The sequence below is a fragment of the Aquarana catesbeiana genome, unplaced genomic scaffold, assembly GCF_042186555.1.
Source record: "Aquarana catesbeiana isolate 2022-GZ unplaced genomic scaffold, ASM4218655v1 unanchor229, whole genome shotgun sequence".
NCBI lineage: Eukaryota > Metazoa > Chordata > Amphibia > Anura > Ranidae > Aquarana > Aquarana catesbeiana.
In genome coordinates this window covers 2306200-2450378 of record NW_027362656.1, presented here as the reverse complement: position 1 = coordinate 2450378, position 144179 = coordinate 2306200, and the positions used below count along the sequence as shown (strand labels likewise).

At 45.1% G+C, this 144179-nt stretch overlaps 3 protein-coding genes across 7 annotated transcripts; 1 reads left to right on the top strand and 2 right to left on the bottom strand.

Moving 5' to 3' along the window:
- Positions 1-4853: 4853 nt before the first annotated feature.
- LOC141121749 (uncharacterized) lies at positions 4854-33533 on the bottom strand. Its single transcript, XM_073611459.1, has 7 exons — positions 33350-33533; positions 31433-31561; positions 30944-31078; positions 30654-30857; positions 9654-9845; positions 9444-9567; positions 4854-8566 (listed from the first exon to the last, which is right to left on the bottom strand). Exons 2-7 carry the CDS (start codon positions 31526-31528, stop codon positions 7218-7220), a joined length of 2100 nt encoding a protein of 699 aa, XP_073467560.1. The 5' UTR covers positions 31529-31561; positions 33350-33533; the 3' UTR covers positions 4854-7217.
- Positions 33534-45404: 11871 nt separating this feature from the next.
- Positions 45405-72918, top strand: LOC141121756 (uncharacterized). Of its 2 annotated transcripts, none has more exons than XM_073611476.1 (9): positions 45405-45495; positions 47090-47204; positions 47770-47904; positions 47991-48114; positions 48231-48325; positions 48415-48642; positions 48722-48928; positions 49050-49191; positions 66762-72916. In XM_073611476.1, the coding sequence occupies exons 2-9, from the start codon at positions 47121-47123 to the stop codon at positions 67502-67504; spliced, it is 1758 nt and encodes a 585-aa protein (XP_073467577.1). In that variant the 5' UTR covers positions 45405-45495; positions 47090-47120; the 3' UTR covers positions 67505-72916. The 2 variants fall into 2 exon arrangements, with proteins under 2 accessions (XP_073467577.1, XP_073467578.1); XM_073611477.1 differs by having other exon boundaries at positions 45422-45495; positions 47105-47204; positions 66762-72918.
- Positions 72919-78714: 5796 nt separating this feature from the next.
- On the bottom strand, positions 78715-141643 carry LOC141121751 (uncharacterized). 4 transcript variants are annotated; one of them, XM_073611467.1, is made up of 8 exons: positions 141515-141643; positions 141258-141392; positions 141048-141171; positions 88501-88598; positions 88184-88411; positions 87898-88104; positions 87641-87785; positions 78715-79925 (listed from the first exon to the last, which is right to left on the bottom strand). In XM_073611467.1, the coding sequence occupies exons 1-8, from the start codon at positions 141608-141610 to the stop codon at positions 79018-79020; spliced, it is 1941 nt and encodes a 646-aa protein (XP_073467568.1). In that variant the 5' UTR covers positions 141611-141643; the 3' UTR covers positions 78715-79017. The 4 variants fall into 4 exon arrangements, with proteins under 4 accessions (XP_073467568.1, XP_073467567.1, XP_073467570.1 ...); XM_073611466.1 differs by having other exon boundaries at positions 78715-79928; positions 141515-141636; XM_073611469.1 differs by lacking the exons at positions 141048-141171; positions 141258-141392; positions 141515-141643 and adding exons at positions 88715-88838; positions 88925-89052; positions 89783-89888 and having other exon boundaries at positions 78715-79928.
- Positions 141644-144179: the final 2536 nt, after the last annotated feature.

The window sequence follows — 144179 nt, the reverse complement described above, 5'->3', positions numbered from 1 at the left end:
TGGGGGACATATCATATCATATGTGTATGCGATGCTAACCATTTTATGTTTTTTTGCCTTTGTAATATTAAACAGATGATAATTCTCACTTGTCAAACCTTGACGAAGGACTTTCCGAAACGCGTCGGTTTAGTGAGACTCACCTCACCTCATGCTTTTTGTCTGTCTTTTGTGACATTCTTTGTCCCCTATATGCTTTTCTCGATGCAATTGTTCTTATGTATTTTTCATGTTTGATTCGAATATGTCATTTGGTGTATCTCTGTATCATGTTTTTGTATTTTGTAATAAAATTTCTTTTTTATCAATTATGAACCTCTTTTGGTAATGCCTTTAAAATCCCACCCCAGGGGAACCAATTGTTCATTTTTCTATATCATGGGATGTGGCATACCTTTTCTGCTTCGCTACTTCGGGTCAGAGTCTTTTTTGGAGCATCCCAATAAGTACGCTCCATTGAGTGACATTGGTGAAACCAGTCAGGGACCAGCATTGCTGGAGATGAGGGACTCTCCTAGCTGCCAGGGGAAGAACTCCTCCAGTGAGAGTGGGGGGGCAGCAAAGGGAAAGGAAAGACAGGTTCTGGTGGTAGGGGACTCAATTCTTAGAAGGACAGAGAGGGCAATCTGTAACCAAGACCTGAAGCGCCGAACAGTATGTTGTCTACCGGGCGCTCGGGTTCGGCACATCACGGATCTTGTGGACAGATTACTGGGAGGGGCTGGGGAAGACCCGGCTGTCATGGTGCACGTTGGCACCAATGACAAAGTCAGAGGCAGATGGAGTGTCCTAAAGAACGATTTTAGGGATTTAGGTGCTAAATTGAGGAAAAGGACCTCCAAGGTAGTGTTCTCAGGAATACTACCGGTACATCGAGCCACACCAGAAAGGCAGAGGGAGATTAGGGAAGTAAACAAGTGGCTGAAGAGCTGGTGTAGTAAGGAGGGGTTTGGGTTCCTGGAGGACTGGGCCTACTTCTCAGTCGGTAACCGGTACTATAGAAGGGACGGACTGCACCTAAATGAGGAGGGTGCAGATCTGCTGGGAATGAAGATGGCCAAAAAGTTAGAGGGGTTTTTAAACTAGGCGATGGGGGGGGAGGGTCCAGAGACAGTGATAGCCAGCGCGGAAGATATTCCAGAGGGTAGTATTGGGGGCATTAGTGGTAGGTTAATCAAAGCACAAAAACACAAGGTGAGTATAGTAGCAAGTCCTAGTTGCAATCTTGAAACACCCAATACGAGGACAATATGCGACCGGTCTAAACTATGTGGCATGTTCACCAATGCCAGGAGCATGGCGGACAAGATGGGTGAACTAGAGATACTGTTGTACAAGGAGGATTTGGATTTTGTGGGAATTTCAGAGACCTGGTTCAACAGCTCTCATGATTGGCTGGCAAACATTCAAGGGTATACCCTATACCGCAAGGATAGAGAGGGTAAAAAAGGGGGAGGGGTATGCCTATATATCAAGAATAATGTACAAGTGAATGTGAGAGATGACATCACTGAGGGAGCTAGGGAGGAGGTGGAATCTTTATGGGTAGAGCTCCAAAGGGATGAAGCTAAGGGGAAAATAATACTGGGAGTATGCTATAGGCCCCCTAACCTGAGGGAGGAAGTGGAGACGGATGTCCTATCACAAATTGGATTAGCAGCAAGGATGGGAAGTGTTATCATAATGGGGGATTTTAATTATCCAGACATAGACTGGGCGGAGGGAACTGCGCATTCATTTAAGGCTCGCCAGTTCCTTAATGTCTTGCAGGACAATTTTATGGGTCAGATGGTAGACGCACCAACTAGAAATAAAACATTACTGGATCTACTGATTACCAACAATACAGACCTGATCACAGATGTGGAAATACGGGGCAATTTAGGTAACAGCGATCACAGGTCAATTAGTTTCAGTATAAATCACACAAATAGGAAACATGAAGGGAACACAAAGACACTGAATTTCAAAAGAGCCAACTTCCCTAAACTACAAACCTTGCTAAAAGGCATAAATTGGGATAAAATATTAGGAACAAAGAATACGGAGGAGAGATGGGTTTGCTTTAAGAGCATATTAAATAAGGGCATTAGCCAATGTATCCCAAATTTAAAAGAGCGAACAAAAATCCTGGATGGCTTAACTCCAATGTAAAAATGCATATAAAAGCAAAGGAGAAGGCCTTCAAAAAATACAAGGTTGAGGGATCATCCTCAGCATTCAGACTTTATAAAGAATGCATTAAGAAATGTAAGGGTGCAATTAGGACGGCTAAGATAGAACATGAAAGACACATAGCGGAGGAGAGCAAAAAAAATCCCAAGAAATTCTTTAAGTATGTAAACAGTAAAAAAGGGAGGACAGACCATATTGGCCCCATAAAGAATGAGGAAGGACATCTGGTTACAAAGGATGGGGAGATGGCAAAGGTATTGAATTTATTCTTCTCCTCAGTCTTCACGAGTGAATCGGGGGGCTTCAGTAACCAAAACTGCAGTGTTTATCCTCATGACACAACACAGGAAGCACCTACATGGTTAACAGAGGACGGAATTAAAATTAGACTTGAGAAACTTAACATTAATAAATCACCGGGACCAGATGGCTTGCATCCGAGGGTACTTAGGGAACTCAGTCAGGTGATTGCCAGACCGTTGTTCCTAATTTTTACAGACAGTCTATTGACTGGAATGGTACCAGCTGATTGGAGAAAAGCCAATGTAGCACCAATATTTAAAAAGGGCCCAAAAAACATCCCTGGGAATTACAGACCAGTTAGCCTAACATCAATATTATGTAAACTCTTGGAGGGGATGATAAGGGACTATATACAAGATTTTAGTAATAAGAATGATGTCATTAGCAGTAATCAGCATGGATTCATGAAGAATCGTTCTTGCCAAACCAATCTATTAACCTTCTATGAGGAGGTGAGTTGCCATCTAGATAAAGGAAGGCCCGTAGACGTGGTGTATCTGGATTTTGCAAAAGCATTTGACACAGTTCCCCATAAACGTTTACTGTACAAAATAAGGTGCGTTGGCATGGACCATAGGGTGAGTACATGGATTGAAAACTGGCTACAAGGGCGAGTTCAGAGGGTGGTGGTAAATGGGGAGTACTCAGAATGGTCAGGGGTGGGTAGTGGGGTTCCCCAGGGTTCTGTGCTGGGACCAATCCTATTTAATTTGTTTATAAACGACCTGGAGGATGGGATAAACAGTTCAATCTCTGTATTTGCAGACGATACTAAGCTAAGCAGGGCAACAACTTCTCCGCAGGATGTGGAAATCTTGCAAAAAGACCTGAACAAATTAATGGGGTGGGCGACTACATGGCAAATGAGGTTCAATGTAGAAAAATGTAAAATAATGCATTTGGATGGCAAAAATATGAATGCAATCTATACACTGGGGGGAGAACCTCTGGGGGAATCTAGGATGGAAAAGGACCTGGGGGTCCTAGTAGATGATAGGCTCGGCAATGGCATGCAATGCCAAGCTGCTGCTAATAAAGCAAACAGAATATTGGCATGCATTAAAAGGGGGATCAACTCCAGAGATAAAACGATAATTCTCCCGCTCTACAAGACTCTGGTCCGGCCGCACCTGGAGTATGCTGTCCAGTTCTGGGCACCAGTCCTCAGGAGGGATGTACTGGAAATGGAGCGAGTACAAAGAAGGGCAACAAAGCTAATAAAGGGTCTGGAGGATCTTAGTTATGAGGAAAGGTTGCAAGCACTGAACTTATTCTCTCTGGAGAAGAGACGCTTGAGAGGGGATATGATTTCAATTTACAAATACTGTACTGGTGACCTCACAATAGGGATAAAACTTTTTCGCAGAAGAGAGTTTAATAAGACTCGTGGCCACTCATTACAATTAGAAGAAAAGAGGTTTAACCTTAAACTACGTAGAGGGTTCTTTACTGTAAGAGCGGCAAGGATGTGGAATTCCCTTCCAATGGCGGTGGTCTCAGCGGGGAGCATTGATAGCTTCAAGAAACTATTAGATAATCACCTGAATGACCGCAACATACAGGGATATGTAATGTAATACTGACACATAATCACACACATAGGTTGGACTTGATGGACTTGTGTCTTTTTTCAACCTCACCTACTATGTAACTATGTAACATATAGGATATACAATAATTAAATATGAAATCATAGTATATAATACATATACATAAATAACATAAGATAGAATAACAAAATGAAAAATAAATATATGAAAGAAGAAAACCATACTGGGGAATCAAATGGATTAGTCTCAGGCTGTTATGGGTCTCAAAGAGGGGAATAGGTGTACCAGTAACAGAAAACTCACCTATCATATATGTGACAATTAATTATATTGAACTCCTGTTGTTCAGATAAAAGGAGCAGGTGAGGGAGCATCTAAGTCCAGCCATGGGAATTGCAGGGTGAGCACAAGAAAAATAGTTTCAAGAGGATTCCTACAAAATATATATGTGTATAATGAATACAGTCATAGGAAATATTCCTCCTGTATCATTGCAGAAAATATTCAAATTAAGAAATAACAACCAATGCCAAGAGAAAAAGGGAAAGGGTGGGTTGGGGAAAGGGGAGGAAGGGGGAAAAGGAAAGTGGGAAGGGGACAGGGAGAAAGGGAGGGGAAGGGGAAAGGGAGGGTGGGTGAAAAAAAAATTTAAAAAAAGGAGAAAGAAAGAGGAAGGGTAGGGGGAAAAGGGTTAGTGTAACAGAATCGCTTCCCACTCCGCTTGACTGCTTCCATCATATACCGCTTCCTCCAGTCTGAAGATAAATAGATATCAGATATTATAGCCACATATTACAACCAAAAATTAGGCAGGACTCGTTTGGCTGCAAAGCTGGAACACATTTATTTGAACAAACTAACGCAGAATATATACACCATTGGAGGATATCCCCCAGCTGGTCATATTACCCTAATGATACAAACTGCACACAGAAATATAATTAGAACAACAGACATATACTATAAACATTATGTTAATTAGCCACCTGGATGAGTGAGAGGTTTCATTCCAGGTCAGATTTGCCGACTTCTACAATACTGAATACAGTGTACTGGACAATACACATGATTACAAGTATAAACATAACCCACAATGGTTTGCTTAGCAGACAGACAAAAGGTGAGTTAATTAGCACAAATAACAATGGGTGAAAGACCCTAGGAGGTACACTAGAGCTACTTGCAAAAAACACATTATAGCAGGCAACCCCAGACAGGTGGCTTGCTGATGACATCAACATCTGCTATGACTCCCATAGTGTGGAACAGTCCTTGCTGGAAATGTTTTCATCTAGGCCCTTAACATGGACACCGGGCTTAGAGTCCCAGAGTCTGTGTGTCTTGGGAAGACATGAACTTGAATCCAAAGTAACAAGACCACTCCACGTATACCCCATACACTTTCCAAAAAGTAGTGTTCCCTTAAATGCCAGGGCCCATAGTCAGTGGGTAAGAGGCTTGCTCCCATACCTCTCCAAAAGCCCCTGTCCCGGCTAAGTCTGTCACAGTTAGTATTTTGAATTTTACACGGTGGGGTAGGGGAAGCCAGTGAAGCGATTGGCAGAGAGGAGCAGCAGTCACAGATCGGTTAGTAAGGTGTATTAGTCTACCAGCAGCATTCATAACAGACTGAAGGGGGGATAGCCTGTGTGAGGGTCGGCCAGTGAGGAGGGAGTTGCAGTAGTCGAGGCGGAAAATAACCAAGGAGTGAATAATTTGTTTTGTGGTGTCGTTAGTCAGGAACTGGCAAATTCTGGAAATTTTGCAGAGGTTATTGGATGTGGGGGCTAAAGGAGAGGTCAGAGTCTAGGATTACACCATCACCCTGGTGTGTGTGGAGTGACCAATGGTTGTATCGTTGATCCTAATGATAAAGTCATGGGGAGGAGGAAATATTACAAGCTCAGTTTTAGAAAGATTAAGTTTGAGAAAATGGTGTAGCATCCATACTGTTATGTCACTCAGTAAGTTTGTGATATGTGAGGAGATTGAGGGGGTAAGAATGGAGCATGATCTGCTCTCCATTATCTTCAGTGGAGGGCAGGAGAGACATGAGGGGTCTGATAGGTTCTCTTTCATGAGACATCAGTAGTCTATCACAACAAAATGCTATCATATTGGGGTTTATCGGTCCCTTAAGTGATAGTAATAAAGTTATGTGAGAAAATGAAAGTTACACCCAAGCACTTAAAACCCCACCCCAAAACTTGGAGTTCCTTCTTACAAACATAAGCAACATTTTGCTGGTGCATATATAAGAAAAAAGTTTGATTGCACTACATACAGGTATATTACATAACGCCATGCATGCCGGAGTGAGAGCAATCATTCTACATCCATTATTCTGTGTTACCTCTACACAGAGGACCTGGAAAGACTTTTAAAGCGTCACCTATGGGCAAATATTGAGTACCAAAGTTTGTCATTATTTCATCAGCACACACAATTTTAAAGCTGGACATGCTGGGTATCTATTTACTTGGCACAACCTCATCTTTTATATTTTATCAAAAAACTGCAATTGTCCTCTAAAATTACACTTAATGTATTTCTTACAGAAATTTACACTTGAGAAATCACTGAGCTAAGATCATGCGACATTAAAAATTTGAACTACCACCCTTTTATTCTCCAGAGACTCTGTTTTTAGAAAATATATGTTTAGGGGTTCTAGCTAATCTTCATGACAAAAATGTACATTTTAACATGTGTGCACAAAAAAAAATACAAAAAACAGCTCTGGCAGTAAAAGGGTTAATGTGAGCTAGATGGGATCACTAGATGGAGCCAATGATCACATGAAAAAAATATGACCAAAACTTATCACATTCGTTCAACAATTTTTAAAAAAAAATAGACCTCTAAGTGTTTGTGAGAGCTCACACCACAAAATGTACTCAGCCAATGAAAGGTAATGACTCCATTTTTATTTTTCCCCTGCCATCAGTGGCTAACACGGTACAACACTTCATCCATGTCTTTGGTGATCTCCGATCTCTTTATGAACTGTTTCTTACATGATGAAGATTAGCCATGGAGTATATCTGAGGTGTATATCAGGGTGTGCTTCCTCCCCACATGAGAGCTGTGATGTCCAGCAACATTCATATAGAAGACATTTCCCACACTCAAGGCACTAATACACCTCGAGGGTTGTGTGGGATCCCTGATGTACAGGAAGACAGGACTTCAGTGAGGAACAATTCCCTCACTCAGGACAGGAAAGTGGCTTCTCCCCGTGTGAGATCTCTGATGTTTGGAAAAACTGGACTTCGTTGAAAAACATTTCTGACACTCAGGGCAGGAATACGGCTTCTTCTCTGTGTGAGATCTCTGATGTGTGTAAAGATTGGACTTCTGCGAAAAACATTTCCTGCACTCAGGACAGGAATAAGGTTTCTCCCCTGTGTGAGACCTCTGATGTGTGTAAAGACTGTACTTCTGTGTAAAACATTTCCCGCACTCAGGGCAGGAATATGGCTTCTCCCCTGTGTGAGATCTCTGATGTCTGGAAAGATTGGGCTTCATTGAAAAACATTTCCTGCAAACAGGACATGAATATGGCTTCTCACCTGTGTGAGACCTCTGATGTCTGTAAAGATTGGTCTGCACTGAAAAACATTTCCCACACTCAGGACAGGAATACGGCTTCTCCCCTGTGTGAGATCTCTGATGCATGGAAAGAGCAGACTTCATTGAAAAACATTTCCCACAACCAGCACAGGAATATGGCTTCTCTCCTGTGTGATATCTCTGATGTTTGTAGAAATTGAACTTCTGTGAAAAACATTTCCCACACTCAGAGCAGGAATATGGCTTCTCCCCAGTGTGCAACATCTTATGTTTTTCAAGATTGGATTGAACTGAAAAACATTTATCGCACTCAGAACAGGAATACGGCTTCTCCCCAGTGTGAGATCTCTGATGTTCGTATAGATTAGAGGTCCGTGAAAAACATTTCCCACACTCAGAACAGGAATACGGCTTCTCCCCCGTGTGAGACCTCTGATGCTTGAAAAGTTGTGATTTTTGTACAAAACATTTCCCGCACTCAGAACAGGAATACGGCTTCTCCCCCGTGTGCAATTTTTGATGTGTGTAAAGATGTGAGCTCCGTGAAAAAGATTTTCCACACTCAGAACAGGAATACGGTTTTTCTCCCGTATGAGATATCTTATGCTCATTAAGTTTTGATTTAACAGGAAAACACTTCCCACACTCAGGACAGGGATATGGCTTCTCCCCCGTGTGAGATCTTTTATGCACTTTAAGTTGGGATTTAAAATGGTAACCCTTCCCGCACTCAGTACAGGAAAACCTCTTCTCTGTTGGAAAGACGGTACTGTCCCTCACAGTCTGAGGTTCCTCAGGATAAGAGGAATACGATGGTCCATCTACACTGTGTGGTGCCAGATGGACATTTGCGGTAGCCGGGTTTTCTCCTGGACTATACTGTGTGATGTCCTCATCTTCTACTTTACAGTCTGGAGACAAAGTGAGACTATCCTCTGAGGTTTTCCTCATCTCCCGTCCATCTACTAAAATAGAAATAAAAAGATTTTTACTAGACATGAGCAGATTGGTTCCCCTAAACCAGGACTCGGCCCACATAAGACAGCTTTGTCTTACAATTCCACCCTCAAGGTAACTAGTAAATGGGTCCTCTGATCTCCTACCAGTTAATTTCTTTATTCATGGACCTTAGTCAGAGAGTGAGGAAACAACGAGAACTGTCTTTTTTTGGAGTGACAGTGAGGAGGTATTATAGGACGAGTGTCCCCACCCCCTCTATCACTCATTGCCATCTTCCCAACACAAGAAATACTGCACTTTCTTATTTAGTCATTTATAACAGTGGGGCTGAGACCCACCAGAGGTCAGAGAGTGAGGATGGGGGGAGAACAATCAAGATGAAGACTGGACTGATCCTTAAGACCACCATCATTGGGTTATTGACTCCTCCCTTATTTTAACTTTCTGTTTAAGGTTCCAAAGTTTGAGGATGTTATCACATTATTATCAACATGTAAAAGTCTGTGCTCCGATCAGATCATCAGATATAAAATGTCCAGCTGGTAGAAAATGGGTGTAACAAAAGAGAATACATATTATGTTTATATATAGCAGTGGGGAGAGAGCAGAAGTATATTGTATAAGATACAGCAGATAGGACTATATAGTATCAGAATGATGTAATGTACAACATAGAGTATATAGTGTAATGGTCAGGACCCATAATATTGGTATTCAGTAATCAGTGGAAGCTTAAATGTTCAGACAAGTTGCAGAGGTCCAACACTGCTGCCTCCCATCTCCTGAGACTGAATACATTGTTTCTGTGTGTTTATCAGATGATGGGGGATCTAAGTGGACCCTCCATACTGCTCTCTCCTTTACAATAAAGTCTCCTCTTACCCGGTGATGTGAGGGGTGGCTGATTGTCCATCATGACGTCCTTGTAGAGATCCTTGTGTCCTTCTAAATACTCCCACTCCTCCATGGAGAAATAGACAGTGACATCCTGACATCTTATAGGAACCTGACACACACAATGATACAGTCACCATCCAGACACATCCCTTGTCTGTTACTGGATAATGTCCCAGAATTCCCAGCACCGCTCACCTCTCCTGTCAGCAGCTCCATCATCTTCTTGGTGACTTCTAGAATCTTCTGTGTGTTGTGTCTTGTAGGGATCAGGGATGGGGGTGGGGGGATAGTGATGGGATTCTGGATTCTCAAGGATCTTGTGGACATATAATGAGATCTCCTTCTTTTGTCATTGTCAGTAGATTTCTTCATTATTACTGTACAGTTCTGTGTTATACAAAGATAAATATCACTCTCCCATAATACCCAATGCCGCCATCTTGTGCTATAACCAAATATCATAGAGTACATACACTTTATGTATTCATAGTACTTGTGTGCAGAGCCGCTGATAAGGGGGTACCACTGGCCCTGCTGTACGTAGCCCTGGCCCTGTGTGTTCCAGAGGGGGCCCAGAAAGCTAACATGTCCATCTGCAGCCGCTAAGCTACATTCTGTTTGCTTGCTGTCATTTTATCACAGAGCGGCTCAATGCTCTGCATGTAAGCTGCATTCCCACTCTGCTCTCAGTGTGACTCGTTCATCTTTCCTTCTGATTATAACTTTGTGTCTCTTCACTTCCTCCCTCCAGATTCTTGCCATACTTACTCTGCTTCTCAGATATGCCCCCCACCCCCTTCCCTGCAATCAAGCTCCAATCCTTCTCCCTGATATCTCCGATTGTGTGTTGGTGTCTCCCTGCAGTCCTTCACTCCTGTACTCCTTCTTCTGTCCCATCTACCCTGTCACTTGTCTGTCCAGCCTATATACCTTCCCTGTTGTCTCCTTATCGCTCTCCCAGCCAGCTGTATTCTGTTCTGCCTTTTTCTTCTCCCAGCACAGCTTAGTGTACTAAATGTAGCTGGGCTTCCCACTCCTCTCCCACTATATATAGCTGGGCTTCCCACTATATGTAGCTGGGCTTCCCACTCCTCTCCCTCTATATGTAGCTGGCCTTCCCACTCCTCTCCCTCTATATGTAGCTGGTCTTCCCACTCCTCTCCCACTATGTGTAGCTGGCCTTCCCACTCCTGTCCCACTATACGTAGCTGGGCTTCCCACTATATGTAGCTGGGCTGCTCAATTCTCTCCCACTATATGTAGCTGGGCTTCCCACTCCTCTCCCACTAAATATAACTGGGCTTCCCACTCCTCTCCCACTAAATGTAGCTGGTCTTCCCAATCCTGTCCCACTATATGTAGCTGGGCTTTCCACTATATGTAGCTGGGCTTCCCAATCCTCTCCCACTATATGTAGCTGGTCCTCCCACTCCTCTCCCACTATATGTAGCTGGTCTTCCCACTCCTCTCCCACTATATGTAGCTGGTCCTCCCACTCCTCTCCCACTATATGTAGCTGGTCTTCCCAATCCTGTCCCACTATATGTAGCTGGGCTTTCCACTATATGTAGCTGGGCTTCCCACTCTTCTCCCACTATATGTAGCTGGGCTTCCTACTATATGTAGCTGGGCTGCTCAATTCTCTCCCACTATATGTAGCTGGGCTTCCCACTCCTCTCCCACTAAATGTAACTGGGCTTCCCACTCCTCTCCCACTAAATGTAGCTGGGCTGCTCACTTCTCTCCCACTATATGTAGCTGGTCTTCCCACTCTCCCCTACCTCTATTCTATACAACTCTTCTCTCCCCTCCCTACACTGTATTCACCAAATCTATATGTCACTGATCAACTATTTCTATTTAACGGATTACTGAATGATCTATTTCTTTTTTTTTTTTTTTTTTTGGCCACTTCAGTTACCTTGATTCAGAGACATCTTTCAGATTGATGGTCATATTTGTCTCTTGTCGAGTGACATCATTGTGGCCATTCAGTCTTTTCTCTTAATTTATATTTTCAGTGTGTAAAATTTACAATTGTACAAAAATATGTCATAGTGAAAACGGGAAGACTTCTTCCCTAGGCCTTTTCCAAATTACCCAAACTAGTGAACCCCCCCCCGCCCCCCATCCCCCCATCCCCCCATTGACCTACGCTCATTGTTCCGATGCACACCTTGTGTCTAGCTATTATTCCTTCTCCCCTTTCTCCCTCAGCTTCGGGTCTCTGGCTATGGTGCACCATCTCTACCCCAGTAAGAGGGTGATTGCCCTCAGTACTAAGGTAGCACTGGAAAGGAGGATGGCATTGCTTGGATCCATGGGTTCCATAGTTTCGTGAACGTTTTGTAACTGCCTAGCCTTATGTAAAATGTCCTTTCACTCCGTATTATGGAGTTAACCGTCCCGGCCCAGGCTTCCGGGTTTGGAGGTGTGCTTGATTGCCATGCTTGTGCAATTAATTTTCTAGCTTGAAACAAGCATCTTACTATCGCTATGGCTGTATTTCTATCCCTCAGAGCACTACTGGCATACCCCAGCACACAGATTTTGGGGTCGAGCACTAAGTTCACCCTAAACGTAGCGTTTATTTTCTTTATAATCTCAGTCCAGTACCTTGCTAGTTTTGGGCACCTCCAAACCATATGAATTAGGTCACCTGTTCCTCTGCATCTAGGGCACTCTTCGTTAGTTCTACGGCCAAACATAAACAGCCTTTTTGGTGTATAGTAAGATCTGTGTAGCAGCATCAAGTGGGAGACTTTTGGTGAAGGAGAGACCGATACCTCTGGTCCAAACTCGAGAATCCTCTCCCATTGCTCGTCCGTTATCTCCCCCACGTCGGCTGCCCATTTACCCCTTCCTCCTAATAGGCCTGCCTTCGTGTTTCCTCTCTTTATTAGTTGGGAGTATATCTCTGAGATTAAGCCTTTAGTAGTCTCTGATTTAATTATTGTTTGTAGGAGTGGGGTCCTACACCATACTGGGGGTTGCCTACTGAATTGTTTGCTAAGAGCGTGCCTGATCTGCAGGTAACTATAGAATGCCTGGTTTGGCATCCCATACTCGCGTCTTAGGTCCTCAAAGGATTTCAAAGTATCCCCTTTGTATAATTGTATCAACCGGTTTATCCCACAACTTTCCCACGATCTATTCCTATCTACAGTTGATAATTCATGCAAACACTTATTATTCCATAGTGGCGCATGTTCTGTTATTCCTTTATACCCCATTGTTTTCTTAGCTGCCTGCCAGACCCTGGTGATCATTTTAAATGTCGGAATTTCTCCTTGTAGCGAGTCTGCCTCCAGTGCTCCCACTAGTGAACTGTGTGGATTCCCCTGTAGAATGATTTTAACATTATTATTTCCCCCTCTCTCAGTGGCACAACCTCCCAGTTGTTGTAGCTGGGCTGCCAGATAGTACATAAATGGCTGTGGGACCCCCAGTCCCCCCTCCGTGTCGGGTCGCTGCAGTTTTTGTAGGCCGATCCTGGCCTGCCCTTTTTTCCATATTAATTCCCTAAAAAGGGACTGGATCTTTTTGGAACCACTTCCCACTAATCCAAACTGGGGAATTATGTAGTAGGTATAACAGTTGCGGCATCCAGACCATTTTTATCAGATTGGCTCGGCCCGCCACAGACAAAGGGAGTCTGCTCCAAATGTCACGTTTCCTCTTAAATTTTAATAAGAGGGGGATCAAGTTGTCCTTGATAAACGTACCGGGGTCCTTAGACAGCACCACGCCAAGGTATTTCATTTTCTCTGTAATCTTCAAGTGAGGCAGGCACGTTGGGGTAGTAATAGCCACTGAATCTACCGGTAGAAGCGACGACTTCTCCCAGTTGATAACTAATCCCGAAAACTTTCCAAAGTCCTCTACTAAATGCATCACTTTCTCCAACGAGGAAGTCGTGTCCCCCAGGAAAAATATGACATCATCTGCAAAAAGTGCTATTCTCTCTTCTCTCCCTTTTCTTTGGAATCCCTGTATTTCCGTGGATGATCTCACTGCTCCTGCTAATGGTTCCATAGCCAGCACAAACAACAAAGGAGATAAGGGACATCCCTGTCTTGTCCCTCTTTCGAGGGGGAAGCTTTCCGAGTATTCACCGTTTATCTTGAGCCTTGCCCTTGGCTGATTGTACAGAATTTTTAGCCAGCTGATAAATGTAGGACCAAATCCAAACCTCTCTAGCACCCTCCATAGGTATTCCCACTCTAGGCTATCGAAAGCCTTGGCAGCATCCAGAGACAATATGGCTCTGGATCCCACATTCTCTGTTGGTACCTGTAGGTTCAGGTAAGCTCTTCTGATGTTTGTACTGGTGGACCGGCCGGGGATAAATCCCGATTGGTCTGAGTGCACCAGTTTGTCTATACATTTATTTAGCCTGGATACCAGCACTCTTGCGATGATCTTAACATCTGTGCACAGCAGTGATATCGGTCTGTATGATGAAACTTCCGATTGATCTTTCCCCTCCTTTGGGATCACTACTATATCAGCCTCTGACATTGATAAGGGCAACCTACCATCCCTGGTCGTCTGCTCTAGCACTTTTAGGAGCTCCGGGAGCAAGATCTCCCCATACTTCCTATAAATCTCCAGTGGTAGGCCATCCGGGCCCGGAGATTTCTGGCCTGACAGTTCTGCGACTGCCTTTTGTAGCTCCTCCAGAATCAGAGGGGAATCCATCTCGCTTCTATCCCTTTCCGAGAGCATGGGCAGATCTACTCCCTCCAGAAACCTATCCATCTCGTGCTGGTTCGAGCCCTGACGGGACCTATACAGGTCTCTATAAAATATGGAAAAAATTTCCAATACCTCAACTGGGTCTGATGTGATACTTCCAGCTGGTGTTTTAATTGAGGAGACGGTTGGTGAGAGTAAATTGGTCCTAGTTAAAAGGGCAAGCGTCCGACCTACCTTCTCTCCTTCCCCAAAATAATTTTGTCTCTGGAAGAGTCTCTTGTTCTCTATTCTTCTGTTGATTACCTCTTTATACTCTTGTTGTTTGTTAAGCCAAATCTCCTGTTTTTCTGGGGTTGGGTCTGATACGAATTGTGCTTCTGCTTCCATAGCTTCCCTACTGGCCCTCACCTCCCAGTCCCTTGATGTTTTTTTTGCCATTACGACCTGCTGGTGTAGTAGTCCTCTAAGATATGCTTTTAGGGTGTCCCACACCACTCCTACTGGTGCTGTACCTGAGTTAAATGTTACAAACTCTTTTAGCTTGGGGAGTATTTCTGTTGGATTACTGATCAGGTCCAGCCATAGTGGATTTATTGTCCACCTCTTCTGACTGGTTCCGGTATTTAATTTTAGAGTCAGAGTCAGAGGTGAATGATCCGATATTCCCCTCGGTCTATATTCTATATTTCCTATTAATCGCAGGGCTTCGTTGTTACCTACTGCCATGTCTATGCGCGAGAGGGTGGAGTGTGACCCTGAGTGGCAGGAGTACTGCCGGATGTTTGGATTATAAGATCTCCACAGATCGTGCCATCCGATTTCTGCGAGCAATTGGGCTAGTCGCCCCTCTGAAACTCTTTCCGTGCGGGACACAGGGGGTAATCGATCCATACTGCTATCTAAAACTGCGTTAAAATCACCCACCGCTATTATAGGGATACCCTCCATGCCGTCCACAAACTCCAGCAGATCCAGCATGATCTCTGTTTTAAACGGAGGAGGAATATAAACATTTGCTATTACCAGAGGTCTATTTTCCACAACACAGCTCAGAAAAACATACCTTCCCAACATGTCTAGCCTAGCTTCCCTGCAGGAAAATGAAATACCTCTCCTCACCAAGTTACTCACCCCTCTTGAATAAGAGGTGTGAACCGAGTGGTACTGTTCTTGGAATTTATTATTCCGAACGTACTGTTTAGTCTCATTAGTGAGGTGAGTTTCCTGCAGGCAAACCAGTCCGACATCATAATTTTCCATCACCAAAAATACAGCTGCCCTCTTAGCCGGGTCGCTCATACCCCTAATATTCCACGAACCTATTTTCAAGGTTTTAAATGACATTTACAAAAACAAAAGAAAAAATAGAAAAAAAAAAAAAAAAAGAAAACAAGAAATAAACTAACCCTTCAAAAAGGTAAGAGCAGTTCATTTGTGCAGTTGTGTCTACTAGACTTGCCATAGTCTCTATGGTTAAATTAAAAATAAAGAAAAAGAAAAATAGGGTGAGGGGGCGAGGGTCCCCGCGTCCAGGCACCACTCCGCCCCCTCCTCCAGTGCTGTTTAATTGTAAATGTGTACAACATGTGCAGGTGTGCTTTATTTTTGTAGACCTTCTCCCCCTAGATACGTGTGCCTTTCGTTCCCCAAAATATCTAACCCCATGATTTATTATGGGCCCCCCTCCCCTCCCTCTACTTAGCCTACCCCCCTCCCCCCCCCCCAACTTCAACCTGACCCATTCCCCCTTTCCCCACCCCCCTTCGTGCCCCCCCCTCCTGCCTAGCTAGGCCAGCCCTTAGGGTCGTGCATGTGACCTTTTTGCTCCCTTCCAACCATTCAAAAGAAGAAAAAAAAAACTCCTCACTCATGTACTGACCAAGTGCATCGTGACACACTTCCAAACTCCTCCCCCCCTCCCCCCCTCCCCCAACCAAATTCCAAAACATCAAATCGATACTTATAGTGAATAAACCTAGAAAAACCACATCCTTCATCCGTGCTTCCATCCATCACGCCCCCCCCTGCCCCCCCCCCCCGTGCCATCCGCTATATAATAATAAAAAAAAAAAAAAAAAAAAGAAAAAGGAAAAAACAAAGCAAAACATGGTAGCCCAGCCGGCCCCACAGAACCCCTAACTCTATAAAGTCGTTTTGTTATCTTCGAGCCATTTTATTGCCCCTGTCGTGTCAAAGAAATGGGTAGCCCCTAGGGCAGTGATGCGCAGGCGTGCCGGGTACAATAGGGCATATTCTACTTTGTAGTCCCGCAGTCTGCGCTTAATGTCCCTGAATTCAGCCCTTCGTTTCTGCAGGTCTGGGGAGTAGTCGGGGAAGAAAAAAATTTTTGCCCCGTTGTGTAAAACATCCCCTTTCTCTCTAGCCCTGCGCATCAGTGTAACCTTATCCCTATAGTTAAGGAATTTCATAATTATTGGTCTGGGGTATCCTCCTGGTGGCGGGGGCCTGGTTGGCACTCTGTGGGCTCTTTCGATGGAAAAAAGGTGCGAGAAGGTTTCTGTTCCGAATGTTCCCTTAAGCCACTTCTCCATAAACTCTTTGGGGTAGGGACCCTCACACCGCTCTGGTAAACCGACCACCCGTACATTGTTCCTGCGGGACCTGTTTTCCATTTCCTCCATCTTAACCCTATGCAGGTCAACCTGCGTTTTCATTGCTTTGAGCTCCTGCTTCAGTGGAGCCAGATCATCCTCAACCTGGCTCATCCTCCCCTCCAGTATAGTTGTTCTAGCAACTGTCCTTTGTAATTCCTGGCTTACTGTAATTAACTCTTCCTTTAACCCCTTCAGCTGGTCGCACAATTCGCTTAGGGAGGCTTTACAGGAATTAACAGCACATAGGACATCTTTCAATGTTGGCTCCTCCACTACAGATATATTTTGCTCGGCGGCAATACTAGTTGCCGTGCCTGAAGGTTCGCCCGGGGAGCCTTTATTGCTCGCAGTTCTTGTTGCGTGTGTTACCGTTGGCCCTTTTCCTAAGCTCTTCCTGTCCCCAGAGCCCCCCACATGAGATTTCTCCTGCTGGTGGGAGGTATTTTTAGATGGTGATAGGGTCGAGGGGTGCGCAAATTTTTCCAACTTGGCCGCTGCTGCTGCTGCTGCCTGGCTCCCCTTTTCTTTTGATGTGCGAGTGGTTTGAGAACTGACGTTCTCATGCTGCTGCGGCTCTTCACCTTTTTTTCTAGTCATGGTTTGTTATATGGCCTGAAGGAGAGCGATTGTGGGGTTTTAACGGCTCTTCAAGTTAGCCTTTCCCTTCCCCCTTTCTCTTTCTCTTTCCCTTTTTTCCCCCTCCTTTCTTCCTCCCAGGTCAGAATAATAGCACAGTCACAGTTATATTTTCCTAGTGTTTGGTTACATGCAGGACTAGTACCCAGCCTGGTATAATGGGCAATTCTGTTTTATCAGTCTGTGGTTTTCTTCAATTGTGTGTATCAGTTTTGGCCAGCAGGGTGCTCCTCTCCCCCACGAGGACAAGCCGCTCTTTGATTGCAAGGTGAGTTGCTGAGCCTCAGCCCACAGCTTCAGGCAGCAATCCAGCCCCCAATAAGAAAGAGAGAGGAGAAACAGAGACAGCCTCCTATACTATATTCGGTACCTCGATACTGCCAAGCTACCTGGGCAGTGCAGGGACGCTCTGCACTGGTCGCCTGTTCCCCTGTCAATGGACACCGCCGGAGCCGCTAGCGTTGAAGCCGTCGCCCTGGCAACCCTCCCAGACACGGCCGGCGTCTCGCGCTCTCCTCGCCGCTCCAAGGTGGGGGTCGTTGGTGCCGCTATCCAGGTAGTGGCGGTGACGCTCCAGCGGCCCCTACGGGCACGAGATGGTTTGAGGGGAGCCAGGCAGCCAGGCAGCCAAGCGAGCTCCAAGCCCTGCAGAGAGAAGGAGGAGCGCTTCCGGCTGGGCTTAATCCGTCAAGCTGGTGCGGATGAACACGGAGGCATCAGGCCAGAGGGAGACCGCTGACACCGCCTCTCACTCTGGCATCCGGTCCCAACGAATGATCTATTTCAATTTCACTTAAAAAAGGGAAGTTCCGCTTTAAGTCCTCCCCTCCTCCTCTGCCACATTTGGCATGTCCTTTTGTTATAGGGGCAGCGTGGCTTGCACATGCACAGTGGGCAGGCAGCTGTGAAGCAGAAAGCAGCAGAGCCAGCTGTAGGGATGGGCCGAACACTCCCTAGGTTGGGTTCACACCAGAACATTTTGAACAGGCAAAAAGTTCTAGCGAACATGCAAACTCTATTAAAAAGTCTATGGGACACGAACATGAAAAATCAAAAGTCCTCATTTTAAAGGCTATATGCAAGTTTTTTTTCATAAAAAGTGCACGGGGACCTGGATACTGCCCGGGGGGGATGTATCAATGCAAAAAACTTTTTTAAAACAATCATTTTTAAAGGAGCAGCGACTTTAATGATGCTTAAAGTGAAACAATAAAAATGAAATATTCCTTTAAATATAGTGCCTGGGGGGGTCTACTTAGTCTGCCTGTAAAATGGAGCATCTGTGTGATGTCTAGAACATGCTGCAGCAGTAATGACGTTTCTAAAAGGAAAAAATTTCATTTAAACTCGCTCACGACTGTAATTGCTCCTGGCAATACAGATTTAAAAAAAAAAAAAAAAATGGCGTGGGGTTCCCCCCCAAAAATCCATACCAGACCCTTATGCAAGCATGTAGCCTGGCAGGTCAGGATGAGAGAGGGGGATGAGCGAGCGAGCGCCCCCCCCTGAACCATACCAGGCCACATGCCCTCAACATGGAGGGGTGAGTGGTTTGGAGCAGGAGGGGGCTCTGCGCCCCCCACCCCAAAGCACCTTGTCCCCATGCTGATGAGGACAAGAGCCTCTTTCAGATAACACTGGGCTGTGGTTGTTGGGGTCTCTGGGCGGGGGGCTTGCTTATCAGAATCTGGATGCTTGGATAAGGGTCTGAAATGGATTTTGGGGGGGACCCCACACCATTTTTTTTCTTTTTTTTTTTTAAGCAGCTGGGTAACAGCAATTGTAACCGCGAGTCATTTTAAATGGGATTTTTTTCTTTAGAAATGTCAGTTTTGCTGTAGCATGTTCTGTATATGTTACAAATGCGCCACTTTACAGGCAGACTAAGGGGGCCCCCAGGCACAGTATTTAAAGGAATAATTCATTTTCATTGTTGCACTTTAAGCATCATAAAAAAAATCACTGCTCCTGAAAAACGATCAATTTATTTATTTACTTTTTTTATTGATACATGTCCCCCAGGTCAATACCCAGATCCCTATATCCCTTTTAAGGCCAATCACTTGCATATAATGCCATTTTTTTCTTTTATTTTTACAGGCACTTTTTTTTTTATTCAGCTGTCAGCGGGGAAACCCATTGACAGCTGATGACTCATCGGTTGTTAAGGATGAGGCGGCTGGCTTCCCGCCTCTGTTCCTTAACAACCAGCTTACACTGCGCCCTAATTGGGCAAACCTTTGCACAATCAGGAAACAGACTGCGCAGCATGGTTTTCATCAGGGTGAAATGTTCGGCCCAAACTCATGCTCGGACTGAACCGCTCACCCATCCCTAGCCAGCTGTCCACAGTTAAGATGCCGACACCGGGAACCTGGAGACTAAAGAAGACCTAGCCCTGGTGAGGACAGTGCTGGATCCCTGGACAGGTAAGTAGTGTCCTTTTTTATCAAAAGTCAACAGCTACAGGATATGTTGCTGCTGAATTTTAATTGTTTTTTTTTTTTTCTAGAGAGATTCCTAGTTGAATTTCACTGCTAGTCCAATTGCATTTACTATTCCAGGTCTGTCTCCTTCCCCTACCTAAAACTGCCTTTAGGGCTTGTTCACACCACTTGTGGTGCAGGAATGCATGCAAGAACGGTCATTTTCCTGTACCGCAAGGAAACGCACTTCCCTTTGCACGTGTGTGCAGTTGCCACAGTACCATGTAGTTTGGTCAAATGCACTTTTAAAAAAAATGATGCATTTCCACGTGTTAGGCAGCCCATTTAAATGAATGGGCTATGCAAAAAAAATTCAAAAATACCAAATTCTGACCCTCAAAGCAATTTAGCTAATTTTGATATTTTCTTGGGGGGGCCCTGTCAGGTAGGCTGTACAGGGCCCCGTAATACCTAACAACGGCCCTACTTGTGTGAATGTCATTATTGATTAGAACAGTGTTTCTCAACCAGGGGTTCTGCTGCAATTCACCATTGTGGTGGATGTATATCTGTCCAATTTAAAAAGATATATATCAGTGATTACCTCCCTATTGTGCCACATCCCTAAATGCAGGCCTTTGTAAATTCCCCTTGGGTTTGCACTTTAAAGGCACTAAATGCGTGACACATAAAGTAGAAAAACAATATACATTTTTATCAAATAGACATGAATAAAAGCATTAGCATAGAATGTACATGGCCTATTAGCTAAAATTACACCAACAAAAGGAGCGAGGATGAGTTGTGACAATACTCCATGCAACGCGTTTCATAGTATAAACATCTATTTCCTCAGGGGTATAGGAATTTGATCATTTATCTATAATATAAATACAAAAATCTATGTTAAAAAAACAACAATACAGTATATATATATATATATATGTGTAAGTTTGGGAACCATTACTGGTTCATCATTGTTAGTTTTTTGGTATTGATTTTTGTATGTATATTAGGGTTGCACCGATACCACTTTTCTAAGGCCGAGCACAAGTACCAATACTTTTTTTAAAAATGTCATGTGACAGTGGCACTAATATGAAGCACTGATGGGCACTGACAGGTGGCACTGATGACAGCGTGTCAGTAATTTTTTTATTTATAAATTTTTACAATTTTATTTTTGAATTTTTTTTCTTTATTATTTTTTACAATTTATATATATATATATATATATATATTTATATATATATATATATATATATATATATATATATATATATATATATATATTTTTTTTTACAATGCTTACTTTTATTGGGGGGGAGGGGTGAGTGGACAGTGTCAGTTTTTTTTTTTATTATTATTTTTACTTTTAAATATTTATTACGTTTCCTTTTTTTATCAACCCTGTTGGAGGGGCATTGGTGAGATATCAGGGGTCTAAACAGACTGAGGACACAGACTCCCCAATCCCTTTTTCTGCAGCCTCAGCTGCACTGAATATGAATGGAGAGGAGACAGAGGCTCCTCTCCATTCATAAACTGAAGCAGAGTAACACAGCTTACGATGCTCAGTTATGATTGGACAGTCAGTGATCACTGACTCATGCATTCAGAAAAGAAAGGAGCCTGTAAATGACATATATACTGGCTCCTTCCTCTGCTCTCCATCCTGACAGATCTGGGGCAGGGGAGTGCAGGAGGAGGACAGAGGGGGACCGGAGGAGGACACAGGGGGGTATCGGAGGAGCACACGGAGAAGGACACGGGGGAATCAGAGGAGCACACAGGTGGAACTGGAGGAGCACACGGAGGATGACACGGGGAATCGGAGGAGCACACGGAGGAGGACACGGGGAAACTGGAGGAGCACACGGAAGAGGACTCGGGGGACCGGATGAGGATACAGGGGACAGTCAGGGACGATTGGTGCGGCGGTGGGGGGAGCTACAATCACTAATCTCCATGTGTGGCTTTCAATAAAGCAGCTGAAAGCCGCGAGGGAGGGAGAGAAGGAGGAGAAGAGGCTGTCAGATGCTTTATTGGAAGCTATACAGGGAGATCGGTGATTGCAACACCCCCCACCACTGCACCAAAGGTCCCTGACTGTCCAGGTATTGGGTCAACCATCGGAGTATTTGCATGAGTAAAAGTACTCATGCAAATGCTCAGTATCGGCACCGATACTAGTATCGGTGCAACCCCAATTTATATTATATAATTATGATCAATCTCCTATACCCCTGAGGAAAGAGATGTTTATATTCTGAAACACGTCGGATGGAGTATTGTCACAAATCATCATCGCTCCTTTTGTTGGTGTAATTTTAGCTAACAGGCCATGTACATTCTATGCTGCTTTTATTCACGTCTATTTCATAAAAATGTACAGTATATTGTTTTTCTACTTTTAGTGTTACGTATTTAGTGCCTTTATCCACTTCAATACCAGGCACTTACGCCCCTTCCTGCCCAGGACAATTTTCAGCTTTCAGCACTGTCACACTTTGAATGACAATTGCGCGGTCATGCAACACTGTACTCAAACTAAATTTTTATCATTTTCTTACCACACATAGAGTTTTCTTTTGGTGGTATTTGATCACCTCTGCAGTTTTTATTTTTTGCTAAACAAACTAAAAAAGAACAAAATTTGGGGAAAAAAATGATTTTTTTTAGTTTCTGTCATAAAATTTTGTTTTCCCCTTCACCGACAGGCACTGATGAGGTGGCACTGATGGGCACTGATGAGGCGGCACTGATGAGGCGGCACTGATGAAGCACTGATATGTAGAATTGATGGGCACTGACATGCAGCACTGATGGGCTCCAATAGGTGGCACTAATATGCAGCACTGATGGGCACTGACAGGCGGCACTGATGGGCACTGACAGGCGGCTGTGATGGGCACTGACAGGTAGCACTGATGGGCAGCACTGATGATGAGGTACTAAGTACTGACAGGTGTTACTGCTGGGCAGTGATTGGCACGGTGGTGGGTACTGGCAGAATTTATTGTTTTTACATTGCTGGGCACTGTTTGGCACGTGATTTGTACATCTGATGGGGCTGTGCTAATAATTAATGTGCTGATTATCATCACAGACCCCCCTCTGACAGGGAGAGACACCGATCGTCTCTCCCTGTCAGCGCGAACCGAGGAATGCTGTTTACCGGCACTTCCTGGTTCACGAGATGATCAGCTGTGATTGGTCACAGCTGACCATGTGGTAAGAAGCCTCTGACAGAGGCTTATCACGTTTGGAGATGCGGGGTGTCAGACTGGCACGCCGCACTTGCGATCGCTGTGCTGCGCACCCCCAAGGACGCATGCTGGCATGTTATCCTGCTGAACGTCATATGACGCCCAGTCAGGATAAAAGAACCACTTCCCGACCGTCATTCTGCATACGGAAGAAGTGGTTAAAGTCCAAACCCAAGGGGAATTTACAAAGGTCTAGATCTGTCCAATGGACACTGACAGTGAGCACTGACAAGGGGCATTGATACCCGATGCCTCCCCTGTAGTTCCAGGTACTGTGACATCACTGCAGAGGGCGGAGCAGGACTAGAGGAGGGCGTGCAGTGTGTGAGGAGAAGCATCTTAGCTCACGCTCTCATCAGTGGCTATGGATTCCAGCAGATGTGGAATGTTGTAATGAGGTGAGCACAATAGATGACATGTGTACAACATACCTGTACTCCCACTAATCCTAACTGTACTCCACTAATCCCACCCCCCCCGCTTCTGTCCATCCCAGGTACTTGTGTGTGACATCACCTGGGATGGATGAAAGAAAAGAGCTGGCTGGGATCAGCACACCATAAAAGACATGTGCCAGCAGCTTCCCTGTGTAGTGCTGCATGAGGAAGAAAATAAACAGTACTACAGAACCCCTGTGCCCTGACCCGGTGATACCTTTGTCCCCTGACCTTGTGACCCCCCATGTTCCCTGACCTGATAACTCCTGTGTGCCCTGCCCTGTTGACACCCCTGTGCTCCCCACCACATGATGCTGCCGCCACCATGTTTCACAGTGGTATTAATGTGTTCAGAGTGCTGTGCAGTGTTAGTTTTCCGCCACACATAGCATTTTTGTTTTAGGCCAAAAAGTTGAATTTTGGTCTCATCTGACCAGAGCACCTTCTTCCACATGTTTGCTGTGTTCCCCACATGGCTTCTCACAAACTGCAAACGGGACTTCTTATGGCTTTCTTTCACCAATGTCTTTCTTCTTGTCACTCTTCCATAAAGGGCAGATTTGTGGAGAACATGACTAATAGTTGTCCTGTGGACAGATTCTCCCACCTGAGCTGTGGATCTCTGCAGCTCCTCCAGAGTTACCAGGGACCTCTTGGCTGCTTCTCTGATGAATGCTCTCCTTGCCCGGCCAGTCAGTTTAGGTGGACGGCCATGTCTTGGTAGGTTTGCAGTTGTGCCATACTCTTTCCATTTTCTGATGATGGATTGAACAGTGCTCCGTGAGATGTTCAAAGCTTAGGATATTTTTTTTAAACCTAACCCTGCTTTATACGTCTCCACAACTTTATCCCTGACCTGTCTGGTGTGTTCCTTGGCCTTCATGATACTGTTTGTTCACTAAAGTTCTCTAACAAACCTCTGAAGGCTTCACGGAACAGCTGTATTTATACTGAGATTAAATGACACACAGATGAACTCTATTTACTAATTAGGTGAATTCTGAAGGCAATCGGTTCCACTAGATTTTAGTTAGGGGTATCAGAGTAAAGGGGGCTGAATACAAATGCCCCCCCCCCCCACACTTTTCACATATTTATTTGTAAAAAGTTTGAAAACCATTTATTAATTTTCCTTCCACTTCACAATTATGTGCCCCAGTGTTAATTTCGTCAACGAAAATGTTTTAGTCAAAGATTTAGTCAGCTGCATTTTTACAGTGACTAAAACCAAATGCAAAGTACAGCACATTTTCGTCCACTGAGGAAAACTATGAGGAAAATCAGATTTCTTTTTCGTCAACAAACAAAAACAGGACAAAAATGGCAAGGAGGGGCGTTTAACCTCGTGAACTAACTTTCAATACAAATGACCCCCACACGCTCCGCCTACTTCCGCAATCGGCTCCCAGCAAGCACAGTGCTACCGTGATGATAATGCCAGTGCCAGAGAGTGTGAGAGCGGCACTGTGCAATGCATTACAGGCCAGTCAGGCTGAGGCTTTCCTACTCCTCCTGGCACCGCGCCAGGCGCCCAGCGCGGACTGTGTGAGTGTACACTTTATCATCGACTGTATACTAATTGTGGTACATTACAGCAGGCCTGAGGCCTTCCCTCAGACCACCATTCGTCCAGAGCACACTGTGCATTACATGCCTCCTCTGACCACTGGCAGTGGCATCCAGGGCACTGTGCATTACAGCCCATCCCTCAGACCACTATCCAGCACTGTGCAGCATTACAGGCCTACTCAGACCACCGTCCAGAGCACTATGCAGCATTACAGGCTTCCTCACACCACCGTCCAGAGCACTATGCAGCATTACAGGCTTCCTCACACCCCGTCCAGGACACTATGCAGCATTACTGGCCTCCTCAGACCACCGTCCAGAGCACTATGCAGCATTACAGGCTTCCTCACACCACCGTCCAGAGCACTATGCAGCATTACAGGCTTCCTCACACCACCGTCCAGGACACTATGCAGCATTACAGGCCTCCTCAGACCAACGTCCAGAGCACTCTGCAGCATTACAGGCCTCCTCAGACCACTATCAGAGCACTCTGCAACATTACAGGCCTCCTCAGACCACCATCCAGAGCACTCTGCAGCATTACAGGCTTCCTCACACCACCGTCCAGGACACTATGCAGCATTAGTGGCCTCCTCAGACCACTATGCAGCATTACTGGCCTCCTCGGACCACCATCCAGGACACTATGCAGCATTACTGGCCTCCTCGGACCACCATCCAGGACACTATGCAGCATTACTGGCCTCCTCGGACCACCATCCAGGACACTATGCAACATTACAGGCCTCCTCAGACCACGTCCAGAGAACTCTGCAGCATTACAGGCCTCCATTCTGGATAACTAATCCCGAAATTCATACAAAAGGTAAGTACAGTACACTTAACTTTTGTTGAGAACAGTCTTATCTATGTACATTGTAGGGATTTTTAAACAAACTTTCTTGCAGTCAGATTGCAATGCATACCTTTTGTTATTATGAAGTAATAACTGGTTTGTTTGTTTGTCATGTTGTGCACTAAGTCACTGAATCTTAATGGGAGCGATTTCAGAATATATCTCTCAGCTACTGCTTTCCCAGAATTGATTTTATATATATATATATATATATATATATATATATATATATATATATATATATATATATATATATATATATATATATATATATATATATATATATATATATATATAGATAGATAGATATATACACATACACACAGTGGGGACGGAAAGTATTCAGACCCCCTTGAATTTTTCACTCTTTGTTATATTGCAGCCATTTGCTAAAATCATTTAACTTCATTTTTTTTCCTCATTAATGTACACACAGCACCCCATATTGACAGAAAAACACAGAATTGTTGACATTGTGACACTCATATATTTAACTCAGGTGCTGTCCATTTCTTCTGATCATCCTTGAGATTGTTCTACACCTTCATTTGAGTCCAGCTGTGTTCGATTACCCTGATTGGACTTGATTAGGAAAGCCACACACCTGTCTATAAAAGACCTTACAGCTCACAGTGCATGTCAGAGCAAATGAGAATCATAAGGTCAAAAGAACTGCCTGAAGAGCTCAGAAGCAGAATTGTGGTAAGGCACAGATCTGGTCAAGGTTACAAAAAAAATTTCTGCTGCACTTAAGGTTCCTAAGAGCACAGTGGCCATCATAATCCTTAAATGGAAGACATTTGGGAGGACCAGAACCATCCTAGAGCTGGCCGTCCGGCCAAACTGAGCCATCGGGGGAGAAGAGCCTTGGTGAGAGAGTTAAAGAAGAACCCAAAGATCATGGTGGGCTGAGCTCCAGAGATGCAGTTGGGAGATGGGAGAAAGTTGTAGAAAGTCAACCATCACTGCAGCCCTCCACCAGTCGGGACTTTATGGCAGAGTGGCCCGATGAAAGCCTCTCCTCAGTGCAAGACACATGAAAGCCCGCATGGAGTTTGCTAAAAAAAACACCTGAAGGACTCCAAGAGAAATAAGAAATAAGATAAGATTCTTTGGTCTGATGAGACCAAGATAGAACTTTTTGGCCTTAATTCTAAGCAGTATGTGTGGAGAAAACCAGGCATTCCTTATCACCTGTCCAATACAGTCCCAACAGTGAAGCATGGTGGTGGCAGCATCATGCTGTGGGGGTGTTTTTCAGCTGCAGGGACAGGACGACTGGTTGCAATCGAGGGAAAGATAAATGCAGCCAAGTACAGGGATATCATTGACGAAAAACCTTCTCCAGAGTGCTCAGGACCTCAGACTGGGCTAAAGGTTTGCCTTCTAACAAGACAATGAACCTAAGCACACAGCTAAAATAATGGAGTGGCTTCACAACAACTCCATGACTGTTCTTGAATGGCCCAACCAGAGCCCTGACTTAAACCCAATTGAGCATCTCTGGAGAGAATTAAAAATGGCTGTCCACCAACGTTTAGCATCCAACCTGACAGAACTGGAGAGGATCTGCAAGGAGGAATGGCAGAGGATCCCCAAATCCAAGTGTGAAAAACTTGTTGCATCTTTCCCAAAAAGACTTATGGGTGTATTAGACCAAAAGGGTGCTTCTAATAAATACTGAGCAAAGGGTCTGAATACTTAAGACCATGTGATATTTCAGTTTTTCTTTTTTAATAAATCTGCAAAAATGTCAACAATTCTGTGTTTTTCTGTCAGTATAGGGTGCTGTGTGTACATTAATGAGGAAAAAAATGAAGTTAAAATGATTTTAGCAAATGGCTGCAATATAACAGAGAGTTAAAAATTTAAGGGGGTCTGAATACTTTCCGTCCCCACTATAAATATATAATATATATATACCATATATATATATTACACATACACACACACACATGTAGTATATTATAGAGAGACACTTAGAGATGACTGTGTGGGTGAGAGAGAACATAAAATCAGAATAACTTGATTTTTCCCCTAATTAAACCCCACAGATACATAAAACCTCCAATGACGGGCCAAGTCAAGCCAGTGCACCACCACAGTAAACTATTTGCACTGCTATTTTAAGTGTTTCAAAATACAAACTGACTCAACAACTGAACAACAGGCCACTGAGGCCAGGGAGGCTAGAAGGCCATAGCAAATGGATTGTGTGCACCGGATTACCAGTCAGACTGATCTGCTTCTCTATGCTGCCTCTTTGGGGAGATGCTCTGCCTTGGTCTTCTGCCGGCATTTTGAAAGAAACCGAAACACTGGCTGCTTTGATGAGGGTGGTGCTTCTTCCACTTCTTGTAATTTTTCAATATCTCCTCGTCTTACACATCATCTTAAGAGTCAGACAGATCCTCATCTTGTAGGTGGGGCACTGTGGATTTTCTTATGGCACGGGCATACTCCTCTGCCTTCTTAAGCATTTCCTGAATATTATCATCCGCCACATCAACAAGGGCTTTCACAGATAGCAGAATTGACAAAAAAACAAGCAGCTGCTGCAAGCACTGGTGAGAACATTTCATCAGTTACTTGGATCTAAGCATGAATGTAGCAAACGCTGGTTCACACACTTTCATTTTCTGTGCAATTGTGGCACGGACTTGGTAGCTAGTGTTCTGTTTAAAGTCCTTAAGGTGGCTGAGTAGAGAGTAGATCGGGCAGGGACATGGACATGGTGTCACTCGAGGGTTTTTAGTATGTTCCGCACCACAAAAGGCTGCAGTAGGTCATGCAATTATGTGAGCTATTTCCATTTAACTAGGGAGCAAGCTGTGACCCATCCTATGTTATTTGCCATTTGGCAGACCGACTTTTTTCAGTTTTTTTCAGTCTTTCAATCATGTTGAATGTACTGGTAGTATTACTTGACCAGCATGTGGGGGCCAGTCATTTAAAAAGAGTAAGGCCACAATCCTCCAATATCTTCAGTGTTGCAATGGAATGGAAGACTTCAAGACGTGCACTATTGATCTTGCTTTATCAAGATTCTTTTAACACTTGCCTCCATGCACCAGACGAGGCCACACATAGTGTCCGGTCCAACATCTCATGGGAACACTTTTACACGAGATACAAATAAAGTGGAAAAATAACAAAGATACACCAGTAGAGCAGACAACCCCAAGATCATTCATTTCATATCATTTGATAATTGACTGTAGTGTCATCATGCAAAATAATAATAAAAAATGGCTCACCGCAGATCATTTATTTTGGTCTCAGTCTCGACTCTCAGTCACTTTCTGTCATGGGGGAGTCTTCTCCTTAAGCTGGGCGGTTCTTCTGCTGCTGCTGTGGTTTGTTTAAATGCTGCAATCATATTGCTCCTATTGTCAGTTATAACACTTAGGATCCTCTTCTTTGGTATGTCCCACTCGTGCAAGCATTTGTCCACATAGTGATTTAATTGACTGTGTAGTGTGTGGTTACCTGGGTGGGGTGGACTTTGGGCTATTTGTTCTCAACAACAGAAAAGTAGCATGCACTTAAAGCAAGGAATGAAGCCGTGTGACTCAAAAAAGCAATATTTTTGTATCAAAACTTGGTTTTACAGAGTAAAGACGTTATAGAATGGCTAAATCTGTGTCTAGTTTGTTCAAACCATAAATAATAACATATTAGGTGTTTTTTTTTACGCTAGGAGTGTATAATGAGTTTTGAAATTGCTTAAATAATGTATTATTTAAGTAAACACATTCGATTTTATTTTAGTCGACTAAAATGTACTGGAGATTTAGTCGACTAAATAAAACTAAAACAATAGCAGAAGACTAAAATGGAACTAAAACGAAATCAAAATTTGCTGCCAAAATTAACACTGTGTTGGTCTATCACATAAAATACATTTTACAGTTTTTGGTTGTAACATGACAAAATGTGGAAAATTTCAAGTGGTATGAATACTTTTTCAAGGCTCTGTAAGTGTTAGAATAAATATTATTATTTAATACTGTTTCTAAAAATAGTTATTTTTATACCAACAGCTCGCTGATCACACTGATTTTCCATGAGCTGTTGATCTGAAATTATTTTAGGGGTTTCCCAAGATCTCAAATTTTTTGCCAAGGGTTCCTCAAAGGCAAAAACGTTGAGAAATATTGGATTAGAAGAACATGAGAAGACTTATGCCCCGTACACACGGTCGGATTTTCCGACGGAAAATGTGTGATAGGACCTTGTTGTCGGAAATTCCGACCGTGTGTAGGCTCCATCACACATTTTCCATCGGATTTTCCAACACACAAAGTTTGAGAGCAGGCTATAAAATTATCCGACAACAAAATCCGTTGTGGGAAATTCCGATCGTGTGTACACAAATCCGACGGACAAAGTGCCACGCATGCTCAGAATAAATAAAGAGATGAAAGCTATTGGCTACTGCCCCGTTTATAGTCCCGACGTACGTGTTTTACGTCACCGCGTTTAGAACGATCAGATTTTCCGACAACTTTGTGTGACCGTGTGTATGCAAGACAAGTTTGAGCCAACATCCGTCAGAAAAAATCCTAGGATTTTGTTGTCGGAATGTCCGAACAAAGTCCAACCGTGTGTACGGGGCATTAAAGTGACTCTGAATACATCCCAGTGTACAGTGTAGTCAGATTTAACCCCCTTCATTACACTCACCTCTCTAGTCAGCAGGCTGAGGATCTCCAGGGTGAGGTTCAATATTGTCTCATTCCGGGGAAATTCCTTCCTTACATTCTTCACAAAACTCAAATTCTGCTGATTGTCCAACATGACGTCCTTATAGATATCCTTGTGTCCTTCTAAATACTCCCACTCCTCCATGGAGAAATAGACAGTGACATCCTGACACCTTATAGGAACCTGACACACACAATGATACAGTCATCATCCAGACACATCCCTTGTCTGTTACTGGATAATGTCCCAGAATTCCCAGCACCGCTCACCTCTCCTGTCAGTAGATCCTTCATCTTCTTGGTGACCTCTACAATCTTCTGCATGTTGTGTCTCTCAGGTTTTAGGGAGTCACATGGAGGCACTGTGATGGTCATATGATCACCTGACTTCACAAGAGGAAATCTCTGTATTGAGGAACAAATAGGAATATTATGTTGATGTCATGTGACCTCCCAGAATCCTCCTCACCTCCCCGGTCAGATCTATTTTATTAATAGAGATAAGAGTGATGTCATGTGACCTCCCAGAATCCTCCTCACCTCTCCGGTCAGGTCTGTGTTTTATTACTAGAGATAAGAGTGATGTCATGTGACCTCCCAGAATCCTCCTCACCTCTCCGGTCAGGTCTGTGTTTTATTAATAGAGATAACAGTGATGTCATGTGACCACCCAGAATCCTCCTTACCTCTCCGGTCAGGTCTGTGTTTTATTAATAGAGATAAGAGTGATGTCATGTGACCTCCCAGAATCCTCCTCACCTTTTTGGTCAGCAGGTAGATGATCTCCATGGTGAAGTTTAGTATCTTCTCAGTCATGTGACTCCGGTCCTCCTCCATCCTCATTGGTGCCGTCATTTTATCTATACAGGTCTCCTTGTAGACAAATAACTTTGGGAAATGAAAGTAAGAATTATTTGGATGGTATTGGTCACACAATAATAGGATGTGGATGTGAAGGAGGTAATAGGAGGGTTGCTGTACATTTAAGAACTACTGCCCCCCCTGGGAACACATTTAGTCTGGACTATTTACGTCTGTTTTTTTTTGGCTCCTGGGACCCTCTTGTCCTCCCGGATCAGAAATTCCCTTTTCTCTGTTGGGTATGTTTTGTTTCTGAACTGGTTTTGATTAGTTTTAGATCTGCAGACAAGGAATGATAAATACGACCCTCCCTTAGACTTGATGTGCTCTGAGGTCAATGTCGGGTCATCATGATGTCCAGGAAGGGGAACTTGCTGACTTTTGGACAGGGTTGCTGGCTAATCAGGATAATTGCCAGAAGTCCGGCTGCAAGGATCCAATCTCCGGCAGCCTGCTGACTGACAGGAGTGATGTCACTGTCACTCTCTGCAGTAGGAGAAGGGATTGGATTGGATAGCAGGAGGGTGCTACTGGTAGAGTACAGATAGAGTACATAGCAACTCAGTGTGGGTAGGAGGAGGACAACAGATTGAAGGGGTTTGTTCTCTTAGTCTTGGTCTATTTTGTGGAACATTTTTCTTGACCAGTGATATGGTGAGGTGAAGGCGTCCTTCATTTGCTGGCAGGAGTTCTTTAAGAAGGTCAGAAAAGTAGGGTGGGGTGGGAGGACCATCAGAGACCAAGAGCCCCTATGAGCCCTAAAGCCTCCTTTTACCTCAGAGCCTTGCAGCCTGACTACCCCCTCAGAGGCCCCACAGCCCTTCAGCCTCACTAGCCTCTCAGAGTTGTTCAGTCCTATTACTTCCTAAGAGGCCCCTAAAGTCCTTCATCTACACTTCCTCCTCAGGGGTCCCAGAGCCCTTCAGATGAAGTCAACTCTCAGAGGCTTGCAGAATCCTTTAGTCCTACTACTGCCTCAGAGACACCTCAGCTCCTCTAGTTTATTCAGAGTCAGTTGCAGAGCTATTATGGTCGCAAAGGTCACACCTGCGACCAAGACAGCAGGAAAGGGTCTTGCTGCTGGAGTAAAGGGTCCCAGGATCAGGGGAGGCTCCCCTGGTGATCGCCAATTAGGATGGCTGAGAACAGAGTGTGCAGCACATGCGGACTTTGCAGAGCCCCCTCCATGCAGAGCCCCCTTGCTGTCTCTGATCTGCTCCCAGCACAGGCACAGCGCTCTCCAACATCAGCCAACTCCTCTCCCCGCTCCTCCTTCACCAGACATAAGCTACAAGTTCTCCATACTGATCAGACTCTGAGGGACCCGTCACTGATGCCAGCTGCAGCGCCCAGAGCCTGGTGAGTGCCTGTATGTGGGGTGGAGGTCCTCGGTGTGTGTGTGGGGGGGGGGGATCAATTCTCTGCACATCTCAAACTCCTCTCCTACATCTGCCAGCTGCTCTCTGGAGTTTCTGCCCAGCCCTCTGCCCCCCTGTCACCCCCAACACATATGTCCCCCTTCCAGGGATGGCCACATTATTGTCCCTTCATCTGTCCCACCCATTCCTATCCATCCTCCCCATCTCATCTCTGTGCCACCCCTGCCCATACCCCCCTCTGACTGGCACCCCAGTTCAGACCCCCTCCCCCCCATTCATGCACCTCATCCCAGCCTTTGTCATCACTTGGGAATCTCAGTGTCTGCAATGTGCCATGTTTGGGGTCACCGAGAACAAAGAGCCTCACTGGGGGCTGCTGGAAGTGGTCGATGGAGGTGAGCCTGGTGTGTGTAAATAGAAAATAAGATCTTATTACCTCCTCTGCTGTTACTTCCAGTAATGTCTTCTCTTTCCTGCCACATGGAACGTCTTGTCTTTATTCCAAATTACTTCCTGTCTGTATCTGACATCACTTCCTGTCTGTATCTGACATCACTTCCTCTCTGTATTCCATAGAAACTTCCTGTCTGGATATGAGTGAGATCACCACCTGGTGGAGTTCAGAGGAACTGCAGCCCCGAGAAACGTATCATAGCAACCATTTCTTTAAAACATCTTACAGAATTACCACAGAAGTTCAAATATAACACAAAAAAAGTAAGAAAAAATAGATACAGTTCTTATGTAACCAATTGTTTAACAAAGATATTTTTATTACATATAGAAAAGTCTTAAAGATACAGAACACAAGTTAACAACAAATGTATAGCTAATAAAACAGATACCCCCAAAATTGATCATTTTGGTGAAGAAAATGCAAACATACATCCAAAAGCATAAAAATATATATCAATCAACTCATAATGAAGATGTTAAACATAAATTGCATTGGTGTAATGTTCCAAACAACACAAAGCAATCTCCTGCGCTCGGGCGCCCAGTAAGTGGCCAACCCCCTTAGCAAAGTCAATGGAATGTCTCAGGTCTTGCTGCCCTCCTCAGAATAATGGGTATCCTTAGAACTGAAACATACAAAGAGAACGTATGGAGTCATCTGCCATGCCACTGCTACCCCCACAGGGCACAACTCCATGTCACAACATGGCCCGCACAAGACCCCCATCCCATATGGTAAGCCATCCGTTGTGTCCCCATATCATGCTAGAACCTGTTGCTACCCGTTTGATCATACATATAGAGAGAGCACCTACCACACTCGACATGTTCCCAGCAGTGCATCCTCCCTTCTGATACCATTACTGACTGTATTATGAGAAAGTCCAGGGGACACCTGGAGGAGGCAGAAGGAGCCGGGGGGCTGTATGTGCTGTCACTCGGGAGCTTCCTGTCTCCTGGAGGGCGGAAGTGGCACTGGCTGTGACCGTAAGTGATGGGTGGAACCCAAATCCACCTGCACTTCCTGGTTCCGGCTGGGCGTGCATGCCACACGGAGGAGTGGCAACGCCATTCGATCCATACCCACATATACTGCTGTTGGCATGGGGTAGACCTACTTCAGCCCCCCCCCCTCGGCTCCTTCTGCCTCCTCCAGGTGTTCCCATGGACTTTTTCATAATACAATCGGTAATGATATCAGAAGGAAGGATGCACTGCCGGGAACGTCGAGAAGGTGCTCTCTCTATATGTATGATCGAATGGGTAGCAACAGCTTCTAGCATGATATGGGGACACAACGGATGGCTTGCCATGTGGGATGGGGGTCTTGTGCGGGCCATGTTGTGACATGGTGTTGTGCCCTGTGGGGGTAGCAGTGGCATGGCAGATGACTCCATGCGGAGAGATTATTTGGTGATTGGTTAATGATAGCAGTGCATAGCATGCACCATGTGATGGATGGACATGGTGGGCGGAGCTCACTCGTGTAGGTGTGGCAGGCTCTGGTGGGCGTTCACCCATACATATGATTGTGGGTATATTAAGAGGACGCTAGAGGAGGTCAAACTACCATCGCTGTGGCTCTGAGGAAGGGGGTTCACCCTCGTAACGCGTAAGCCGTTTGCGATGCCATCTGGTTCCTCCAAATATCTGGTCCAGGTTGTAGGCGTCTAGAGATACTGCTCGCAACTGCCGGAGTATTGATAAACCTTGTTTTAAAGCTCGTTTGTGAGTATATTTTACCCTCCTGTTCTCTTTGTATGGATGTAATGTTCACCTAGGAATGGTGGTGGAGATCTTTCAAAGTAAGAACACTTCCTTGAATGTTTATATACTGTAAATAAAATAATTAATCCTGGAGTGAAAAAAGCTGTAAAACAATAAATAATATATAAACTGGGTCATCCACTTCATCCATAAAGACATTGTGATTCCAGATCTTCTAGATCACATAGAAGGAGGACTCATCGATGATTTCATACATTTGTTTGGAAGGATAGAGGAATCATCAGAAGGGATCATGTAGGATTACAGGAAAGTCTCCTGACTGGTGAGATCATCCAAACATAATGATTACATCCATGAACTGGAACGAGTTTGTTGGGGTGATAAAGCCAATCTGTAAACACTGTGTAGACTTTATCCAAGAACTCAGCACACTCCAGGTGTGGGGAAAGTCTCAATGTGGATATAGCCTGTCATTTATCATAGGTAGAAATGTCCACACATGGATTTCCATAGGGACCACCGAGACTACATATATAACTTGTACAGTGTCCCCAGGACTCCAGGTAGATTTAGATTGTAATTAACTACCTTCTGTCAGGCCTATAGGAGAATAACGGCCGAGTGGGAGCTCTAGTAGCCACCAGATGACAGATCATTGTACTGGGCTGGTCCCAGTACTATGTGCTCTCTGTGACCAATCACAGCGATCACATGACAGTTGTACACAATGCATGGCTTTCATTCATAGCCATTTATAGTGTACTATTGTGGTGATCTCTGTGAATGGTCACAGTGATCACATGGTACAAACAGGGCCTATCACATCTGTACTATGTGATAGCTGTGACCAATCACTGCTATCACAGTAGTACACCCTGTGTCATTCATAAAAATGATTGCTTATAAAAGTGATCATCAAAAAATAAATAAAAAATAAAATCCTGATCACCTCCCCAGAGTAGTACAGGGTCAATATGTTAACACTGCGTGCGTCCCTATGAAAAAAAAAAAAAAAAAGATAACATTTGAAAATAATTTAGTACTTTATATATATATTTTTTACATACTGCAACCAGTCAGCATCCCTAGTCACCACCACACCAGTCATATGATGGTGCTGTACTGCTCCAGTGATGTAAAAAAAAATTGTAAAAAAATAAAATGATTCTTTATTTTCCATAAAATTGTGTGTAGCAAGGTCTCCGGCCTCCTTTGGTCTAATGAATATATCCAGGGCCAGAGATAGCTGACATCCTTCTGAATATGGTGGGTTGTAAGTCATAGTGGGTGCAAGGTAGTTAAAGTTATTGGGCGCCAGACACTTCTTGAATGCAAAAGAGATTTTATTTCTCTTAACATAACTTTTGGGAGAGAGGGTTAGGGCCAGGACACCTTTAGGTAGTTGCAAGATTAATTGGCAGACTCTGAGACTTCAACAGGAGGACAGCTATGCAGGGAAAGGCATCAAGAAAGACACTACATCTGCATGTATAAGAATGCTGTCTTCTATGACAAGCGAGCCCCACGGCCACCTGCAGAGGATGCACTGTGTCTACAACCAGCACTGTTGACTGTAGACACAGAGGCTGCTTGCCCTCTTTTAGTGACCTGTGAGCATCTGCCTCTCCTTGGTGGCCTTCCGGACATGATGTATATTTTGTTTTGCAACACCACACTACACTGTATTAGATACTGTGTACACCACCTGCACTGTATTAGAAACTGTGTACACCACCTGCACTGTATTAGAAACTGTACTACAGCTGCACTGTATTGTATACACCACCAGAAGTGTAGTAGAAACTGTACACACTGTATTTGATACTGTGTACACCGCTTGAAGTGTATTAGAAACAGTACATCACTGAATGCACTGTAGATATAGGCTACACTGGATGCAGAGTATATATATATATATATATATATATATATATATATATATATATATATATATATCTCTACTAGACTTACTGTATATATATATACACATATAATACACTGCCACTAACTGAATAACCTGCCTGCTTAATCTAAATCAAGCTATCTCTCTGTCCAAGCCAACAACACTACACAGAGCCGCCATGTAGGCAGCCTTATATATATAGTGTGGGGCGTGGACTTAGTCCCCCTGAGCCATGATTGGCCAAAGGCACCCTGCCTTTGGCCAATTATGGCTCACTTAGCAGAGCGCGCTGTGATTGGCCAAAGCATGCAGGTCAGGGTGCATGCTTTGACCAATCATCATACAGCAATGCACTGCGATCTCGCAGTGCATTATGGGGCGTTCAGCGGCGCTCTAATTTTCCGCGAATGCCCCTAATGTACGCTGTTCGGCGAACGCCCAATGTTCAAGTCGAACTTATGTTCCCCCCGAACATCGAGCTCATCCCTAATCAGGAGTAAGGAAGATGCCATCTATCTATAATAGAATACAACAATCAGCAACAATATATACTAACAATATATATGATATAAACAGTAATAGATCTCAAATTACACGGAGTGGGGTGGGGGGGGGGGGCAGTAGACAGGGGATAGAACAAGATATGCACAGGGTGAACAAACAATAGATGAAAGTGACTTTACATTTTTCATCCATTCCAAAGTGATCTTCTCTGCTGCTCAGATTCTTCTTTCTAATGCCCTGTACACACGACCGGTTTTGCCGAAACTCTGAAGGTTTTTCTGACAAAGCTTTCTTGCATACACACGGTCACACCAAATTCTGACCAAGGAGAACGCGGTGACGTACAACACGTACGACGGCACTATAAAAAGGAAGTTCAATAGCCGGTGCACCACCCTTTGGGCTCCTTCTGCTAATCTCGTCGGAACAGCATAGAGACCAGCAGTTTTTCCGATAGTAATTGGTTCCGTCGGAAAAATTTAGAACATGTTCTCTATCTAAGTCCGTCTGAATTTTCAATGGGAAAAGTCCAATGGGGCATACACATGGTCGGAATATACAATGAAAAGCTCCCATCAGACTTTTTCTGACGGAAATTCTGACCGTGTGTACGTGGCATTAGGGTTTGAGGTTTTGCCCTGTTATGAAAGGTTTGTGCTTTGAAGCAGTTAAAAATGTATTTTTATTAACCTGTAAGGTGGTCTTGAAAGCATCACATTCTAGAAACAATAGACAAGGTGATCCTTTTGATGGACTGATTAAGGTTTGGTCCCAGTTCTGGAGAAAGGAGTATAGAGCTTTAAGAGATTGTGTTGTCCTATGGGGGGAGGGGTCATGTAGAGGATAGTGAAGGTGATTTAGTTGACAGTTGGCTTAAGAACTGGTGGAGGAAATTCAGAGATGTGAGAATGGTGAGGAACACATGGTCATGTCCAAAGAAGATGATGTGGGTTTACGTGTTAAATCTTATTCTTTTCCCCCTTATCGGCAGTACCTGGAGTACAGCGTTTTGTGTCTGCAGTTACCAGAGAATTAAAACCGGTGAATTTTGTAAAGATGGCATATGATAATTTTATGGGTGAAGAACGTGTTGCTTAGGAACAGCTTAAGAACTGCCATGACATTGTGATCAAGCCTTCCGACAAGGGGGAAAACTTGTCATTATGGATCGACAAAGATATGTATTAATGTGTTAACAGAGCTTACAAAATAAGGAATGGTACACTAAGGTACCAACCATTAATCTGGAGAATGATCAGAAGATCCTCTTTGATAGGATTGAGGAAGCTTTTGAGAAGGGTATCATTGATAAAAAGACCAAGACCTTCTTTAACATCCTCACGCCCACGTTGTAGCCGAAAGACAGCTACAGCGCAGGCTTAAATTGCCAGGAGGACATCCATGTACGTCCTTCTTGCGGGGTACACGCGGCGCTCTCTGTGATCAGCGAGTCAACGAGACTCGGCTGATCACAGATCGGAGTAAGGGGCTAATCCCGGCCCCTTACCATGTGAACAGCTGTCAGCCAAAGACAGATGATCATGTGAAGTAAACAGAAGATCGTAATTGGCTTTTTTTCCCTCAGGCTGATAGCATGAGGAAGAAAAAAAAAGCAGATTACCAGCCTCTGTCAGAGGGACATCGGTCCCGCACACGGACACCCACTGCTGCTAAGCAGTGCCCTCAGTGCCACCTTCCAGTGCCCAACAGTGCCACCTACCAGGGCCACCTATCAATGCCCATCAGTGTCACCCATCAGTGCCCACCAGTGCCGCCTCATCAGTGCCAACTATCAGTGCCCATCAGTGCTGCCTTATCAGTGCCTATCAGTGCAGCCTATCAGTGCCTATCAGTGCAGCCTATCAGTGCCTATCAGTGCAGCCTCAGCGCACATCAATGAAGGAGAAAAATGACCTGTTTACAAAATTTTATAACAAACTATGAAACAGTTTTTTTTTTTTTAATTTTCATTTTTTTGCAAAAAATTTAAAGCCCAGCAGTGATTAAATACCACCAAAAGAAAGCTCTATTTGTGTGGAAAAAAATGATAAAAATGTCATTTGGTTACAGTGTTACATGACCGTGTAATTGTCATTCAAAGAGTGATAGCGCTGAAATCTGAAAATTGGCCTGGGCAGGAAGGGGGTGCCCTGTAAGCAAGTGGTTAACCGCTTGCGGACCAGCCGCCGTAGTTTTACTGTGGCAGGTTGGCTAAGCTGCGCGAAATCCCGTTATTGTACGGGATCTCGCGAGGCCTGTGTAGCAGGCGTGCGCGCGTGCCCGCCGCGGGCTCCGTGAGTCTGACACCGTGTCCTGCGGACTCGATGTCCGCGGGGATACCCGCGATTATCTCACAGAGAGGAAGAATGGGGAAATGCTGATGTAAACAAGCATTTCCCTGTTCTGCCTAGTGACACTGTCACTGATCACAGCTCCCTGTAATCGGGAGCGGTGATCAGTGATGTGTCACACATAGCCCCTCCCCCCCACAGTTAGAATCACTCCCTAGGACACACTTAACCCCTTCACTGCCAGTCACATTTACACTGTAATCAATGCATTTTCAATCGCACTGATCGCTGTATAAATGTGAATGGTCCCAAAATGCCGCCAAAAGTGTCCGATGTGTCCGCCATAATGTTGCAGTCATGATAAAAAAGCGTTGATCGACGCCATTACTAGTAAAAAAAAAATATTACTAAAAATGCCATAAAACTATCCCCTATTTTGTAGACGCTATAACTTTTGTGCAAACCAATCAATAAACGCTTATTGTGATTTTTTTTTACCAAAAATATGTAGAAGAATACGATCGGCCTAAAGTGAGGAAAAAAAATGTTTTTTTATATATTCATTGGGGATATTTATTATAGCAAAAAGTAAAAAATAATGCGTTTTTTTTAATATTGTTGCTCTTTTTTTGTTTATAGCGCAAAAAATAAAAAACGCAGAGGTGATCAAATACCACCAAAAGAAAGTTCTATTTGTGGGGAAAAAAAGACATCAATTTTGTTAGGGAGCCACATCGCACGACCGCACAATTGTCAGTTAAAGCGACGCAGTGCCGAATCGCAAAAAGTGCTCTGGTCAGGAAGGGGGTAAATCCTTCCGGGTCTGAAGTGGGTAAAGCCCTAAATACACTGATACCAGTTTCTTATAGGCTTTTAAATGTCCATAAATTGGTAGTTGACCGCCCCTTGGGAGACCTATTATCTCAGAGAGGAGGTCCCTCACTGAGAAAGTCAATAAGTATATTGATAAATTGCTACAACCTTTTGTGGTGGCTTTGCCTTTCTATCTTCCTATGTGAGGGTCACTTTATCTGTCGGTACCTGATGATGTCATCTTGGTTACATTAGATGTAGAGGCATTAAATTCCTCCATCCCTCATAAGAAGGATTTAGAGGTTATAGAAAAACTCTCAACTGCAGACTTAGAACCCTGTTTGCACATACAAGTTTTGTTGTCGGTTTATTTAGGTTTTGTTGGAAAATAATACATTCATATTTGGTGACAAATGTTATTGCCAAGCACAAGGTACCGCAATGGGTATAAAAATGTGCTCCGGCCTATGCTAACCTTTATGTTGAAGAATGGGAGAACTCAGTGTTTGGGGATGAGGCCTTGTCATGGTATCTGACCAACATCATTGGTTGGTTCATGTACATTGATGATGTCACCATCGTCTGGCATGATGAAACTCGGGACAATGGGAGGCTTGTAGATTTATTGGGATAAAATTAGTTCAATTTGAATTTCTCATATACCTACAATACTAGGATCACTACACTTTTGGATTTGACTATCCAGAATATGGAGAATGGTATCTCTGTATTTGTGTTGATATTGGGTGGCTTTGGCATGTTTTTATATTTAATGTAAGGTACATTCTTTGGGTGCTAGTGTCTGGTGTTTGTTGGCTTCCATGTTCCAGTTTGTCACTTTGGGTGCCCCCACCAGGTTTGGTTTGCCTTATGGACTGATAAGTCTCCCTTTTAGCCACTTGGGGTAGTATGTGAGGTGGTGTTGTACTCTGCCCATCGTGACATCACCTACGCATGTGCGTCATTATGATTTTGTATATCGTAATTTTTTATGCATTGTGGAGCTTCCAACTCATGGACATAATGACATAGCACCACCGATGTGCCTTTGGCTGGCTTTTCCCAGTGGGAGGGACTGAAATAAACAATGGAATACCCTGTTGTAGCAATGGCTCCGACCCCTAGATGCCTAATGGTGGCCTCCAGAGTCAGGGAGAGCTGACATCCCTCTTTGTAGAGTGGGTTACAAGGCATGGTGGGTGTAGTGCAGATGGAGTGATGATCGCCAGACACTTTTTGAATGCAAAGGAGATTTATTATCTCTTAACAGAACTGTGGGAAAGAGGGTTGGGGCCAGGACACCTTTAAGTAGACGCAATGATAATTGGCAGACTCCGAGACTTCTTTAGGTAGACAGCTATATAGGTGAAGGCCTCCAGCCGGATACCACTTCTGTATATGTAGGACCGCTGTCTCCTATGGCAACAAATCTTGTAACAGTCACTAACGGTAGTTGTACTTAACTATTGGTAACACAGACTAGGTCTTCTCTTACACTACAGTCTCCCACTGTAGATTTTCACTCGCTGAGCTCCCAGTCTTTCACTAGACTACCAGATACAATCACCGCTGAATCTCCTGAGCTCTTCCACAGCTAACAAACTGTATATTCCTCAAGCGTCACCCCCACTATCCTGCTGGGTTCCTGGCTTGGCACTTGCTGAAGCTTTCCCACTTCTTCACCATCCCTGGCTGGTGAGAAGATTGCTCTGGTACTTGCTCCCTCTTACTCACTGTAGTCTCCAGTAACAAGGTGGATGGTTCCTTCATGGTGACAACTTCCCCTCTACCTCCAACCACAACTGGTTCCCCAGCTGGTGGAATCTTTATCCTTGGTTGGAGTCCAATCCTATAGCCCCAACCCTATGCTGCTTCTCTTGTTCCTGGATTGGCATCAGGCAGCCTACAGCCAGGAGTCCCCGGGATAGGCCGCAGGCTTCCGGCCTAGAAACCCGGGCAACATAACAAACATCCACCCAGACAGTCATCCAGGTGGCAAAGAACAGCAATCACCTGACTCCACCCAAATAAATAGGCTCTCCCAGCAGGCCAAGGGACCAAAGAGACCCCTGCTAATTGGCTGTGACACCCCATCCATTCATAATCTGACCTTGATAAGCCCTTGTCATTTTAATGTCACCAGCTACAGTGCCACCTAGTGACAGAAGAGAAAAGGTGCAGCAATTCCAGAGTTAGAGAGGAATCAGTGGATCTTCTAACAATTAACCAGAATAACTACTACCTGGCAAACTAAATTTAATAGCAACCCTGCCTAAACACCAGTGTGCTACACTGTTATTCAGAGAAAAGGGGCGGGAATCCTGTTTAGTATTCTCCATCTCTCTGGGTGCCACCTTTACTACCTGGCCTGGTATTTAAAGAGGGAGTCCCGTGAACATTTTTTTTTAAAAGTCAGCAGCTACAAATACTGCAGCTGCTGACTTTTAAAATATGGACACTTACTTGTCACAGGGTCCAGCGATGTAGGCACCCGAGGCCGAACCGTCCCTCGGTCCTTGGATGCTGCCGCCGCTTCGGTATGGGAATCAGGAAATGAAGCCTTGCGGCGAGTCGCGCAGCACAATCTGAATGGTCGTGCTGTCTCTGGGACCCGTGTGTCCCCCAGCAGACAGCGCGGGGGGATGGGAAGAGGCGTAGACTCCTGCGGGAGTCTATGCCCAGAAGTGGGTGCAAATACTTCTTAAAGATAAGAAAGAGGCTGGATAGTGCATTATCGTTTTGTTTGTAAATTTATTTCGAGAAAAAAACATCAGGGTACTCACATTTCATTGGTGCTTCCAGCGCACCAAACTTCCTCAGGGGGAAGACACGTGATTAGCCCTGTGTCGTCACGCATAGGGGAGGGGCCAGGACGGTGAAGGAAGCCGTTTCATACACGTTTGAGCAAACTACTGGCACACTCAAGATTTGAAGCCACTTGGGAGAGGATTTTTGCTACTTAATGTATTTTATAGTTTGGTGCGCTGGAAGCACCAATGAAATGTGAGTACCCTGATGTTCTTTTCTCTAAATAAATTTACAAACAAAATGACAATGCACTATCCAGCCTCTTTCTTATCTTTAACATTGAGGATATCTTCTTTGGATTTTACTGTGGGATTCTGCTGAAAATATCTTTACCCAGAGCCCAGGAGTGGCTCAACAGTTTATGTGGACCAAACTTAGCTGTGCGGTCACACAGCTTGAGGTGAGCTCAGCTACATGGGGGGGGGGGCACGTGTGTAAAGTCACCCTCTTATCAACCAGGATTTTTGCATCACAAGGATCACCTTATGGAATATTATTGCACATATGCAATTTAACATTTGTAGATTTGAAGATTTATAAGGACAAAGTTTTTTTGGACACCTGTTACCAATGCAAAGACTTTTTCACTGTGAACTTGCTTGATACACAATTTTTGCTTTATTGTATTTTTTATATTATACCTTTGTTTTCAACTTGGCCCTGTAAGTTAGACATTATGGAGCAGTGTTTCTCAACTCCAGTCCTCAAGGCGCCCCAATAGGTCATATTTTCAGCTGTGGTAATTACTAAGGCAGTGAAACTGATCAAATCACCTGTGCAAAATAATGGAGAGCCTGAAAACATGACCTGTTGGGGCCCTTTGAAGACTGGAGTTGAGAAAGACTGTTATAGATGTAGCGCTGGTAGATTTGCGATCTACCATCTGATAGGTAAATTTAGTAACTTGTTCGTTAGGGAAGTTAGATTTGTCTCTGTTCCAGCTTGGCTGACGTTGCGTGTATTTCTATACTGAGCCGGTGGGTGTCGCTGTTACCACTGGCTAGTGTTGGAAGGGCAACGTGTCAAAGCGTATGGGTGCTCCTCTGTCCCGGAGACAACTTGGTGGAGGTGGTCCTCCGAGTTGCATTCTGGGAGAGGGTATTTATGGGACAGACGCTATATTCTGGGGTTCGTTTTACAGCCACCTGCTGGCCCTCCTGGCCGACAGGTATGCGTTAGAGTGCTACCTTGTGGTCCTCCGTCCTGGAGGCCCACGTCGCTGTGGCGCATGGCTGGGCCCAGAAGCTTGTCTGGGGCCTACCACAGCAGCCGAGGAATGGTCTTGAGCTGTCTATCCAGAGTGAAGAAGCTGGACAACCGAGGAGATTCCAGGGGAGGACCCGTCATGGAAGGATCATGCAAAGTGCTGGTCTGGAGAGGGGCCTGGTGACTCGGTTGGAGGACGTATTCTAAAATAACTTCACAGCATAGTGTTGCCGGGTTTGGCTTAAAGGTTCAAGCACTGTGTCTGACATTCACCACAAAACCAATACATCCTGTGGCAGAGGATCGTACGGGTTCATCCCAAGCAAGTCTGTGGCAGAGACTTTTGTTCGTGCTACGTACTGGCTGCTAGGCAAGTGAGAGAGGCCTATCCAGGCGAGCAAAGAGTGTGTCCCACGAGGGGAGCGCATTCTACTGTAATATTCAACTCCAAAGGACATTTGTCAAGAATCCTACATAAAGGTATTTGAGCTTTCCCTGCAGTTTACCTTCTGCCTCTTTCCTGCTACTTTCTTCGTTGATTGTTCAATAAAGCATTGAAAACGTACTCAAGTGTTGGTGCTTATATCATCCGGAGGTAAACTCAACAGAACCCTAGACCCGGTTCCGGTGAAACAGAGGGAAGGAGAGTGAAGGTAACAAGCCCGCTTTAAACCAGCAGCTCCACCGAGAGTTATTGTTACATAGAGGAATGGTTATTATGAAATGTTTCCCAGTGCTGCAGTTCCTCTGAACTCCACAAGATGGTGATCTTACTTCTACCCAGACAGGAAGTCTCTATGGAATACAGACAGGAAGTGATTTGGAACAAGTAGAAGTACAAAGGAGACGTTGCTGGAAGTGGCAGTAGAGGAGGTAATAAGATCTTATTTTCTATTTACACCCAGTAACCCCCCGTCATGTCCGTCCTCTTCCTCCATAGTCACTGTGATGTCTTTTATCTCCAGCAGATGATGATACACACATATATAGTCTGGAAACCTAGATTAACCCCTTCAGGGTCAGAACATTTCTCCACTTATGAGGCCGGAACATTCTCTTCATTTTGGAGATAAATTCTAATAATATGTTCCTCTAAACAAACATCACTGACAATAAATAGACAAGACAATGACCATCCTGACCATACATGACCTACAAAGGACAATTATTACACTACACAGGCAGCCAATGGGCAATCGTTACACTATGCAGCCAACACAACGATGGAGTGCAGGGGTCAGGAGTATGGAGCATAGAGACCCTTACATTGCTGGTCAGGAGGAAGAAAACATTCCCCAGCCTGCCATGAAGAATATGTTCCATCATTGGTGTCAGAGGGAGGAAAATACTGAGGGTTCTGAGGGAAGTAGAGGAGCTGATGGGGGTCTCTCAGGGGGTACTGAAGCTGAGGGACTTTGGGGCCCCTGAGGGGGTAGTGGAGTTAAAGGGCTTTGAGGGGGTAGAGTAGATGAAGAAATATAGGTCCTTTATATGGTTGGGGCCAGCATGGCTCTGAGGGAAGAGGAGGTTGTAGGGCTCAGGGTGATGCTAAGTTAGGGAGGTGGGGGGGTGGCTCTTGGTCTCTGATTGTCCTCCTACCTGCACTTACTTTTCAGACCTTCTTACAGAACTCCAGCCAAGAAAAGAAAGCAATCTTCACCTTCATACCATCTCACTGGTTAAATAATATTTTCCAAGTGGAATGAAGAAGGGCAGTCCTTCACCCCTTTGGTGGGCACTTCTTCTTAGAGGAGGTCTGTTTGTGCAGCATCGACTAAAAGGTAGTTAGGGGTCACTTCTATACATCTTTGGGAGACAGTCCAATACCTTCCCATGACACAGACTCTGGCAGTGCCGGATGCTGAAACTTAGAACCCCATGAGCCCACTGCCACTCTGTACAATGTCCTAGGTACTACAGTTTTCTTGACAAGAAAACAAACCCCTCCCCCACCTGTCCTCCTCCTGCCTACACTGGGCTGCCATTGGAGGGAAGAGAACAGACTCCTCCCCCACAGCTCTCTACTCCACCAGCAGCATCCTCCTGCTATCCAATCCAAACCCTTCTCTTACTGCAGAGAGTGACAGTGACATCATTCCTGTCAGCCAGCAGATTCCTGACAGAATCCTGACAGATTGGAGCCTCGCAGCCGGAGTTCTGGGAATTGTCCTAAATAAGCCGGAAACTCCGGCCAAAAGTCAGCAAGTTCCCCTTCCTGGACATCATGATGACCCGACATTGTCCTCACATCACTGCCTCAGAGCAAACAAGTCAAAGGAAGGATCATATTTATCATTCCTTGTCTTCTGATCTAACGCTATTTAAATCCAGTTAGGAAACCCAAAAGGAACTTGTAACCTGGCAGGCCAAGAGGATCCCGTAACCTTGAAAACCTAGCAAACACTACATCGTGCAAATGAAATGTGACCAATACCATCCAAATAATTCTTCCTTTCATTTCCCAAATTTATCCGTCTACAAGGAGACTTGAGACACCAATGAGGATGGAGGAGGACCGGAGTCACATAACTGAGAAGATACTAAACCTCACCCTGGAGATCATCTACCTGCTGACCGGAGAGGTGAGGAGGATTCTGGGAGGTCACATGACATCACTCTTATCTCTATTAATAAAACACAGACCTGACCGGAGAGGTGAGGAGGATTCTGGGAGGTCACATGACATCACTCTTATCTCTATTAATAAAACACAGACCTGACCGGAGAGGTGGGGAGGATTCTGGGAGGTCACATGACATCACTCTTATCTCTATTAATAAAACACAGACCTGACTGGAGAGGGGAGGAGGATTCTGGGAGGTCACATGACATCACTCTTATCTCTATTAATAAAACACAGACCTGACCGGAGAGGTGGGGAGGATTCTGGGAGGTCACATGACATCACTCTTATCTCTATTAATAAAACACAGACCTGACCGGAGAGGTGAGGAGGATTCTGGGAGGTCACATGACATCACTCTTATCTCTATTAATAAAACAGAGACCTGACCGGAGAGGTGGGGAGGATTCTGGGAGGTCACATGACATCACTCTTATCTCTATTAATAAAACACAGACCTGACTGGAGAGGTGAGGAGGATTCTGGGATTCTAACATGATATTCCTATTGGTTCCTCAATACAGAGATTTCCTCTTATGAAGTCAGGTGATCATATGACCATCACAGTGCCTCCATGTGACTCCCTAAAACCTGAGAGACACAACATGCAGAAGATTCTAGAAGTCACCAAGAAGATGATGGAGCTGCTGACAGGAGAGGTGAGCGTTGCTGGGAATTCTGGGACATTATCCAGTAACAGACAAGGGATGTGTCTGGATGGTGACTGTATCATTGTGTGTGTCAGGCTCCTATAAGGTGTCAGGATGTCACTGTCTATTTCTCCATGGAGGAGTGGGAGTATTTAGAAGGACACAAGGATCTCTACAAGGACGTCATGATGGACAATCAGCCGCCCCTCACATCACCGGGTAAGAGGAGACTTCATTGTAAAGGAGAGAGCAGTATGGAGGGTCTACCTAGATCCCCCATCATCTGATAAACACATAGAAACAATGTATTCAGTCAGTGTGTGTGTTTCCTACAGATGGATCCAGTAATGGGAACCCACCAGAGAGATGTCCCCGTCCTCTGTATTCCCGGGATTCCACACAGGAAGGTCACACCATCCCTCATCATCAGGTAGATGAGGAACAATCACTGATAGTATCATTAGGATCTGTACATTATCTGCATTGTTACCATTGATGTCATTTTTATTTTATATTCAGAGTGGAAACCTGAGAGATTCTAAAGTCGAGGTTAAAGAAGAGATAAAAGAGGAGGATGATGAGGATGGGGTGATGGAGGAGTCAGAGTTTCTAAAAGAACACAAAGATCTGTACCAGGACACCATGGTGGAGTCATCCAGCTACAGAAACCCACCAGAGAGATGTCCCCGTCCTCTGTATTCCTGGGATTCCACACAGGAAGATCACACCATCCCTCACCATCATCAGGTAGATGATTGACAATTATTGGTAGTTATAATTTATACACAGCATGTTTGTTACAATGAATGTTTTATTATATATTCAGAGTGGAGACCTCAGGGATTATAATGTTGTTGTTAAAGAAGAGTATAAAGAGGAGGATGAGGAGTATGGAGTGATGGAAGAGTTTTCAGAAGGACACAAGGATATGATGGAGCCACCAAATACCAGGAACCCACCAGAGAGATGTCCCCATCCTCTGTATTCCCGGGATTCTACACAGGAAGATCACACCATCCCTCACTGTTACAAGGTTGGTGGGACGGAGCTTATAAAACACACTTATAGAGACAATGTGTGGATTTTTTCTGTGATGTCACAATAATAAAGCTTAAATCTTACAGATGATATTCTCTCTCATTTTCTTGATTTAGAGTGGAGATCCAATCGATATAGAATTTGAGGTTAAATCAGAAGAAGAAGAGAGGTATGTGAGGGATGATCAGCAGTCTATGGAGGAGGATGGAATAACGGGGACATTTATAGAGGAGGACACTCCTACAGAGATCAGTACAGGTGGGTCATTAACACTAAATACATTCCTCCACCCATACTGCTCACTGATTGGTCCAGTGTAGGGTGGGGACTGGGTGATATCAGCCTGTAATCCCCTGGTCACTTTCCTGAGCTGTGTTCCCTGGCCTGTATTCCTGTATTTCTCTCGGATAATCTTCCTTCTCTGTACTGCAGACACAATTTATGTATCTAGACTGGATTTATGGAGATTCTGGGGTTCAGCTGGCAGCAAAATGTTCATTTTCACCATAGGAGTTACTAGATCTAGGCACCTGGGGTATGTGCTTTGGGTCTTCTGCCCCATACCCGGGTATGGCAAGATCTCTGATAGAACAATCCCCCCAGGATTACTTGTTCTGTTGTCTGCTGGCTGTGCCGGGTGGAGGGATATGTCTGTATAGTCTCAGGCCCAAGTCACTGAGTGCAGTCTCAGGAGATGGGAGGCAGCGGTGTGGGACCTCTGCAACTTGTCTCATGTAAACATTTAAAGGGGTTGTAAAGGTTTGTGTTTTGTCAATCAAATCCAGTGACACGACAAGGTAACCCCCTCAGGAGAGAGCTCCCCATAGGGGGTTAGCTATTGCGGTGAGGAGCCGCAAGAGCCGCTGTGGGACCTCAAAACAGGTGGATCGGGGCCACTCTTTGCAAAATGAACTGCACAGTGGAGGTAAGTATGACATGTTTGTTAATTAAAAAAAAAAAAACTACTTTAAGCTTCCACTGATTACTGAATACCAATAGTATGAGTCCTGACCCTTACACTATATCATTTATATTTCATGTTACATACTCCTGACCCCTGCACTATATACTCTATATTGTACATTACATACTCCTGACCCCTGCACTATATACTCTATGTTGTACATTACATACTCCTGACCCCTGCACTATATACTCTATGTTGTACATTACATACTCCTAACCCCTGTGCTATATATGCTATGTTGTACATTACATACTCTTGACCCCTGTCCTATATACTCTATGTTGTTCATTACATACTCCTGACCCCTGCACTATATACTCTGTTGTACATTACATCATTCTGATACTATATAGTCCTATCTGTTGTATCTTATACAATTTGTTGTACATTTCATAGTCCTGACTTCAGCTCTCTCCCGACTGCTATATATATATATATATATATATATATATATATTTATGGTCGAAGCCCTATAGCCGATACGGATATGAACAATTAGACTTACCATAATACTTACAACATGAAATGGACCTGAAGTGTGCCCTGGTCTGATGGTCGGTATACCAAAATAAGGGGGCAAAAACATTCAGATAGGGGTGTAGTTTTATTAGTTTTAGCTTTATTTATTGAGCAAGTTTGGTGAATGCTTGTGCCGTTTCCACCTAAGGAGTGGGGATGTACCGGGCGAGGTAGGCAGAGTTTCCCCTGCTAAGTCTCTTAATGACTTGGTCTGGGACCCATGCCGAAATGCTGCCAAGGCTGCCCCAATACTAAAGAGTGACCGGAGTACTGACTTGGGTCGAGGTGTAAGCTGCGTAGAAGAACCCCCAGGTGTTTGATGAACTGGCAGGCACTCAAGGGTTTGCCCGAAAAGGTAATAGGGGACTAGAGTTTGAGTGTACCGGTAGGAGTGACAGTAGGCGGTCGAGTATGGTTACAGGACACCGGACATTGTTTATTTTATAGAATTGGATGTCTATCATGGAGCTTCATTGCTGGGTTTTAGACACTGCAAGGTAGAGGATGAAATGGTGTTGGTAGCGAGCCAACTACACAGAACTTGGCCTGCGGGATTGCTGCGGGTGAACTCGCTGGGCCGCCAGAACCCGTAGTAGGCTAAGTAAATGGCTGCTTGTATGAGCAAACTGGGGAGAAGGCCAAATGGCGAACTAGTAAAGATAGTAAACATGTCCCCGAAGATGGCAGCCTGGAATGAACGTACAGTGGACATTAAACTGGTGTTGCCAAGATAATTGCACCAGCCTGCGCAGGAAGGCCATAACAGAGCGATGCAGACCTGGCTTCATCAAGAAAATCGTCTCGGAACGGTTGTCGGTGGCGAAAGCCACGGCCTATCCTGTCCAGATATGACCCTAGAGTTGAGCGGCTGCCATGACCGGGTATAGCTTGAAGAGGGAGGAAGACCGTGTAAACACAGGGTTTAGGAGTGTCTCTGGAGGCCATGTTCTTGTAAACCAATGGTGGCCAAAAATTGCAGCAAAGCCTGTGGAGGCTGTGGCATCTGTCACTACCCGGGATGAGAAGGGCGACATAGATGGTATAAACATTGATATACCGATATCCCACGTAGTACGGAACCTTCCGGCATTGATAGGTCTGCTACCGCCGCGGCGTCTAAATTAAGGATCTGCAAGGGGTCCTGTGTGTGGGAGAGGAAGACACAGAAGACTGATCCTGGGGAAATGACCTGTATTGCTAATTTGAGCATTCCCAGGAAAGACTGAAGCTGCTTCTTAGTACACACCCGTGTATGGGTGAAATCTTGGGGAACTGGCCTGATGCGGGTCAGCTTGTCAAGGGGGAGGCTGGTCTGTGTGGAGTTGTTAGTTCGGAAGAGGTTATTGTAGACCTCGGTTCCAGATTGTTGAGTTTTGGAGACCGCAAGCTGAAGGACATAATGGTTTTATCAGCGAGTCAAGTTGTGTCTACATAGTACCTGGCTGCCAGTGCCATTAAAAGTGAATTTGTTAGGCCGTAGAAAACCACAGAGGGCCAGGTAGATGGTTGGATGACTAGACTGGGGAATGTGTGAGGTTTGTGACATGTCCCTAAAGATGGCAGTTGTGATGGGCAAGCGTTGCCGTTAGCTATGGGCTGATGCTTCTGGATGCCACGTAGAAGGGATCTTACTGTATGGGCCGTAAACAGATGGCTCTCTGGGGTCCTGTAAGGACAGGAAATACTGGATGCTGGCTAGGTATAGCCTGATAGTGTTATGAGAAGGAGCCAGCTGTGTGCGGCAATACGATACCTGATGAAACCTGAACTCAACTGACCTAAGCGAGAAATGATACAGAAAATGATGAGTGGCTCGTATGAAGATGCCACTGGAGACAACTGGCCGATTAAGTGCCACTGAAGAATGATGTGTGATTGATTGTGTGCCACTGAGAATGTGTTTGTACTGATTGCAAGAAGTCATGCTAAGATGCGAGGCCTGCAATGATTGCAAGAGTTGTGCTTAAATACGTGCTTGCAACGATTGCAAGGGAGTTTGTGTCAATGGAGATGTATTTGCAGTGACTGTGAGAAGTCCGTATTACTGCATGTGCTTGCATGGACTGCAAGGAGTTATGCTTGGATGCGTGTTTGCAATGATTGCAAGAAGTTATGTTTGGATGCGTGCTTGCAATGATTGCAAGAAGTTATGCTTGGATGCATGCTTCCAATGTTTGCAAGAAGTTATACTAAGATGCGTGTCTTGTAATGATTGTAAGAGTTGTGCTTAAATGTGTGCTTGCAACAATTGCAAGGGAGTTTATGTCGCTGGAGATGTGTTTGTGGTGACTGTGAGAAGTTCGTATTACTGCATGTGCTTGCAAAGACTGCAAGAAGTTGTAATTGGATGCGTACTTGCAACGATTGCAAGAAGTTATGCTTGAATGCATGCCTGCAGTGTTTGCAAGAAGTTTATGATTGGAGGCGTGTTTGCAATGATTGCAAGAAATTGTGCTTGGGTGTGCTTGCAACGATTGCAAGAAGTTATGTTTGGGTGCGTACTTGCAACGATTGCAAGAAATTGTACTTGGATGTGTGCTTGCAATGATTGCAAGAAGTTATGTTTCGACGTGTGCTTGCAACAAATGCAAGAAGTTTATGCTTGGATGCATGCTTGCAACGATTGCGGGAAGTTTATGCTTGGATGCGTGCTTGCAATGATTGCAAGATGTTGTGCTTGAATGTGTAAAAAAAAAAAATTTTTTTTTTTTGTGTATGAAATTTAGTCCGATATGAATCGGTTGTAAAGTGTATGAAATGAATCCGATACGAATCGGTCATGTGAAATCATTCTGATAAGAACAGATTGTAGAGTGTATGAAAATTAATCCAATATAAAATTGGATTGTGGAGAGTATGAATCTGGATCCGATATGAATCGCTGTGCCACCGACGCGACTAGATTTGAATCGAAACTGTAGCGTGTATGAAATTAAACCAATACGAATCTTTTGTATGTTGTATACAATGAATCCTGATACGAATCGGTTTGTAAAGTGTATGAAATGAAACCAACATAAATCAGATTGTGTGACTATAAGGGGGGATAGTAGTGAGGCGAAGGTTTTAACAAATGAATAGGGACCATGACTGAACTTTGAAGGAAGACGGGGGGGGCTTTTTTTTTTTTTTTTTGAACTTTGACTGACCTGGAGGAAATGACAGATGACAATCGGTGAAGGGTTTGACTACCTGACTTGAAAAGTGACTTGTAATGTGTTTAAGCGACAGATGCATGAAATTAAATAAATGAGTGAAATGTCTATGCCATGATAGAGGCACGAATCGGTGTGCCGTGACTGCGCCAATGAGGCCAAGCCAACTGGGGCCTGCCGGGATGAATCGATGCCTGACGGATGCCCTGGACTCGAGTCGGGGCGCGGCATGTGACAACGAAATGAATGAAATGTTTGCCTTAAAGTGAAATGAATGAAATTGTTTCGCCATGACAGAGGCACGAATCAGTCGTGCCGCAGCTGCGACTGACAGCGAACCGGACTCTGGAGCATGTACTGAAATAAGGCAAAAGGAAAAACACTAATGCACCGGAACACCTGACAGAGGCACGAATCGGTCATGCCGCGATTGCGACTGACAGCGAACCAAGCTCTGGTGCAGGTGCTAGATGAGGCCAAAAATATTTTATTTATTTATGTATTTATTTTTACTATTTTTTTTTTTCTAACTGCGACAAACGACGAGTCGGACTGTGGAGCATAGAATGATATGAGGCCAAGACAACTGGGGCACGCCGGGACGAATCGGTGCATCACGGATGCTACTGGATTTGAATCGGGCGCAGTACGTGACAGTGAAATGAGTGAAATGATGAAATGAATGAAATGATTGTCATGGTAGAGGCACGTGCCATGACAGAGGCACGAATCGGTCATGCCGCGACTGCGACTGACAACGAACCGGACTCTGGAGCATGTACTGAAATGTGGCCGAAATACCTGGAGTACGCCGGAACGAATCGTTGCAACACTGGATTTGAATCGGAACGTGATGCGTGACAGTGAAATGATTTCCCATGACAGAGGTACGAATCGGTCATGCCGCGACTGCGACTGACAACGAACCGGACTCTGGAGCATGTACTGAAATGAGGCCGATAAATAACTGGGGCACGCCGGAACGAATCGGTGCATGATGGATGCGACTGGATTCGAATCGGAACGTGATACGTGACAGTGAAATGATTTCCCATGACAGAGGCACGAATCGGTGAGCCGCAAACTGCAACTGACAACGACCGGACTCTGGAGCATGTACTGAAATGAGGCCAAATAACAACTGGGGCACACCGGGACGAATCGGTGCACCACAGATGCGACTAGATTCGAATCGGAGCTCGGTACATGACGGTGAAATTAGTGAAACGATAAGCCATGACAGAGGCATGAATCTGTGTGCCGTATTTGCGACTGATAACGAACAGGACTGTGGAGCATGGTATAAAACATGAGACAAGAAAAAGTGAGACACGGCTGGACAAACAGGTGCGAAGCAGACACAACTGGATTCGAATCAGAGTGAGGTACGTAAAATGAATGAAAAATGTATTATAAATGATAGAGGCACGAATCGGTGGCTGCTATGTGCAGGGTTTCTTAACGAATGACTCGTAAGTTCCGTATCGGGGTTTGAGCGACACGGTATCTAACAAATGGTGATACATGATATGATGAAATGTCAACGAAATCCTACCTGCGACCGCCGAGCCAGACACGTGTGTACGAAAAACTACGAACGGGAACGGAAGCCTCTCCGAAACTGCGAACGGGAACCAAAAGCCGCTGAAATTTCGAATGCGCAATTTCACGAACGCCAACGAGTTGGAAGAGTGGGCCTAGTGAAGTAATGTACCGCGCACAGGAAACCGACAAAGACCACAGGCGAGTGGGCTGGTTAAATACCCCCCGGGCTCCTCCTATAAATTCAGGCCACCATACTGGCGCCTTCCTACATATATACACACATATACACATAATATGTATTCTCTTTTGTTACACCCATTTCCTACCAGCTGGATATTTTATATCTGATGATTTGATTGGAGCACAGACTTTTACATTGTGATAATAATGTGATAACATCCTCAAACTTTGGAACCTTAAAGGATAAGTTCACCTTTTTGTAATACAATTCACCCATATTCAGGGTGTAACAAGTTACTGTTGGGACAGCCCCCACCGATCCCCCATTGTGACAGTGAGCAGGGAATCTTCTTTCCACACCCACTATCATCATTTTAACCAGTTGTGGACCATCCACCACACATTTACTGTGACGGTGCGGCCGCTCTGCACCAGATTACATACCTAGTATGTGATCCACACTCTCCCGGTAGGGGGCGCTCATGCTGGTCTGGCGCTGATGTGATTCAGTTAAGAGCCGATCAATCTTCAGGTCTAGGCCAATGATTTATGACCTGGACCTGCTGATCGGTTCTGACAAATCACAGAACCTCCTGTGTCTGTGTTTACAATACACACAGGAAATTATGTCATCTTTTCCCCTGGAGCCCTTTTTGGATCCAGCATGAGAAGAGATAATATCTACTGTGAGTACAATCACTACACTGACACCAGATCACTTATTTAGGCACATTTATCCCCCTGATTGCCTCCACAGTTAACCCTTTCACTCCCTGTCATTAGGTACAGTGCACAGATTTTTTACTAATCACTTTATTAGCGTCATTGGTGACGCCATATAGCATGAGCATTAGTTCCAGATGGCATCAAGGTACCTGCCACATATTCCCTAATAAAGTTTTAACCCCTGATCGCCCCCACCCCCCCAGTTAACCCTTTTACTCCCTGTCACAGTATTAGTACTACAGTGTACAGATCTTTTTTTTCTGATCACTGTATTAGTGTCACGGGTGACGCCAGTTAGCATTGGCATCAGTTAGTGTCAGTCCCAGACAGTGTCAGATTCATATTCATTATCACATTTAACTCTTTGCCAGTAACACCCACACTATACACCTCCATTACTAGTATAGTCTGAACAAATCAATATATTTGATTAGATCAGAATTATGCTAGTGTCCCCAATAGTATAGTGTCTCTAAAAATACAGCATTATCAGGATCAACCCTAAAAACTGCCAGCACCTTTGTTTAGCCCCTGCGCCCCCCCCCCCACCCCCCCCACCCAACAAATGCAGGATCAGTAGATCACTGTCACTTCTGATACACACAAAACTGCAGCGTTCGCAAGATCAGGCCTGATCTCTTCTAGCGCTAGCAGGTACATTTTATTTGTAGTGGTTCAAGCAGTCCCTGACAACCAGGAGCTTTTTGTTCCCGTGAGTCGCACTAGGCACCTATAAATTTAGTGACCGAAATGTCAAACAAAAAGTAGTGAAGAGGCCTACAGGATACTGAGCATGACAGATGAGATCGATGGGGAGTCCTCAATGTCAGAATCAGGCTCAGTATACCAATCTGTAGAGGGAAGTGGCACCCTGACCGATAGCTCATATGACAGAGTAGTGGTCCCTGCCAAGGTCAGGCGTACCCGACCCCGTTCCCTGGTTGCTGGGGAGCAGCAGTCACATGAGGATTCCCATATGCAGCAGAGAGCCAGTACTAGTTCCGCTGTACCTTTTGGTGAATTGGGGTGAGCACTATTGGCCTAGTACATGCTGGTCATAGACAATCCAGCACTGCAGTAACATGTGGTGAGTCCCATAAGTGCAGCCCAAGCTGGTGCTGTACTAGCACAAGTAGTGTCCCACAGCCACCAAGAATTAGAGCACGGCCCATAGTGTCCTTCCCACTGTGCTTGCAAATCCTGACTGGGAGCCCACAGATTCTGCAGCGCCCGTACTTCCCCCATTTACTGGCCAACCCAGAATTCAGGTGGAAACCGCAAATTTAACTCCCTTTGGTTTTTTGGAGCTGTTTTTCACAGAAGATCTGTATGGGTCTTTTGTGGACCAAACCAATTTATATGCTAATCGATATATCGCCACAAACCCAAATTCGAACCTTGCCAAATTGCTTGGAAACATATCACGATTTTCGAATGTAAGATGTTTTCCCCCAGTCGACTTCCAGGACAGCCCTTGAGATGGAGTCCCTCCAATCGCCACAGGAAACACATTGCCACAGTTCAAAAGGCGGTCCCTCAGGTCCCTGGTCAGTCGGTTGTGTTTCCTCCGTCGGAGGAACATGTTGCTGAGGAACCAGGAGAGGGACTTCATCTCTCAGGGGCTGCCTGAAGGGACTGGAGACCGCACAGGGGTACTGGGTACTATCCGTCAGCTCCAGTGAAGTTCTTACCTTCTTTTTTTTGGGGCTCGGGTACCGTCAAGCAAAACAGGAGCAGACCCGTTACCTCCCTCCTTCCAGTGCCGAGGTGTGCCAGTGGCAGGGTGATGCAGGTTCCCCCAGGAGCTGTGCAGGTGGATTCGTTCTTCTTAGCTCCTTACTGCGATCGTGGTGGGGGCCAGAGATGCCGTTTGCATAATTTCCGGCGGAATCGCGTCATCACTGTGCGCCGAGACTTCTGGTTCCGGGTCTCCAGGGCGCAAGGAGGAAGGGAAAAGCCCAGGCTGGGCCTAGTAAATCCCTACCAGCGTCCAGCAATACCGGACTAGCAGCGTGATCCGGAGCAGAAAGGGGGACCATGGAGGCGAATCCCCAGGACACTCCAGCGGATGCAGGAACCAGACAAACCCAGGTAGGCTGCTGGGCAAGCCCTGTACTGTGTTTTCTCATGTTGATAGTTGTGGGGCTGGGACTAGTATGCTCCATGGTGGTGGATACCTCACTGTCCCAGAATATGCAGTAGTGGTGGTTGCAGAACGGATGTTTTAAGAGGGTAAAAGTTTTATGCTAAGATCATCTATTTTTATGTTACAGGCTAAGGAAGCTCCAAGGGAAGACAAGTCAGGCCGCAAAAAGTGCCCTAACTGTGGGAACAAATTGTCCTCGGGCTCTAACAAAGCCCTATGCAGGCAGTGTATTGCAGGCTTACTAAAATCAGAGGCAGACTCTCCTTTGGCTAAATTCCTTGGCTCCTTTAAAGATGAGATGGCATCAACCTTTAAATCTCTCAGGGAGTTAATTGCAGATGTAAACACGTCTGCTTCCACTAGTAGTGCAGCTGCGATTCCCTCTTCACCAGGCCCTACAACGTCCAGCTCTGGGGAGTCGCGTACAGTCAGGGAGCAGAGCCCCGCGTTAGTTAGGCCTGAATCCTCAGACTCAGACCAGGATGAGGATCAGGCTGTAGCTAACAAAGCCGCAAAATACAAGCTGTCCCTTGAGGAAGTGGACGAGCTGTTGAGTGCTATTTATGATACACTGGGAATTGATGAGGAAGAAGTTCAGTTGTCCAGACATGATAAGATGTATGAGGCTCTTGGGAAAAAGAAGGCAAAAGTATTCCCTATACATAGCGTACTTTCTGACCTTGTCCGTAAGGAATGGGCTGAGCCAGATAAAAAAGTTTTCTTTTCAAATCCTCTTAAAAGAAGATTTCCCTTTGATGAGAACCCAGAGGCGGTCTGGAATAAAAATCCAAAATTAGACGCCCCACTGTCCAAAGTGTCGAAACAATCCGACCTTGCCTTCGAGGATATGGGACATTGAAAGGACCCAATAGACAGGAAAACAGACGTAGTCTTAAAAAGGGCCTGGGATGCATCAATGGCAGGCCTGAAGCCAGCTCTAGCCACTTCTTGTGTGGCTAGAAATCTGGAGTTCTGGTTGTCACAACTACAAGAACACCTAAAGGCAGGCACTCCTAGGGGGCAGCTCTTAGAAACATTCCCTATGCTTTTCAAGGTGACAAGTTTAATTTCTGACGCTTCAACTGATTCCGTTAAATTTGTGGCTAAGACTGCGGCAATTTCAGTCGCAGCCAGAAGGTAAGTCTGGATGAAAACTTGGGGGGAGACATGGCGTCCAAGACACACCTGTGCAGTGTCCCCTTTACAGGAGACTTATGCCACGTACACACGATCGGACTTTACGGCATACTTGGTCCGGCGTACCGGATTTCGTCGGACAATTTGATCGTGTGTGGGCTCCAGCGGACTTTGTTTTATCAAAAGTTTGACGGACTTAGATTTGAAACATGTTCAAATCTATCCGACGGACTCGAGTCCGGTCGAAAAGTCCGCTCGTCTGTATGCTAGTCCGAAGGACAAAAACCGACGCTAGGGCAGCTATTAGCTACTGGCTATGAACTTCCTTGTTTTAGTCCGGTCGTACGTCGGACTTTGGTTGATCGCGTGTAGGCAAGTCCGTTCATTCGGAAAGTCCGCCGGGCAAAGTATGCCGTAAAGTCCGGTCGTGTGTACGCGGCATTAGTCTTCGGCCCTGAATTGATACCGCCTTAGAAAGAACGGTGGATAAAAAGAAAACTTTCCCCACTAAAAAGAAAAAAACTTTCAAAGGAAGTTTTTTCATCCTTCAAAAGAACCCTCAAAAACAGAGAAAGAGTTCAAACCCCAAAAGCACTGGACAGGGCAAAAAGGGAAAGGAAAAGGGGGTATACTTTTTAATCGCCCCAGTCAGAACCCCAAACCCCAGTGACATCAGGGTCCCTGTGGGAGGAAGACTAAAAAATGTTCTCCCTCAGTGGGAAAAGATAACCTCAAACGAGTTTGTTTTAAACATTATAAAAAGAGGTTATGCGCTGGAATTTCACAGCGACCCACCCTCAAAATTTCTAGTGACAAAACTTCCAAGACACTTCAGAAAAGGCCAGGGCCTTACCATTACTAATAGGGGAGATGGTGGATCAAGAGGTATTGACACCAGTCCCTATTCAGGAACAGGGGGACGGTTTTTACTCGCACGTCTTTGTGGTAAAAAAAACGTCAGGGAAGTTCAGATTAATCATGAACCTCTGACCCCTGAACCTCTCCATCCGATACAAAAGATTTCGGATGGAGTCCATTTAGTCAATAAGAAATCTTCTCCAAAAAGGGTGTTTATGGCTACCCTGGATTTAAGGGATGCCTATCTGCATATCCTAATAAGGAAAGAATGCCAGAAAATGTCTTCGTATGGCAATTCAGATAGACACCAAAGTTTACCACTTTCAGTGCAGAGCACTTCCCTTCGGACTGTCGTCCTCTCCGAAAACATTTTTCAAGGTTCTCGGAGAAGCACTAGTCCCGTTGAGTCTTCAGTCAGTCTCGATCATTCCATATCTAGACAACCTACTCCTCATGGCCCACTCAGAGAAACAACTTTGTCAGGATTTAGAGTTAACACAACTCAGCCTGAGTCAATTGGGGTGGATAATCAGTTTGGAAAAGTCCAAAACAACCCCAGCACAGAATATTCTGTATTTGGGCTACAAGTTCCTGTCCGTAGATCAAAGGATAGTTTTGCCGGAAGAAAAGATATTGAATCTGAAGCAGAGGATGTCTTTTCTTCAAACCAGCACCAAATGTACAGTGAGGGAGGTGATGTCAGCGTTAGGACTTATAATAGCAGCAATTCCGACTGTACAAAGGGCCAGGTTCCACCAAAGAGACCTTCAGAGGTTTGTGTTGGAACAGTTAATAGACAAGGATCTGGAAGAATATGTATCGATCCCCACCAAAGTAAAATGTTCCCTCTGGTGGTGGAAGGACACAGAAAATTTAAACAAAGGGATACTCTGGGTCTTGCCTATCACATCCACACTGACCACGGATTCGAGCAGTTGGGGTTGGGGAGCCCATCTCAACTCAGGCTGGGCTCAGGGCAGGTGGACGTCAGAGGAGAAACAATTCTCTTCCAATTGGAAGGCACTAACAGCTATCCTCAGAGCCCTACTAGCCTTTCAGTTCACAATACAAGTTCACCATCTACAAGTCCACTCAGACAATATGACGGCAGTAGCCTATATAAACAAGCAGGGAGGCACCAGAAGTCCTCGGCTAATGTTGGTGGCCAAGCACATATTTCAGTGGGCAGAATCCAATCTAGAATCCATCTCTTCAATACACCTGAAAGGGGAGCAGAACAGCACTGCAGACTTCTTGAGTAGACAACTAGTTTCGAATCAAGAGTGGTCTCTGCACCCGGAAGTTTTCAACCACATAGCAGCTTACTGGGAGAAACCAGAAGTAGACCTATTTGCAAACAAAAAGAATGCAAAAGTTCCCAGTTTCTGCTCGCTATGCCCAGGAGATCAACTCTTGGCGGTAGAAGCTTTACAGACTCCCTGGACCTTCAAATTGGCCTATGCGTTTCCACCGCTTCACCTTATCCCAAGGGTTCTAGCGAAGTTTCTAGCGGAAGAAATGTGTTTTAATCCTAGTGGCACCATTTTGGCCCAAGAGGCCATGGTTCACAACTTTACTACAGTTGACAGACCAGCCTCCTCTGTGGCTTCCCTGCAGACAAGATCTCCTGTCACAGGGACCTCTCTTACATCTGCAAGTGGCCATGCTGAACCCTTCAGCGTGGTTACTGCGGAAGAAATTCTGAGGAGTAAAGGCCTAACAGAAAGAGTTATTCAGACTTTACTACAGAGTCGAAAAGTGGTCACCCGAGCTATTTACAGGAAAGTCTGGAGAAAGTTTAATAGCTGGCTGAATAGCTGAGGTGAGGTAAACAAGGATACAAAAAACATTCTACAGTTTCTCCAAGAAGGGATAGACAAGGGATTAACTCCTAGTACCATTGAGTTTCAGATAGTGGCCTTAAGTGTATACCTAGAGAAACAATTACAGGAAGATCCTTTCATCGCTACGTTCTATAAGGCAGGCTCTAGACACAAACCGTTCAGTTAGTATAACTCCATCCTGAGACTTATCAATCGTTCTCAGGGATTTTTTGGGGCCTCCTTTTGAACCTATCTCAGAGGCCTCTCTAAAACTGATCACATTTAAAACGGTGCTCCTCGTGGCAATCACTTCAGCCCGTAGGGTTAATGAAATCCAAGCTATCTCCATTAGAGAGCCATTCCTTAAGATTCTTGAGGACAGAGTCATCCTAAAGACGAACCCTGGGTTCTTGCCAAAAGGTGGCATCTAGGTTTCATAGGTCGCAAGATATTGTCCTCCCTTTATTTTGTCAGAACGCCTCAAACGAGAAAGAGAAACAATTTCATTTACTAGATGTGAGGCGGTGTATCCTAGAGTACCTTAAGGTAACTGAACCATTTAGAATTACAGATTCACTTTTTATCCTCTATTCTGGACAACATAAGGGACAAAAGGCTTCTAAGGTCACCATAGCTAGGTGGATCAGGCTAGCTATTGCAGAAGGGTATAGAACAACAAATAGAGATCCTCCTGGGGGTGTTAAAGCCCATTCCACAAGGGCACTCTCGGTATCCTGGGCAGAAAGAGCTGGTGCCACCCTGGAGCAAATATGTAAAGCAGCCACATGGTCAAGCTTCTCTACCTTTACAAAGCATTAATCGACTAGACTTAATGTCCAGTCAGGATCAGGCTTTTGGGAGGAAGGTCCTTCAAGTCGTGGTCCCCCCCTAATCTGTTGAGTACTTGGGGATCCTCTCAAGGGCTGTCCTGGAAGATGACTGGGGAAAACCGGAGTTAGATTTACCGGTAACTCCTTTTCCAGTGGTCTTCCAGGACAGCACGATCCCACCCTTGAATTATGTTGATGTATTAATGTTATTACCTGTTATGGTTATATTTTTCAGTTCCATCCTTCAGTTCTTGGTAAATGACTGGCCAGGGACCTGAGGGACCGCCTTTTGAACTGTGGCAATGTGTTTCCTGTGGCGATGGGAGGGACTCCATCTCTCAAGGGCTGTCCTGGAAGACCACTGGAAAAGGAGTTACCGGTAAGTCTAACTCCGGTTTTAGTTTCTATTATACAATTTTGCAAACAAATAATTTTTGTTCATAATTTTGGGCCAAAATTTATGCTGTTACATATGTTTGGTAAAAATAACCCAAATTAGTGGATATGATTTAGTCTGTGTGAAAGTCATGGAGTCTACAAGCCATGGTGCAAATCGTAAAAAAACTATCACACCTGATGTCCTGACAGCCTTATGCTGTGTACACACGACCGGACTTTCGACGGACTGAATCACGTCGTACTTTTCAATGGACTGAATCACGTCGAACCCGTCGAATCGGACTTGTCTACACACAATCACACCAAAGTCTGATGGTTTTGATAGCCTGTAGCCAATAACTGCCCTAGCATCCGTTTTCGTCCATCAGACTAGCATACAGACGAACGGATTTTTCGACCGGACTTGAGTCCGTTGGAAAGATTTGAAACATGTTCTAAATCTAAAGTCCGTCACATTTTCGACAGAAAAGGTCCGCTGCAGGTCCGATGAAGCCCACACGTTTGAATTGTCTGACGGATTTGTTCCGTCGGACAAGTTTGGTCGAAAGCTCCTTCCGTGTGTACACGGCATTACTGTGTTATTTCTTGAGGCCCTGAAATGTCAGGACAGTACAAATATCCCCCAAATTACCCCTTTTTCCAAAGTAGGCAGCCCAAGGTATTTACTAAGAAGCATGGTATTTTGAAGTTGTAATTTTTTTTCCAACAATTCTTAGGAAAATTAAGAAATTATAAAAAATATAAACAAAATTGTCATAAAAACAAGTTATTTCTCACACACAGCACATACATACTTCCAATTACACCCCATAATACATTCTACTACTTCTCCTGGGTATGGCGATACCACGTGTGAGACTTTTTCACAGCCTGGCTACATAGAGAGGCCCAACATGCAGGGAGAACTATCAGGCTTTATAGGAGCATAAATGACACATCTAATTTAATTCCTACCTATCACACTTTTGAAGATCCGGAAGCACCAGGACAGTGGAATTACTCACAAAATTACCACATTTGGAAAGAGAACACCTCAACGTATATTCTAGGAGGCATGGGCTGCAGATAGGCACTCAGGTACTCTGATGGGTTGCAGATAGGTACTCGGGTAGTCTAATTGGCTGGAAATAGGTACTTGGGTATTCTGATGGGCTTCAGGAGGGAGGGAGTGTTCCTGCTGGTGTCATTTTACAATGCGCCAGTAGTGAAGTGGTTAAAATCCATACCAGACCCAAAGGGTCCCACCACACCATTTTATTCCCCAATTTTTAAAAATGTACATTCCTTTTTTTTACAATTCTTTTTTTAAAATATAGCTCTTAACGGGAAAGCCTTAACAACCTATTGACTGTGCACTCAGTGGGCGAAAATCCCACTAAGTGCCCAGAAAGTTTGGGTGTTAGGCAAATACCTGAATGGGCGATGTTCAGGTCAAACTTTTATGCTTGGCCCAAACCATTCGCCCATCCCTAGTGGTGCCTGAACACTGTAAACCCTCACAGTTACTCTTGTTGGGGGTAAGAATGGTCCCTGCTGTAAAAAGTTTGAAGAAAAATTGAAATTTACATGCACCTGTTAAACAGGTGCATAAAAACTGGGCCTTGGGGATGCCTGAATACTGTAACCCCTTAAGCCTCGTACACACGATCGGATTGTCCGACGAGAATTGTGTGATGACAGGCTGTTGTTTGTATGCTCAATCGGACAATTGTTGATGGGTTTTCCATGGACAAATGTGGGATAGCAGGCTTTAAAATTGTCTGCCAACAAATGTGTGTTGTCGGATTATCCGAGCGTGTGTACACAAATCCTTCGGACAAAACTCCAAAGTACAAACACGCATGCTCGGAAGCAATGCTCACCATAACACAACATTAGCAGAAGTTGCCCAAAGGGTGGAGCTAAAGAGCTGAAAAAACACAGTTCTGTGTTTGTTTGCCAACAATTCTTTGCCGTTTGTATGCAAGACAAGTTCACGGCCAACACCCTTCGGACAAAAGTCCTACGCTTTGTCTGCAGAAAGTCCGATCGTGTGTACGAGGCTTTACAGTTACTTTTGTTGGGTGCAGGTACCAGCCCTGCTATTAAAAATTTGAAAACAAATTGAAATTACATGCACCTGTCAAACATGCACCTGTCAAACATGCACCTGTCAAACATGCACCTGTCAAACGGGTGCAGAAAAATTGAGCCTTGGGTGTTGGTGGTGCCCTAAACCAAAAATAATGTTGGAAGCTAGCATAATCAAGATTCAGGAATAGGATAGGCAGTCTTCAAGGGATCCCAGATCCCTAGCAAATTCAATCAGTTACATCAGCATCAGGGGCGTCATAGCTGCTGTTGATCCAGGACTGATTCATTTTTATAAATGTCAGCCTGTCAACGGAGTCTGTGGACAGGCTCACTCTTACCCATCACAAACCCTCCAGCAGCACTGAATGTCTGTTCAGAAAGCACGCTGGATGCTGTTCACAGATGCTCTCCATCCAATCTGACAGTGCTTGAGCTATTTTGCAAAGAAGAATGGGTAAAAATGTCACTCTCTAGATGTCCAAAACTGGTAGAGACATCCCCAAAAAGATGTGCAGCTGTAATTGCAGTGAAAGGTGGTTCTACAAAGTATTGACTCAGGGGGGCTGAATACCAATGCACAACACACTTTTCACATATTTATTTGTAAAACATTTTGAAAACCATTTATCATTTTCCTTCCACTTCACAATTATGTGCCACTTTGTGTTGGTCCATCACATAAAATACATTTACGTTTTTGGTTGTAACATGACAAAATGTGGAAAATTTCAAGGGGTGTGAATACTTTTACAAGGATCTGTACATTACATCACTCTGATACTATATAGTCCTAGCTGTTGTATCTTATACAATATGTTGTACATTACATAGTCCTGACTTCTGCTCTCTCCCCTCTACCCACTGCTATATATACACATAATATGTATTCTCTTTTGTTACACCCATTTTCTACCAGCTGGACATATTATATCTGATGATTTGATTGGAGCACAGACTTTTACATGTTGATAATGTGATAACATCCTCAAACTTTGGAACCTTAAACATAAAGTTATAATGAGGGAGGAGTCAATAACCCAATGATGGTGGTCTTCAGGATCAGTCCAGTCTTCATCTTGGTTGATCTTCCCCCATCCTCACTCTCTGACCTCTGGTGGGGCTCAGCCCCGCTGTTATTCATGACTAAATCATGGACTAAATAAGGAAGTGCAGGACTTCTTGTGTTGGGAGGATGGCAAAGAGTGATAGAGGTGGTGGGGACACTCGTCCTATAATCCCCTCATCACTGTCACTCCTATAAAAGACAGGTCTCGTTGTTTCCTCGCTCTCTGACTAAGGTCCATGAATAAAGAAATGAACTGGTAGGAGATCAGAGGACCCATTTACTAGTTACTTTGAGGGGGGAATTGTAAGATCCTCAGAGACAAAGCTGCCTGATGTGGGCGGAGTCCTGGTTTAGGGGAACCAATCTGCTCATGTCTAATAATAATCTTTTTATTTCTATTTTAGTAGATGGACGGGAGATGAGGAAAACCTCAGAGGATTGTCTCACTTTGTCTCCAGACTGTAAAGTAGAAGATGAGGACATCACACAGTATAGTCCAGGAGAAAACCCGGCTACCTTAAATGTCCATCCGGCCCCACACAGTGTAGATGGTCCATCGTATTCCTCTTATCCTAAGAAACCTCAGACTGTGAGGGACGCTGCCGTCCTTCCAACAGATAAGAGCTTTTCCTGTACGGAGTGCGGGAAGTGTTTCCGTTCTCAATATAATTTTAATGTGCATAAAAGATCTCACACAGGGGAGAAGCCATATTCTTGCCCTGAGTGCGGAAAGTGTTTCTCACAGACATCCCATCTTTACACACATCAAAGATCTCACACGGGGGAAAAGCCATATTCCTGTCCCGAGTGCGGGAAGTGTTTCCATTTTAAATCCCAATATAATGTGCATAAAAGATCTCACACAGGTGAGAAGCCATATTTCTGTCCTGAGTGCGGGAAATGTTATTCAGTCAAGTCCAATCTTAACAAACATCAGAGATCTCACACGGGGCAGAAGCCGTATTCCTGTCCTGAGTGCAGCAAATGTTTCTCACAGATGTCCCATCTTTACACACATCAAAGATGTCACACGGGGGAGAAACCATATTCCTGTACTGAGTGCGGGAAATGTTTTTCAGTCAAATCCAATCTTACCAAACATCAGAGATCTCACACGGGGGAGAAGCCGTATTCCTGTCCTGAGTGAGGGAATTGTTCCTCACTGAAGTCTTGTCTTCCTGTACATCAGGGATCCCACACAACCCTCGAGGTGTATTAGTGTCTTGAGTGTGGGAAATGTCTTCTATATGAATGTTGCTGGACATCACAGCTCTCATGTGGGGAAGAAGCACACCCTGATATACACCTCAGATATACTCCATGGCTGATCTTCATCATGTAAGAAACAGTTGATAAGGAGATCAGAGATCACCAAAGACATGGATGAAGTGTTGTACCCTGTTGGCCATTGATAGCAGGAGAAAAATAAAAATTGAGTCATTACCTTTCATTGGCTGAGTACATTTTGTGGTGTAAGATTTCACACACACTAATAGATGTCTATTTTTTAAAAACAATATTTGAACAAATGTGACCAGCAATTTGATCCTTGGCTCCATCTAGTGGCCATAATGAGGTATTGTGCTTTTTTTACTGATTGAGGCAAAATGTCTTATTATGGCCACTAGATGGAGCTGATGATTATAGGAAATCACTGAGTTAAATTACGGCCAGAATATGTAATGACTGGATGAATGTTTGTCACATTTGTCCAAAAATTTTCTTTAAATAGACCCATTTGTTCCCTTTGTCAGGAATGGTTTCATACTAATAGAGATCATACTCATGCACTAGTAATTACAGTAGACATTGCAGGATATAAGTTATTTAAACCAACAATATTAACTGATTCGCATCCAGCCTAAAGTACAATGATGGTGGGACTGCTATTGTTCTGGGAGGACCTCATATGACATCCTCCCATTCTTGCTGCACGTGTGCCCATGGGGTGAGTAGCGATTGTGGTAAAGAGCTGATGACATAGGTTTTTTTACCAATTACGTAATCAAATGCTGGTTATCAGCATTTCCTTTCCTCAGCGCTGTCAGTGTCATGCGGCACTGTACAGTTATGCTGTTTGTTGTACGTTGTGGATGTTTGTTCATTTTAAAGCTCTTCCCTCCCTCCTTCTTCTCAAGATATTATCCTCCAGGATATCCAGCTGTATATACAGTGGGGACGGAAAGTATTCAGACCCCCCTATATTTTTTACTCTTTGTTATATTGCAGCCATTTGCTAAATCATTTAAGTTATTTTTTTCCTCATTAATGTACACACAGCACCCCATATTGACAGAAAAACACAGAATTGTTGACATTTTTGCAGATTTATTAAAAAAAAAACTGAAATATCACATGGTCCTAAGTATTCAGATCCTTTGCTCAGTATTTAGTAGAAGCACCCTTTTGATCTAATACAGCCATGAGTGTTTTTGGAAAAGATGCAACAAGTTTTTCACACCTGGATGTGGGGATCCTCTGCCATTCCTCCTTGCAGATCCTCTCCAGTTCTGTCAGGTTGGATGGTAAACGTTGGTGGACAGACATTTTTAGGTCTCTCCAGAGATGCTCAATTGGGTTTAAGTCAGGGCTCTGGCTGGGCCATTCAAGAACAGTCACGGAGTTGTTGTGAAGCCACTCCTTCGTTATTTTAGCTGTGTGCTTAGGCTCATTGTCTTGTTGGAAGGTAAACCTTTGGCCCAGTCTGAGGTCCTGAGCACTCTGGAGGTTTTTGTCAGGTCACCTTGAGGCTAGGTGACAGATTCACTCTGTAGGAGTCAGAAGTGCACCGCTAGGTAGTGGACCCTAGGACTGACTGCTGCAGATTGAACCCTGGGAGGTTCAGGAAGCAGGTCTACTGGATCACTGACACAGATCCCACTGGGAGATAGAGCATAGATTCCCCAGGGCGTGGAGTCTAAGAGCCAACAGGTGTTCCCCAGAGCCTCTAGTGGTGAGCATGGACTGCGCTGCAGTCTGGCTCCAGGTCGCGGCCCCCAAGGTCTCACAGCTCACGCTCATGGTAGACTACAGGAGAAGAGGAAGGAGGCAGCATGCTGGAACAACAAGGAAAGTAAGGGACAAGCAGACAAGGACAACAGAATTCACGCCAAGGTTCAGGGTCACAGGCAAACGGATGGTCGGGGTCACAAGCAGACAGGAATAGTTAAGAACAGGCCAAAATCGGTAACTGGAATCAGACGTAGGAAACACAGTAAGTACACATGAAAGCTAACACACAATGGTTGATCAGCACTGCTGGCTTGCAGTGCACAGGTTAATATAGGGTTCCCTGATAGGGCCTGGGGTGGGGCCATGTTTAGAGGAGAGGTTATAAAACCAGTCAGGTGAGAGGCAGCTGGTCTCTAGAGATGAACACATGGAGACAAGTAAGCTGACAGAGAAAACTATTGCATAACCATGACAGTTTTCGTCCAGGATATCCCTGTAGTTGGCCACATTCATATTTCCCTCAATTGCAGCCAGTCATCCTGTCCCTGCAGCTGAAAAACACCCCCACAGCATGATGCTGCCACCACCATGCTTCACTGTTGGGACTGCATTGGACAGGTGATGAGCAGTGCCTGGTTTTCTCCACACATACCGCTTAGAATTAAGGCCAAAAAGTTCTATCTTGGGCTCATCAGACCAGAGAATCTTATTTCTCACCATCTTTGAGTCCTTCAGGTGTTTTTTAGCAAACTCTATGCAGGCTTTCATGTGTCTTGGACTGAGGAGAGGCTTCCGTCGGACCACTCTGCCATAAAGCCCCGACTGGTGGAGGGCTGCAGTGATGGTTGACTTTCTACAACTGCATCTCTGGAGCTCAGCCACAGTGATCTTTGGGTTCTTTTTTACCTCTCTCACCAAGGCTCTTCTCCCCCGATAGCTCAGTTTGGCCAGATGGCCAGCTCTTGGAAGGGTTCTGGTCATCCTAAACATCTTCCATTTAAGGATTATGGAGGCCACTGTGCTCTTAGGAACCTTAAGTGCAGCAGAATTTTTTTGTAACCTTGGCCAGATCTGTGCCTTGCCACAATTCTGTCTCTGAGCTCTTCAGGCAGTTCCTTTGACCTCATGATTCTCATTTGCTCTGACATGCACTGTGAGCTGTAAGGTCTTATATAGACAGGTGTGTGGCTTTCCTAATCAAGTCCAATCAGTATAATCAAACACAGCTGGACTCAAATGAAGGTGTGGAACCATCTCAAGGATGATCAGAAGAAATGGACAGCACCTGAGTTAAATATATGAGTGTCACAGCAAAGGGTCTGAATACTTAGGACCATGTTGATGTAAGCTGTGCAGTCTGTATACAGTATCTCACAGAAGTACACCCCTCACATTTTTTAAATATTTTCTTCTATCTTTTCATGTGACAACACTGAAGAAATGACACTTTGCTACAATGTAATGTAGTGAGTGTACAGCTTGTATAACAGTGTAAATTTTCTGTCCTCTCAAAATAACTCAACACACAGCCATTAATGTCTGGCAACAAAAGTCAGTACACCCCTAAGCCTAAGTGAAAATGTCCAAATTGGGCCCAATTAGCCATTTTCCCTCACCAATGTCATGTCAGTCGTTAGTGTTACAAGGTCCTAGGTGTGAATAGGGAGCAGGTGTGTTAAATTTGGTGTTATCGTCTCATACAGGTCACTGGAAGTTCAACATGGTACCTCATGGTGAAGAACTCTCTGAGGATCTGAAAAAAAGAATTGTTGCTCTACATAAAGATGGCCTAGACTATAAGAAGATTGCCAAGACCCTGAAACTGAGCTGCAGCACGGTGGCCAAGACCATACAGCGGTTTAACAGGACAGGTTCCACTCAGAACAGGCCTCGCCATGGTCAACCAAAGAAGTTGAGTGAACGTGCTCAGCATCATATCCAGAGGTTGTCTGGGAAATAGACGTATGACGTATGCCGCCAGAATTGCTGCAGAGGTTAAAGGGGTGGAGGGTCAGTGTTCAGACCATACGCCGCACACTGCATCAAATTGGTCTGCATGGCTATCATCCCAGAAGGAAGCCTCTTCTAAAGATGATGCACATGAAAGCCCGCAAACAGTTTGCTGAAGACAAGCAGACTAAGGACATGGATTACTGGAACCATGTCCTGTGGTCTGATGAGACCAAGATAAACTTATTTGGTTCAGATGGTGACAAGCGTGTGTGGCAGCAACCAGGGGAGGAGTACAAAGACAAGTGTGTCTTGTCTACAGTCAAGCATGGTGGTGGGAGTGTCATGGTCTGGGGCTGCATGAGTGCTGCCGGAACTGGGGAGCTACAGTTCATTGAGGGAACCATGAATGCCAACATGTACTGTGACCTAGTGAAGCAGAGCATGATCCCCTCCCTTTAGAGATTGGGCCGCAGGGCAGTATTCCAACATGATAAAGACAAACACACCTCCAAGACGACCACTGCCTTACTAAAGAAGCTGAGGGTAAAGTTGATGGACTGGCCAAGCATGTCTCCAGACCTAAACCCTATTGAGTATCTGTGGAGCATCCTCAAACGGAAGGCGGAGGAGCGCAAGGTCTCTAACATCCACCAGCTCTGTGATGTCATTATGGAGGAGTGGAGGAGGACTCCAGTGGCAACCTGTGAAGCTCTGGTGAACTCCATACCCAAGAGGGTTAAGGCAGTGCTGGAAAATAATGGTGGCCACACAAAATATTGACACTTTGGGCCCAATTCAGACATTTTCACTTAGGGGTGTACTCACTTTTGTTGCCAGCGGTTTAGATATTAATGGCTGTATGTTGAGTTATTTTGAGGGGACAGCAAATTTACACTGTTATACAAGCTGTACACTCACTACTTTACATTGTAGCAAAGTGTCATTTCTTCAGTGTTGTCGCATGAAAAGATATAACAACATATTTACAAAAATGTGAGGGGTGTACTCACTTTTATGAGATACTGTGTGTAATATATATATATATATATATATATATATATATATATATATATCTCTAATAAAGTGTGTAATAGGAATGACATTATTGAAATATAAATATATACTTACCTTATCTTGTGTTTGTCTGTTTGATGATAGTGATGTTCCCCTCAAAAGTTTGCAGTCCTGAAAAAGCTATTCAGGGAAACACGTTGACTGTTGGATAAGATCATCTGGACTAGAGAATATTGTTACACCTAATTAGTTGATGGTCACTGGTGTCCTGTATGATATATTGGGAAACATTACATATAGAGGATATATTCTTATAGAGGACATTTGTGAAAGTCTTTTATATATATACACATTTTTAACATGTTTGCAATAAATTATTCTTTTTATATCAAGTTATATGTCTCATGCTGTGCCTTTAAAGTCCACCAATCTTCTGTACAAATTTTACTTGTCGATCTTTTTTTGTCTTAGGCAAAGAAAGCCGATAATTGGCTTTCCTGTGTCAGGGGCATTTACACTGATTATCAGTGCAGCCTATTGGTGCCGTCAATGCTGCCTTATCAGTGCATTCCCTTAAGTGCTTTTTCTTCAGTGCCCATCAGCGCAGATTATCAGTGCCCATTAGTGAAGCTTCCACAGTGCCCATCAATGCAACTTATCGGTGCCCATCAGTGCTGCCTTATCAGTACATTACCATCAGGGCCTCTTCATCAGTGCAGCCTCATCAGTGCCATAAATGCAGCCTATCAGTGCCACCTCATCAGTGCAGCCTATGAGTGAAGAAGGAAAATGACTTAGTTACCAAATTTTACAACAGAAACGAAGAAATGTTTTTTTTTTTTCTAAAATTATCTGTCTTTCTTAATTTTGTTTAGCAAAAAATAAAAACCCAGTTGTGCTTAAATACCACCAAAAGAATTCTCTATCTCTCCCAAAAAAATGTCATTTGGGTACAGTATTACATGACCGCGCAATTCTCATTCACTCTACTAACATTCCATCCCCCATCCGATTCACACAGAAAGAATGTACATACACTTTCATTGGGGGAGTTGGCAATTATTTTATGAATAAACTCCTAAATGTCAGGAGACGTTTATATAAAGATGGGAAGTATGTAGCAGATAAATGAATAGACCTCCTAGCAATGTTATTACCACAGCAGAGTGATCCCATCTAGCTCACATTAACCCTTTCACTGCCAGAGCTGGTTTTCCATTATTTTTGCATACATGTTAAGATGCACATACATATATTTTCTGAAAGCAGAGGCCCTTGAGAATAAAATGGTGGTAGCTCCAATTTTTTATGTCGCATGATATAAGCTCAATCAGTAAAAAATGCAGTAAATGTGATTTTAGAGCACACAAATACAATATTTTACCATTTTTTCTTTTGCAAGTTACAAAAAATGAGGTTGTGCTAAGTAAATAGATACCCAACATGTCCAGCCTTATAATTGTGTCTGTCATGGAAATCGTGAAAAACTTTGATACTCAAAATCTTCCCATAGGTGACACTTTAACCCTTTCACTGCAATGGATATATATATCATATTGACTTACAGAACTGCTTCCAGCTGACCAGGTCAGTACAACGTATGTCCATGGCATTCCCCCTTCTGCTATAAGCTCATGGTCTGCTGAGCTTCCCTCCACTCCACAGCTCCTCTGCCTGTCCTCTAAGATGCCCCCCACAGCTCTAACATCCCCCCGCAACTCTAACATCCCCCCGCAGCACAAATCCACCTGTGGCTCCTCTGCTTCTGGCTTCTTCTCTCTTCTCACCTGCTTCAGCTGCTGCAGGGGAGCCACATGGTGATCAAAATGTCCAAATACATCTCAGTCACTGAAATTCCCCACCCCTGTCCTGGGACCTCCCCAGATTTCCCTCCTTGCAGTGCTGCTGGCCGTCTTCCCTTCCTCCCCCACCCACTGGCTGCATCTGCTGCTGGGGGTGGAGATCAGCGTGGTGTTCAGGATGGAGAGTGGGGGGGGGGTGGCAGTTGAGCAGTCTGTGTACCCCTCTTCCTCCCCTCTGTATACAATTAAAGTAGACCGGTCATGAGAGCAATATGTAGAAATTCTCCAAACCAGGAGACGGAAAAAAGAGGATAAAAGACGATGGGAGAGATGGGACTAAAAGTGTAGTGAATGTGATAATACCAGATGGTGTGAGATTCTTCTAGAAGATCGGTAGAAGTACAGGGCATGGACTCACATCTGTGAGGTTGTGGAGAACCCATCCAGGGATCAGACAACCTATCTGAGGACTTGTGGAGAATATGTATGTCTCCTCACTGAAGTCAATGGGTGGTCACTTCACTGATTACCTATATTGGCCCAACCCCCTACTCTGATCTGTCCATTCCTCCACCCTCTACATTGTATACACCTGGGACACCACCCATGTGATCAGCTGGAGATCATCTTTCCAGAATCATTCCATGAAATGGAACACAAACCCCCAGAGTAATAAGAAACATGTTCCAATCAGAACACTCCGGGCCCCAACAGTGCACACCCCCAGATTAATATGACACGTGTGCTGGTGGTCCAATCAGAACACTCCAGACCCCAGCAGTGCACCCCCCAGAATAATACAACATACAGTATGTACTAGTGGACCAATCAGAACACTCTGGGCACCAACAATGCACACCCCCTGATTAATATTACACATGTACTGGTGGACCAATCAGAACACTCTGGGCACCAGCACTGCACACCCCCAGAATAATATGACATGTGTACTGGTGGTCCAATCAGAACACTCCTGGCCCCAGCAGTGCACCCCCCAGAATAATAAGACACATGTACTGGTGGTCCAATCAGAACACTCCTGGCTCCAGCAGTGCACACCCCCAGAATAATATGACACGTGTTCTGGTGGTCCAATCAGAATCAGAACCATTTGCTGAACACCTGAATTTGTATGGAGTTCGCCCCGACAAAACCCTGCAATGCACTGGGCGCTGTCAGTGCATTCTATGCCCTAATTGGGCTAAGCTTTGGCCAATCAGTGTACAGTGTAAGCTGGTTGTTAAGGAGGGGGCCGGAATGCCGGCTGCGGCATCCTTAACAGCTGATGAGTCAACAGCTGTCAATGGGTTTTCCCGCTGCCGGCTGAATAGAAAATAAAAAAGTGTCGGTAAAAAAAAAAAAACGAAAAAAAAACCCGGGATTATATGCAAGTGATTGGCCATAAAAACGCTCCGCGTTTTAATTTTTTTCTATTTTTCTGGTCCGTCGGGCAGCGCGATTGACAGTGGATTACATTATTATTTTATCTTTTTTAACTAGTAACAGCTGTACTGTGGAAAGTTGGCTCCCCTGCGCGAATTACCGTCATTGTACGTCGGGCGCGTACCCGCCCATTCACGAGTGGGGGAGCCAACCAGTGGGTCCGGCGTGATCAGAAACAGTGATCTCTCTCCTCTTCCAGTCAGCCCATCCCCCCCATAGTTAGTAACACCTCCCAGGGAATACACTTAACCCCTCTGATCGCCCCCTGGTGTTAACCCCTTCCCTGCCAGTGACATTTATACAGTAATCAGTGGCTATTTTTAGCTCTGATCGCTGTATAAATGTCAATGGTCCCAAAAAAGTGTCAAAAGTGTCCAATCTGTCCGCCGCAATGTCGCAGTCCCACTAAAAATCGCAGACCACCGCCATTACTAGTAAAAAAAATAAATAATAAAAATTGCATAAATCTATCCCCTATTTTGTAGACGCTATAACTTTTGCACATACCAATCAATATACTCTTATTGCAATTTTTTTTTACCAAAAATATGTAGCAGAATATATATTGGCCTAAACTGATGAATGAATTTGTTTTTTACATTTGTTTTTGGATATTTATTATAGCAGAAAGTAAAAAATATATATTTTTTTCAAAATTGTGGTTAATAAAGGATTTGTCAAAAACTGTCTCTTGTCGTTATTACTTTTTGACTTTTTTTTAGGTGAATGGCTAGGGGTATAATGTACCCAATACCCATTCACATGGGGGGTGGCTGGGATCTGGGGCCCTCCTGTCAAAGGGGGCTTTCAGATTCTGATAAGCCCCTCACCCGCAGACCCCGGCAACCACAGCCCAGGGTTGTGGGGACAAGGCACCCCAAAGCACCCTCCCCATGTTGAGGGTATGTGACCTGGTATGGTTCAGGAGGGGGGGAGGCGCTTGCTTGTCCCCCCTATCCTGACCTGCCAGGCTGCTTGTTTGGATAAGGGTCTGGTATGGATTTTGGGGGGAACCTACGCAATTTTATTTTAAATTTTGCCACGGGGTTCCCCTTAAAATACATACCAGGCCACAAGGGCCTGATATGGACTGGGGGGGCCCCCACGCCATTTTTTTCATTATTCTTAATCTGTATTGCCAGAAGCCGGCAATACATTATAGCCGCAAGCAAGTTTAAATGACATTTCCCCTTAAGAAATGTTATTGCTGCAGCATGTTTTATACGTCATACAGATGTGCCACTTTATAGGCAGACTAAGGGGACCCCTAGGCATAATCTTTAAAGGAATATTTAATTTTTATTGCTTCACTTTAAGCATCATTAACCACTTGCCAACCAGTCACCGTCATTATACTGCGGCAGGTCGGCATGATCCCACGAACCGTCGTAGCTGTACATCTGTCCTTTTAAGCGGGATAGCAATCACTGGGGGCGTGCCAATGCATGTGGCCGTCGGTCGCGATGACCGCTGGCCATGAGCGATCGCTGGCATGAGAGGCAGAACAGGGACGTGTGTGTGTAAACACACAAATCCCTGTTCTGTGAGGAGAGGAGAGACAGATCATGAGTTCTTACTAGCTAGGAACAGTGATCTGTCATCTCCTATAGTCAGTCCCATCCCCCTACAGTTAAAACACACACGAGGGAACACAGTTAACCCCCTTTCCTGCCAGTGACATTTATACAGTAATCAGTGCATTTTTATAGCACTGATCGCTGTATAATTGTCAATGGTCCCAAAAATGTGACAGAAGTGTCCGACGTGTCCGCCATAATGTCGCAGTCCCGATAAAAATCGATCATCACCGCCATTACTAGTAAAAAAAAAAAAATTACAAAAATGTCATAAATCTATCCCCTATTTCACAGACGCTGTAACTTTTGTGCAAACCGATCAATATACACTTATTGCGATTTTTATTACCAAAAATATGTAGAAGAATACATATCCGCCTAAACTGAGGAAAAAAATTTGCTTTTTTAAAAAAAATGGGGATATTTATTATAGCAAAAAGTACAAAATATTGTCTTTTTTTTTTCAAAATTGTTGCTCTTTTTTTGTTTATAGCACAAAAAATAAAAACCGCAGATGGGGATCAAATACCATCAAAAGAAAGCTCTATTTGTGGGGAAAAAAGTACGTCAATTTTGTTTGGGTACAATGTCGCACGAGCGCGCAATTGTCAGTTAAAGCGATGCAGTGCTGTATTGCAAAAAATGGCCTGGTCATTAAGCCAAATCTTCTGGGGCTGAAGTGGTTAAAGTTATTGCTCCTTTAAAAGCCATTGTTTTAAAAACCTTTTTTGCATTGATACATGCCCCTCAAGGGCAGTACAGCAGTGCAGCGCTAGTAGTGCAATCAGACGACTCAGAAATTGCTTATAGCATATAAATAATGAAAGTCCCCTTGTAAAAAAAGAAGATGAAAAAAGACGAGTTGACAGAAGGAAGTCTCCTCTGCGGTGGTCTGGGTGCTCAAAAGGTTCATACGGTGCAACGCAATCAGTGATTCCACCACCAGCTAGCCAAACCGCTCACCTCAGTCACAGGACCCCTGAGCTAACAGATGGGTCAAACAGACATTTACCACTCTCAGTGGTCATGGATGGAAGCTTGAATGGGTAGATAGTCACACCAACTTGGGAAGACCACAATAAAAAAGCACTAAAGCCCTAGTGCTGGGATAAATGGTGAATGATTACATCATGATATAACATCAATGAATAAGGTGGCTGCAGTGACATCCCAGGGAACTCCCGCACGCGTATCGTCCTGTTAGGGACTTTCTCAGCGCCTTTAAAATGATTTTTCATGTTTGTGTCCCATAGACTCTAATAGGGTTCGCATATTCGCTAGAACTTTTTGCCTGCTTGAGGTGTTCTGGTGCGAACTGAACTGGGGGCTGTTCGGCCCATCCCTACTGGCCATAATTTAACACAGTGATTTCCTATGATCACCAACTCCATCTAGTGACCATAATGGGGTATTTTTCCTAAGATAACTCCATTAGTAAAAATAGCACAATACTGCAATAGATGGAGCCAAGGAAATCAGTGTATGAAATAAAATACATCCAATATTCATCACAGCTGGGTGAATGCTGGTCATAATTCAACTAATCGAAAAAAAATAAAATAAAACAGACCTCTAAGTGTTTGTGAAAGATTACACAACAAAATGTACTCAGCCAATAAAAGGTAATGACTCAATTTTTATTTTTCTCTTGCTATCAATGGCCAACATTGTACAACACTTCATCCATGTCTTTGGTGATCTCTGATCTCCTTATGAATTGTTTCTTACAAGATGAAGATCAGCCATGGAGTATATCTGAGGTGTATATCAGGGTGTGCTTCTTCCCCACATGAGAGCTCTCATGTCCACCAACATTCATAGAGAAGACATTTAACGCACTCAAGGCACTAATACACCTCGAGGGTTGTGTGGGATCCCTGATGTACAGGAAGACAGGATTTCAGTGAGGAACAATTCCCTCACTCAGGACAGGAATACGGCTTCTCCCCCGTGTGAGATCTCTGATGTCTGGAAAGATTGTATTTATCTGAAAAACATTTCTCGCACTCAGGACAAGAATACGGCTTCTCTCCCGTGTGAGATCTCTGATGTTTGTTAAGATGAGACTTGTGTGAAAAACATTTCCCGCACTCAGGACAGGAATACGGCTTCTCCCCCGTATGAAGTCTCTGATGTGTGTAAAGATTGAACTTCATTGAAAAACATTTCCCGCACTCAGGACAGGAATATGGCTTCTCCCCCGAATGAGATCTCTGATGTGTGTAAAGATTGGACTTTTGTGAAAAACATTTCCCGCACTCAGGACAGGAAAATGGCTTCTCCCCCGTGTGAGATCTCCGATGTTTGCAAAGACTGGTCTTCAGTGAAAAACATTTCCGGCACTCAGGACAGAAAAACGGCTTCTCCCCCGTGTGAGAACTCCGATGTGTGTCAAGACTGGACTTCTGTGAAAAACATTTCCCACACTCAGGACAGGAATACGGCTTCTCTCCCGTGTGAGATCTCTGATGCACATTAAGTTTGGATTTAGAATGGAAACACTTCTCGCACTCAGTACAGGGATTTGGCTTTTCACCTGTGTGAGTTATTTTATGCACATTAAGACGACATTTAAAACGGAAACACTTCCCGCACTCAGTACAGGAAAAGCTCTTCTCTGTTGGAAGGACGGCACCGTCCCTCATAGTCTGAGGTTCCTCAGGATAAGAGGAATACGATGGTCCATCTACACTGTGTGGTGCCGGATGGACATTTGAGGTAGTCGGGTTTTCTCCTGGACTATACTGTGTGATGTCCTCATCTTCTACTTTACAGTCTGGAGACAAAGTGAGACAATCCTCTGAGGTTTTCCTCATCTCCCGTCCATCTACTAAAATAGAAATAAAAAGATTATTACTAGACATTCGCAGATTGGTTCCCATAAACCAGGACTCCGCCCACAAGGGCAGTACAAACGGCCCTTTTGTAGGCCCGGGCCCCGTCAGCTCCATGGGGGGGGGGGCAGCCTTATAGTTAGTTTCTGCTTAAATAAATAAAATACTTTTGCTAAATCACACCCCCGATTCTACTTGCTTATCAGGGTGTAATTCCATTTTCCTGAGTCCCATCTGTTCAGCAGGGGGGGCCCAGGAGATGAGAGCTGGGGGGGTGGGGGGACTTTTTCCCATTTTCGGGCGCAGGCAGATAAGTCCTTGCTGCATATTGAGCTGTTCACATAACTGCCCACTGCTTATGCTGGCGGAGTGATCCTTTTGTGCAATGCTCCCTCAGTAAGTGCAGCGGACTGAGGGAGAGTTTAACATGAGAAGGGCAAACAGATGAAAGGGAGCAGTGTGTGTAATGTGTGGGCGAAGGCACTACACGGGCAGACAGCTGAAAGGGAACAGTGTGTGTAATGTGTGGGCGAAGGCAGTACACGGGCAGACAGATTAAAGGGAGTAGTGTGTGTAATGTGTGGGTGAGGGCACTACATGGGCAGACATCTGAAAGGGAGCAGTGTATGCAATGTACACGGGCAGACAGATGAAAGGTGTGACAGACCTAGCCGGGACAAGGGCTTTTGGAGGGGACTGAATGCCAGCCTATTGCCTACCAATTATGGGCCCTGGCATTTGGGGGAATGGTGCTCGTTGTGAGCTGTATGCCTGGGGACCCTGGAAGTAATGCTACTTTGGATTCAAGTCCATGTCCCCCCAAAAACACAAAACTCTGGGAACTCCGTATGTGCCATATTATAAATAGTGACTGCTTCACAATGTTGTGTGTATATATTGTGTGTTGTCTCATGCTGTTGTGTACTATTTGCTGTGCTAGTTTGTGGTGGGGCTGTATTCCACTGCTCTATTGTGTATGACTGCCTTGGATCACAGGATGTGTATCTCTATGGAGGGAGGGGGGATTCCTCCAACAGCTCTCCCTGCTGATAAGACTGTGTACTGATGAGACTTTAAAACACACCTGACCTGTGTGTCCATTGTCATTGGACAGTTTAACCCGCCCTCTTTTAAAAAGGGTGGGGGGAAAGAGTCTCTGAGTTATTTTATCTGTTGTGTCCATGTGTGATAATAAATGAGTTGATTCCTGCTTGAACCTCAAGACAGAGCATCTTGTCTCGTACTTGAGGGAGAATTATTTGTATGGGTTCCTTGTTCGGCTGATGGAAGTGTTCGGTAGCTGCCTTTGTGTTTGGGTATGGAATGTCCTAAACAACTTTAACCCCTTTCATACTTGGGGTGTCGTTACAAAAGGGTGCAGTGTGTGTAATGTGTGGGTGAGGGCGCTACACGAGCAGACAGATGAAAGGGAGCAGTGTGTGTAATATGTGGGTGAGGGCACTACACGGGCAGAAAGATGAAAGGGAGCAGTGTGTGTAATGTGTTGGTGAGGGCACTACATGGGCAGACAGATGAAAGGGAGCAGTGTGTGTAATGTGTTGGTGAGGGCACTACACGGGCAGACAGATGAAAGGGTGCAGTGTGTGTAATGTGTGGGTGAGGGCACTACACGGGCAGACAGATGAAAGGGAGCAGTGTGTGTAATATGTGGGTGAGGGCACTACACGGGCAGACAGATGAAAGGGTGCAGTGTGTGTAATGTGTGGGTGAGGGCACTACACGGGCAGGCAGATGAAAGGGAGCAGTGTGTGTAATGTGTGGGTGAGGGCACTACATGGGCAGACAGATGAAAGGGAGCAGTGTGTGTAATGTGTGGGTGAGGGCACTACACGGGCAGACAGATGAAAGGGAGCAGTGTGTGTAATGTGTGGGTGAGGGACCTACACGAGCAGACAGATGAAAGGGAGCAGTGTGTGTAATGTGTGGGTGAGGGCACTACACGGGCAGACAGATGAAAGGGTGCAGTGTGTGTAATGGGTTGGCGAGGGCACTACACGGGCAGACAGATGAAAGGGAGTAGTGTGTGTAATGTGTTGGTGAGGGCACTACACGGGCAGACAGATGAAAGGGAGCAGTGTGTGTAATGTGTTGGTGAGGGCACTACAGGGGCAGACAGATGAAAGGGAGCAGTGTGTGTAATGTGTGGGTGAGGGCACTACATGGGCAGACAGATGAAAGGGAGCAGTGTGTGTAATCAGTACACAGCCTCAGGTAAGTGGCCGCACATACACTACACACACAGTGATCACTACTCTGGACTCCCCAATGGTGTCTTCTCATCATCAGGTGGTGTATGGATCGGTCTCGGTGTTCCATGATTGGTGGTTACCTTATGGCTGTACTGAGTGTTACAGACTGTACACAGTACACATAGGGTGTCCCCATACTAGTACTTGTACTCACACAAATACTCCCTATGCTGATCCCATACCTGGGAGAGGCGGCGTTGCTGCGTGCAACCAGAAGACAGCAGGCGGAGTCATCAGGCGGAGAGGGCAGAGCGGAGGGTGAGTCCTCAGCAGCAGTGGAAGTAGGTAAGCTGGCAGGGGTGCAGGGCGCAGCCGCATTTTCCATCAGGATCGGTGACATTCAGGAACAGAAGTGACGTTCTGTATCTCTGTCAGCGGCTGAACATCCTGACGCCCATCTTGTTACACCCTACACTCGGTGAGTACTTAATAAAGAAGTATCGGTATTTGGTATCGGTGAGTACTTGATAAGAAGTATCGGTAATCGGTATCGGTGAGTACTTGATAAGAAGTATTGGTAATCGGTAATCGGTGAGTACTTGATAAGAAGTATTGGTAATCAGTATCGGTGAGTACTTGATAAGAAGTATCGGTAATCGTGAGTACTTGATAAGAAGTATTGGTAATCGGTATCGGTGAGTACTTGATAAGAAGTATCGGTAATCGGTGAGTACTTGATAAGAAGTATCGGTAATCGGTGAGTACTTGATAAGAAGTATCGGTAATCGTGAGTACTTGATAAGAAGTATTGGTAATCGGTATCGGTGAGTACTTGATAAGAAGTATCGGTAATCGGTGAGTACTTGATAAGAAGTATCGGTAATCGGTGAGTACTTGATAAGAAGTATCGGTAATCGGTGAGTACTTGATAAGAAGTATCGTAATCGGTGAGTACTTGATAAGAAGTATCGTAATCGGTGAGTATTTGATAAGAAGTATTGGTAATCAGTATCGGTGAGTACTTGATAAGAAGTATCGGTAATCGTGAGTACTTGATAAGAAGTATTGGTAATCGGTATCGATAAGTACTTGATAAGAAGTATCGGTAATCGGTGAGTACTTGATAAGAAGTATCGGTAATCGGTGAGTACTTGATAAGAAGTATCGGTAATCGGTGAGTACTTGATAAGAAGTATCGTAATCGGTGAGTACTTGATAAGAAGTATCGTAATCGGTGAGTATTTGATAAGAAGTATTGGTAATCAGTATCGGTGAGTACTTGATAAGAAGTATCGGTATTGGTGAGTACTTGATAAGAAGTATTGGTAATCGGTGAGTACTTGATAAGAAGTATCGGTATCGGTGAGCACTTGATAAGAAGTATTGGTGATCAGTATCGGTGAGTACTTGATAAGAAGTATTGGTAATCAGTATCGGTGAGTACTTGATAAGAAGTATCAGTATCGGTGAGTACTTGATAAGAAGTATTGGTAATCGGTATCGGTGAGTACTTGATAAGAAGTATCAGTATCGGTGAGTACTTGATAAGAAGTATTGGTAATCGGTATCGGTGAGTACTTGATAAGAAGTATTGGTAATCGGTGAGTACTTGATAAGAAATATCGGTAATTGGTAATCGGTATCGGTGAGTACTTGGTAAGTAATATCTGTATTTGTACTCGGTCTTAAAAAAGTATTATTGAGACAACCCTAAGTACAGCCAGAACCAAGTCATCGCCCAACAGCCATGTGACACTGTGACCGAGCCATACACCACCCGCTGTACTCTGATCATCAGAATGATGAGATGTTACTTGTGTTTGGTGGGGCAGTAAAATCACACAGCTGAGCCGTGTTTTTACTGCCCCCAAACCACTCCGCTTTAACCACGGACCATTTTGCTGGCCAAGGACCAGAGCACTTTTTGCGATTCGGCACTGCTTCGCTTTAACTGACAATTGCGCGGTTGTGCGCCGTGGCCCCGAAACAAAATTGACGTCCTTTTTTCCCCACAAATAGAGCTTTCTTTTGGTGGCATTTGATCACCTCTGTGGTTTTTATTTTTTGCGCTATAAACAAAAATAGAGCGATAATTTTGAAAAAAAACGCATTATATTTTACATTTTGCTATAATAAATTTTCCCAAAACTATATAATTTTTTTCCCTCAGTTTAGGCCGATACGTATTCTTCTACATATTTTTGGTAAATAAAAAAAAAAAAAAAAAAAAAAAAAAAAAATCGCAAAAGCGTTTATTGATTGGTTTGGCAAAAGTTATAGCGTCTATAAATGGGGGATAGTTTTATGGCATTTTTATAACATTTTTTTTTTTTTTTTACTAGTCATGGCGGTGAACTGCGATTTTTATTGTGACTGCGACATTATGGCGGACACATTTGACACATTTTTGGGACCACTGTCATTTATACAGCGATCAGTGTTATACAAATGCACCGATTACTGTGTAAATGACACTGGCAGTGAAGGGGTTAACCACTAGGTGGCTAGGAAGGGGTTAAAGGGGTTGTAAAGGTAAATGTTTTTTTCACCTTAATGCATTAAGGTGAAAAAACTTCGACAATACCGCCGCCCCCAGCCCCCCTGTTTTACCTACCTGATCCCTCAAAAGTCCCACGCTCGCTCCCGACATCCTCTTCACCGCTCAGCCTGGCCGCTGATTGGCTACAGTGGATGGATTGAAAGCAGCGCAGCCATTGGCTCGCGCTGCTGTCAATCACATCCAATAACGCAGTGCTCCGGGTAGGGCGGGGCCGAGTGATACAGCGAGCGGCTATAGCCGCCAGCTGTATCAAGGGGCGGCGCCCGCAAGAACTAACCACCATGCGAGGGAGCTCACATTAAGGTGGTGAGTCCTTGCAGGGAGGAGCTGAAACAGCCGCTGAGGGACCCCAGAAGACCAGGTTCGGGGCCACTCTGTGCAAAACGAGCTGCACAGTGGAGGTAAGTATGACATGTTTGTTATTTAAAAAAAAAAAAAATACCTTTACAACCCCTTTAAGTGTGTCCTAGGGAGTGATTCTACCTGTGGGGGGGGTGGGTGGGCTACACGTGATACATCACTGATCACCGCTCCTGATTACAGGGAGCAGAGATCAGTGACACTGTCACTAGGCAGAACGGGGAGATGCTTGTTTACATTAGCATCTCCCCGTTCTTCCTCTCCGTGAGACGATCGCGGGTATCCCTGCAGACATTGAGACATCACGGATGACAAAACACCGACCTCTGCCCTCTGCCCCATCCAGCTTGGTTGGAAAAGATTTGAATTATTGGAGTGCACTGCGTCGCTTTAACTGATAATTGCGCGGTCGTGCGACGTTGTACACAAATAAAATTGATGTCCTTTATTCCCCACAAATAGAGCTTTCTTTTGGTGGTATTTGATCACATCTTTTTTTTTTTTTTTTTTGCTCTATAAACAAAAAGCGACAATTTTGAAAAAAATATAATTTTTTTTTTACTTTCTGCTATAATACATATCCAAAAAAAAAAAAATGTCTTCATCAGTTTAGGCCGATATGTATCTTCTACATATTTTTAGTAAAAAAATGTTATAAAATTGCAATAGGTGTGTATTGATTGGTTTGCGCAAAAGTTATAACATCTACAAAATAGGGGAAAGATTTATGGAATTTTTTTTTTTCTTTTTACTAGTATCGGGACTGCGACATTGTGGCGGACAGATCGGACACTTTTTTGGGACCACTGACATTTTAAAATATCCACTGATTACTTTATAAATGTCACTGGCAGGGAAGGGGTTAACACTAACGGGGCGATCAAGGGGTTAAGTGTGTTCCCTGTGTATGTTCTAACTGTGGGGGGGGGGGGGGGAGGGGCTATCAGGGACATGACAGAGATCACTGTTTCCGATCACTGGGGACAGAAGATCTCTGTCATGTCATCTGTCAGAACGGGGATCCACCTTGTTTACAAAGGCAGTGCCCCGTTCTGTCTCTGTAATAGGTGATTCCGGGCCGCCGGCAAACATCGAGTTCGCCTGACCCTCGGCACTTCCCCGCAGCCTGCGCCTGCCGCCTTAGAGCTGCTACGGTGATTTGCACAGGAGTGCCGACCCGCCGCCGGCAAGAGGTTAAAGTCAGCTGCAGCATTCTCATGAGCAGGGATGGGCTGAGGCATCTTCAGATCCAAGTCTAATCAAATGTATAACAGGCTGCAGGAGGAGAAAAATCATTGGAAGACAAAGCTGCATTTTTTTTTCTAAGGCAGGTGGGTGGAGTCATTGGGCCCTCTCAGGTGTACGGGGCCCCATGATTTCTAACAACGGCCCTGACTCCGCCCACAGCAGGCAGCTTTGTCTCTGAGGATCCTACAATTTCCCCTCAAGGTAACTAGTAAATGGGTCCTCTGAATCTCCTACCAGTTCATTTCTTTATTCATGGACCTTAGTCAGAGAGTGAGGAAACAACGAGAACTGTCTTTTATAGGAGTGACAGTGATGAAGGGATTATAGGACGAGTGTCCCCTCCCCCTCTATCACTCATTGCCATCTTCCCAACACAAGAAGTACTGCACATCCTTATTTAGTCCATGATTTAGTCATGAATAACAGTGGGGCTGAGCCCCACCAGAGGTCAGAGAGTGAGGATGGGGGGAGAACAACCAAGATGAAGACTGGACTGATCCTGAAGACCACCATCATTGGGTTATTGACTCCTCCCTCATTATCACTTTCTGTTTAAGGTTTCAAAGTTGGAGGATGTTATCACATTATTATCAACATGTAAAAGTCTGTGCTCCAATCAAATCATCAGATATAAAATGTCCAGCTGGTAGAAATGGGTGCAAAAGAAGTCAGGACTATGTAATGTACAACTTATTATATAAGATACAACAGATAGGATTTTATAGTATCAGAATGATTTACTGTACAGTATATAGTGCAGGGGTCAGGAGTATATAATGTACAATATAAATTATACAGTGTAAGGGTCAGGACTCATAATATTGGTATTCAGTAATAGTGGAAGATTAAATGTTTACATGAGACAAGTTGCAGAGGTCCCACACCGCTGCCTCCCATCTCCTGAGACTGCACTCAGTGACTTGGGTCTGAGACTATACAGACATATCCCTCCATCCGGCACAGCCAGCAAACAGAACAAGTAATCCTGAGAGAGTTGTTCTGTCAGACATCTTGCCATACCCAGGTATGGGGCAGAAGACCCAAAACACATACCCCAGGTGCCTAGATCTAGTAACGCCTATGGTGAAAATGAACATTTTCCTGCCAGCTGAACCCCAGAATCTCCATAAATCCAATCTAGATACATAAATTGTGTCTACAGCACAGAGAAGGAAGATTATCCAAGAGATATACAGGAATACAGGACGGGGAACACAGCTCAGGAAAGTGACCAGGGGATTACAGGCTGATATCACCCAGTCCCCGCCCTACTCTGGACCAATCAGTGAGCAGTATGGGTGGAGGGATGTATTTAGTGTTAATGACCCACCTGTGCTGATCTCTGTAGGAGTGTCCTCCTCTGTAAATGTCCCCGTTATTCCATCCTCCTCCATAGACTGCTGATCATCCCTCACATACATCTCTTCTTCTTCTTCTGCTTTAACCTCAAATTCTATATCGATTGGATCTCCACTCTAAATCAAGAGAAGGAGAGAGAATATCATCTGTAAGATATAAGCTTTATTATTGTGACATCACATAAAAATCCACACATTGTCTGTGTTTTATATCCTCCGTCCCACCAACCTTGTAACAGTGAGGGATGGTGTGATCTTCCTGTGTAGAATCCCGGGAATACAGAGGATGGGGACATCTCTCTGGTGGGTTCCTGATATTTGGTGGCTCCATCATATCCTTGTGTCCTTCTGAAAACTCCTCCATCACTCCATACTCCTCATCCTCCTCTTTATACTCTTCTTTAACATCAATATTATCATCCCCGAGGTTTCCACTCTGAATATATAATAAAACATTCATTGTAACAAACATGCTGTGTATAAATCAGAACTACTAATAATTGTCACTCATCTACCTGATGATGGTGAGGGTTGGTGTGATCTTCCTGTGTGGAATCCCGGGAATACAGAGGACGGGGACATCTCTCTGGTGGGTTTCTGTAGCTGGATGACTCCACCATGGTGTCCTGGTACAGATCTTTGTGTTCTTTTAGAGACTCTGACTCCTTCATCACACCATCCTCATCATCCTCCTCTTTTATCTCTTCTTTTACTTCAACTTTAGACAATCTCAGGTTTCCACCCTGAATATATAATAAAAATGACATCAATGGTAACAATGCAGATAATGTACAAATCCTAATGATACTATCAGTGATTGTTCCTCATCTACCTGATGGTGGTGAGGGATGGTGTGACCTTCCTGTGTGGAATCCCAGGAATACAGAGGATGGGGACATCTCTCTGGTGGGTTCCCATTACTGGATCCATCTGTAGGAAACACACACACTGACTGAATACATTGTTTCTATGTGTTTATCAGATGATGGGGGATCTAGGTGGATCCTCCGTACTGCTCTCTCCTTTACAATAAAGTCTCCTCTTACCCGGTGATGTGAGGGGCGGCCGATTGTCCATCATGACGTCCTTGTAGAGATCCTTGTGTCCTTCTAAATACTCCCACTCCTCCATGGAGAAATAGACAGTGACATCCTGACACCTTATAGGAACCTGACACACACAATGATACAGTCACCATCCAGACACATCCCTTGTCTGTTACTGGATAATGTCCCAGAATTCCAAGCACCGCTCACCTCTCCTCCATGATCTCTCTCGTGACTTCTAGAATCTTCTTTGTATTTCTCTATTCTATCAGGGAGGGAGGTGGAGGCAATGTGATGGTCATATGATCTCCAGACTTCACAGGAGGAAAACTCTAGAGCTGAACACAAATAGTAAAATCAAATAATATTCTCAGAATCCTCCTCACCTCACCATTCAGTTTTCCATTTTATTTAAAGCCCCACTTCAGTCTGAGGTTTTGGTTGCAGCCAATAGCTTCATCACTGATCTTTGTATTCTGAGAGCGGAGGAGCGCCCCCCATTGTCAGAATACAATAGTGCAGCGGGGAGGATTCCCCCATCCCCCTCCAATATGCGGATGGGGGAATTGGTTCAGCTTTTTAACTCAGCCCTAGGGTTGCCACCTCATCCATTTAAACCCGAACACATATGAATTACACGGGTTCTGAGGCTAATATAATGCAGATAAGGCACCAAGTGAGTTTAATTACCACCTTAATCAGCCACAGAACCTGTGTAATTATTATGTGTTCGGGTTTAAAGGGATGAGGTGGCAACTAAGGATGAGCTCCGGCGTGTTCGCACAGCCCAGCCAGGAAGTCGGCACTGCGGAGCGATAATCTCAGGCAGTGAGATATTTCTCGATCTCTGCAGCTGCACATCGGGACAATGTCTCACTGCCTGTGATTAACGCTCCGCAGTGCCGACTTCCTGGCTGGGCTGTGCGAACACGCCGGAGCTCATCCTTAGTGGCAACCCTACTCAGCCCACTGGATGAACGATAAAACTGAACCATGTATGACCAGCTTTGGAAGCAAGATATATTAATCATCAGCTGATCCCCCTGAAGGGGTTAATCTACATATTACCTCCTCTGCCTCCAGATCCTACATTGTCTTCTCTCTACGTCTTACCAAATGGAATGTCCTGTCTGTATCTGACATCACTTCCTGTCTGTATTCCATAGAGACTTCCTATCTGGGTAGAGGTGAGATCACCACCTTGTGGAGATCAGAGAAACTGCATCCCAGAGAATCATCTCATAGTGTGAACACGTCCTTGTGCTGTGTGTGTATGTACTGTATATCCTTCCCCTTTCTCTCCTCCCTGAGTGTGTATGAAGAGGCGGAGCTCTGAGTGTGTATGAAGAGGCGGAGCTCTGAGTGAGTATGAAGAGGCGGAGCTCTGAGTGAGTATGAAGAGGCGGAGCTCTGAGTGAGTATGAAGAGGCGGAGCTCTAAATGTGTATGAAGAGGAGGAGCTCTAAGTGTGTATGAAAAGGCGGACCTCTGAGTGTGTATGAAGAGGCGGAGCTCTGAGTGTGTATGAAGAGGCGGAGCTCTGAGTGTGTATGAAGAGGCGGAGCTCTGAGTGTGTATGAAGGGGCGGAGCTCTGAGTGTGTATGAAGAGGCGGAGCTCTGAGTGTGTATGAAGAGGCGGAGCTCTGAGTGTGTATGAAGGGGCGGAGCTCTGAGTGTGTATGAAGAGGCGGAGCTCTGAGTGTGTATGAAGAGGCGGAGCTCTGAGTGTGTATGAAGGGGCGGAGCTCTGAGTGTATATGAAGAGGCGGAGCTCTGAGTGTGTATGAAGAGGCGGAGCTCTGAGTGTGTATGAAGGGGCGGAGCCCTGAGTGTGTATGAAGAGGTGGAGCTCTGAGTGTGTATGAAGAGGAGGAGTTCTGAGTGTGTATGAAGAGGCAGAGCACTGAGTGTGTATGAAGAGGCGGAGCTCTGAGTGTGTATGAAGAGGCGGAGCCCTGAGTGTGTATGAAGAGGAGGAGCCCTGAGTGTGTATGAAGAGGCGGAGCTCTGAGTGAGTATGAAGAGGTGGAGCTCTGAGTGTGTATGAAGAGGTGGAGCTCTGAGTGAGTATGAAGAGGTGGAGCTCTGCGTGTGTATGAAGGGGCGGAGCTCTGAGTGTATATGAAGAGGTCGGAGCTCTGAGTGTGTATGAGGGGGCGGAGCTCTGAGTGTGTATGAAGGGGCGGAGCTCTGAGTGTGTATGAAGAGGCGGAGCTCTGAGTGTGTATGAAGAGGCGGAGCTCTGAGTGTGTATGAAGGGGCGGAGCTCTGAGTGTATATGAAGAGGCGGAGCTCTGAGTGTGTATGAAGAGGCAGAGCACTGAGTGTGTATGAAGAGGAGGAGCTCTAAGTGTGTATGAAGAGGCGGAGCTCTGAGTGTGTATGAAGAGGCGGAGCTCTGAGTGTGTATGAAGAGGAGGAGCTCTGAGTTTGTATGAAGAGGCGGAGCTCTGAGTGTGTATGAAGGGGCGGAGCTCTGAGTGTGTATGAAGGGGCGGAGCTCTGAGTGTGTATGAAGAGGAGGAGCTCTGACTGTGTATGAAGAGGCGGAGCTATACATGTGTGTATGAAGAGGCGGAGTTCTGAGTGTGTATGAAGAGGCGGAGCTCTGAGTGTGTATGAAGAGTCAGAGCTCTGAGTGTGTATGAAGAGGTGGAGCTCTGAGTGTGTATGAAGGGGCGGAGCTCTGAGTGTGTATGAAGAGGCGGAGCTCTGAGTGTGTATGAAGAGGCGGAGCTCTGAGTGTGTATGAAGAGGCGGAGCTCTGAGTGTGTATGAAGAGGCGGAGCTCTGAGTGTGTATGAAGGGGCGGAGCTCTGAGTGTGTATGAAGAGGCGGAGCTCTGAGTGTGTATGAAGAGGCGGAGCTCCTGAGAGTGTATGAAGAGGCGGAGCTCCTGAGATTGTATGAAGAGGCGGAGCGGCGGAGCTCTGAGTGTGTATGAAGAGGCGGAGCTCTGAGTGTGTATGAAGGTGGCGGAGCTCTGAGTGTGTATGAAGAGTAGGAGCCCTGAGTGTGTATGAAGAGGCGGAGCTTTGGGTGTGTATGAAGAGGAGGAGCTCTGAGTGTGTATGAAGAGGCGGAGCTCTAAATGTGTGTATGAAGAGGCAGAGCTCTGAGTGTGTATGAAGAGGCAGAGTTCTGAGTGTGTATGAAGAGGCAAAGCCCTGAGTGTGTATGAAGAGGCGGAACACTGAGTGTGTATGAAGAGGAGAAGCTCTAAGTGTGTATGAAAAGGCGGAGCTCTGAGTGTGTATGAAGAGGCAGAGCTCCTGAGTGTGTATGAAGGGGCGGAGCTCTGAGTGTGTATGAAGAGGAGGAGCTCTGAGTGTGTATGAAGAGGCGGAGCTTTGGGTGTGTATGAAGAGGAGGAGCTCTGAGTGTGTATGAAGAGGCAGAGCTCTAAATGTGTGTATGAAGAGGCGGAGCTCCGAGTGTGTATGAAGAGGCTGAGTTCTGAGTGTGTATGAAGAGGCGGAACTCTGAGTGTGTATGAAGAGGCGGAGCTCCTGAGTGTGTATGAAGAGGTGGAGCTCTGAGTGTGTATGAAGAGGTGGAGCTCCTGAGTGTGTATGAAGAGGTGGAGCTCTGAGTGTGTATGAAGAGGTGGAGCTCTGAGTGAGTATGAAGGTGGCGGAGCTCTGAGTGTGTATGAAAAGGAGGAGCTCTGAGTGTGTATGAAGAGGCGGAGCTCTAAATGTGTGTATGAAGAGGCGGAGCTCTGAGTGTGTATGAAGAGGCTTAGCCCTGAGTGTGTATGAGGAGGCGGAGCTCTGAGTGTGTATGAAGAGGGAAAGCCCTGAGTGTGTATGAAGAGGCTGAACACTGAGTGTGTATGAAAAGGCGGAGCTTTGAGTGTGTATGAAGAGGCGGAGCTCCTGAGTGTGTATAAAGAGGCGGAGCTCTGAGTGTGTATGAAGAGGCGGAGCCCTGAGTGTGTATGAAGAGGCGGAGCTCTGAGTGTGTATGAAGAGGCGGAGCTCTGAGTGTGTATGAAGAGGCGGAGCTCTGAGTGTGTATGAAGAGGCGGAGCTCTGAGTGTGTATGAAGAGTAGGAGCCCTGAGTGTGTATGAAGAGGAGGAGCTCTGAGTGTGTATGAAGAGGCGGAGCTCTAAATGTGTGTATGAAGAGGCGGAGCTCTGAGTGTGTATGAAGAGGCGGAGTTCTGAGTGTGTATGAAGAGGCGGAGCTCTAAATGTGTATGAAGAGGCTTAGCTCTGAGTGTGTATGAGGAGGCGGAGCTCTGAGTGTGTATGAAGAGGCAAAGCCCTGAGTGTGTATGAAGAGGCGGAACACTGAGTGTGTATGAAGAGGAGGAGCTCTAAGTGTGTATGAAAAGGCGGAGCTCTGAGTGTGTATGAAGAGGCAGAGCTCCTGAGTGTGTATGAAGGGGCGGAGCTCTGAGTGTGTATGAAGAGGAGGAGCTCTGAGTGTGTATGAAGAGGCAGAGCTCTGAGTGTGTATGAAGAGGAGGAGCTCTGAGTGTGTATGAAGAGGCGAGCTCTGAGTGTGTATGAAGAGGAGGAGCCCTGAGTGTGTATGAAGAGGCAGAGCTTTGGGTGTGTATGAAGAGGAGGAGCTCTGAGTGTGTATGAAGAGGCGGAGCTCTAAATGTGTGTATGAAGAGGCAGAGCTCTGAGTGTGTATGAAGAGGCTTAGCCCTGAGTGTGTATGAGGAGGCGGAGCTCTGAGTGTGTATGAAGAGGGAAAGCCCTGAGTGTGTATGAAGAGGCTGAACACTGAGTGTGTATGAAGAGGAGGAGCTCTGAGTGTGTATGAAGAAGAGGAGCTCTAAGTGTGTATGAAAAGGTGGAGCTCTGAGTGTGTATGAAGGGGCGGAGCTCTGAGTGTGTATGAAGAGGAGGAGCTCTGAGTGTGTATGAAGAGGCGGAGCTCTGAGTGTGTATGAAGAGGAGGAGCTCTGAGTGTTTTTGAAGAGGCGGAGCTCTGAGTGTGTATGAAGAGGAGGAGCCCTGAGTGTGTATGAAGAGGCAGAGCTTTGGGTGTGTATGAAGAGGAGGAGCTCTGAGTGTGTATGAAGAGGCGGAGCTCTAAATGTGTGTATGAAGAGGCTGAGCTCTGAGTGTGTATGAAGAGGCGGAGTCCTGAGTGTGTATGAAGAGGCGGAACTCTGAGTGTGTATGAAGAGTCGGAGCTCTGAGTGTGTATGAAGAGGCAGAGCTCCTGAGTGTGTATGAAGAGGCGGAGCTCTGAGTGTGTATGAAGAGGAGGAGCTCTGAGTGTGTATGAAGAGGCGGAGTCCTGAGTGTGTATGAAGAGGCGGAACTCTGAGTGTGTATGAAGAGTCGGAGCTCTGAGTGTGTATGAAGAGGCGGAGCTCTGAGTGCGAATAAAGAGGCGGAGCTCTGAGTGTGTATGAAGAGGCGGAGCTCTGAGTGTGTATGAAGAGGCGGAGCTCTGAGTGTGTATGAAGAGGCGGAGCTCTGAGTGTGTATGAAGAGGCGGAGCCCTAAGTGTGTATGAAGAGGCGGAGCTCTGAGTGTGTATGAAGCAGTGTTGCCAATCCCCCGAAGTGAAATTTACTGGCAGAACGTCAAAATTTACAAACGGTGCCAATTTTTTGCTGACCAAAAAAAAAACATGAAATTTACTGGCAGATCCACATTTTTTACTGGCACTGCAAAAAAGTACATAAAATTACTGTTTTTAGTGCTAAACATTGCAAATATTAATATTTGAACTATAAACACATAGCTAGTGCTATTAGCAATGTGTTTAAGTTAAACAAAAGTCAAAAAAACATATTTCTCAATTCACATGATGGTCAGGTTACTATAACCCAGCCAGCAGAGAGTTCTCCCTTACATCAGAGTCTGCAGGATGGTGACCAGAGACCACCTTCCGCAGAGTGAACAGTGGCGTCACTAGGGTTGGTGTCACCCGGTGCCGAAAAAATTGGTGTCACCCCCTCCTCCACCAACTACCTCAGTACAGACCCCCCCCCACTAACTACAGACCCCACTCCATCAATATAGCCCCCCTCCCTCAGTACAGACCCCCTTCCATTAATATAGACTCCCGCTCAGTGCAGACCCCCTTTCCTCAGTATAGACCCCCCACTAAGTACTGACCCCCTCCCTTATTGCAGACCCCCCATCAGTTCAGACACCCTCCCTCAGTGCAGAGTCTGCAGACCCCCCTCCATCAGTATCAACCTCCCACCTCAGTGCAGACCCCCCATCAGTACATACTCCCCCCTCAGTGCTGACCCCCATCAGTATGGAATCCCCCTCTCAGTGTAGACCCCTGCCCATTAGTATAGAATCCCCCCTCAGTGCAGAGCCCCCATTAGTATAGAATCCCCCCTCAGTGCAGAGCCCCCATTAGTATAGAATCCCCCCCTCAGTGCAGAGCCCCCCATTAGTATAGAATCCCCCCCTCAGTGCAGAGCCCCCCATTAGTATAGAATCCCCCCTCAGGGCAGAGCCCCCATTAGTATAGACATCCCCCTCAGGGCAGAGCCCCCATTAGTATAGACACCCCCCCTCAGTGCAGAGCCCCCATTAGTATAGACACCCCCCCAGTGCAGAGCCCCCATTAGTATAGACACCCCCCCTCAGTGCAGAGCCCCCATTAGTATAGACACCCCCCTCAATGCAGAGCCCCCATTAGTATAGACACCCCCCTCAATGCAGAGCCCCCATTAGTATAGACACACCCTCAGTGCAGACCCCCATTAGTATAGACACCCCCTCAGTGCAGAGCCCCCCATTAGTATAGACACCCCCCTCAGTGCAGAGCCCCCATTAGTATAGACACCCCCCTCAGTGCAGAGCCCCCATTAGTATAGACACCCCCCTCAGTGCAGAGCCCCCATTAGTATAGACACCCCCCCTCAGTGCAGAGCCCCCATTAGTACAGACACCCCCCTCAGTGCAGAGCCCCCATTAGCATAGACACCCCCCCTCAGTGCAGAGCCCCCATTAGCATAGACACCCCCCCTCAGTGCAGAGCCCCTTATTAGTATAGACATCCCCCCTCAGTGCAGAGCCCCCATTAGTATAGACATCCCCCTCAGTGCAGAGCCCCCATTAGCATAGCCACCCCCCCTCAGTGCAGAGCCCCCCATTAGTATAGAATCCCCCTTCAGTGCAGAGCCCCCATTAGTATAGACATCCCCCTCAGTGCAGAGCCCCCATTAGCATAGACACCCCCCCTCAGTGCAGAGCCCCCCCATTAGCATAGACACCCCCCCTCAGTGCAGAGCCCCTATTAGCATAGACACCCCCTGCACCCACACATACATAAAGTTTACAGACCTCAGAACAGCGCGGATGATACACACAGCCGTGTGTGTCCCTCGGGCTCCCCCTCCTCTTGTGGAAATGTAAACAGAGAGGAGGGGGAGGCGGCTTCAGTTCGCTGCGCTGAGGGACACAGCGCAAGTCCGGACGGAGGAGCAGATCAGGGCAGGGGGCAGTGTAAGCGGTGCGTGCCGCTACCTACGGGTGTCACCCCTCTGGCGGGTGTCACCCGGTGCGGCCCGCACCCCCCGCACCCACCTAACAACGCCACTGAGAGTGAATACACTAAGGTAAGGGGGGAATTACTAATATAGGGGGGAACCTTTATATCAGTACCCCCTTACATTATTGTATTCACTCCCGCCTTACATCAGTGACCCCCCCCCCAGACTGGCCTGGCGGCGCTGTTGCTGACCTCCTCTCAGGTGCACCCAGCAGGGCTCAGTCAGATGGCTCTAGCTTGGCGGCTATTCTATAGTCTCCTTTCCACAGTCCACACGTGTCTGTCTCTTCCCGTAACCCCCAACCCGGCAGCGCTCCCACTCTTGAATCCTTTCTAGGATCCCCTCAGAGACTGCAGATGTGATAAGAGACAAGAGATGGTCAGAGACTGCGGACATACTACAGGAGAAGGACAGAGGCTGCGGACATGCTACAGGAGGTGGACAGAGGCTGCGGGTATACTACAGGAGGTGGACAGAGGCTGCGGGCATACTACAGGAGGTGGACAGAGGCTGCGGACATACTACAAGAGGTGGACAGAGGCTGCGGACATACTACAAGAGGTGGACAGAGGCTGCGGACATACTACAAGAGGTGGACAGAGGCTGCGGACATACTACAAGAGGTGGACAGAGGCCGCGGGCATACTACAAGAGGTGGACAGAGGCTGCGGACATACTACAAGAGGTGGACAGAGGCTGCAGACATACTACAGGAGGTGGACAGAGGCTGCGGACATACTACAAGAGGTGGACAGAGGCTGCGGACATACTACAAGAGGTGGACAGAGGCTGCGGACATACCTCAAGAGGTGGACAGAGGCTGCAGACATACTACAAGAGGTGGACAGAGGCTGCGGACATACTACAGGAGGTGGACAGAGGCTGCGGACATACTACAAGAGGTGGACAGAGGCTGCGGACATACTACAAGAGGTGGACAGAGGCTGCGGGCATACTACAGGAGGTGGACAGAGGCTGCGGACATACTACAAGAGGTGGACAGAGGCTGCGGGCATACTACAGGAGGTGGACAGAGGCTGCGGACATACTACAAGAGGTGGACAGAGGCTGTGGACATGATACAGGAGGTGGACAGAGGCTGCGGACATACTACAAGAGGTGGACAGAGGCTGCGGACATACTACAAGAGGTGGACAGAGGCTGCGGGCATACTACAGGAGGTGGACAGAGGCTGCGGATATACTACAAGAGGTGGACAGAGGCTGCGGACATACTACAAGAGGTGGACAGAGGCTGCGGGCATATTACAAGAGGTGGACAGAGGCTGCGGACATACTACAGGAGGTGGACAGAGGCTGCGGACATACTACAAGAGGTGGACAGAGACTGCGGACATGATACAGGAGGTGGACAAAGACTGCAGACATGATACATCCTCACAGCAGCCTCCTCCCCTGTCCACCATCATATTACTTCTCCAGTCCACATCAGATTCATCTGTTGCTGTGTCCTCCTCCTGTACCCCTTTCACCTCTGCCCTGACCTGTGGAGAGGTGAAAGGGGCACAGGATGAGGACACAGCACACTGATGAATCTGATTTGGACTGGAGAAGTAATATGATGGTGAATAGAGCACATTAGTCTCTGTCTCCTGCATATGCCATGCAGCCAGGGACAGAGACTGATGTGCTCTATTCACCATCATACTCCCAGCTCCAGTCCCAGTAATGTCCTCCTTTTACTATGAAGATCCCCCCACAGCTTCACTCTCCGTACCTCCACCTGGTGCCTGGGTGTGCAGCCAGCCAAGTCATGCACTGCATGATAGGACAGAGTCGCCTGGCTCAGCTGTCAGCTTGCTGCCGTGCTCGATCGATTCGAGCGCGTACGAGCTTTCCCGAGCCCGGCCAGCTTCGGAACGGCGCATGCGCAGTTGCGTGGCCGGCTCATGGCCATCATTTTTACGGGCACCGGTGCCGGTAACGGGCATTCACGGGCACCCCGAAAAGCGGGTTAAATTTACGGGCTGCACCAATTTATATTGGTGACATAATTGCCCAGATCTGGGGATCAGGAGCCATTTCCACCCTTTACTCTCAGCTGGGGTTCTCTGTATCCATATAACAGATGTTCTACATGACTAAATCTGCCATCAATTTTACTGCAAAATTAAAGGGGCCAAAATGTCTCCCCCCCGAGCAGTAATATATTTCTATCACCCTTGGTGGGAGTGGAGATGACCCCATCTATAAGGATATACAGTACATACACACACAGCACAATGCCATGTTCACACTACCAGAGAGATGTCCCCGTCCTCTGTATTCCCGGGATTCCACACAGGAAGATCACACCATCCCTCACCATCATCAGGTAGATGAGGAACAATCACTGATAGTATCATTAGGATCTGTACATTATCTGCATTGTTAAATTTTATGTAATTTTTATTATATATTCAGAGTGGAAACCTGAGAGATTCCAGAGTTGAGGTTAAAGAAGTGATAAAAGAGGAGGATGGAGTGATGGAGGAGTCAGAGTTTCTAAAAGAACACAAAGATCTGTACCAGGACACCATGGTGGAGTCATCCAGCTACAGAAACCCACCAGAGAGATGTCTCTGTCCTCTGTATTCCTCGGATTCCACACAGGAAGATCACACCATCCCTCACCATCATCAGGTAGATTTTTGACAATTATTGGTAGTTCTGATTTATACACAGCATGTTTGTTGCAATGAATGTTTTATTATATACTTAGAGTGAAAACCTCAGGGATTATAATATTGTTGTTAAAGAAGAGTATAAAGAGGAGTATGGAGGAGTTTTCAGAAGGACACAAGGATATGATGGAGCCACCTAATACCAGGAACCCACCAGAGAGATGTCCCCATCCAAAAAGGATATGGGGGAACTGGAGAAAGTGCAGAGAGGGGCAACCAAACTGATAGGAGGCATGGAGGAGCTCAGCCATGAGGAAAGATTAGAGGAACTGAATGTATTCACTCTTGAGAAGAGGAGAATAAGGGGGGATATGATCAACATGTTCAAATATATAAGTCCATATAGTGAACTTGGTGTTGAGTTATTCACTTTACGGTCAACACAGAGGACAGGGGGCACTCTTTACGTCTAGAGGAAAAGAGATTTCATATCTAAATATAGAAAGGTTTCTTCACAGTAAGAGCTGTGAAAATGTGATATAGACTCCCTCCAGAGATGGTTCTGGCCAGCTCAGTAGATTGCTTTAAGAAAGGCCTGGATACTTTCCTAAATGTACATAATATAACTGGGTACTGACATTTATAAGTAAAGTTGATCCAGGGAAAATCCGATTGCCTCTCTGGGTGTCAGGATGGAATTTTTTCCCATGCTGTAGCAAATTAAATCCATGCTCTACTGGGGTTATTTGCCTTCCTCTGGATCAACTGTGGGTATAGAATTGGTTATATGGGATTGTATAGTATTTATTTATTTATTTATTTATTTATTTATTTATTTTATGGTTGAACTAGATAGAATTGTGTCTTTTTTCAACCCGACTAAGTATGTAACTCTGTATTCCCAGGATTCCACACAGGAAGATCACACAATCCCTCACTGTTACAAGATTGGTAGGCTGGAGCATCTAGAACATGAACTTGCGTAGATTTTTTATGTGATGTCACAATAATAAAGCTTATATCTTACAGATGATATTCTCTCTCATTTTCTTGATTTAGAGTGGAGATCCAATCGATATAGAATTTGAGGTTAAAACAGAAGAAGAAGAGAGGTATGTGAAGGATGATAAGCAGTCTATGGAGGAGGATGGAATAACGGGGACATTTATAGAGGAGGACACTCCTACAGAGATCAGCACAGGTGGCTCATTAACACTAAATACATTCCTCCACCCATACTGCTCACTGATTGGTCTAGAGTAGGGCGGGGGACTGGGTGATATCAACCTGTAATCCCCTGGTCACTTTCCTGAGCTGTGTTCCCCGTCCTGTATTCCTGTATTTCTCTCGGATAATCTTCTTTCTCTGTGCTGCAGACACAATTTATGTATCTAGACTGGATTTATGGAGATTTTGGGGTTCGGCTGGCAGCAAAATGTTCACTTTCACTATAGGCATTACTAGACCTAGGGACCTGGGGTATGTACCTTGAGTCTTCCTCCCCATGTCTGGGTCTAGTAAGATCTCTGACAGAACAATCCCCCCAGGATTACTTGCTCTGTTGTCTGCTGGCTGTTCCGGGTGGAGGGATATGTCTGTATAGTCTCAGACCCAAGTCACTGAGTGCAGTCTCAGGAGATGGGAGGCAGTGGTGTAGGACCTCTGCAACTTGTCTCATGTAAACATTTAATCTTCACTGATTACTGAATACCAATATTTTGAGTCCTGATCATAACACTGTATAATTTATATTGTACATTACATACTCCTGACCCCTGCACTATATACTCTATGTTGTACATTACATCATTCTAATACTATATAGTCCTATCTGTTGTATCGTATACAGTATGTTGTCCTGACTTCTGTTCTCTCCCCTCTACCCACTGCTATATATGCACATAATACGTATTCTCTTTTGTTACACCCATTTTCTACCAGCTGGACATTTTATATCTGATGATTTGATTGGAGCACAGACTTTTACATTGTTTAACAGAAAGTGATAATGAGGGAGGAGTCAATAACCCAATGATGGTGGTATTCAGGATCAGTCCAGTCTTCATCTTGGTTGTTCTCCGCCATCCTTACTCTCTGACCTCTGGTGGGGCTCAACCCCGCTGTTATTCATGACTAAATCATGGACTAAATAAGGAAGTGCAGGAATTCTTGTGTTGGGAAGATGGCAATGAGTGATAGAGGGGGTGGGGACACTCGTCCTATAATCCCCTCATCACTGTCACTCCTATAAAAGACAGTTCTCGTTGTTTCCTCACTCTCTGACTAAGATCAATGAATAAAGAAATGAACTGGTAGGAGATCAGAGGACCCATTTACTAGTTACCTTGAGGGGGGAAGTGTAAGGTCATCAGAGACAAAGCTGCCTGATGTGGGCGGAGTCCTGGTTTAGGGGAACCAATCTGCTCATGTCTAGTAATAATCTTTTTATTTCTATTTTAGTAGATGGACGGGAGATGAGGAAAACCTCAGAGGATTGTCTCACTTTGTCTCCAGACTGTAAAGTAGAAGATGAGGACATCACACAGTATAGTCCAGGAGAAAACCCGGCTACCTCAAATGTCCATCCGGCACCACACAGTGTAGATGGACCATCGTATTCCTCTTATGCTGAGGAACCTCGGACTGTGAGGGACAATGCTGTCCTTCCAACAGATAAGAGGTTTTCCTGAACTGAGTGTGGAAAGTGTTTCAGTTCTAAATACCATCTTAATGTGCATAAGAGACGAAGGAGAAACCATATTCCTGTCCTGAGTGCTGGAAATGTTTTTTAATGAAGTCCCATCTTTACACACATCAGAGATCTCACACAGGGGAGAAGCCGTATTCCTGTCCTGAGTGCGGGAAATGTTTTTCACAGAAATCCAATCTTAACACACATCAGAGATCTCACACGGGGGAGAAGCCATTTTCCTGTCCTGAGTGCAGGAAATGTTTTTCACAAAAGTCCCATCTTTACAGACATAAGAGATTTCCACGGAGGAGAAGCCGAATTCCTGTCCTGAGTGCGGGAAATGTTTTTCACGAAAGTCCCATCTTTACACACATCAGAGATCTCACACAGGAGAGAAGCCCTATTCTTGTCCTGAGTGTGGGAAATGTTTTTCACAGAAGTCCCATCTTTTCACACATCAGAGATCTCACACGGGGCAGAAGCCTTATTCCTGTCCTGAGTGCGGGAAATGTTTTTCAGAGAAGTCTTGTCTTGACACACATCAGAGATCTCACACAGGGGAGAAGCCGTATTCTTGTCCTGAGTGTGGGAAATGTTTTTCAAGAAAGTCCCATCTTTACACACATCAGAGATCTCACACAGGAGAGAAGCCGTATTCCTGTCCTGAGTGCGGGAAATGTTTTTCACGAAAGTCCCATCTTTTCACACATCAAAGATGTCACAAGGTGAAGAAGTCATATTCCTGTCCTGAGTGAGGGAATTGTTACTCTCTGAAGTTCTGTCTTGAGTGTGGGAAATGTCTTCTATATGAATGTTGCTGGACATCACAGCTCTCATGTGGGGAAGAAGCACACCCTGATATACACCTCAGATATACTCCATGGCTGATCTTCATCATGTAAGAAACAGTTCCAGGGGTGTTGAAATTAAAAACAAAACTAGTTGTTTAAGGGACTAAATTGGGGTCCCAATCTACTTGTCTCTTATGACAATCTACTTGTTCTGATAAAATAAAAAATAATTTTAACCAAAACTATATAAATCTGAAGTGCTTTAAGGAATGTCGGGGAATTTTATATCTTAGGTGCTCAGTACAAGCGCATGCTAAGCAGACAAATCGCGCTCTGGTGTCCGCTTCATTAAAGGAAAAGTTCACCTTTTATAAAAAAAAATATAAATGCATATTTACTGCAGGTAAAGAAATTTTAATTTGTTATTTTTTTAAGATCCTGGAAAGCATTGCAGCCATGATGTGCTGATGGCTGGTGCTATGCAGGACTCCTGCAGACTGTCCGTGTAATCTGTCTGCCTGTACATTATACGGGAAGGCAGTTACAGTGACAGGAAGAACCAATCATCTAACAGAGATCTCAGCAGCAGTGTGGGAGTTCATTGAAAACTACAAGCCGACATTGGCACTCTTTTCATAAAGTGACAGCCGGTACGGGGAACTTCTCTCCACACTGCTGTCACACAGAGGACTCGGATGACTGAGCCGCTGCAGGAACAGGAACATGTAACATCTTCCTGAAGGTGAATGTTTCCTTTAACCCTTTCACTGCCAGAGGCATTTTTGCTTTTTTTTTTTTTTTTTTTTTTTGCACACATTTAAAAAATAATTTCTTTATCATACATCATGGGACACAAAGCCTTAAGTAATTGGGTTATAGGCTACCTTCAGGTGCTGACACTGGTAAACCCAATCAATGGAAGTTTACTCCCTATAACCCCTCCTCCTTCCAGGAGCACATCAGTTTTTTCACCAGTGTCTAAGGTGTTGGTCACGAGTGAAGAATTGCTCTGAGGACCTCCAGAAGGGATCCATGCTGGATTTAAATTTCTCCATAAAAAGAAGCCAGATCTACCCAAAGTGCCACTGAGTCCTAAGTGGATGGTACCTAGGACCTCGTATCCGAAGCACAAGGTTTTGCCTGTAACACCTCTCTTTGTAGGGCTGGACCCCAGGAACCCAGGGCTTAGGTCTTGTTACATTAGCTAAAGCTTCCTGATGGGGTGCTTGTACATGGCCCAAGGCAGTTGGAATCCTTCTTCTCTTCTCTTCTCTTCTTCTGATGTTGATAAGTGGGCGTGACCCCAGAGTCCCTGCGCATGCTGGGACTGTGACGTCAAAAGGGGGCGGGGTCACCGCCTATATAAATGGCTCCGCAGCTCGGACACACCATTCCAGCAGGAGAGAGCGTCGTGTCAACATCTGAAGAAGAGAAGAGGGGACAAGACAGGGCAGCAGACCGGGTCCCCCGCTAGCAATAGAGCTGGAAGAAGATAGCGGGGGAGTCCGGCAGAAGATACAGGAGAAGAACCGGACAGCGGCAGAAGACCGGGCCCCCCCTAGCAAGAGAGCTGAAAGAAGATAGCGAGGGGCCCAGGAGAAGAGGCAGAACACCGGGAGAAGAAGTCGGAAGAAGACCCCCGAAGTAGGAAGAGACCCCCCCAGAGCTGCCTATTAAATTTCTTTTAAAACCTGTGTGGTGTGTTTTTTTTATTAACACTTTATTTTCCTAGGTGAATGGGTAGGGGTACCATGTACCCCATACTCATTCACATAGGGTGGGGGGCCGGGATCTGGGCCAGGGTTGTCGGGAAGAGGCCCTTGTCCTCATCAACATGGGGGCAAGGTGCTTTGGGGTGGGGGGGCCCGCAGGGCGCCCCCCTCCCCCAAGGCACCAACCCCCCATGTTGAGGGCATGCGGCCTGGTACGGTTCAGGAGGGGAGGCGCTCGCTCGTCCCCACCCCCTTTCCTGACCGGCCGGGCTGCGTTCTCGGATAAGGGTCTGGTATGGATTTTGGGGGGACCCCCACGCTGATTTTTCGGCGTAGGGGGTTCCCCTTACAATCCATACCAGACCTAAGGGCCTGGTATGCCCCTGGGGGAACCCACGCCAGTTTTTTCATTTAAAATTTGGCGCGGCGTTCCCCCTCAGGATTCATACCAGACAGCTGTCAGCACTGCCTGTCGCTCATTGCGAAAGGAAAAAAAAGTTTTCCTTTCCCGATGAGTGAGCCATCTCAGTGCTGGCTCCCGCGACGGGTATCGTAGGTGTCAAATCTCACCGAGAAAAGCGTCGAGATTGACATAATATCGCGGTCACCTACTGTATGGGTTGCAAAACTGGCATTCCTGATTCAGGAAGGACACACTTTTTCCAGCACTAGGCTGAACTTTATAGCGGGTTTAAAAGTCATGACTATTTTCAGCGATCTAGTGCAATTTGTATAGCACCTCTGTTTTTGTACTTAGGACTATGCCTGCCAAAAAAGACACCACAAAAGCCAAAAAAGTAAAGGTTTCACCCCCAGGCATTGGGATCTTGAGCTGTATTTCCACGCTGTCATCCTTGCCTGAATTACCAGTTATGGCAACTCAGGGTGAGCCATTAGAACAAATTGATGGTGCAGCTGCCTCTCACATCTCAGCACCTGTATACATGACTGAAGATGCCCTTTCTTCCTACCTCCAGAGTCTGGAAGAAAGATTAGCATCTTTAATCACATCCTCCATTCAAATGGATAGGAAGTGTACTAGGTCCCCTTCCCCCACTTCAGATTTGCAAGGGGAACAGTGGGCTCAGGATGAGGTGTTACCCTCAATCGATCAGGAAGAAAAGCAAACCGATGATTCCTCTGAAGAGGAAACAAGGGTAGATGAACCTTTTTCAGCCACAATCTGAGAAATTGCTGATACAATCTCTTACAGAAATGGTTTGTTCCACTTTCATGCTGCCCCTAACGGAGTCTGCTGAAAGCTCGGTTTTCTTCCTTGGGTTCCTTAAAACCTTCTCAGCCTTTGCATGTGTTTCCAGCACATGCATTAATAGAACAACTTATTTTTGCTGAATGGGATCACCTGGATAAGCATTTTCTCCCTCCTAAGAGGGTTTCAATTGTCTATCCTCTGGAGAAGAAATTCTCCAAAAAATGGAAAGTACTAGCAATTGACGCTGCAATGTCCAAATGTGAATAATAACTTAACTTGTCCTGTAGACAATGCACAGATGCTTAAGGATTCAACAGATAAGAAGTTATAATCCCTGCTAAAATCTGCCTTTTCCATAGTAGGTGCCGTCACTCAGCCCGCAGTCGCCACGATAGGCGTCTACCAATCCCTAAAGGACCAATTTAAACAGGCCCTTAGAGAGCTTCTTACACAACAAGCTCGGGATTTGGCTGAACTACCTAAGGCATTATGTTTTGCCATTAAAGATTCTATTCAACAGGCATCCCGCCTTACGCTTATGCTTGTACATATGCGTAGAATCCTGTGGTTGAAAAATTGGTCGGCTGAAACACCATGTAAAAACCTCCTAACTGGGTTCCCCTTTTATGGGGACCGACTATTTGGAGAAGACTTGGATAAATATATCAAGACAATTTCTAGTGGGAAAAGTACTATTTTATTAGTCAAAAGAAAATATAAATGCCCTTCATTTAAACGGGCTCTTTCTCCTGCGCCAGGGGCTTCTGCCTCCACCATCAGACTCTAGAGGAAAACCTCAGGGTCAGACCCAGGCTCAAAAGAAGCCCTGGGGTAGGAAATCTGCAAAACAGAATCCTAAAGCCTCATCATGAAGAAGCAACCCCCCTCACCAAGGTGGGGGGAAGACTTCTGCAATTTTCAGAAGTCTGGAAAGAGGAAATTAAGGACAGATGGGTCATCTCCATGGTAACGCTGGGGTACAAGCTGGAATTTCAGGACTTTCCACCATCTCGTTTCCTGAGATCAAAGGTCCAGAATAGAAACAATCTCTGTTTCAGCCACTAGACCGATTAATATCTCAAGGGGAGATCCCCACAAAAGAGCAAGGTCTGGGGTTTTATTCAAATCTTTTTATGGTACCAAAACCAAATGGAAACGTCAGACCCATTCTAGATCTAAGATAGCTAAATCAATTCCTGAAGATCTGCTCCTTTCGCATGGAGACAATCAGGTCGGTAGTTTCTATCCTTCTAGGAAGAGAACTTCTGTCATCAATTGACGTCAGTGATGCATATCTGCATGTCCCTTTATTTCCTGCTCATCACACGTTTCTGTGGTTCGAGTTAGAATAGTAGCATTTCCAGTTAATAGCCCTGCCCTACGGGCTAGCCACAGCACCCCGGGTGTTCACCAAGGTGCTGGCCCCACCTCTAGCCAGGTTAAGGGCACAGGAATAACAGTGGTAGCGTACCTAGATGATCTATTACTTATAGATCAATCGGTGACTCGTTTGGAGCAAAGCATACACACTACAACCAACTATCTGAAAAGTTTGGGTTGGATTCTCAACCTAGAGAAATCTTCCTTAATACCACTAAAAAGACTGAAGTACTTGGGTCTGATGATAGACACAGCCCAGGAAAGGGTGTTCTTGCCTCAAGCAAAGATCAACTCCATAAGAGAGCTGGTGCGGATGGTCAAGTCAAAAGGCGATCCCCCATTCGCCTTTACATGAGGTTGCTAGGAACCATGGTGGCTTCATTTGAAGCAGTTCCCTATGCCCAGTTCCATTCAAGACTGTTGCAAAACATCCTGTCTACTTGGAACAAAACAATTCAAGCTTTAGACTTTCCAATGCTGCTGTCCCCAAGAGTGGCACAAGGCCTCATTTGGTGATTATTAACCCAGAATCTGCTGAAAGGAAAATCCTTCAGACCAGTCATCTGGAGAGTGGTAATGACGGATGCCAGCCTTTAAGGCTGGGGAGCAGTACTAGAAAAGACAACTGTCCAAGGACAGTGGTCAAGAACTGAAAGAATCTTGCCCATCAATATCCTAGAGATTTGGGCAGCACGTCTGGCTCTAAAGGCCTGGAATTTCAGGTTACGGGATTGTCCTGTCAGGATTCAATCCAACAATGCCACAGCTGTGGCCTATATCAATCACCAAGGGGGCACCAAAAGTCTCTCAGCACAGAGAGAGGTGAACCATATTCTAACTTGGGCAGAAATGAATGTTCCATGCCTTTCTGCAATTTTAATTCCGGGAGTAGAGAATTGGCAGGCGGACTACTTAAGTCGTCAGCAGTTATTCCCAGGGGAATGGTCTCTTCACCCCGACATATTTCGGGCTGTCAAGTTTGTGGCCAGAACAAGGGATTCATTCGCATGCGGACGGATGCGTTGGTGACCCCATGGGATCAGTTCTCACTGATCTATGAATTCCCCCTATTCAGTTGCTGCCTCGACCACTAAGGCCAGATCTGCTCTCTCAGGGACCGATATTCCATCCTTTCTTACGGTCTCTAAATTTAACGGCTTGGCTATTGAAACCCACATTCTAAAGAAACGGGTCAGTTATCTCTATCCTGATTAATGCTAGGAAGCCAGCCTCCAGAACTATATATTATAGAGAAAATAGAAAAAATTGTAGCAGCGCTAAATGTGAACCAAAAAAAAAAGAATAGATAATATTATAGGTATTGATCAATAAAAATAACTATGAATACACCCAAAACAAATTAATCAATGAACAAAAATAAGAATCCAAGGTGTATAAAAAAAAAAACATAAAAAAAGTTTATAGTATGGTGTAAGGTCGAAATCTTCTACTGTGAATTCAATCACAACCAAAATCCGTGAAACAAATATATATACAAGTTGAAAAAGTGATGATTCCTCCACCTCAACCAAAAAGTGAACACCACATAAAATGCGCGCTTATCATATGGCAAGCTGGATAAGCTTGTGACCAAATACCCGGTCGGGGCCTTTATCCAGGAATATGAACCAGTGCCTCCAAATAATCCAAAGAATGTGGCCAGCAAAATAGTATGGATCCCCCAATCAGGAAGGTTCCAACAAGATGGTCAGATGTTGCCCGGAATGAAAAAGGAATTCACCATAGCATAATTCCGATGAGACATCATTTATTAAAGTAATAAAAGTTACACTTACAATGTGAAGGTTTAAAAGTAGCCGGCCGGCTGTGCAAAACGCCCGTCCGCTTAGACACCTGCACGTGATGATGTCAGCTCCTCCCGATGTATGCTTCGTCAGATAGTGACATTGTCTGGGGCATGGGTGATGCACTGACGCATCGCGTTATATACAAAGCCAAATAGAACCAAGCCTCGATGTGAGTCAGACCGGAACATCAAGCACGGTGCATGGAGAACCAGCATAACGCCAAGTCCGCCATGCAAAGAATTGGCAAAAAGATTATAAATTCAAAATAACCTAAAATAGATTTAAAAAGAGGATGAGAAAAAACCTAGAAACAAAAATAATAATAAAAATACCTACGTCCAGACATATACCTACAAGCAACGTTAGTCCCTGCAAATGCCACACTGCACCAATCAGGCTCAAAATTGTGGGCATAATGGAGTAACGTCCAGGACGACAAAGACATATACAGTTAAAATAGTAAATGGGATACAGATGTAAGTGAGCATGCAACCAACATCCCTCCCAAACAAAAAATAGATATATAAAAAATATATATAATATAATAGATAAGGATATTTCACACATATCCATTATATAGAGAATATGGCCAATTGGCCAATCACATATGTGATATAAGATAAACCATCAAGGTGAATCTAAAAAAACTGGCAAGCCAGGACATAGGATACTCCAAGGGGTCTCAATATACCAAAAAATTGTAATCTAGCCAGAAAAATTGACAATACACACTATCAGGCTAATGATGTTTCTCTCTTGCTCACATCGAGTTTACAATGCCAACCCAGAGTATATAAACAAAACTAGAAATTAACAAACAGCCATCTAAAAAATGGTACCTCAAGAGTTATCTATAAAGACATTTGTGTCTACATCCACATTTAAACCATATGGGGTGTAACATCTGATTCTGTGGACCCAAGACATTTCCAACCTCGAAATGCTCCTGACCAAGGAGCTCCCTCTCCACTGGGGGCAATATTTATTGATCCCCATGAATACAGTCTTAGAGGGGTCTTTAATATGTACTAAAAAGTAATGTTTAGAGACCGAATGCTTAAGAAAGTCATTTTTTATATTTGTGATATGCTCATTCAATCTGATGGAGAGGGGTCGTATTGTCCTGCCCACATATTGCAGCCCACAAGGGCACTGGAGCAGGTATATGACCCCCTTCGTTGAGCATGTAATAAAAGGTTGAATCTCATGCTCTTGTTGTATGCTGAATGAGATAAACTTGAGATTGAACCTTTTATTACATGCTCAACGGAGGGGGTCGTATACATGCTCCAGTGCCCTTGCGGGCTGCAATATGTGGGCAGGACAAAACGACCTCTCTCCGTCAGATTGAATGAGCATATCACAAATATAAAAAATGGCTTTCAGACAAGTCCAGTCTTTACACACATCAGAGATCTCACGGGGGGTGTCAGGGACTTGAACCAGACAGCTGGATAACTTCCACCAGGATCCTGTGGACACCCAAATGACACACACACACATGAGATGAGGTCAAAAACATGTCTGTTTATTAAGGGGAATGTTACTTTGTTTTATACAAAATAAAGGAAGGATGGATTACAATATATTTAGGGTTTGGTTACAGAGAAAAAGGATGTCAATTCTAAGAAAAGATGTTTACCTCCATATGACGTGCAGTCTCAATATTTTCGGTAAAAAGTACAGGTCAGGCCGTCTTCGGACTGGGAAACCAGCCATGCCAATCTATTAGCCTAAACATATCTAGCAAGTAAACACATTCCAACTCAAACTCAGATAATAGAAATAACATGGAAATATACAGAACAGAAGCAGCATAGAAACATCATTAACCCTTCAATCCCCTCTTTTATCATGAATATGATCATTTTCTCCATATTACTTTGGAAATAAGCTTGCTAACTCTAATAAGCTAACTCTATATTACTTTGGAAATAAGCTTTCCCAGGATTTATGAACAGCCTTATTGATCATTCTGTTAATTTTTGTCTTTATAGTACAAACCAAACAGCAATTGTACAGGACTAGTATGACCAAGATAATAACACAAACAGCAAGTGGGTAGAAGAAAGTTTTTACCACCTCACTTCCTGTGGGTGACGAATCTTTGAACACATTATACCGTGAATGATGGGTGTCTTGTGATAACTGAGTAGTGGCTGCTTCAAGTTTACCTCTCATAATGGTAGTTTTTACTATTTCCTGATGTACTGTCAAATTATATGTCTTAAGATATTGCAAAGATGTCTTTTATTGTTTGAGTATTTCTACAATTGGGCCTATTGGCAATGAGAAATCACCCACTGGGAGTGCATCTGGTCTCCAGGAGATACTGTGGAAGTGTTCTGTGACTCCTTCTAACATACAATTTTTCCCATGGCAATACAAAAGTGAAACATTGTGTATGCAGCCTGAAAAGGGCAAATGTGCATTCACTTCAGTGATGTTTACTCCTACCTCCATTGCTAAGCATACCTGCTGTGGGCCTGCTTCTATAAACGCATTATAACCCTGTGGATATAAAGTCCAAATACACATGTTAACATAGGCAGGGTTCAAACACAGGAGACCTATGTGTACAAATGAGACCCATATCAGCTTTCTGGCAGTCATCCAAGCTATAAGTATTGTTTGAACCCACAGCTATATAAGATCCATCATACCTTGGTTCCCACCATGCAACAGTATCAATGATTACCTCTAGCATAGGGATAGGGAGAATAAAGAATTTGCACATAGTGATTCCATAATCTTTAGGGACAAACACCTTATAATGTCCCATACAATAAAAACTAGATCCTCCTATGTTTTTTTGTTATTTCCAAATAATCATAATTTGAGCCCAAAAAATGTGATATGTGTACCAACATCAGAAATCAAAATGTAATTCTCAAAAATTAGAGGGTAACATCACTAATCTACACTCACACACCAAGAACCACCAAACATCACAGACTAAATCAAGAAGAATAACTCTTGCATAATGTAGATCCACCACCTATATGTCCAAAGAAATGCAGTATATGTGTATTTATTTGTAGGAGGTTTCCACATGTGGCAGCCGTGGCTTAGGGGCTATAACTTCTCCTTAGCATCCCTGAGGGTCTGGGTTCTAATCCCAAGCATGCTGCTTCATGCAGAGAAGTTGTCTCATCTCCCTATGTTATTAAACATAACTTCTGTCTCAGGTCCTAAAACTATGTCTAAATGTAATATTTATGTGTAGGAGGGTTCCACCACCATTGTAAATCTTGCCAGATACGCTATTTAGCCAAAAGTATTGGGACATCTGCCTTTACACACACATAAACTTTAATGGCAGCCTAGTCTTAGTCCGTAGGGTTAAAATTTGATTTGGTCCACCCTTTGTAGCTATAACTGCTTCTGGTAAGGCTGTCCATAAGGTTTAGTGTGTCTATGGGAATGTTTGACAAATTCTTCCAGAAGCGCATTTGTGAGGCCAGGCACTCACATGATGAGAAGGCCTGGCTCGCAGTCTCTGCTCTAATTCAGCCAAAATGTGTTCTATTGGGTTGAGGTCAGGACTCTGTGCAAGCCAGTCAAGTTCCTCCACCCCAAACTCACTCATCCATGTCTTTATGGACCTTGCTTTGTGCACTGGTGTGCAGTCATATTGGAACAGGAAGGAGCCATCCCTAAACTCTTCCCACAAAGTTGGGAGCATGAAATTGTCCAAATGCTGATGCCTTAAGAGTTCCCTTCACTGGAACTAAGAGGCCAAGCCCAACCCCTGAAAAACAAGCCCACATCATAACCCCCTTCCACCAAATGATTTGGACCAGCGCACAAAGCAAGGTCCATAAAGACATAGATGAGTGAGTTAGGGGTGGAGGAACTTGACTGGCTTGCACAGAGTCCTGACCTCAACACAACAGAAAACATTGGGGATGAATTACAGCGGAGAATGTAAGCCAGGCCTTCTCGTCCAACATCAGTGCCTGACCTCACAAATGCACTTCTGGAAGAATGGTCAAACATTCCCATAGACACACTCCTAAACCTTTTGGACAGGGTTTACACTGCACGGGTACATATGTTTAGAAAACTATTTCTTTGTTTATGGGGATGCAAATGGACTTTGATCTTTGGCCTGTAGTTGGAGATTTGATGCACATAGCCAAGGGCTAACACAGATGCGAATAGTATTAAGTGTTCCTGCCCATCAGGTGCAATCACTTTAGATATACACGAAGAGACAGATTGAAAGATACTGTTGGGCGTGTACTTCTATTGGGCGGGTACTTCTATTGGGCATGTCAGTGTGCTAACAATACAACCTCTCTTATATAAAGGCCTGCAGTGGGGGGGGGGGTTCGTTTGGCCTGAGAAGGTCAGGTTTTTTGCTGTGATTTGTGGGGGAGAAGGAATGATATTGTGCCTATTGACAAATGCCCAACTAGGGATATTTGCTGAAATTCCTGTGCATTTTTTCCATCAAAAGTGGGTTTATGTGGCCATGCTGTCAAATGTTGTGTGTGTATTGTTCCTGTCTGATCATGCAAACATCATTTGGAAGCATCTGCTGACCTTCTACCCTTTTTGATCTTGTTGTTTAATCGTGTACACAGAAATGCAGCTTCCAGCAGAACATGGTCACCAATGTATGTGTGTGTGGATTGTGGGGTGGTGGTGGGTGTTTTGAATAAGTGTCTTTTTTTAATATCATGTTGGAATGCTTTGTAAGAATGACTATTAAAGCGGGGGTCCACCTATCTATCGCTTTTTTTTTTTTGGAGTTCATTCACAAACTTTTCTTCTCATGATTATCTACTCACATGTTCTATGTAATAAGTCCGCCTGTGTCTGATTTCGTTGTAAAGAATAACTTATAAAATTCACTGAAGCGGTTTCCATCTTCATTGTGGGCATTTGAAGCCCACAAGCATGTATTTCCTGGATGCGGTGAATGCTGTGCTCCCAGCATTCACCGAGATGTTTTGATGACGCTGTTGCACAATGCATGCTGGGAAGCCTGAGACTAGCTCCCAGGGGACTGTGGGAGGTCTGGGAGAGGCTAGAAACACGCCTACTCCCATGGGAGGAAAACCAGGAAGTGCTAAGAAGATTAGAAAAAAAAAAGGTAATTATGGGGATTTAAATTTTTTTACACAGCATGTCAACATCCAGGCAAGGAAGAGAATGCATAGACATAATGTTAAAAATTTGGGTGGAACCCCGCTTTAAGTATGTTTCTATAATCTTGCAGATAAAAATGTGATGTGTTGCCCGTTATACACTGAAATTATAGCTGTGTCCACTCTAAGGTTTTGTCAAATTTTAGATTGTAAGCTCCTATGAGCAGGGCCCTTAAAAGCCCATTGCTAAATGTAGCATCATATATCCTGTCCAAATTTTTTTGAAGCTAGTAAATGAATGTACATTTTTTTTCTGCTGGTAAAATAAAAGTACATCATTGAGCTTTGTTGTGGTGGGTTTTTTTTTCTTCTACTTTTCTTTCTCTTTAGTTTTTGTGGGTGGTGGTTTTGGGAAAGTGCAATATCTCTAATATCTTATTTCAATATGTATTTGTGCACCAAAAAACAAATCTCTTCGCCCTGGTTCACATTGATGCTACTTTGAAATCGCGCTACTTCACTTCAAGTAGCACGATTTCAAAGTAGCAAAGTCAGCGCGATTTCAGGTGCTACTTGATAGACATCCGTGTGGCTTCATACACAGATTTCTATTGAAGTCGCACCTGAAATCGGCAAAAGTAGTGCAGGAACTACTTTAGTAAATTGGTGCGGTGCCACAAAAACGGTGTCGCATCGATTGGAACAGTGCCATTGCTGCCAATAGTCATGCGATTTGATCTCTCAAATCGCATGACAAATCTCTCCAATGTAAACCTAGGCTTCAGCACACCTGCAAGTAAATGATAAAGGTGGAATCTTTATATATAACAGCTGTGGAGAATTGCAGGTAATGAATCCAGCTGGTGGATATGCAGTGTTGTATGTGTCAGCTTTAGTTCACATTGGTGCGATTTGACATGTCAAATCGGTGGCAATTGCACTGTTTTAATTGGTGCGACTTTGGGGTGCAATTTGTATTGATATTAGTGCAGAAACCTGCACAGATGTCTCTGAAATTCCCCCTGCAGTCGGGACTGACATGCGGGAATGAAAGTGTGTGATTTCAGCTGAACGATTTCCTCCCTCTCTCAGTGTGAACCAGGGCTCAAACTGGGCCTTTTGTTTTTGTCATTCACCTGCTGCTAACCCAGGGACACCATTTCTTATTGAATGCCTTTAAATATCAAAAGTAGAAATACAAATTTGCATATCTGCAAATAAACAAAAATAATAAAATTCTAATCGTGGTTGCGATCAAATATTCGCAGCAGCGATCAAAAGAGTGTGGTTTCGTCTTCTAATCCAGAAATAAGTCATTGTAATCACCCGAAAGTTCCTGTGCTGGTCAGGATCTCCATCTAGGTGGACATGGCGCGGTCCCTCTTTAGCAAAGAGGAGGTGCTGCTCATTTTCCAGATAAGGGTAGGATTATGTACTTGTGCTTAATCAATGTGGGGTGGATGTGGTAGTTAGATTTGGTGTGGGTGGGGTTCATTGATTTGTTTGGCATCCCCACACATTTGCTTCTGGCCCATGTGCACACATCACTTCCTGCATTTGTTCTGCTGATGTAAATGCAAGTATAAATGAGAGCTCCTTTCTATTAAAATATATATGACTTGTTTCACAGTTGGGCGACTTTGGACCTCCGAGTTGCTTGACAAGTTGTACCCCATGATTCTCAATAATAACTAGGGATGGGCCGAACACCCCCTGTTCTGCAGCAGAACATGCGAACAGACAAAAAGACTCCGCCCCCTCTGACGCAACGGGGATACGCCGCGGGGTTACCAGTGACATGTACGGGTGACCCCGCCCCCCTCTGATGCCACGGAAACCCCCGTAGCGTCAGAGGGGGACGGGGTCAACTGTACATGTCACTGGGTAACCCCACGGTGTTTCCATGTTGCATCAGAGGAGGGCGTGGTCACCCGCGCATGTCACGGGTGGCCCCACCCTCAGCTATTTAAGAACTGTCACGGCAGGTCTAGCGTCATTCAGCGGGCTCCTCCCATGGAGGTGGATTGTGTTGTGGCGGCATCTTTCTCCATATCCCGGGACGAGGAAGGATTACATCGCTGGAATTTTTTTTTCTTTTTTAATAAAAGACTTGTCCCATGCTGTGTCTGTGTGTTTTTTACAATTTTTTACACTTTTTTTGTGAAATGGTAGGAGTACAATGTACACGTTACCATTTCACACAGCGGGCCCCTGGGGGTCCCCTTGTTAAAGGGGGCTTCCAGATTCCAATAAGCCCCCGCCCGCAGACCCCCACAACCACCGGGCAAGGGTTGTGGGGATGAGGCCCTTGTCCCCATCAACACAGGGACATCCTCCCCATGTTGAGGGCATGTGGCCTGGTATGGTTCAGGAGGGGGGGCGCTCTCTCGTCCCCCCTCTTTTCCTGCATCCTGCCAGGTTGCGTGCTTGAATAAGGGTCTGGTATGGATTTTTAGGGGGACCCCCACGCCATTTTTAAAAAAATTTTGGCGCGGGGTTCCCCTTAAAATCCATACCAGACCTGAAGGGTCTGGTATGGATTTTGAGGGGGACACCCACGCCATTTTTTTTTCAATTTTGGCATGGGGTTCCCTTAATATCCATACCAGAACCTGAAGGGCCTGGTATGGAATTTGAGGGGACCCCCACGCCATTTTTTTTTTTAAATTTTGGTTCGGGGTTCCCCTTAATATTCATACCAGACCCAAAGGGCCTGGTAATGCACTGTGGGGGATTCCAGGCCATTTTTATCAATGAACTTTTATGTGTAGTGTCGGGACCGACAATTCATTAATAGCCGGCACTAGCGCTAGCACTTTTAAATGACTTTTTTTTCCTTTTAGAAATGTCATTTTGCTGTTAGACTGTTCTAAACACGGGAAACATGCACCACTTTACAGGCATTGTAATGTTTGGGGTATTTAGCTCAAGCGATAAATGCGTTTTAGTGCAGTGAGTCCACATCAGACAGGCATTATAGTTAAGGGCCTGGTAGCCCACGTTTATTAAACCGAAAAACAAAAGCAAAAAGGTCCATTCAGGATTCCCACGCAGGGGTTTAACTTCATTAAGCACTCCAAAAATAAGGAAAACATACCAAGCCACCTGGCTCTCTTGTCAGCAGTTCCTCTGCTTGCTCTCAACAGATTTGGCAATTCTTTACAGCCCCCTGGACTCACTGGCTTCCTCAGTCTCCCCGACTCTCAAGGCTGGCCAGCCTTTCCCAGTCCCTGGGCAAAGAATCCCCTTTACATAGGCTGCAGACTCCCACAGGGCAGACCACTCTCCAGACACAGGTCTGTCTTCACACAGCAGTAGCAACAAGCTACACACACTCCACCTTCCTCCACCCTCTGCTCTCACTAGCCCCTCGTTATATGGGCTGTGTGCACCTGGGCACACAACCTGCTGGCTCTCCATAAGACATGGACACAGGGTTAGAGATCCCATCCCTTTTCCCAGTGACAGGGACTATTACATATCCCCCCCCTTTGTTTCGATCCGGAGGGAGGAACACCAGCACCCGTCATGGTTGGGACACCTCTGTGCTGGCTGTCAGCCACGTAGGCCCAACCTTTTTTTCGGGTGCGCTTCCAGGTACGTCCCACCCTGGATCTTAACAGGGTCCTACATTTCCCTATACTCCCCCCTTGTTTCGCACCGGAGGGAGGAACACATAAACCAGTCACTAAGAATGGGACACCTCTGTGCCAGCCATTCGCTGCGTAGGCCCATTTCTTTTTCCGGGTATGTTTCCACCAGCACTTCACCTTGAACCATGGGCTCCCACTAATCTCTCTATCCCTTCCACCTTCTGGCCACGGGATCCTCCTTTTCCCTCCCACAGACCTACTCTCCTGGGACTGTTGGGGACCCATTTCCATGAAATCTGTCAGGGACTGACCCCTCTCACTACCTGACGCAACACTAACCAACAACATCTGTTTATCAGGTTCACTAACCCCTGTGTGGTTACCCTTGGCAACCAAATCATCTGAGATCAACACCACATACTTCTGTTTAACCTCGATAGCAATGTTCCACAAGGGGTTATTTAATTCAATATTATCATCATCATCAAGACCTCTTGTCACCTGGTTTGCTAGGACAGGGTCTAGGGAGGGACCATCTACAGGCAAGCAGTTACTCCCTATGGGACATTCCCGCAGTTTCACATCGCTCCCGGTTGTCCAACACTCCAATAGCGACTGTCCTACCAACACACATTTTGCGCCACATTTTTCCACACCAATCTCTTTAACCATTTCTGTGTCCATTGGTACCTCAACCAATACCTCTGAGTTGTCCGACAGTGCTCTACAGTGCTTCTCATACACTTTTTCATTACAGTTACCAACACTGCCATTTCCTGTCAAAGTGTCTCCGGGTACCTCAAACTGCACCTCCCTGCGAGTGATGGATTGAATTCCCACTACTGCTGCATCTTTTCCGGGCCCTTCCCTTTCACGAGGTCTAGCGGGTGAGACAGCACACGCGCCATGTACCAACCACTGCTCAGCTGCACCTCGGATCGCACCAGCAGGAATGCACCTCATCACACCAGCATACGGAGAGACTTCTACTATGTCTATCATTTCTGATTCCTTTAGCAGTTCCCCTGAACGCCTTCCGCACATAACTGTCGCTGGAAGCATTCTCGCAGAGAACTGCGAGACCACTTTCTGCAAAAGTAACCTATTTTTATCAACATTGCTTAACATCGCCTGTACCATGTGTCTCCACTGATTGGTACTACGCAGTACCAGGTCGCCCATCTGCGGTGGATACATGCAGGTATACAGCGGAAAGATTTTCACCAATTCCAACAACATCTCAGTTATTTCTAGACATGCCACATCTAAACACAGAACTCTAGGGACTTTTCCCTTACTAACGACGTGGAGGGGCTCATCCACTGTAGTCTGAGAGGATGAGACCTTGGAAGAGACCTCCACCTCCTTGGAGGTACCCACCATCACTGCCTGTTGCTCCCCTGGAGCACTGTCAGCCATATGTCTCCTCTTCCCCTCCAACTCAACAATGAGCCTCTGCAGGTCAACAATAGTCACATTGTCACCTTGACACTTGCTATTACGTAGTTGCTGGGCTGTGGACAACCCATCTGCCATGTCTGCGCCCAGAACCGTTCCTTCAGACTGGAGGGCATCAGTCTTTACAGAGGCTAGCGTACTCTTGAGCACCGGCCATTCTGTGATCCCTCCATTGGGCATAGCAGGTGTTCTGTCCACACCTTTGTTACACATCGTTGTTTCGTAAGTCTTTGTCACTTGGTCTAGTGCTGCAAGTGTTTTCTTGCACCAATCATCCAAGTCCCTTGTGGTTCCATCACCAGTGCTCCACAGCGCTGCATCAGCTGCTCTAGAAGGCCCCACAGGAACCTGGGATTCACTAGCCAAAACAGCACACTTGTCACTTCTATCTACCTCACATTGTGACAATATTTTTTTACTCACATCAACGTGAGAGATTGCATCCTCAACCAAGGCAATGTGCAATACCTTATTTTGACCACCTTGCTTTGGTGGCGCTACAAACACATCTAGCTTTGAACTCTCAGCTTTTACAGGCTGAATTAACCCCTTGCCAACTGGGCTACACTTAGGGTTGTGGGGCTGTGCCCACACACACTCACTGTGTGACTCAGTCCAACCTTGTTCCACCAGAGTAGGACCAGAACCATCCTGGACAGACTCTGGCTTCATCACATGGAGACCCCCTGAGACCTCCATGGACAATCCTATGCCTCTGCCTGTCACGTGAGATCTACTCTCATCATTGGTAGTGAACACATTACCAACCTCACTCTCAGATATGACATTACAAGAAATACATGTTTCAATGTCATTACAATCCACATCACTTTTACCCATAGTAACACTTTTGTCAGCACAATCATTAGCATTTTCATTGCATGTAGATACAACTGCCATTTTTGGGGGTTGTCTATGAGCCACCATAACCTCTGAGCGACTCTTCACAGCGCCCGCTCTCGGTAAAGGGGTACTCTTACCTATTTGGGCAGCTCCATAGCTGACCTGGGAAACTCTCTGCTCAGTCACTGCGAGCTCCTTGGAAGTTTCCCTGGGCAACCCTGCAGCACCTGTAACTAGGGAACATGGCACCAGCACTGTTTTGGTCACCCCTAGCTCAATTTTCTCAGCCATCTGCTGGATTATAGCAGGCACATGCAGAGTCCCCATGTCCTTTCCAGTCTCTAGCCCTGCAGCTAGTTGGGCTTTACGCTGCGCCTCCCCACTGCTCTGGGTAGCACACTGCAGCAAGTCCATGTCCATTTGTACTGCGGATCTCCCCACTGGACATACTCCCACTTCACTGGGTTCAGCATCATAAACTGAAACAGTCTTACCAGTTCCTGCAGCTGGTGTCATAGCCTTCACTTGAGTGCGATGTCTTTCATCTGTGGTGTCTCCACAGGCTGACGCCCCCATGTGGTCACGGAGCAATACTGCAGCCTTTCTAGACCCACTGATGCCCCCTGTAGGCAACACAAGATTCCTGTTGCTAGGGGTAATAGCAGACTTGCACTCCAAAACCGGTTGGCTATACCTCATGCAGGATGTAGACTGTTGCACCCTCCTTTCTGAGCTCACCACTTTCCCTAAGCGGTCATGACACAAAACTTTGCGTTTCTCTGCATTTCCAAAATCTTGGTCTTCCGGTGACACCTCTCCCATTCTGGAGCATTGCTGGCGGCCCATGATACGCTGGAACACTCCTCTAAGAAGAATTTCCTCTTTAAACTTGCAGTAGTCATCCTGGTCCCAATCCATCAAATGGTAAACCGACCGGTACTCTATCCGTAATAAGGGTTGCAACAATTTTGGCCACCGATCCCTAGGCCATTTTCTCCTTACAGCAACTTTTTCAAATTTTTTCAGGAAGTCCCCAACCTCCTCTGTAGGTAGCATGGGTTGCACATAGTCAGAGGCCACAATCTCAGCCCCTTGCACTGCGGCCCACTCTTTGCGATTCCGCTTGAACCATTCATTCACTGTATCGCACATCACTTGGCCTTCTGGACTGGCCCTCCTAGGTGGAGACATCTTCTTAGGCCACGCTGAGCTCACGTCCACAGGTAAAACGCCTGTATGCAACACAGTTCATCAATTTAACTTCTGCGCAATGCAGTTTGCCTGGCTGCCACACACCGCTAGCAGCAATTCCTGAAATGACTCACTACTGGCGCAGAGACCCGGACTTCACCGTCTGTTGCCCGCATTCGAACACCACTTGTAATGTTTGGGGTATTTAGCTCAAGCGATAAATGCGTTTTAGTGCAGTGAGTCCACATCAGACAGGCATTATAGTTAAGGGCCTGGTAGCCCACGTTTATTAAACCGAAAAACAAAAGCAAAAAGGTCCATTCAGGATTCCCACGCAGGGGTTTAACTTCATTAAGCACTCCAAAAATAAGGAAAACATACCAAGCCACCTGGCTCTCTTGTCAGCAGTTCCTCTGCTTGCTCTCAACAGATTTGGCAATTCTTTACAGCCCCCTGGACTCACTGGCTTCCTCAGTCTCCCCGACTCTCAAGGCTGGCCAGCCTTTCCCAGTCCCTGGGCAAAGAATCCCCTTTACATAGGCTGCAGACTCCCACAGGGCAGACCACTCTCCAGACACAGGTCTGTCTTCACACAGCAGTAGCAACAAGCTACACACACTCCACCTTCCTCCACCCTCTGCTCTCACTAGCCCCTCGTTATATGGGCTGTGTGCACCTGGGCACACAACCTGCTGGCTCTCCATAAGACATGGACACAGGGTTAGAGATCCCATCCCTTTTCCCAGTGACAGGGACTATTACAGCATACTATAGACACCCCCCAGATACGAAATTTAAAAGAATATTACACTTTTGTTTCACTCTAAGCATTATTAAAATCACTGCTCCCGAAAAAACGGCCGTTTTTAAAACTTTTTTTTGCATCGATACATGTCCCCTGGGGCAGGACCCAGGTCCACAAACACTTTTTATGTAAAAAAACTTGCATATAAGCCTTCAGTGAGAACTTTGGATTTTGCAGGTTCGAGCCCCATTGACTTCCACTATTCCAGCATATGTGAGCTGACAGGCATTATTGCCGGCAATAGCGCTGCTTTCCATTTGCATTAGCGCTCAGTTTCTGAGAGTTGAAGTCTTTCTGGCCTTTTTTGAGAGCTATTTTTTGGCACTGCAGGATAATTTTTTGGCGCTATAGTAAATGACCCCCATTGTATCAAAACAATTGAATTACATATATAAAAGATTACATTCAATGGAAGAAATTAAACAAGGGGGAAAAAAGCGAGGGGAGATGTTGCTTACCCAGTACCCAAAGCCTTGGCCGAAGTCAGAGCACCACCAAGGTTTCCCCCCCCTACGATTGCGAGGGACGTGCAATCAATGGACGTGTATCTATATTAATTGGTTGGTAAAGATGGAATAAGAATAATATACAATCCAGCGACTTCAATAGAAAAGATGAGGAGAAAAAAGGAAAGAAAGAAAGGGGAAAGAAAAACAGGGGGGAGGGGGAAGGGGTTGGGGGTTTATAGAGAAAGGGGGGAAAGGAAGGGGAGTAAGAGAAACAGGAGGGAGGAGAAGCAGGGAGAAGAGAGGGAAAGGGGGGGAAGGAAGGAAAGCAAAGGGTCTGGTATATATTTTGGGGGGACTCCGATACAGTTTTTCATTCTTCCTGTAGGATGGGCTACAGAAAATGTGACATTTACAAAGAAAAAATGAATCAGTTTAAATTTCCAGAAAATGACATTTCATTGCCGGCTTCTTTTTTTTAAACAGCACACAGACCCTCCAAAGGTCCCCCAAATACATAGAAGAACCTCAGCGGGGGGCTATGTGCTGTTTTGGTGATTTTTCCTTCATAAATGTCAGCGCAGTTGTAGCACTTTCTGTACATCACAGAGATGTCCCTTCACAGGCAGGATTAGGACCCTTCAGGATTAGTACACCCCCCAGTATTAGAACCCCCCAGACATGTTATTTACCCAGTTGAGCTCTTTGGAGGTACATAGTACACCCAGAGAGTGAAGAGTTAATCACAAGCTGATGGCGGCAGTAGCAGGGCTTGTTTTATTCAGCCGGCTCCCAGCTGCACAGTAAGAGTGATCCGGGGGGCTGTATAGCTGCCTGATCCTATTTCCACTGCAGATGGCCTGGTCCCCCCACCATGACCCCCCCCCCAGTGTGGTTCCTGGCCTCTCCTGCTCATCCTGGGAAACTGAAAACACATCCAGGAAGGAAGCCAAGAGAGAGGTGACTGGTGACCGTCCATCCCTCAATCTCCTCTGAATGAAGCCGGCAGTCCTCATTGTTTCCTCATTCCCCGGATGAAACCGCCAAGGAAGCATCTAACTGAGCGCCATCTGTGGAGGGTAGAGGAGACATTGGAGGTCTAATACACCCCCCATGTCTCATAAAGAGGACCTGTCACCTGCCCAATGATATCACATGGGGGGTTGTTATCCACTTGTGATAGCAATAAAGTTAAATAAGAAAAAAATAAACAAACAAGTTAAAAAATATGAATTATAAAAAAAGTATTAAAAAATGAAACAAGTTAAAAAAAATTATGATAAAATTTATATTAAAAAATGAAAAGTAACCACCATTGCCCCGCACATACCTGTAAGCGCACCCATACTGTGTACATGTGTATGTAAAGCATGATTGCACCACACATGTGAGGGATCACCACGAATGTCAGAGTGAGAGGAATAATTCTACCACCAGAGATCACACTTAAAAATTCTACAAAAATGTATTTAATAAAAAAGTTGCCCTGCACACAACGGCAAACGCAAATATTTTAAATACCTTTTTTCCCCCTTTTTTATAAGTAATAACTCTCTATTTTCAACTGCATAGAGAGCTGGAAGAGATAAAAAGCAGTACACTGGTCTTCCCAGTAGATGAGATGTGCCAGTAGAAGTCTAACCATTGGAGGAAAGCAGGCTGAGTTCTCAGTACAACCCGCACACTGACCACACTGTGCTCATGCCTAGTGTGATCAGTTTTTAATAGTAAAGCAGAGGGAGTGGCAGGATCACCAGAGATTTCACACAAAGGAAGTAATACAAAGAGAACAGGAGAGTTCTTCATACCAGTACATGGGACAGCAGGCACATATCAGGAATATGACATGTTGGGTTTACATGCTCTTTAACTTATGTTCTTCAGTGTGTACTGTACTCATAAGTGTATGATCTCAGGTATTAGTATGAAATCATTCCTGATGAAGGAAACTAAGGGGTCTATAAATAGAAAACGTGTTGGAAGAGCATGACAAGCATTGTCCTAGCTGTTATATATTTGTGGTATAATTAAAATTTATGTGATTTCCTATGATCATCAGCTCCATCTAGAGACTGTAATAAGTATTCTTTTCTGAAATACCTCCATCCGGAAAATTAGAGCAATACCACATTATTGCCACTAGATGGTACCAATTGTAATAGGAAATCATTGTATGAAATAAAATATGACCAATACTTTAGATTCTGGGGCTTGTTCTGCCGCCTCTCTTTTGTTCCAAGACCACATCTCAGTACACACTTCCTACAATTATTACTGTAGTTTCCATGACGAGCTTTGAAATGTTGGCCATAAAGATTCCACATGTCTTTATTATGCTGAATATTGTTTCTACAATTGGATGTTACTGATGATTGTAATCACTGCCCCTTTGTATATTCCTAGGCCTTTGGGTCCATCTAACATCACCTCTTTTCTAATAATATATTTTTGGAAATATAAAAACATTACCAATATTTCTCACAGTTGGAGGAATACGTGCAACATTCATTTAACTATTTTTAAATATTTACAAAAGCAACAAAATGGATGAAAGGTAATGACTTCATTTTTATTTTTCTCCTGCTATCAATGGCCAACATGGTACAACACTTCATCCATGTCTTTGGTGATCTCTGATCTCCTTATCAACTGTTTCTTACATGATGAAGATCAGCCATGGAGTATATCTGAGGTGTATATCAGGGTGTGCTTCTTCCCCACATGAGAGCTGTGATGTCCAGCAACATTCATATAGAAGACATTTCCCACACTCAAGGCACTAATACACCTCGAGGGTTGTGTGGGATCCCTGATGTGCAGGAAGACAGGACCTCAGTGAGGAACAATTCCCTCATTCGGGATAAGATTATGGCTTCTCTCCTGCATGAGATCTCTGATGTCTGTAAAGATTGGACTTCAGTGAAAAACATTTCCCGCACTCAGGACAGGAATACGGCTTCTCTCCTGTGTGAGATCTCTGATGTCTGTAAAGATTGGACTTCTGTGAAAAACATTTTCTGCACTCAGAACAAGAATACGGCTTCTCCCCTGTGTGAGATCTCTGATGTGTGGAAAGAGTGGACTTCAGTGAAAAACATTTCCCACAGTCAGGACAGGAATATGGCTTCTCCCCTGTGTGAGATCTCTGATGTATGACAAGTTCTGATTTTTGGACAAAATATTTCCCGCACTCAGGACAGGAATATTGCTTCTCCCTCATGTGAGATCTCTGATGTCGGTGATAGAAGGATTTGCTTGAAAAACATTTCCGGCACTCAGAACAGGAGTATGGTTTTTCCCCTGTGTGAAGCCTTTGATGTGTGACAAGACTTGATTTCATTGCAAAACATTTCCCGCACTCAGGACAGGAATACGGCTTCTCCCCCATGTGAAATCTCTGATGTGTATAAAGATTGGACTTCTGTGAAAAACATTTCCCGCACTCAGGACAAGAATACGGCTTCTCTCCTGTGTGAGACCTTATATGCACAATAAGAAGGGATTTAGAACGGAAACACTTCCCGCACTCAGTACAGGAAAAGCTCTTATCTGTCTCCCTCACAGTCTGAGGTTCCTCAGGATAAGAGGAATACAATGGTCCATCTACACTGTGTGGTGCCGGATGGACATTTGAGGTAGCCGGGTTTTCTCCTGGACTATACTGTGTGATATCGTCATCTTCTACTTTACAGTCTGGAGACAAAGTGAGACAATCCTCTGAGGTTTTCCTCATCTCCCATCCATCTACTAAAATAGAAACAAAAAAATTATTACTAGACATGAGCTGATTAGTTCCCCTAAACCAGGACTCCACCCACATCAGGCAGCTTTGTCTTTGAGGATCTTACAATTCCCCCCTCGAGGTAACTAGTAAATGGGTCCTCTGATCTCCTACCAGTTCATTTTTTTATTCATGGACCTTAGTCAGAGAGTGAGGAAACAAGGAGAACTGTCTTTTATAGGAGTGACAGTGATGAGGGAATTATAGAACGAGTGTCCCCACCTCCTCTATCACTCATTGCCATCTTCCCAACACAAGAAGTCCTGCACGTCCTTATTTAGTCCATGATTTTGTCATAAATAACAGCGGGGCTGAGCCCCACCAGAGGTTATAGAGTGAGGATGGGGGGAGAACAACCAAGATGAAGACTGGACTGATCCCAAAGACTACCATCATTGGGTTATTGACTCCTCCCTCATTATCACTTTCTGTTTAAGGTTCCAAAGTTTGAGGATGTTATCACATTACCATCAACATGTAAAAGTCTGTGCTCCAATCAAATCATCAGATATAAAATGTCCAGCTGGTAGGAAATGGGTGTAACAAAAGAGAATACATATTATGTTTGTAAATGGCAGTGGGTAGAGGGGAGAGAGCAGAAATCAGGACTATGTAATGTACAACATATTGTATAAGGTACAACAGATAGGACTATATGGTATCGGAATAATGTAATGTACAAAATAGAGTATATAGTGCAGGGGTCAGGAGTATGTAATGTACAACATATAGTATATAGTGCAGGGGTTAGGAGTATGTAATGTACAATATAAATTATATAGTGTAAGGATCAGGACTCATAATATTGGTATTCAGTAATCAGTGGAAGATTAACTGTTTACATGAGACAAGTCGCAGAGGTCCCACACCGCTGCCTCCCATCTCCTGAGACTGCACTCAAGTCACCCAAGTGACTTGGGTCTGAGACTATACAGACATATCCCTCCACCCGGCACAGACAGCAGACAACAGAACAAGTAATCCTGGGAGAATTGTTCTGTCAGACATCTTACTAGATCCGGGTATGGGGCAGAAGACCCAAAGCACATACACCAGGTGCCTAGGTCTAGTAATGTCTATGGTGAAAATCCTAAATTTTCTGCCAGCTGAACCCCAGAATCTCCATAAATCCAGTCTAGATGCATAAATTGTGTCTGCAGCACAGAGAAGGAAGATTATCCAAGAGAAATACAGGAATACAGGATGGGGAACACAGCTCAGGAAAGTGACCAGGGGATTACAGGCTGATATCACCCAGTCCCCGCCCTACTCTGGACCAATTAGTGAGCAGTATGGATGGAGGAATGTATTTAGTGTTAATGTCCCACCTGTGCTGATCTCTGTAGGAGTGTCCTCCTCTATAAATGTCCCCGTTATTCCATCCTTCTCCATAGACTGCTGATCATCCCTCACATACCTCTCTTCTTCTGCTTTAACCTCAAATTCTATATCGATTGGATCTCCACTCTAAATCAAGAAAATGAGAGAGAATATCATCTGTAAGAAATAAGCTTTAATATTGTGAGATCACATATAAAATCCACACATTGTTTCTATAAATGTTCCGTCCCACCAACCTTATAACAGTGAGGGATGGTGTGACCTTCCTGTGTGGAATCCCGGGAATATAGAGGATGGGGACATCTCTCTGGTGGGTTCCTGGTATTTGGTGGCTCCATCATATCCTTGTGTCCTTCTGAAAACTCCTCCATCACTCCATGCTCCTCTTTATACTCTTCTTTAACATCAATATTATCATCCCTGAGTTTTCCACTCTGAATATATAATAAAACATTCATGGTAACAATCATGCTGTGAATAAATCAGAACTACCAATAATTGTCAATCATCTACCTGATGATGGTGAGTAGGGATGAGCCGAACACCCCCCGGTTCGGAACGGACCGAAAATTTGCACGAACGTTAGAACCCCATTGACGTCTATGGGACGTTCAAAATCAAACGTGCTCATTTTAAAGGCTAATTTGCATGGTATTGTCCTAAAAAGGGTTTGGGGACCCAGGTCCTGCCCCAGGGGACATGTATCAATGCAAAAAAAACTTTTAAAATCGGACATTTCTTCAGGAGGAGTGATTTTATTGATGCTTAAAGTTTAAAAAAAAGTGAAATATTCCTTTAAATATCGTACCTGGGGGGTGTCTATAGTATGCCTGTAAAGTGGCGCGTAGTCCCTGCACAAAATGGCCTTGCTGTTCTTCAGTGCATTCTGTTACTTCGTTCTGAGCAGCCGACCGTTTTCTAGCCATGTTGTGTATACATACTCCTCGTAGAGTTCGTGCTGTGCGGGGGTTTGGTCTTGGGGTCCTGACCTTGACACAAGTCCAGTCCATGAACAGGGTGGGGAGGAGTTCATGGACCAAGAATTGGTTGCTTCAGTGTGACCAGTTCTGTCATATGCCTTTGCTCCGTGAGAATAATCCTGATGATTTCAGGAACTTTCTCCGGATGACGGACCCCGTATTTCACCGTTTGTTGGCTTTGCTGACCCCCTATATCAGCAGGCAGGATACCTGCATGAGGCAAGCCATCACTCCGGAGCAGAGGCTCATCGCCACCCTGCGGTACTTGGCGACGGGGAGAAGCCTGCAGGATTTGAAGTTCTCAACAGGCATCTCCCCCCAGGCTCTGGGGATCATTATCCCAGAGACCTGTTCTGCCATCATACAGGTCCTGCAGAAGGAGTATATTAATGTAAGATTTTTATCCTTTAATATCACATTTTATTGTATTTAATGTTTGATGATATATTGTATTTCTTTCCTCATTCCCTAATTACCATGATTGGAATATGCTGTGAATGTCCCCTTTGTCCTCATGCATGCTTGATATTTTTGTAATTATTTTTATTGTCCTTCATACATATTTGCCTTCACTTACCTCCCCAGCATGGTCTCCTGTCCCTATATTCACCTCATGTAGTCACTTAACAATGTATTTTATCAGCTCCATAGTAGTGCTTTACCCCAAACACCCCTAAAATGTTTTGAAATGTGATTTGTGCTTTAAATTCAGGCAGAGTGCCAGAGGCTTTTTTTGGGGGGTCCCCAAATCATTTGGAACCCTCCCTTCCCCCAACTGATAAGTCAGCTGATACCAATTCTCTATCTATCTTCAATTATCTATCTGCTGACTTTGCCAAACCCATACACACTATACCCATCTTATGTGTGGTCAGATGTATGGATGAATTCCCCAAAGCATGTAGTCCAAGGGCCTGCCTGTATACTTTAAAATGGTAATGTTTAAAGTTTCTGTATCTTATTATTATCTTGATAGGTAATTGCAGAATGTCCAAATGTGCTAAAATGTGTACAGTGTGTATTTATATCTTTGAATTATGACACTTATTACCTGTCCAGTGGGCTGCCAATAGTGTAACTAAGGAGGGGCTATTCAAAGTAATACCCATTATTTAGGCATTCATCTCTCAATGAAGTGGAGAGGGTTACCTGTCCAAGAGTTCCCCCCCCTATAATGTTAGAAATGGCCCATGAGAGGGGGGGAGGGGGAATATGATCGGTGTACCTTATACTTCGCTCTTTAAAAATTCCCATAAATAAATGTTATCTTGATGTTGGCCAAGAATGTTTATGTCTAATCTGCTTTCCATGTTTATGTGCAAAAAGACTAATTTTTTTTTTGTTTTACTCCACAGTTTCCTTCCACGCCACAGGAATGGCAGACTGTGGCTTCCCACTTTGCCCAGAAGTGGGACTTTCCTAACTGCAGAGGGGCAATTGATTGGAAACACGTCCACATCATCCCACCACCCAACTCGGGGTCATACTATTATAATTATAAGGGGTTCAATAGTATTGTGATGTTGGCGGTGGTGTCGGCTACTTATGAATTTCTGTATGTGGACGTGGGGAAGAATGGCCGGATGTCCGATGGTGGAGTCATCGCCCAGACAGAGTTCTACAGGCGTCTCCAGAATGGCAGCTTGGACTTGCCACCTCCAGAAGACAATGTGGAAGGACTCCCATTCGTCTTCGTTGCGGATGAAGCTTTTGCGCTAGGGGACCATCTTATGCAGCCATTCCCGATGAGGAACCTCACCCCGGACCAGAGGGTTTTTAATTACCGGCTGGCCAGAGCAAGAAGAGTAGTGGAGAACACGTTTGGAATCATGGCCAGCCGGTTCCGCCTATTTCTTACACTCATACATATGGCGGAGTACAAACTGAATCACATTATCCTGGCGTGCTGTGTTCTACACAACTTTTTACGGCAACATTCTGCCAACTATGCTGGCTCAGTTGGGCCTGAGGCCAGAATTCAAAATGAACCAACCCTGACGGCGCTTGAAAGTGGCCGTCCTGGCTTGCCCCCCCTGAGTGCCCGTGATGTCCGGCTAAGATACCTTGAATTCTTTGCGGGTAGGGGGGCTATCAATATGCCTGACAATGTGTAAAACCTTTTTCAAATAAAAAAAACAAAATAAGCAAATCTTTGGTGACATCTACTGCTTGTGTTTGTTTTAGCTGACCCTGACAGAAATGTGGTGAGTCCTGAAAATGGCGTGATTGTGTAACCTTACAAAGCACTGTTGGGTGTTATTTACTAAAGGCAAAGACACTTTGCACTACAAGTGCAGTTGAAACTGCACTTGTAGTGCAAAGTGGATTTGCCCTTAGGAAATAACACCCATTGTCACAGAAAGCAGCAATCAGAGCACCCCAAAAGTGTTGTAGCGTTGAGACAATAATCCACACATTCTTGATTAACAATCTTTTTAATACCTGCAAAATCACATGTGCATTTAGAAAAGGTTTTTAAAACAAACCAACATGTTTGTTGTATAACAATTTTTGGGGTCACATTAGAAAAAGTAGAAATGTCCATTTAAGATAAAACAGGCATGTTTAAAACCAACAAGAAAGACACAAATCTTGAACTTACAAAGATCACATTTGGTAAAACTTGAAGGCAATATCAGACATGAGTATTTAGAAACTGTGTTTGATATTGCATTCAGATGGGGTGAAGTCACCCCCGGAAAAGCCAAATTTTGAAGATGCACACAAATAGCCGAATGTCAACATGTGCTAGCTGCCATCATGGGGGATCAAGGGACATGTTTTGGGGGAGCAACCCCTTCCTCTCAGCTACTTTATTATTGAGGAAGGGGTTGCACCCATTGATCTCCCGTGATGGCAGATAGCACATGTTGACACACTGTGTGCCTCTTCAAAATTTGGCTTTTCTCCAATTTGACAAAAAATGTTAAAATTGTAGCACACCATAAAACAAAGGGATTTGGAGGGGTTTAAAACTCTCCCCAAAACATCAATGATGTTCTTATTTTTTTGAAGAACATCATTGATGTTTTTCTTGATGTTTTCCAAGTCCCTATTACACCCCATGATCTCCCCAATCAGGATCTGTGCACTTTCCGAGGTGAAAGGATCTGGATCCACAACATCACGATCACCTAAAAAGATAGAAAACAAAAAAAAACATGTATTATAAATATGCCGGCATCCATCTTTTACCTGAGCCTGTGGTCGCAGACACTCACCTGTTCTGGTGCCAATTTCCACCACGACTTCCTCCTCCTGCTCTGTTTGTCTTGGGTGGATTTCCCCTTCTTCCAGAGGTGGGGGGTCTCTGGTCTCCTCGGATGAGGGGTGTCCTCCGAGTCTTTTCTCCCCTATGTAAAAAAAAATGGTATACTTAGCACACAGATATTTGAGGGAAGAACTATAAATATGAAACATTGCTTGGAAGTGGGGTACAATTGCCTGTTTTGGCAGAGTTCCAAGATGTAGAATTTTTAGTGTCCTTTGTCAAGCTTCAATACTTTACCTGTTTTATACAAGCTTCACAGATGGAGACACCCCTATAGTATACACTGGAGCACCTGTGTGGGCCCCCTAATAAAAAGGGTGTTCTTGTGTCCCACACTAGTGCTCCAGCGTCCAGATGTCTAAACAGCCGCTGAGTGTCCTCTCCTTACACAGAATCTAGTTTGCATTTCATTCTAGTAACAAACCCATCTACACAACCAAATTATTTTCAGACAAGTAGGCCCTAAAAAATGTGGGCAAATGCATATGGCCAAAACAATGGTGTTTTATAGGCCGAAAGAAAAATGTTTGATACGAACGAATAATGTGCCCATGAACATGAAAGTTGACATTTTAAACTGGATAACAGTTAAGAAAAGCACATGGAGCAGCACGAACGTAAAAAATACAAAAAGACTAGGAACACAGCACAACTACTTACTTTTTTGCAGCACTCTCCTGATCTTTCTGTACTGCTCCTGCTCTCTTAATTTGAGGTCCGACCACCGCTTCCTGAGCTGATCTTTCGATCGACGTACCCCAAAATTCCGGTGCAGACTTTTGACCACTTTCGCCATGATCTTGGCCTTTCGGACATTGGGGTTGGGGTAAGGTCCATACTTTCCATCATAGTCGGCCTTCTTCAGGATGTTGACCATCTCCAACATCTCCCCAAAGGACATATTTGATGCCTTAAATCGTCTCCTTCTGGATCGGGACGTTTCTGCCTCCGGGCTTTCCTCCTCCTCGTTGGTGTAAATATCAGCACCTGCTCTGACTCTGCCATGTGCTCTTCCCCACTGCGCCAAACGAGAAGGGGCGGGGAATAGACTAGAAAGAACGTCAGGAGCGGGCGGAGTTTCACGCATGCACAGTGTCTATAAAGCGTAACACGCGTGCGTAGTACGTACTATCTGTGAGCGGAGGAAGGAGTAACGGAGGCGCCGATCGTGATAACGAAGGTAAGATTTAACATTGGGCCTATACTGCTTCTAGAATGAGGCCTGTATTTGCACAAGTTTAGAAGACTTTAGGCTGACATTAGGGTTTGTATTGTGATGCGTCTTGCAGTGAAAATGGATATCTTGAAAGATAAGGACTTTATGGCAATCTTCATTGATATGTTCAGGGAGCTGCCCTGTCTATGGGAGATAAACCACCCTGAATATAAGAACCAAAACAAAGAGGAAGGCAGCGCTAGATAATTTGTTGGAATTTGTGAAGACGGTGATCCCCACGGCAGACATCACCTATTTGAAGTTCCTAATTGGTGGCCTGAGGAGCACTTATCTAAGGGAGCACAAGAAGGTCCAGGATTCCCAGAGATCAGGAGCTGCAGATGACATTTATGTCCCCAGGCTGTGGTACTATGACAGGCTGCATTTTCTGGCAGGTCAGACTGAACCCAGGCCAGCACTCTCCAGTCTTCCCTCCATGCTTCCTTCCCCCCCAGCTGAGGCTTCTGAAGCGCAACCTGGGCCTTCCAGCCAGCAACATGTGGAGGAGCCCAGCTTGAGCCAGGTATAGCATTCCTCTAAATATTTCTGGTTGTCCCATCAATGATGTTAACTAGATGTTAGTTTGGAGTACTAATTTATGATTGTGATTGATGATGCAAAAACTACAACCATGTCCCTTTTTCATACACAGGGAAGTCTCAGCCAGGAGGTGGCCGGTCCAAGCAGGCTGCCTAATATCCAGGTCCCTCCCCTACACCTTCAAAGACAAAGTGGCAGGAAGAGGAGTAACCTGGAGGAGGCTGCCATTGGCCTCTTTTGGAAGGCTACAGAGGCCCTGAGAAGCCCCCACAGTGTGGAGGAGGACTTTGCTGGCCTAACTGCCTGCAAAATGCTGCAGATGGAGGAGGGCCAACGACTCCTGTGTGAGTCCTTAATTTTGGAAGCTCTCAATAAGGGGTTGAGGGGCCAAATAACATGTGCTACCCACATTTGTAACCTCACACATAATCCTCCTCCTCCTCCAGGTCCTACTCCTCCTCCTCCAGGTCCTACTACTCCTCCTCCTCCTCCAGGTCCTACTCCTCCTCCTGCCACATCTCCAACACCAGAGCCACAGCCAGGAAGGAAGCGTGGAAAGAAGACCAGAGAGTGATGACCCTGGGTCTAGTCTGATCTGGCAAAAGATGCAGCCTCTTGTAGTACCACAGCCTGGGGACACAGATGTCATCTGCTACTTTCCGGATCTCTGGGACTTCTGGACCAGACTGCACTCCCTTAGATATGGACTCCTCAGGCCACCAATTTTGCAGGAAAAGATTTGATGTCTGCCCTTGGGGTCCAAGGCTTCGCCAATTTCTGAAGTTTCTCCAGCATTGCCTCCCTCTTTGTTTGGTTCTGAGCCCTTAATAAAGGATTTTTTGTTTCAATTATACTCGCCTATGTGTGATTTCCTTAAAAAAGGAATGTTTGTTTGTGAGGATTCAGGTACATTTCAAAAATACAATGTGAAATTAACAAGGGACACCAACACCAAGCAACCTTCTTGAGATTAAATAATACAAGATAATAATGGTGTTGTGGTAACTTGACACACAAAACGCACACAAAAATATTGTGGAGTAAAACTAAAAATAAAATAAAACAAAGATCAGCCTTGAAAAAAATACAAACCCAAAAAAAAAAAAAAAAAAAACAGAAAAAGAAATTTTGTCAGATGTGACAAATCAAAATATATTGAGGGAATCACGATAAATATTAAAGAAAGGAGTTTGTGAGAAGTCTGGGTGAATATGAGCAGCAAAACTACTTCATTCTTCTCACATTATAAAGAAGAGGAGAGTGCGCTGTATTAAACCATTTTTTACATTGCAGCATGACGAAAGTGCTGTATCCATTGCGAACGCTAATTTTACCAGACCGAGCTGTTCTGTCTCGGAATTTCTTCTGAGCATGCGTGGCACTTTGTGCGTCGGAACTGGCCACACACGGTCGGAATTGACGCGATCGGATTTTGTTGCCGGAAAATTTTATAGCCTGCTCTCAAACTTTGTGTGTCGGAAAATGTCCGATGGAGCCCACACACGGTCAGAATGTCCGACAACACGATTGAACATTTTCCGTCAGAAAATCCGACCGTGTATACGGGGCATTACAGGAGAGAATTTCCCTTCCTAGGGGTAGATTTCATCTCACTTCCTGTTGTCTCCTTCCGTTTGCAAGTAGGAGTCATTTGTAAGTTGGATGTTTGGAAGTAGGGGCCTGCCCTATATACTCAGCAGAAATTTGGGCTTAGGTGGCCACAACACTGTAAGCCCTCACAGGGCCCTGCTGTGAAATATTAGATCAAGAATTGTAATTACATTCCCCTGTTGAAAAGGGGCAGAAAAATTGGGCCTTTGGTGGTGGTGGTGCTAGTGCCACAACACTTTAAGTCCTCACTCGCTCTTGGTGGGCGCAGAAACGGGCACTGCTGTGAAATATTAGATCAAGAATTGTAATTACATGCCCCTGTTGAACAGGGGCTGAAAAATTGGGCCTTAGGCACTGGTGCTGGTGCCACAACACTGCAACTCTCACAGATACTCTAGTTGGAACGCGGAAACGAGCCCTGCTGCAAAGTATTGCATCAAAAAGTGTAATTACACGCCCCTGTTAAACAGGGGCTGAAAAATTAGGCCTTAGGCACTGGTGCCTTAGACACTGCAACCCCTCACAGATACTCTAGTTGGAACGCAGAAACGAGCCCTGCTGCAAAGTATTGCATCAAAAATTGTAATTACACGCTCCTGTTAAACAGGGGCTGAAAAATTAGGCCTTAGGCACTGGTGGTGGCGCCCAGAACCAAAAATGTTCTTAAAGCTATCAGTGTGATCATTGAGGAGGAAGAGGATAATTACTCAGGGATAGTCACTCAGCATCAGCATAGGCAGTCTTTGAATGGATCTGAGATTTCAAAAAAAATTATTCGGTTACATTAGCATCAGGTGCTTGATAGCTGGTGGTGATCCAAGACTGATTCATTTTTATGAAGGTCAGTCAACCGAGTTGGTGGACAGACGCACCCTGTGATCGGTTACAAAGCCTCTAGCAGCACTGAATGTGCGTTCCGAAAGAACGCTGGATGCAGGACAGGGCAGTAGCTCAAATGCATACTGTGCAAGCTCTGGCCAGTGATCCATCCTCAAGACCCAGTAACCCAGAGGATTTTCGGTGGGAAAGGAGTCCAAGTCAGATCTTGCCCCTAGGTATTCCTGCACCATGTAAAACAGACGCTGGCGATGGTTGCTGGAACCGATCATACCTTGGGGCTGCGGACCAAAAAATTGTCTGAACGCATTGGTCACACGGCCACCTTCTCCACCGCTCCTTCTTTGACTGACTGAAGCCTCAGCAACACGTTGTCCAGAAACAGGAGTTTGTAACCTCCCAGTCTCTAGGAACGCGTTGCAAAGACCTTTCTGCAAGGCCTCCCGAAGATGTTTCATCCTCTGCGATGGCAAGATAAGGTCCGCAACCTTACCCTTGTAACTAGGATCATAGAGGGTTGCCAGCCAGTATTGGTCCTTCTCCTTGAAACCTCGAATACGAGGATCCTTACGCAGGCTTTGCAGGATCAGGGAGGCCATGCAGCGTAGGTTTGCTGAGGCATTCGGTCCAGAGTCCTCTGGGTCACTTAGGACGACATGGTCGGCAGCCACATACAAGTCCATGTGTTTCTTGGGACTGATCCCTTAATGACTGCTGCTGATGCTGAGTGCCAGGCTCCACCTCCATACTGACACAATCCTCCTCCGTGATCGGCGGGCACGCAGGAACACTGTCTGGATAAAGGGGGCCTTGAGAGCTAAGGAAGTTCCTGCCTCTGTTCTGCCTCAAGTGCCCTGTCCATTATTCCACGCAGCGTGTGCTCCAACAGGTGGACAAGGGGAACAGTGTCACTGATGCATGCACTGTCACTGCTCACCATCCTCGTGGCCTCCTCAAATGATGACAGGACAGTGCATGCATCCCTGATCATGGCCCACTGGCGTGGGGAAAAAACAAGCTCCCCTGACCCTGTCCTGGTGCCATAGTCGCACAGGTACTCATTGATGGCCCTCTGCTGCGTGTGCAGCCGCTGCAGCATGGCCAATGTTGAGTTCCACCTGGTGGGCATGTCACAGATTAGGCGGTTCTTGGGCAGGTTAAACTCCTTTTGGAGGTCTGCCAGCCGAGCACTGGCATTATATGACCGGCAGAAATGCACACAGACTTTCCTGGCCTGCCTCAGGACATCCTGTAAGCCCGGGAACTTGCCCAAGAACCGCTGCACCACCAAGTTAAGGACGTGAGCCAAACAGGGCACATGGGTCATTTGTCCCTGTCGGAGGGCAGAGAGGAGGTTGGTGCCATTGTCGCAAACCACCATTCCTGCCTTAAGTTGGCGTGGCGTCAACCACCTCTGAACCTGCCCCTGCAGAGCTGACAGAACCTCTGCCCCAGTGTGGCTCTGTCCCCCAAGCACCGCATGGCATTTTTTGGCCTGCATACTTGTGTAGCCCCTTGAACGGCTACGGAGCACCGCTGGTTCCGAGGACAAAGCACAGGAAGAGGCCATGGAGGAAGAAGAAGAGGAGGGGTGGAGGAAAGAGGTGTGTCACAATCATTAGTAGTGGCATTTTGGAGCCATGGTGGTGGAACAACCTCCAGCACTACTGCACCTTGTCCTGCATCCATCCCAGCTGCCAGCAGAGTCACCCAGTGCGTGAAACTTAGGTAAGGTCCCTGTCCATGCCTGCTGGACCATGAGTCAGCGGTAATATGCACCTTACCGATGACCGCCCTGTCCAGCGAGGCCAAGACATTGCCTTCCACGTGCCGGTAGAGAGCCAGAATCGCCTTCCGTGAGAAAAAGTGGCGTTTGGGTACCTGCCACTGAGGAACCGCACATTCCACAAACTCACGGAAGGGGGCAGAGTCTACCAACTGAAAAGGCAGCAGTTGAAGTGCTAGCAATTTTGCCAAGCTAGCATTCAACCACTGGGCATGTGGATGGCTGGGAGCGAACTTCTTTCGGCGGTGCAGCAGCTGGGGCAGGGAAATTTGCCTGGTACAATCTGACGTCGATGTACCGAAAGCAGATTGCCCACAAGTACTTGGCTGTGACACACCTAATTCTACACCTTCATTCCTCTCAGTGCAGGTCTCAGAGAGGACTGAAGGTATAGTGGGGTTGGAGATCTCAGCTGATGAGGAGCAAGGAGAGGTCCTCTTTTTTCTTTGGTGTGGGTTTTTTAGATACGCTTGCCAACGAACTGCATGGCAGGTCAACATATGTCTGGTCAAGTATGTGGTGCCCAAGCGGGAGATGTTTTGGCCACGCGAGATACACTTGAGACATATGTTGCAAATAGCAGCGGTGCGTTCTGATGCACTCATCTCAAAAAAGGCCCACACCAAAGAACTTTTGGAATAACGCACAGACAGCAGCGCCCTGCACATGCGGAGCTTTGGGGTGTGATGCAGTCAGTGTGCTGCCCTTAGGCTGGCGCCTGGAGGGCATCCTGCCTCGTTGGTGATGTGCCTCCTCCTCCCTCCTATCAGGCACCCATGTTGAGTCAGTGACCTCATCATCCCCTCCCTCCTCATCACTGGAGCAAACCTGGCAGTATGCTGCAGCAGGGGGAGCATGACTGCCAGATTGCTGTCCTTCTTGGGCACCCCCTCTGTCCGTGCTCACGTTATTGCCTTCATCTAGCTCAGTATCATCATCAGAGCCTTCTATACGCTGGGCATCCTCCTGGAGCATGTACCCAACACTGTGTTCAAACAGTTTGAGGGACTCCTCAGGAGAACATGGTGGGGCTAGGGAAGGAGTCACTGATGCCATTGAGCGAGGGAAGAGGCCACGTTGGCAGCTGCTTTGCCAGACAAAGTACCCTGAGCATGGGTGAGAGAGGATGAGGACGGCTTGGTCATCCACTCGACCAAGTCTTCTGCATGTTGCGGCTCAACACGGCCAGCTGCCAAAAAAAGGCCAAGCGTGTCCCACGGCCACGTGCTGATGAGGATGCACCGTCTCCACGACCAGCACTGTTACCTCTAGACACAGAACCTGCTTGCCCTCTTTTATTGGCTTGTGACTGTCTGCCTCTCCTTGTTGGCCTTCCATACTAATGGCCTGTAGCTGCACTAAGCTGGGATATATACTGATACTGCAGCTAGCAAAATCAACTGCCTGCCTGTAGTATGAGAACACCACCAACCTTCAACAGGTAGCTTTAGGTGAACACTGTGCAGAGCTCGCAAAAAACTAACTTGTAGCTTATTTAGCTGCCTGCAGTAGTGATAGGATCAGGAAAACACCACCAACCTTCGACAGGTAGCTTTAGGTGAACACTGTGCAGAGCTCGCAAAAAACTAACTTGTAGTTTTAGCTGAACACTGTGAGGAGGACGAACTACACTAACTTGTAGCTTTAGCTGAACACTGTGCAGAGGACGCACTACACTAACTTGTAGTTTTAGCTGAAAATAGTTCAGAGGATGCACTACACTAACTTGTAGCTTTAGCTGAACACTGTGCAGAGGTCGCACTTCACTAACTTGTAGTTTTAGCTGAAAACAGTTCAGAGGATGCACTACACTAACTTGTAGTTTTAGCTGAACACTGTGAGGAGGACGCACTACCCTAACTTGTAGCTTTAGCTGAACACTGTGCAGAGGTCACAATAAACTAATTTGTAGCTTTAGCTGAAAACAGTTCAGAGGATGCACTACACTAACTTGTAGCTTTAGCTGAACACTGTGCAGAGGTCACACTAAACTAACTTGTAGATTTAACTGAACACTGTGAGGAGGACGCACTACCCTAACTTGTAGCTTTAGCTGAACACTGTGCAGAGGTCACACTAAACTAACTTGTAGCTTTAACTGAAAACTTTGAGGAGGACACACTACACTAACTTGTAGTTTTAGCTGAACACTGTGAGGAGGATGCACTACACTAACTTGTAGCTTTAGCTGAACACTGTGCAGAGGTCGCACTACACTAACTTGTAGTTTTAGCTGAACACTGTGAGGAGGATGCACTACACTAACTTGTAGTTTTAGCTGAACACTGTGAGGAAGACGCACTACACTAACTTGTAGCTTTAGCTGAACACTGTGCAGAGGTCGCAGTATACTAACTTGTAGCTTTAGCTGAACACTGTGCAGAGGTTGCACTACACTAACTTGTAGTTTTAGCTGAACACTGTGAGGAGGACGCACTACACTAACTTGTAGCTGAACACTGTGCAGAGGTCGCACTACACTAACTTGTAGTTTTAGCTGAAGACTGTGAAGAGGTCGCACTACACTAACTTGTAGTTTTAGCTGAACACTGTGAGGAGGACGCACTACACCAACTTGTAGCTTTAGCTGAACACTGTGCTGAGGTCACACTAAACTAACTTGTAGCTTTAACTGAACACTGAGGAGGACGCACTACACTAACTCTAAATAGTCTAGCTGCCTGACTGTGGTACTAATAGGATCAAAAGAACACCAGCAATTTTCTTCAGGTAGCTGTAAATACTGTAACAAGGCAAGCCTGCCTGTCAGTAGGAAGATAACAGGAACGGATCTAGCTAAACTGAATACAATATATATATATATATATATATATATATATATATATATATATATATATATATATATATATGCAACACCTGGGATGCATATATATACACAATACACTGTAAGTGCAGCAGCTAACTTACTGACTGTCCTGAAATGACACGGTCTCTCTGTCTATCTAAGCACGCTGGAACACACTACACAGGGCCGCCGTGCAGGCGGCCTTATATAGTGTGGGGCGTGTTCTAAACCCCCTGAGCCATAATTGGCCTAAGTCACCCTTACACCAATTACAGCTCTCTCTACTGACGGCGCTGTGCTTGGCCAAGCATGCGGGTCATAGTGCATGCTTGGCCAATCATCAGCCAGCAATGCACCGTGATGCCGCAGTGAATTATGGGCCGTGACACGGCACACAAATTTGGAGCGAATGGCCCATAATGTTCGCAATTCGGCGAACGATCGAACAGCCGATGTTCGAGTCGAACATGGGTTTGACTCGAATGTGAAGTTCATCCCTAATGGTGAGGGATGGTGTGACCTTCCTGTGTGGAATCCCAGGAATACAGAGGATGGGGACATCTCTCTGGTGGGTTTCTGTAGCTGGATGACTCCACCATGGTGTCCTGGTACAGATCTTTGTGTTCTTTTAGAAACTCCTCCATCACCCCATCCTCATCATCCTCCTCCTCTTTTATCTCTTCTTTAACTTCAACTTTAGAATCTCTCAGGTTTCCACTCTGAATATATAATAAAAATGATATCAATTGTAACAATGTAGATAATGTACAGATTCTAATGATACTATCAGTGATTGTTCCTCATCTACCTGATGATGGTGAGGGATGGTGTGATCTTCCTGTATGGAATCCCGGGAATACAGAGGACGGGGACATCTCTCTGGTGGGTTCCCATTACTGGATCCATCTGTAGGAAACACACACACTGACTGAATACATTGTTTCTATGTGTTTATCAGATGATGGGGGATCTAGGTGGACCCTCCGTACTGCTCTCTCCTTTACAATAAAGTCTCCTCTTACCCGGTGATGTGAGGGGCGGCTGATTGTCCATCATGACGTCCTTGTAGAGATCCTTGTGTCCTTCTAAATACTCCCACTCCTCCATGGAGAAATAGACAGTGACATCCTGACACCTTATAGGAACCTGACACACACAATGATACAGTCACCATCCAGACACATCCCTTGTCTGTTACTGGATAATGTCCCAGAATTCCCACCACTGCTCACCTCTCCTGTCAGCAGCTCCATCATCTTCTTGGTGACTTCTACAATCTTCTGCATGTTGTGTCTCTCAGGTTTTAGGGAGTCACATGGAGGCACTGTGATGGTCATATGATCACCTGACTTCACAAGAGGAAATCTCTGTATTGAGGAGCCAATAGGAATATCATGTTAGAAACCCAGAATCCTCCTCACCTCTCTGGTCAGGTGTCTTTTATTAATAGAGATAAGAGTGATGTTATGTGACCTCCCAGAATCCTCACCTCTCCGGTCAGCAGGTAGATGATCTCCAGGGTGAAGTTTAGTATCTTCTCAGTCACGTGACTCCAGTCCTCCTCCATCCTCATTGGTGCCGTCATTTGATCTATACAGGTCTCCTTGTAGACGGATAACTTTGAGAAATGAAAGTAAGAATTATTTGGATGGTATCGGTCACACAATAATAGGATGTGGATGTGAGGGGGGTAATAAGAGGGTTGCTTTATATTTAAGAACTATTGACGCCATGGGAACACATTTAGTCTGGACTGTTTAGTGTTTGTTACATCTTAGAGGACCTGGGACCCTCTTCGCTTACGGGATCAGATATTCCCTTTCCACTGTTGGGAATGTTTCCTTTCTGAACTGGTTTGCAGCTGAAACAAAATTCCCCAATGAGTGAAGGAACTCCCTTCTTCTTCTTACTTGATATTCCAGAACAAATCACGTGACCACTGAGACAAATGAGATAAGGTTAAGTTTGCCAGTTCTGTAAGGTCTGAAAAGGTGCAGTTGGGGTGGGAGGGCCATCACAGACCCAGAGACCCCCTCTTTCCCTTCAGAGTCCCCCTAGCCCCCTATCCCCTAAGAACCCTGCACCCTGACTACCCCCTCAAGGGTCTCAGAGTCCTTCAGCTACATTACCCCTTCAGAGGCCCCCGAGTCTTTCAGCTTTACTAAACCCTCACAGCCCCTCAGTTCTTCTACTTCCCTCAGAGATCTCAGTTTTTTCCTCCTTCTGACACCAATGATGGAACATATTCTTCATACCAGGCTGGGGAATGTTTTCTTCCTCCTGACCAGCAATATAAGGGGCTCTATGCTCCATACTCCTGACCCCTGCACTCCATCATTGTGTTGGCTGCATATTGTAATGATTGCCCATTTGCTGCCTGTTTAGTGTAATAATTGCCCTTTGTAGGCCATGTATGGTCAGGATGGTCATTGTCGTGTCTGTTTATTGTCAGTGCTGTTTGTTTAGAGGACCATATCATTAGAATTTATCTCCAAAACTGAAGAGAATGTTACGGCCCAATAAATGGGGAGATGTTCTGACCCTGAAGGGGTTAATCTACAAACAATAAATGTTTGGGCAGTGCTTGCACTATGGACAAAATATTTGAATCCATAACATGATAGTTCCAATAAAACTTTCTGATAACAAAGTGTCAGACAACTCTTTGGTTAACCTGGCAGCACTCAGAACCCCCCCCCCAGTTATAGATGAGTAGGTGTGCTGGGCTCTGTAGTCCCACAGAATTTGTGGTGCCTGTGAAGCAATAGACACCTCTATAGCAGTAAATGGGGAATGCCAGCATTAGGAGCAGAAGAGCCAATCCACCACCAGGGTCCTGACTGCAGATTCTTCGGTGGATGGCGGGCCGGATACCACTTAGATGTAACCAGAGAGGGCGCCTCTCCTAACCTGGTGACATCTGACATGTTTGGATTGGAAAATGCCAATCTTTGTCCAGAAGGGCTATTGGCAGGCAAAGAGGTCATAAAAAAACATTCCTACCTCCGCTGAGATTCCTTAACCATTTATAGCCCAGAATAGCTTAAAGAGGAAGTAAACCCTGGTGGGTTTTACTTCCTCTTTTTTTCCCCTGCAAAGTAAAAGCATAATGGGCTAGTATGTATTACACACTAGCCCATTATGTGGCACTTATCTGCAAACGAAGCCAGCGCTGTCCCCGCTGGTGGCCGCATCCATCTTCGCCCCTCTTCCTTCCAGGGCCACGGACTTTGGTTCTGTGACTGGACGGAGTGGCGTGACGTCTGCGCATGCACACGGGTGCCGTCAGTCATAGTACTTGCTGGTAAAGCAACAGCTCGGAGGGTCATTTCTTCACAGCGCATGCGCCGCTGATGTCAGTTCAAGAGTATATGGTAAATATCTCCTAAACCATGCAGGTTTAAGAGATATTTACAGTACCTACAGGTAAGTCTTATTATAGGGTTACCTGTATATAAAAGTGGTGTAACTAGGTTTAGAACCCCTTTAATACATCTTCTATATCATCATATATCACTAAACTCATACAAAACTTTATTTATAATCATCAATATGTGGTAACACAATAAAAAAATACTATAAAAATGTATAAAATAGATGAATGAAAGCAAACAGCTCAATATCAATATTCAGTCCAGCCGGAACAATTGTATTCAGCTCAAAAATCTATTTTAATTCCCATCTGGACGTCTTTTTTATAAAATTGCCCCCCAATCCAAGTTCACATCCCATCCCCCCAAAATCCAGCCCCTTTCAGACTCCTATTATGAGACTCATCATAGTTTCTCTGGAGGGGGCGCTGATCATTCCTGTGTAAAATCTTACAGAAATCTTCCCTAATCCCAACCTTTAATTATCATTTCATTCCCCCCACATACAATGTCTGGAACCGACATTTACTGACATCAATAACTCCCCTCCTGGTACAAACCATAAATTCCCTCATTGTAATGTAGAAATAACTTTCGGTGGAGCTGCTGGTTTAAGCGGGCTTGTTACCTTCACTCTCCTTCCCTCTGTTTCACCGGCACTGGGTCTAGGGTTCCGTTGAGTTTACCTCTGGACGACATACGCACCAACACTTGAGTACGTTTTCAATGCTTTATTAAACCATCAACAAAGGAAGTAGCAGGAAAGAGGCAGAAGGGAAACTG

Coding starts and splice junctions, on each gene's coding strand:
- LOC141121749 (XM_073611459.1), bottom strand. CDS start 31,528: ATGACGGCACCAATGAGGATGGAGGAGGACCGGAGTCACATGACTGAG. Junction 31,079..31,432: donor TCTACCTGCTGACCAAAAAG/GTGAGGAGGATT, acceptor TCCTCAATACAG/AGATTTCCTCTTGTGAAGTC. Junction 9,568..9,653: donor TGGAGCTGCTGACAGGAGAG/GTGAGCGGTGCT, acceptor TGTGTGTGTCAG/GTTCCTATAAGATGTCAGGA.
- LOC141121756 (XM_073611477.1), top strand. CDS start 47,121: ATGAGGATGGAGGAGGACCGGAGTCACATAACTGAGAAGATACTAAAC. Junction 48,115..48,230: donor GCCGCCCCTCACATCACCGG/GTAAGAGGAGAC, acceptor TGTTTCCTACAG/ATGGATCCAGTAATGGGAAC. Junction 48,929..49,049: donor CCATCCCTCACTGTTACAAG/GTTGGTGGGACG, acceptor TTCTTGATTTAG/AGTGGAGATCCAATCGATAT.
- LOC141121751 (XM_073611466.1), bottom strand. CDS start 141,610: ATGACGGCACCAATGAGGATGGAGGAGGACTGGAGTCACGTGACTGAG. Junction 88,599..141,047: donor GCCGCCCCTCACATCACCGG/GTAAGAGGAGAC, acceptor TGTTTCCTACAG/ATGGATCCAGTAATGGGAAC. Junction 88,412..88,500: donor CCATCCCTCACCACCATCAG/GTAGATGAGGAA, acceptor TTATATATTCAG/GGTGGAAACCTGAGATTGTC.